General features: G+C 36.5%; 16 protein-coding genes and 1 long non-coding RNA gene across 29 annotated transcripts in view; 10 read left to right on the top strand and 7 right to left on the bottom strand.

The window, feature by feature from the left end:
• Positions 1–2,646: 2,646 nt before the first annotated feature.
• LOC110752932 (uncharacterized) lies at positions 2,647–5,386 on the top strand. Of its 13 annotated transcripts, none has more exons than XM_021953701.2 (8): positions 2,650–3,168; positions 3,452–3,503; positions 3,610–3,699; positions 3,784–3,825; positions 3,910–4,001; positions 4,350–4,466; positions 4,768–4,878; positions 5,186–5,386. In XM_021953701.2, coding segments are annotated over exons 2-7 (381 nt in total). In that variant the 5' UTR covers positions 2,650–3,168; positions 3,452–3,464; the 3' UTR covers positions 4,769–4,878; positions 5,186–5,386. The 13 variants fall into 13 exon arrangements, 8 of the variants coding, with proteins under 8 accessions (XP_088112001.1, XP_021809393.1, XP_021809391.1 ...); XM_021953697.2 differs by having other exon boundaries at positions 2,651–2,849; positions 3,113–3,168; positions 4,350–4,878; XM_021953698.2 differs by having other exon boundaries at positions 2,651–2,849; positions 3,110–3,168; positions 4,350–4,878.
• A 1,468-nt stretch (positions 5,387–6,854) lies between these two features.
• Positions 6,855–8,653, top strand: LOC148293337 (methyl jasmonate esterase 1-like). Its single transcript, XM_088244786.1, has 3 exons — positions 6,855–7,412; positions 7,976–8,104; positions 8,220–8,653. Exons 1-3 carry the CDS (start codon positions 6,918–6,920, stop codon positions 8,481–8,483), a joined length of 888 nt encoding a protein of 295 aa, XP_088100912.1. The 5' UTR covers positions 6,855–6,917; the 3' UTR covers positions 8,484–8,653.
• Positions 8,654–15,847: 7,194 nt separating this feature from the next.
• Positions 15,848–17,033, top strand: LOC148293336 (methyl jasmonate esterase 1-like). Its single transcript, XM_088244787.1, has 3 exons — positions 15,848–15,969; positions 16,060–16,188; positions 16,671–17,033. The coding sequence occupies exons 1-3, from the start codon at positions 15,850–15,852 to the stop codon at positions 16,938–16,940; spliced, it is 519 nt and encodes a 172-aa protein (XP_088100913.1). The 5' UTR covers positions 15,848–15,849; the 3' UTR covers positions 16,941–17,033.
• Positions 17,034–20,045: 3,012 nt separating this feature from the next.
• On the top strand, positions 20,046–22,032 carry LOC110752948 (methyl jasmonate esterase 1-like). Its single transcript, XM_021953719.2, has 3 exons — positions 20,046–20,602; positions 21,197–21,325; positions 21,440–22,032. The coding sequence occupies exons 1-3, from the start codon at positions 20,108–20,110 to the stop codon at positions 21,701–21,703; spliced, it is 888 nt and encodes a 295-aa protein (XP_021809411.2). The 5' UTR covers positions 20,046–20,107; the 3' UTR covers positions 21,704–22,032.
• An 11,617-nt stretch (positions 22,033–33,649) lies between these two features.
• On the top strand, positions 33,650–34,951 carry LOC110753038 (methyl jasmonate esterase 1-like). Its single transcript, XM_021953832.2, has 3 exons — positions 33,650–34,181; positions 34,272–34,400; positions 34,572–34,951. The coding sequence occupies exons 1-3, from the start codon at positions 33,678–33,680 to the stop codon at positions 34,842–34,844; spliced, it is 906 nt and encodes a 301-aa protein (XP_021809524.2). The 5' UTR covers positions 33,650–33,677; the 3' UTR covers positions 34,845–34,951.
• A 5,316-nt stretch (positions 34,952–40,267) lies between these two features.
• LOC110752956 (methyl jasmonate esterase 1-like) lies at positions 40,268–41,495 on the top strand. The gene is made up of 3 exons (XM_021953731.2): positions 40,268–40,771; positions 40,855–40,983; positions 41,187–41,495. The coding sequence occupies exons 1-3, from the start codon at positions 40,268–40,270 to the stop codon at positions 41,457–41,459; spliced, it is 906 nt and encodes a 301-aa protein (XP_021809423.2). The 3' UTR covers positions 41,460–41,495.
• Positions 41,496–47,368: 5,873 nt separating this feature from the next.
• LOC148293335 (methyl jasmonate esterase 1-like) lies at positions 47,369–48,721 on the top strand. The gene is made up of 3 exons (XM_088256078.1): positions 47,369–47,896; positions 47,987–48,115; positions 48,309–48,721. Exons 1-3 carry the CDS (start codon positions 47,393–47,395, stop codon positions 48,579–48,581), a joined length of 906 nt encoding a protein of 301 aa, XP_088112204.1. The 5' UTR covers positions 47,369–47,392; the 3' UTR covers positions 48,582–48,721.
• A 7,987-nt stretch (positions 48,722–56,708) lies between these two features.
• LOC110752971 (methyl jasmonate esterase 1-like) lies at positions 56,709–63,412 on the top strand. The gene is made up of 4 exons (XM_021953753.2): positions 56,709–57,231; positions 57,322–57,379; positions 62,704–62,774; positions 63,008–63,412. The coding sequence occupies exons 1-4, from the start codon at positions 56,728–56,730 to the stop codon at positions 63,278–63,280; spliced, it is 906 nt and encodes a 301-aa protein (XP_021809445.2). The 5' UTR covers positions 56,709–56,727; the 3' UTR covers positions 63,281–63,412.
• Positions 63,413–65,549, bottom strand: LOC148293334 (uncharacterized). Its single transcript, XR_015837083.1, has 3 exons — positions 65,375–65,549; positions 64,333–64,396; positions 63,413–63,598 (listed from the first exon to the last, which is right to left on the bottom strand). It is a non-coding gene; the product is annotated as an uncharacterized LOC148293334 (long non-coding RNA).
• Positions 65,550–71,602: 6,053 nt separating this feature from the next.
• Positions 71,603–73,274, top strand: LOC110753024 (methyl jasmonate esterase 1-like). Its single transcript, XM_021953818.2, has 3 exons — positions 71,603–72,204; positions 72,356–72,484; positions 72,571–73,274. The coding sequence occupies exons 1-3, from the start codon at positions 71,722–71,724 to the stop codon at positions 72,841–72,843; spliced, it is 885 nt and encodes a 294-aa protein (XP_021809510.2). The 5' UTR covers positions 71,603–71,721; the 3' UTR covers positions 72,844–73,274.
• Positions 73,275–74,193: 919 nt separating this feature from the next.
• LOC110752950 (methylesterase 10-like) lies at positions 74,194–75,556 on the bottom strand. The gene is made up of 3 exons (XM_021953721.2): positions 75,031–75,556; positions 74,777–74,914; positions 74,194–74,677 (listed from the first exon to the last, which is right to left on the bottom strand). Exons 1-3 carry the CDS (start codon positions 75,391–75,393, stop codon positions 74,393–74,395), a joined length of 786 nt encoding a protein of 261 aa, XP_021809413.2. The 5' UTR covers positions 75,394–75,556; the 3' UTR covers positions 74,194–74,392.
• Positions 75,557–76,506: 950 nt separating this feature from the next.
• LOC110753042 (meiotically up-regulated protein) lies at positions 76,507–80,023 on the bottom strand. Its single transcript, XM_021953839.2, has 7 exons — positions 79,818–80,023; positions 79,681–79,717; positions 78,811–78,896; positions 78,301–78,396; positions 77,911–78,076; positions 77,644–77,809; positions 76,507–76,915 (listed from the first exon to the last, which is right to left on the bottom strand). Exons 1-7 carry the CDS (start codon positions 79,848–79,850, stop codon positions 76,840–76,842), a joined length of 660 nt encoding a protein of 219 aa, XP_021809531.1. The 5' UTR covers positions 79,851–80,023; the 3' UTR covers positions 76,507–76,839.
• Positions 80,024–87,943: 7,920 nt separating this feature from the next.
• LOC110752945 (uncharacterized) lies at positions 87,944–89,613 on the top strand. The gene is made up of 2 exons (XM_021953716.2): positions 87,944–88,139; positions 88,336–89,613. Exon 2 carries the CDS (start codon positions 88,365–88,367, stop codon positions 89,376–89,378), a length of 1,014 nt encoding a protein of 337 aa, XP_021809408.2. The 5' UTR covers positions 87,944–88,139; positions 88,336–88,364; the 3' UTR covers positions 89,379–89,613.
• Positions 89,614–91,666: 2,053 nt separating this feature from the next.
• LOC110752970 (L-ascorbate oxidase homolog) lies at positions 91,667–94,493 on the bottom strand. The gene is made up of 9 exons (XM_021953752.2): positions 94,357–94,493; positions 94,050–94,237; positions 93,847–93,956; positions 93,465–93,735; positions 93,117–93,216; positions 92,681–93,026; positions 92,170–92,535; positions 91,978–92,056; positions 91,667–91,862 (listed from the first exon to the last, which is right to left on the bottom strand). The coding sequence occupies exons 2-9, from the start codon at positions 94,194–94,196 to the stop codon at positions 91,668–91,670; spliced, it is 1,614 nt and encodes a 537-aa protein (XP_021809444.1). The 5' UTR covers positions 94,197–94,237; positions 94,357–94,493; the 3' UTR covers position 91,667.
• A 3,806-nt stretch (positions 94,494–98,299) lies between these two features.
• On the bottom strand, positions 98,300–101,618 carry LOC110753013 (protein SKU5 SIMILAR 14). The gene is made up of 8 exons (XM_021953807.2): positions 101,391–101,618; positions 101,192–101,301; positions 100,238–100,508; positions 99,951–100,047; positions 99,490–99,835; positions 99,024–99,389; positions 98,863–98,941; positions 98,300–98,747 (listed from the first exon to the last, which is right to left on the bottom strand). The coding sequence occupies exons 1-8, from the start codon at positions 101,535–101,537 to the stop codon at positions 98,517–98,519; spliced, it is 1,647 nt and encodes a 548-aa protein (XP_021809499.2). The 5' UTR covers positions 101,538–101,618; the 3' UTR covers positions 98,300–98,516.
• Positions 101,619–106,871: 5,253 nt separating this feature from the next.
• LOC148293333 (uncharacterized) lies at positions 106,872–108,687 on the bottom strand. Its single transcript, XM_088244684.1, has 3 exons — positions 108,261–108,687; positions 107,616–107,865; positions 106,872–107,466 (listed from the first exon to the last, which is right to left on the bottom strand). Exons 1-3 carry the CDS (start codon positions 108,685–108,687, stop codon positions 106,872–106,874), a joined length of 1,272 nt encoding a protein of 423 aa, XP_088100810.1.
• Positions 108,688–114,040: 5,353 nt separating this feature from the next.
• Positions 114,041–115,245, bottom strand: part of LOC110752941 (protein SKU5 SIMILAR 14-like) — a 3,383-nt gene continuing 2,178 nt past the window's right edge. Inside the window, exons 5-8 of the mRNA XM_021953712.2 lie at positions 115,228–115,245; positions 114,761–115,126; positions 114,596–114,674; positions 114,041–114,486 (exon numbers count right to left, since the gene is read on the bottom strand). The exon at positions 115,228–115,245 is cut by the window's right edge and continues 328 nt beyond it. Coding sequence (XP_021809404.2) covers positions 114,256–114,486; positions 114,596–114,674; positions 114,761–115,126; positions 115,228–115,245 — 694 coding nt within the window. The 3' untranslated portion in view covers positions 114,041–114,255. The remainder of the gene's footprint in view (positions 114,487–114,595; positions 114,675–114,760; positions 115,127–115,227) is intronic.

The raw sequence follows: 115,245 nt of genomic DNA, 5'->3' as shown, positions 1-115,245 counted from the left end.
TCCTTCTATCGGCCTACCCGACCGAAAAGAACGAAACAATAACTGAAATTAATAATCCATTGGTTGTAAATGGGTATACAAAGTCAAACGAAATTCGGATGGTACCATCAAGCGGTTTAAAGCTCGTCTCGTTGCTAAAGGTTACACTCAACGAGAGGGTGTTGATTACAAAGAGACTTTCTCTCCTGTTGCAAAATTGGTCACCGTTCGGGTTCTCCTTACCATTGAGGCCTCCAAGGATTGGCCTCTTCATCAATTAGACGTCAACAATGCTTTTTTGTATGGTGACTTACATGAAGACGTCTATATGCAGCCTCCGCCTGGTTATGTCCGTAAGAGGGAGAATCTTGTTTGCAAGTTACATAAATCGCTCTACAGACTTAAACAGGCTTCCAGGCAATGGTTTGCCAAATTTTCACATGCCATTCTTGACGCTGGTTACATTCAATCCAAAGTCGACTACTCTCTGTTTTATAAACACAAAGGTATCTCCTCAGTGTTTATACTAGTGTATGTTGATGATGTAATTATCACAGGTTTAGATGCAAATGAGATTTCCAAGCTTAGGAACTTCCTACATTAGCGATTCAAGCTAAAAGACTTGGCAATCTCAAATATTTCCTTGGGATTGAGGTGTCAAGATCATGAAGAGGCATTTGTTTGAACCAACGACAATATGCTTTGGATATTATCAAAGACGCAGGTTTATTGGGAGCTAAACCTGAGCCTTTTCCCATGGAAGAAAATCTAAAGCTCAACAATATTGATGGCAATCTACTTAATAATCCAGCCTCATATCGCTGCTTGATTGGAAGACTTATTTATCTAACAGTTACATGACCAGATATTCTTTTTGTAGTTAATATCCTCAGCCAATTCTTGCACCAACCACGCCAACCACATATGAAAGCTGCCACACGTTTAGTTCATTACTTAAAGGGATCACCAGGTCAAGGTATTCTATTATCCTCTCATAATGAATTAAAATTGCAAGCTTTTTGTGACTCAGATTGGGCAAGTTGCTCCATGACAAGAAGATCAACAACGGGTTATTGTGTGTTTCTCGGAACAAGTCCAATTTCATGGAAAACCAAAAAACAACCCACTGTATCTAGGTCCTCATCAGAAGCCAAGTATAGGGCAATGAGAGTAGCTACATGTGAACTACAATGGCTACAATATCTTTTACAAGATCTTGGTATATCACATTCTTTTCCTAGTACATTTTATTGCAACAATAAGGCTGCCATATATATAGCAGCAAATCCGGTCTATCATGAGCGAACCAAACACATTGAAATTGATTGCCATGTTGTTCGTGAAAAATTTTAAGATGGAACATTACGTACTGCATTCACTACAAGAAAAAAGGTTAGTAGTGACCAATTTCCTTGTGACCACATAAATAATGGTCACAAATACAGTGAATTTAATGACTAATAATACTACATGGTCACTAAAATAATTTACCCTTATTTTTTAATTTTTAATGACCAAATTTTCTGACCATTATTTAAATTAGTCACTGAAAACAACTTAAATTATATAGTAAGTGACGAACGCATATGCCAAGATAGCCTTACTTCTCTCATTTAATACATCAGTGACCAATTAACTCTTTTGGATTAATGACCTAAATGGTCCCCAAACTATTGCCCTAGTATCATTTTGGTCCACAAACTAAAATTTTCAATTGAAACGTCCTTAAACTTTTCATAATGTACCAATATGGTCCATCCGTCAAAGTCTGTTTATTATTCCATGAAATCGAGGGACAAAATCGTATTTTTAGGTGAGTATCATCTTGTAAAAGGGTTAATGACCTAAATGGTCCCCAAACTATTGCCCCAGTATCATTTTGGTCCACCAACTAAAATTTTCAATTCAAATGTCCTTAAAAGTTTCATAATGTACCAATTTGTTATTGTGCTTAATTTCTTTTCTTCTTTATTTATAAATAAAATAAATTGAATTTGATTGTTAGGGTTCTTGTTATAGGTGGAGAGCTGTTAAGAAATTAGATTTTTCTGTTGACTCTGAGAGTATGTTGAGTGTTGAATCCATTGATGCACAAATTGAAATGGCCCCAAATTCTAACCCTAAACCCAAGCTTTCAACAACCACCCCATACATTCCACCGGAGCTTGTGTTCGACATTCTTTTACGGCTTCCGCCCAAGGATTTTATGTGATTCGTGTATGTTTGTGAAGCTTGGAATGCCATCATCCATGGCCGACATAAAGATTGAAACTTGCTGAATTGCTAACAATGAATCTTGCAACAATTTAGTGGCAGTTGGGAGGGAGGAGGAAGAAGAAGAAAATGGGAGTTTTGGGGACCAAAATGATACTGGAGCAATAGTTTGGGGACCATTGAAATCAATAACCCAGGAGTTTTGTGTTAGCTTCGCAAAAAGTCGTATATACCCTTCAAAAACTCAGTCACGTGGCCATCGTGTGATCAGAAGTCACGGAATCTGTAACGGATGGACCATATTGGTACATTATGAAAAGTTTAAGGACGTTTGAATTGAGAATTTTAGTTGGCGGACCAAAATGATACTTGGGCAATAGTTTGCGGACCATTTAGGTCATTAACCCAACTCAATTTTAAACTTTTTTATTTTTATTTTTTTTGGTAACACGCTCGCGTACCGCATCAAAAGGAAAACAAAAAAGACGAAACGAGACAAGAGCGAAATCCGAACGAGACCAACGCGAGCTCAGAGCGAGCGAGACAAGAGCGAGAGACCAGCGCGAGCGAGACCATCTTCTTCATCGAGCCAGCGTCCTCTTCGTCGTCCTTTTCATCTCTGTGGTTTTGATTTCTAGGTTTTCTCCCAATATCATGTGAGCTTTCTATTTCTCTTTGGTTTCAATGTAAGTTTTGATTTCATTTGAGTTTGATTTGAGTGCGATTGTGACTCTGATTCTGATTCTCTATTCTCTATTCTCTAATTCCCTAATTCCCTAATTCTCTTTTCACTGTGATTTTGAGTTCCACTGTGATATCAATTTTCCTAACTATGATTTTGTTTTTGGTATATTTTGTGTTTTGGGTTTACTGGATGAAAATATTATTGCATTACTCTTGTATGTTTACTGGATAGAAGTGATGGCTCCTGTTTTCTCGAGAGCTGCCTGGCGCTGTGTATGGCATATGATCCGGGTGTGTTATTTCTCCTGGAACTTCAAGATAGCTTTTCTATTGGCCTTAGAGCAGAAAGCACAACAAATTAGCTGAACTAATATGAGGCTCATATTTTAGTCAGGTGTATGGTGTTAAGTTGTCATTTATCAGAAATTTTTTAAGTTGTTAGAAGATATACCTAATACTCTGTAAATCAAGCTTGATTCATAAACACACATTCACTCTCCCTTTCATTTCATGTATAGGATCACAGAAACAACAAATCTAAATTACATTGAAATGGTGTTAATTGTGTTTGCAGAATGACTTGATTCATGCATGGGGTGGATATGCAGCTTGGCTATTGTGCACAGGCAAGCTTCTCAATTTACTTGTTATGTCATTTTTTTTATGCTTTCTTTTCTAAGGATTTCCTTAATGCTTCCTAAAGAGGCCTTTCTGGTTTTGGTGTTTAAATAGGGTGATCGAACTAAAAATGTTGGTGTTGTGGATGCTGAGTACATAATCCATTATGGTCGCCCTACATTGGGAGGCTCAGATGAAAATGAGGTGAGAAAATGTTTGCTGTCTTTTTGGTGCAAATTTCCAGTCTGTTTGAGGCTGACTAGTTAATGTGTTATTGGTATTTTGTAGGAATCATCATCAAAATCTAGTGGAAAGGACCACAGAATTGATGTAAGTCTTGACATGTAATTTTTTTTCTTCAGTTTATTAGGATTTTACTTGGATTAAAATTGTTTGTTGTGTAATTGTGTGTAGGTGAGGAGAGAATCGTACAACGAAATCAAGGTGTTCAAAAGGAAATGGGAACGAGCTGTCAAGGATGATAATTGTTGGATTGATCCATACAAGTAAGTAGCAAAGATGGTTCTAGTGAGTGAGATGAGACAAGCTTAAGCTAGCTGAGATTAGGAATTAATATCATACACAACTTCACAAATCCACTTTCCTCAGCTTAAGCTAGCTGTGTATGGCAAAATTTCATAGCAAGAGTGAGCATTCATATCCACTTACCTCCCTATAGGAATTCCATCCATGTTCACCTTCACAAATCCAAGACGCCAATTCTCTTTAGCAGTTGTCTTATTACCAATGTTCATCTTCTTCTTAGAAGTGTCCTTTAGATTTTTCCCCATCTTCCTTGTCATCTTCAACCTTTGCAGTCTTTGCTTGGTTAACCAAGCTATTCAACGTTGCAGCACTAATAGGTGGCCATCCCACAACTTGACTGTTTTCATAACACAAAATATAACAATCAATGATCCAAAATACAAAACCAGAGATACGGAGCATTCAAAACACACTCTGCTTCCCTGGTAAGAAATCTTCGATCTCTGGCTGTTTGATTCCTAATTGGTTTTCATCTTCATTCTTGCTTTTTCTTTACTCTTATTCCTATTATGTTGTGTTCTATTTGATTGTAATATGAAATGCTATTAGGGACTCTATTAGTGGTTACTGATTAGTATTGACAGATTAACAGCCATTTCAAACTTAATTAGTTTGCTTCTTGGGGCAGGCTCTAAAATTGTTCTTAGTTATTAGCCTTTGGTTTGCCCTGGTGTGGAAACTTGGAAACCATGACCTGTATTGCCTTACCAATTTTGTTTGCATCAGAAATTTCTAGCATATGGATATGAGGAGAAGGCACTTGAGCATCGACCTCAAACAGTGGGAGAGGATGATTGGAACTATCTAGTTCAATTATGGCAAAAAGAGGAGTGGAAGGTGAGACACTATCTAGTTCCTCTTCTTGGCATTATGCTCATGCCTTATTCATTTACTGATTCCATTTTGAGAAAAGTTTTGGTAATTGATATTTTTCTCTGTCAGTCCTCTCTTCCCTGGTCAGACAGTTTTGTCCAAGGCATTATATAAACCTGACTGAGCATATTTAGATAAACTTTAAGCAACTAATTAATTAGAGATTAGAGATGCCCTAGCTAGCTCTTGAGTTTAATTATTCTTGCATTTAGTTAATTCCCGGTTTAGTGCATCCCAAGTAAGAAATGACATTATTCCTTGTTTGATGCAGGTCTGATGGATAAAGGGCAGAAGACAATCTACTAGTGATGAATCTTATGTTATTTGTTTTTGGGAATCACTTGACATTTAAGTTGAACTTAACTATGTAGCATTTTGTTTTTGAGACAACTTGTGAATTTGTTGGAAGAATGTTAGATATATGGATTGCTTTTGAATGCAATGAATTATTTGATGCTATAAATTTTATCTACAGTACTGTTTAAAAGAAATTAATTGTGATTTCATATTGTAATATAATAAATAAAGAACATGGAGAGGTAAATCTAATTAGTTACCAATTTTTTGAAATACATTAGTGACCAAGCAAGTAGGTCACTAATGTGGGCAGTGGCGGAGCTAGAAGCTAATCTGTAGGGGGCCAGTATTATAAATGCAAGATTACAGAGTTATATTTCAACTAATATTGTAGTTGATGCTTAAGAAATAATGGGGTTTTCATGGAGTTTGGGGGGGCCATGGCCATAGCAGGCCTGCATGTGGCTCCGCCCCTGAATGTGGGCACGTGACCCAGTTTCAGTGATCAAAATGCATGTTTTGGTGACCAAATTGTAAGCCCTTTAGTGACCAAAGTTGTGGTCCCTAATAGTGTTTTTATTAGTGACCAGACAGGGATAGCAACTTATTCTTTGTGTTGTAGTGACCAATAGTTGACATTGGCCACTAAATAGAATTTGTGTAAGATCCCACATCGACCAACGAAGAGGGGATTGATGTGCCTTATATGTACATGCCCGCATCCATCTGGCACGAGACCTTTTGGGAACTCCGAAGTTAAGCGAGTTGGGGGCTAGAGCAATCCCAGGATGGGTGATCCACTGGGAAGTTGCTCGTGAGCTCCCAAAAACAAAACCGTGAGGGCAGAGAGGGGGGCCCTGAGCGGACAATATCGTGCTATAGCGGAGCCGGTCCCGGGATGTGACAATTTGGTATCAGAGCCACTCTGCCGTGTGGTGCGAGTGTGCCGACAAGGATGTCGAGCCACTAAGGGGGGTGGATTGTAAGATCCTACATCGACCAACGGAGAGGGGGTTGATGTGCCTTATATGTACATGCCCGCATCTATCTGGCACGAGGCCTTTTGGTAACTCCGAAGTTAAGCGAGTTGGGGGCTAGAGCAATCCCAGGATGGGTGACCTATTGGGAAGTTGCTCGTGAGCTCTCAAGAACAAAACCGTGAGGGCAGAGAGGGGGGCTCAAAGCGGACAATATTGTGCTACGGCGGAGCCGGTCCCGGAGTGTGACAATTTGTGACGAGCTTCTAGTGACCACCCAGTGACCACCAATATTTGGACACTGATTACATTCAGTGACCCAAAAGGGAAGTTTCTGTGACCAAGTGGGTGGCCACTAATACCTGTTTTTCTTGTAGTGATTCCTTCCTTCTAGAGATCAAATCGGAGCTATTTTTACAAAAGCATTGGGCAAGGAAACTTTCCTATGATTGAAAAGCAAGTTGAATCTTTTAGACATACACACTCCAACTTGAGGAGGAGTCTTAGAAATCAAGGCTTAATAGAAGGAAGACTTTAGATGGAAGTTAACGTTGTATAGCTGTCTTAATTGGACAGCAATTCTTTTCCTTTTGTGTAATTACCTTAGACATAGGATCTGGAGATTTCTTTCCTTGTTGTATTCCTTAAGCTTTGTTATATATATGTAATCTTTGTAGAAAGTGATCAATATAGAAAACATTCACCATATTTTCTTATAGACTAGACCAAATGCATTATAGTACATGCCAAGAAAAGAGAGCGAGGTTTGTACGAAACATGGAGAATATGAGAGTGAAGCATTTGGTGTCTTTCCTTTTATTTCTTAGCTTGACCAGAATCTGCACCCCATCTCCAAACCCAGATGCAAACCAGAAGCATTTTGTGCTGGTTCATGGAGCTGGTCATGGGGCATGGTGCTGGTACAAGGTGTCAACTCTACTGGCCTCAATTGGTCATAATGTTACAGCTCTAGACCTAGCAGCATCTGGGGTCAACCCAAAGCAAGTTCAACAACTTCATTCTCTCTCGGATTACGTTGAGCCATTGATGAGATTCATGAAGTCTCTCCCGCCAAAGGAGAGGGTCATCCTTGTGGGCCACAGCATGGGTGGGGCCGCCTTATCCATTGCCATGGAGCAATTCCCTGAGAAGATTTATATTGCAGTATTTGCCACCGCTTTTATGCCTGGTCCTGCTCTCAACTACTTAAATCTGTCATCTCAGGTAATGAGTTCGACAGACTCACAGATCACAACATCACACACTTTTCCAAAATATGTTAATTTAAATTATTTTTTTAAATGTTAGATTTTGATAGTCCTTTCCTTTGTAAATTATTTTACAAATATATATATATAAATAAATTCGGAGCCTCACCATTTGTCGGTTGTAAATTTTGACACTACAAACCCATTTTTATAGTACTGTTCAAAAAAGTAAACGTATCGTTACCTTTTATGTTTTTAAAAGTAATATATATATGAACGATAATTAAAACTATAAGGGGATTTTGTTATGTGTAATGCATAAATAGTAAGTTTGATTTTCTGAAGGGAATTTAGTTTTAAATTTCGAGTTCTCATTGTATAGGGATGACTAGCTAATAACACGAAATGACATGACATGATGATACAAACACGATATAATCCTTTAATATTAAAGTCCAAATGTATCGACCAATTGATACATAATCTTCTGACTTTTACATAAAATAATTTCTATATATATATATATATATATATATATATGATGAATATTAACAACTATGTCTTTAAAAATTTATACAGATTGTAAACAGTGTGGATTTGATGGACAGCCAGTTTAGATATGATCGGGGACCCAACAATCCTCCTACGGCCGCACTTTTTGGGCCAAAGTTACTGTCGTTGTCATTGTACCAACTCTCACCACCAGAGGTATGTCTTTACAAAACAAGGAAAAGTAAAAATTGATTTTATGCACGTGTCCATTTAGCTAATATTGTTCATCTCTCTCTTTTCTTTCTTGGTTGGGTGATGTATCAACGAGCAGGATTTAACACTAGCATTGTCGTTGGTGAGATTCTCTCCTCTCTTTAGTGATGATATAAAACTCACTAATGAGAAATATGGATCGGTTCGTAGAGTTTTCATTGGGTGCGACCAAGACCATATAATAACTGAGAAATGGCGAGTGTTGATGATCAATAAGAATCCGCCGAATGAAGTCAAATTGATCAATGGTTCTGATCACATGGTGATGTTCTCTAGACCGCTTGAGCTGTTCTCCTACCTCAAGGAGTTTGCTGAGAGTTAGACATTCATAAAAAATGCAACCATATATGAATAAATTTTTAGAAAATAAAATGTAATCTATATGACAAACTTAACTCCGTAGATCATAAGGCTCAACAGATCTCTAAGTGTGATGTTTTAAATAAAAAAATTTAATGTCATTAATAACAGATCACCTACTTTTAAGATGTAGATTATCGTACGTACTTCTCTGATATGAGACCATAGTCACTTCCACATCCATACTTATATCGAGCCACACAACTACAACAAAAAATCTTATTGCTAGTATAGAAACACTCCGTCATATTATGAGATAGAAGAATTCTACTCGAATATTAAAAATAAATATTCATCCAACGAATGAACGAACACAAACGAAGTTTATACAGTCTATGGGTTAACATTAATGGCAATTTAAATGCTGAAAAGTCAAAGTATTCTTTGTTGCTGCTATCTTGTCCATTTCTTCTGTTATGGACAATCTGGCAGCCTCACCGCATTTTGTATGGATAGCGTTTATCTTGAGCAATATAAAATGGACTTGATCCTGTCCCTGACAAATCAATCAAAAATAGATAATCTTGACTTTGTGTCTTAACTTTTGTGAAAGATAAAATCAATCAAAATCAAAGAACTTGTCCCTTTTGTTTTCAGAGAAGATTCAAAATGGACTTGGAGAATTACGACTTTGCCACTCAGGGAGGAAAAACTACTGCACACGCACGCGCATACCTCTAGATATATTTTGACAATTATTCACTGACTTTTCAGATTGCCAACAACCTTAGAATTTTCATCTAGATTAAGCATATGCAGGCCAAGAAAATAGACCAAAAACCTTAGAATTTTTAGTCCCTCTTTGCTCACTAAGAATGTGTTCTCGATCTCCAAACCCAGATGCCCAAAAGAAGCATTTTGTGCTAGTTCATGGAGCTGGCCACGGGGCATGGTGTTGGTACAAGTTGTCAGCTCTGCTCATCTCTGCAGGTCACCATGTTACAACTCTAGACCTAGCAGCATCTGGAGACAACCCAAAACAGATAAATCAAGTCCATTGCTTCGCGGACTATGTTGAGCCGTTGATTGAATTCATGGAGTCTCTCCCACCAGAGGATAGGGTTATCTTGGTGGGCCATTGTTGGAAAAATGGCTCACCTAAGGATACAAGTGTGTTTTGGCGCTGAAAGGATGATTTTGAATCTGTCTAAAAGCGACCGGTCGCAGGACATTTGCGACCGGTCGTTTTGAAGCAGATTCGAAGTCTGGAGCAATATCAACGAGCGACCGGTCGCTAGTTCTTTGCGACCGGTCGCAGGAAGCACAAGCGACCGGTCGCATGGCTTTTACGACCGGTCGTTTAGAAGCAGATTCAAAGTCTGGAGAGAAAACCTCTGGCGACCGGTCGTCCCAGTCGTGCTGTGACGTTTCCTTACGTGTTTTCAACTGTGTTTTCGATGGCTATCGCTTTCCACAAGATTTCAGAGGCTTAGTGGGTCACTTCTGAGTTAGGGAGAAGGTTGACTACCTGCTGGATAGTTGGGAGAGCACTCATGGATAATTGGTTATCTTATTTTGAATAATCTTCTCTCCATTTTCTGGATTAATGGAGGTGGCTGAGTGGGATTCTATTTACCTACTTGATCTGACATTTAGTCTAAGTGGTGACTAAAGGAAGGAACGTGGAGGACAAGCTGATATCTTATCTCTTGTCCATTGGCTTGTGTAGGAAATGGGGTGAAGTAAGATAACACAAGAGGAGAAAACAAGTTGAATAATAGTAAGTGGTAGAAGCTGGAATTTCTGAGTTGAGAGAGTTAGAGTTTTCAGTTTTGTCAAGATAGCCAAGGTGAGAGCAGGAGAGTTCTCCAAGTGTATCAAGGTGTTGAGCAAGGGTGTGAGAGAAACAGATTGTGAGGGTAGTGTTCTAAGGGGGTTTCCTTTGTAAACCAAAGTTGTAACCTATCTTCATTAGTGAAATTTCTCAAGGTGATCACCAAAGAGGATGTAGGCAATTTGCTGAACCTCTATAAACACTTGTGTCATTTGTGCTTGGTTAATTTCTGTGTGTGTGTGTAAGACTCATCCATAATTGAGTTCTTTGTCTAAAGTCCATCAACAACAAGATCTTTAAGGGCAGTGAGTTAGTCATTAATTCACAACAAGTGGTATCAGAGCTGTGTTTGGCAGCTGGAGCTAGTTCTTCTCTTGGAGTGCTAGTGTGTTAAAGATGGCAAGTGACATGGAAGCTGAGAGTGGTAGCAGTTCACAGCATCTGAAGCAACCACAGGCAGCAAGCATGAAGGTGGAGTTAAAGCCTTTCACAGGGAAGGAGAACTTCACTCTTTGGCAACGAAGGATGAAGTCAGCTCTTACACAACAACAGCTCCATGTTGTGTTGGTTGGCAAGGAGAAGAAGCCAGCAAGCATGACGGATGATGAGTGGGGAGTTCTTGACGAGTTAGCCAGAGGAGCCATCGAAAACTATCTCTCCGATGAGGTGCTCATCAACGTGATAAAGGATACAGCGAAGCAAACATGGGAGAAGCTCGAAGAGATGTTTGCAGGAAAATCGTTGTCCAACAAACTCTTCCTCAAGGAAGAGCTCCTGAATCTTAAGATGGAGGAGGGAGGAAATCTAATGGAACATCTAAGTAGTTTCAATAGATGTGTTGCTGACTTGCAGAGAATGGATGTGAATTATAGTCCGGAGGATAAGGCTCTTATGTTGTTGACATCCTTACCTTCGTCCTATAAACACTTTCGAACCACTCTTATGTTCGGAAAGGTTACTCTTGATTTTGAGCCTGTGGTGCAAGACATCATGACACACCATAGGATGACTCAACGTTCGGGAGAAAACTCTCAAGGTGAAGGTCTAGTTGCAAAGACCGGAGAGAGAGGTCGTTCAAAGAGGCGTGAAGGCAAGAAAGGCAATAGAGGAAGGTCCAAATCCAAGGCAAAGGAAGGTTGTTTCGAGTGTGGGTCAAAGGAGCATTGGAAAAAGAATTGCCCCATATGGAAGGAGAAGAAGAACAAAGGGAAGAATGCAGCAAACACAGCTGAGGATGTCACAGAAAGTGATGGTGAGCTTTTGTGTGTTAATAGCAATGTTAAAACAAATGCATTGGCTAATTCTTCAAGGTGTTCCTCTTCCGATTAGATTTTGGATTCCGGATGCTCATATCATATGTGCTCAAACAAGGAGTGGTTTGACACGTATGAGAAAGAAGATAGCAGTGAAGTGATGATGGGGGATGGCTCAATGTGTAGAGTCAAAGGCACCGGTACAATCAAGGTGAAGATGCATGATGGGGCTGTTAGGACACTTGGAATGGTGAGGCACATTCCAAAGTTGCGTAAGAATCTCATTTCCCTTGGAACTCTTGATAAGAATGGTTACTCATTCAAAGCAAATGGAGGGAAACTCATAGTCTCAAAAGGTTCACTTGTGATTATGAAGGGAGAGATTCAACCTAACTGTCTATATAGGTTGTGTGGTACAACAATCATAGGTGGAGCAGTTGTATCTACAAGCAAGGACTCGGAAGATGAAACTCAGCTTTGGCATTTGAGGCTAGGGCACATGAGTGAGAGGGGCATGCAGGAACTACACAACAGAAAGTTGTTGAAAGGTGTTCAAAGTTGCAAGCTGGAGTTCTGCAGATTTTGTACCATGGGAAAGCAATCAAAGATAGCTTTCAAGCAGCGAAACAAAGAGGAAGAAAGCACAGGTGTGCTAGATTATATTCACACGGATGTATGGGGGCCATCACCGGTTAAATCGAAGGGTGGAGCTCGCTATTTCGTGACTTTCTTGGATGATTTTTCAAGGAAGGTTTGGGTCTACTTCATGAAGGAGAAATCTGATGTCTTCACCAAATTCAAAGAGTGGAAGGCGGAAGTAGAGAACCTAACCGGAAGAAAGATCAAGATCCTAAAGAGTGACAATGGTGGTGAATATAAGGACAGCAAGTTCCTTGAGTTTTGCAAAAATGAAGGCATTAAAAGGCACTTTACCGTGAAGAAGACACCCCAACAAAATGGAGCTGTGGAGAGGATGAACCGAACTCTCATGGAGCGTGAGAGATGTATGAGAATTCATGTAGGGTTGCCCGAATCTTTTTGGGCAGAAACAGTTAACCACGCTGCCTATTTGGTTAACCGATCGCCTTCAAGAAATCTTGAGTTCAAATGTGCAGAGGAGGTATGGTCTAATAAGTCAATCGATTATTCGAATCTTAAGGTGTTTGGGTGCAGTGCATATGCACTTATTCCTAGTGATGAAAGATCCAAGTTGAAGCCAAAGTGTCTTGAATGTATTTTCATTGGATTTGAGAGTGGTGTGAAGGGCTACAAGCTGTGGGATCCAGTGAACCACAAGAAGATACTCAGCAGAAATGTTGTGTTTGATGAGAAGACCATACCTATGAACAAAGTCAAGAATTCAGAGGCAAAGGAGGATGTTGTTGAGAAAGAAACAACCATTGAAGTTCCACTCAAGAAGGTGTCAAGAAAGACTTCACGGAAACAGCCAACTGAAGACGTTCAGGAGGAGGTGGAGTCTGACATTGAAGAGGAAGAAGCTGGGCAGCATCAACAACACACTCAAGAAGAAGAAGAGGCTCAAGAACAGGTGGAGCCATCATCTATAGCTCGGTCCAGGCCTAAGAGAACCATCAAACCACCTCAAAGGTTTGGATGGGAAAAGGATGCAGTTCACTATGCCCTAAATGCTAGTGAAGAAGAACCAACAACGTTCCAAGAGGCTGTTGAGAACAAGGAACGGGAAAGTTGGATGGAAGCTATGATGCAAGAGATGGAATCTCTACACCAAAACTCAGTTTGGGAGTTAGTTCCTAAACCCAAAGGTCGCAAGGTTATTGGCTGCAAATGGGTGTTTAGGAAGAAAGAAGAAATGCATGAGAAAGGTGCCACCTTATTCAAAGCTCGGTTGGTGGAAAAAGGATTCTTGCAAAAGGAGGGAGTTGATTATGATGAAATCTTCTCTCCAATGGTGAAACATACTTCTATACGACTACTACTCTCCATAGTAGCACAAGAGGACATGGAGGTGGAGCAAATGGATGTGAAGACTGCTTTCCTTCATGGTGAATTGGAGGAAGACATCTACATGAGCCAACCTCAAGGGTTCATTGAAGCAGGGAAGGAAAATCTGGTTTGTAGGTTGAAGAAGTCTTTATATGGGCTGAAGCAATCTCCAAGACAGTGGAATAAATGCTTTGATTCTTACATGATGAAGATTGGGTATAGAAGATGTGAATCTGATTGTTGTGTTTACTCTCATGCATTCAAGGATGGTAATATCATCCTTTTGCTTCTTTATGTTGATGACATGCTAATTGCATGTAAAGACATGTCAAAAATCAAGAATTTGAAGACATTGCTTGGAAGGGAGTTTGACATGAAGGATCTTGGTGCTGCACAAAAGATCCTAGGAATGGAGATAAGGAGAGACAGAAATGAAGGCAAGTTGTGGCTGTCACAAAGCAAGTACATTTCCAAGGTACTTGAAAGGTTTAATATGATGGATTGCAAACCGGTGTCTACTCCTTTGGCGGAGCACTTTAAGTTAAGTGCTAAGGAATGTCCTTCTACGAATGTGGAGAAGGAGGAAATGAGTAAAGTTCCATATGCAAGCTTGGTAGGGTGTCTCATGTATGCAATGGTGTGCACACGCCCCGACTTAGCCCAAGCCGTTAGTGTGGTGTCAAGGTATATGGCGAATCCTGGAAGACAACATTGGACAGCAGCAAAATGGATTCTCAGGTACTTGAAGGGCACCAAAAGGCTTGGGATATTGTTTGAAAAACAACAAGGAAAGGCATGTGTGTCGGGGTATGTAGATTCTGATTATGCAGGAGATCTAGACAAGAGGAGATCCACCACAGGATATGTCTTCACTTGTGGTGGAGGATCGATTAGTTGGAGAGCGGTGTTACAATCGGTTAGTGCCTTGTCTACTACGGAAGCGGAGTATATGGCTTTAACGGAAGCTTCAAAAGAAGCGGTATGGCTGAAGAGATTGGCAAAGGAATTTGGGATAGCTCAAGACTTGGTGGTGATTCAAAGTGACAGTCAAAGTGCTATATGTTTAGTGAAGAATCAAGTGTTCCATGGAAGGTCCAAACACATTGATGTACGATACCACCGGATAAGGGATTGGGTGAATGATGGAGACATCACTATAATGAAGGTTCATACAAAGGAGAACGCTTCAGATTGTCTAACAAAGCCAGTCACAACAGCAAAGTTCAAGCATTGTTTGAGCTTGCTCAATCTTGTTACATGCTAAAGATTGAGGTGGAGTTCTTGAGAGTTATCAGGACGATTCTCAAGACTTTACAGATGTCCTGGAAGGCAATGATGTCCACAAGGAGTATTAGGCTCGCCATGGTGGAGATTGTTGGAAAAATGGCTCACCTAAGGATACAAGTGTGTTTTGGCGCTGAAAGGATGATTTTGAATCTGTCTAAAAGCGACCGGTCGCTAGTTCTTTGCGACCGGTCGCAGGAAGCACAAGCGACCAGTCGCATGGCTTTTACGACCAGTCATTTAGAAGCAGATTCAAAGTCTGGAGAGAAAACCTCTGGCGACCGGTCGTCCCAGTCGTGCTGTGACGTTTCCTTACGTGTTTTCAACTGTGTTTTCGATGGCTATCGCTTTCCACAAGATTTCAGAGGCTTAGTGGGTCACTTCTGAGTTAGGGAGAAGGTTGACTACCTGCTGGATAGTTGGGAGAGCACTCATGGATAATTGGTTATCTTATTTTGAATAATCTTCTCTCCATTTTCTGGATTAATGGAGGTGGCTGAGTGGGATTCTATTTACCTACTTGATCTGACATTTAGTCTAAGTGGTGACTAAAGGAAGGAACGTGGAGGACAAGCTGATATCTTATCTCTTGTCCATTGGCTTGTGTAGGAAATGGGGTGAAGTAAGATAACACAAGAGGAGAAAACAAGTTGAATAATAGTAAGTGGTAGAAGCTGGAATTTCTGAGTTGAGAGAGTTAGAGTTTTCAGTTTTGTCAAGATAGCCAAGGTGAGAGCAGGAGAGTTCTCCAAGTGTATCAAGGTGTTGAGCAAGGGTGTGAGAGAAACAGATTGTGAGGGTAGTGTTCTAAGGGGGTTTCCTTTGTAAACCAAAGTTGTAACCTATCTTCATTAGTGAAATTTCTCAAGGTGATCACCAAAGAGGATGTAGGCAATTTGCTGAACCTCTATAAACACTTGTGTCATTTGTGCTTCGTTAATTTCTGTGTGTGTGTGTAAGACTCATCCATCATTGAGTTCTTTGTCTAAAGTCCATCAACAACAAGATCTTTAAGGGCAGTGAGTTAGTCATTAATTCACAACAGCCATAGCATGGGTGGGGCCTCCATATCTATTGCCATGGAGAGGTTCCCTGAGAAAATTTCTGTTTCTGTATTTGCCACCGCTGTGATGCCTGGCCCTACTTTGAGTTACTTGGCCATAGTTAAACAGGTATATTTATGAGTTCCACACATATACCCTTTTGTTTAATTTTTTCCATATACCCTTGAAAATATATTTACTAATAATAATATGTTACAGCTTGGTAGTAGATTGGAAATAAAGGATTCTAAATATAGATATGATAAAGGACCCAACAACCCTCCAACATCGGCAATTTTTGGTTCCCAACGTATGACTTCAGTGTTGTACCAGCTCTCGCCACCAGAGGTAAATCTTGAGGGAAAAAGGAGAGAAATTGTTTGAGATATATCTATACTATTATATAAACTTGGAAAACGTCAATTATTCCCATTTTAAGTAAAACAAATCAAAATCTAAAATTTAAAATCAGTTATTTACTGCAATGGTTCCTGAATTTATACCTGAGTTTTATTCCAACTCGTTTTTTAGTTTCTGTCGTCCTCCCTCTATCCCACGCTTTCCAATTTGGTCATTAAGTATTTCGTCATTCAGTCAAATTTCGTAAATTTTTCCGTCTATTTATAAATTTTGGGTATGAATTTAGAAACTATGACGATTAATTAAAAGAAAAGAAAAGAAGGTGCTATAGTAATTATGCCCATTTTATGCATGTGGAGAAGTTTATTGTCTACATCCATCTAGGTTCAATTTTCCAATTGATTAAGCCTCCGTGTTTCCTCTTTTTTCTTTCATTCGTTTATTTATTTTTGATTTGGATGTCAACACAGGACTTAGCACTGGCGTTGTCATCGCTGAGATTTTTCCCTCTCTTTGATGAGGAAATAAAACTCACCAAGGAGAAATATGGGTCGGTTCCTAGAGTATATATCATGTGCGACCAAGACCTTACCTTAGGGGAGGATGTGCAAAGGTGGATGATCAAGGAAAATCCTCCACATGAAGTCAAAGTGATCAATGGTTCTGATCATATGCCCATGTTCTCCAAACCGCAGGAATTCTTCTCCACCCTCCAAGAGATTTCTGAAAAATATTCCTAAACATCGTAAGCACCCACCTGATAAATTATAGCTAGGAGCTTGTCATCATTGTATAGATCGATGCAGTCGAACCAAGTCGTCTCCTACAACCAGGGGCGGACCGACGTTGGGACAAGAGGGGTCGGATGCCCCCTTGGAAGGCTGGAAATTTGGCAAGGGACTCCATGAAAGCCCCCTTGGACTGCTGCTAGAAACCCCCTTGTATGCACACCAAGTGCTCGATGGAAGTCCCAGGTGAAGTCTCCTCTGCTGCTGTGCGCTAATGTTTTTCAAAATGAGCCTTGCCAAACGACGTCGTTTGGTCCAAGGCTCAGTCAATTTTTTTTTAATTGACCTGGCCTCAAAACGACGTCGTTTTGGGCCCGTTTTGAGCCAGGTTTTTTTTATTTTAAAAAAACGAACAGCATCACTTACCCCCTCTCAAACCCTAACCTCCCAACCTCCATCACTTACCTTATTTTCATTTTCAACATTTAAGTAAATGTCTTTGTCCTTTTACTTTCATTTATTTTTATATTACTCCATTTACTTAAGTTTATAATGTAAATAAAGAAGTACCCCCTATTTGGATTCAAATAAAAATACTAGAAAATCAAATTCTCACCAAATCAAAATATGAAAAATCAGTTTTAGTGCAAAATACGATTTAGGCTAAAAATGATGGCTCATTAAGTCAATATATCATTTATACTAAAATCTCATAAAATCAAGTTTTCTTATTTGATATGTAAGGAATAAAAGCCGCCAAAAATTATATTGATAAAATGATTATTCCAAAAAACTATTTTTCACACTTAGTCTATTTTTACATAAAACATTTTTTCATATATGATATGAATGCATGAAGGGACGTAAGGTTTTTTTTAGTTTGTGAAATTTTGATTTTTTTCTTTCTATTGGGTTTAATGGGGGGAGAAAAGCTTTAAAGATATTTGCTAAATCGCTACTATTTGTCTATTCTTGCAATTTTTCTTGCTCAGAATGTATTTTTCTATCCCTTTGTTGAGGACAATTATGATCACAACCAATAAGCAATATAATTCTTGACATATGTAATATATATACTATTTTTCGTATGTATTGTGAGTTCGAATTTTTGATTCTTTATAATTTGTAAGAGGCCTCCACACACATAAAATCCTGGCTTCGCCACTGCCATCAACCTCCATCAACTCTTCGCCGGTGGCCCAGTGCCGATCACCACCATCCTGTAGAAAAATTTTCATTGTAGAAAATTTTTGGAACTTTTACACTAAACCCCCTTAGCCATATAATCCTAGATCCGCCACTGCCTACAACGTATGTTTTCTGCCAAGCTTTTAGTGTACGCAGCAATATTGCTACTTAATTGATAAAATATTTGTGCGAATAAAAGCATCCTTCGTATTGGAGGAAAAAGAAAAGGAAAACATGCATGGATAATATTTTGTAATGATAAATTTATAGTTCTTCAACTACATCTCCCTTCTTTTTATGCGTACGGCTGGCCACACTTTCCGGCAGCCATGTGGGTCGCCTAACCCTCTTGTCCCTCTATATCCGCCGCCACTGATATGTTGGAAATAATACACGACAATCAAATTATACGTAGTTACACACAAAAATCTAACAAACATATTTTAAATTTTAAAAACAAAACTTTGGCCTTTGGAATCGTTAACCAGCTAGCAGTCTGGAATATATGCCTGCAGGATACTTGGAAGTCAGCTTCATAATTCTATTCCCGTAAAATAAAAAACATTATAATTTTATTAGTCTTCGGTGTATTATTACGACAGAAAAACCACTCGAGTAGAGAGCCTTTAAACAATAGTAGGGAACAAGGCCGGCTAGGGCTTATGTCTTTAAACAATAGTAGGGAATAGTTGAAGATGAACTAATATCACAGGTGGCTGAAGGAATTTTGGATCCATGGGGCGATCTTGATCAAGCTTAACTACTAAAACTATGGGGCTGAAGGAATTTTGGTGATGTATCGATGGCCAGGATTTAACACTAGCGTTGTCATTGAGATTTTATATCCTCTCTTTCGTGATGAAATAAAACTCACAATGAGAAGTATGGATCAGTTCGTAGAGTATTCGTCGAGTGCAATCAAGACCGTACATTAAGCCAGGATTTGCGACAATGGATGATCAATCAAAATCCGCCAGATGAAGTCAAAGTGATCAATGTTTGTGATCACATGGTAACGTTCTCTAAATCGCTGGAGGTGTTCTACTACCTCCAGAAGGTTGCTGAATGCTGAGAGTTGTTAAATATTCATAAAATTAAAAACAATAAAAGAAAAAAATATTAAAAATAAAGTGAGCACCTGGCAACTAGCTAGGAGCTTTATCATCATTGTACAATGATTTATGATGCAACCACATATCAATAAATTTGGAGAAAAATAAAGTAAGTTAATTGGTGTAATAAGTCGGAGGATGAAGATCCTATGTTCGACATGAATAATAATATATAAGAGGGCTTCCTGAACCTCTTTCTTTGATTTTGTAATTTGGAATTTCCAAATGACCAATCTTTTTTTACATCTTCATCTCTAATTCTAAATGTTTGGTCTTAGCTTGTCACATCTTCAATCTGATCGATCGATGAATCCCGCCCTAACCTCAAGAAACAGATTGGAAATTAGCTTAACATCAAACAAATATATATTAAATGCAACCGAAAGCTACATATTATCAAAATAAAAATATGTTCAACAATAGAATTAATAGTATATAGATATTATCAAAATAAAACTATGTTTAACAGTCTAGGCCATTAGAGAAGAAATACCACCCCACACTCAAACCTCTCAAGACACCCAAGGCACCCAAACTTTATCAAGCACAAGGTTAGCTCATGATGCACAAGGTCATCTAAATCTTTATTAGATTTGAAATCAAATTTTTAAATAATTGAATAGTTTGTCAGCAGCCTCACCGCATTTTGTATGGATAGAGTGTATCTTGGGCAAGCTCATAAAGAATTTGTGTTTTTGTTTTCAAAGAAGATTGCTAGCAGCATGGACTTGGAGATTATGACTTTGCCTCTGAGGGAGGATTAACTAATTAATTATTTGGACAATAATTCACTGACTTTTCAGATTGCCAGCTGCCTCATCTGAATTTTTTTATCTAGATTAAGCAGATTCATGATATATAAAAGAAAGACTAGACCAAATGCATTATAGTACAGGCCAAGAAAAGAGAGCGAGGTTTGTACGAAACATGGAGAATATGAGAGTGAAGCATTTGGTGTTTTTCCTTTTATTTCTTAGCTTGACCAGAATCTGCACCCCATCTCCAAACCCAGATGCAAACCAGAAGCATTTTGTGCTGGTTCATGGAGCTGGTCATGGGGCATGGTGCTGGTACAACGTCTCAACTCTACTGGCCTCAATTGGTCATAACGTTACAGCTCTAGACCTAGCAGCATCCGGGGTCAACCCAAAGCAAGTTCAACAACTTCATTCTCTCTCGGATTACGTTGAGCCATTGATGAGATTCATGAAGTCTCTCCCGCCAAAGGAGAGGGTCATCCTTGTGGGCCACAGCATGGGTGGGGCCGCCATATCCATTGCCATGGAGAAATTCCCTGAGAAGATTTATATTGCAGTATTTGCCACCGCTGTAATGCCTGGTCTTGCTCTCGACTACTTCAATCTGTCATCTCAGGTAATGAGTTCGACAGACTCACAGATCAAAACATCACATACCTTTCCAAAATATGTTAATTTAAATTATTTTTTTAAATGTTATATTTTGATGGTCCTTTTCTTTATAAATTATTTTACAAAAAAATATATATATAAAAATTCGGAGCCTCACCATTTGTCGGTGGTAAATTTTGACACTACAAACCCATTTTGCTAGTACTGTTCGAAAAAGATTACTAGTCTATTAATCCTTAAATAAACATATCGTTACTTTTTATGTTTTTAAAAATAATATATATATATATATATATATATATATGAACTATAATTAAAACTATAAGGGGATTTTGTGATGTGTAATGCATAAATGGTAGGTTTGATTTTCTGAAGTGAATTTAGTTTTAAATTTCGAGTTCTCATCAGATTAGGGATGACTAGCTAGTAAGTTAGTAACCAACAATAACACGAAATGACATGACATGATGATACAAACACCATATAATCCTTTAATATTAATTGATGTATGCATAATCTTCTGACTTTTACATATAAGAATTTCTATATATATATATATGATGAATATTAACTACTATGTCTTTAAAAAATTATACAGATTTTAAACAGTGTGGATTTGATGGACAGCCAGTTTAGATATGATCGGGGAACCAACAATCCTCCTACGGCCGCACTTTTTGGGCCAAAGTTTTTGTCGTCGTCAATGTACCAACTCTCACCACCAGAGGTATGTCTTTGCAAAAGAAAGAACAGTAAGAATTGATTTTACGCACGTGTCCTTTTAGCTAATATTGTTCATCTCTCTCATTTCTTTCTTGGTTGGGTGATGATCAACGAACAGGATTTAACACTAGCATTGTCCTTGGTGAGATTCTCTCCTCTCTTTAGTGATGATATAAAACTCACTAATGAGAAATATGGATCGGTTCGTAGAGTTTTCATCGGGTGTGACCAAGATCTTATAGTAACTGAGAAATGGCGAACGTTGATGATCAATAAAAATCCGCCGAATGAAGTCAAATTGATCAATGGTTCTGATCACATGGTGATGTTCTCTAGACCGCTTGAGCTGTTCTCCTACCTCAAGGAGGTTGCTGAGAGCTAGACATTCATAAAAAATGCAACCATATATGAATAAATTTTTAGAAAATAAAATGTAATTTATATGACAAAGTTAACTTCGCAGATCAGTAGGCTCAACGGACCTCTAAGTGTGATGTTTTGAATAAAAAAGATTTGATGTCATTAATAACAAATCACCTACTTTTAAGATGTAGATTAGAGTGGTACTTCTTCGATGTGTGTCCGTAGTCACTTCCACAACCATACTTGTATCGAGCCACATGTTTGAGCAAAATTCCGCACGAGGAATATTCACGGGTTGATTCCTCGATCTTAGATTTTCCAAAATAAATAGAGATATTTAGTCATATACCCATTCTTAGCACTAAAACTATAAATAAACCCTACACCATTTAATTTCTATAAACAAACCAAAAAAAAACCCAAAAAATGATAGCTGGCCCTATTGAATGTAATTTTGATTATTAAATTACTTTGATGCCATATTGAGTGTTTTGTGTTTTTTTTTTTTTTTTTTGAGGCTTTGGGGTTGGGTTTGTTTTAAGAAATCAATGACAGTTTTGTAATTTAAACGAAGTTAAAAGTCTTTTTGTTATGTTGTAAATGGGCTTTGGGTGTGTTTCTAACGTCCATTTCATATAGGGTTTTTTTTACATAATTTGGGCTCCTATATTGGGTATAATAGTGAATCTCGCAAATAAATAAATGTCGTAATTCCTATCATTCTTAAAAAGAGAAAAATAAATTTCTTGATGTGGGATTAAGACAAACTCAAGGCCGGCTTTCCACTTCTAGGCGGCTTTAGGCGTTTAAAACAATAATAAGGGGAACGCTAGAGATACACTCTCAAACATATGGCAATAAAACTAAGACTATACCAAATGCCAAGCAAAGATTGATAAATTAAATAACAAGGAGCATATATGTGATCATTGATCAGCTGAGCATTTTGAGTATTTTGTTTTATTTGTTTGCTTGAAAAGAATGTGCACCTCATCTCCAACCTTCTATTTAGTTGATACATCGAATAACTAAACGATCTCCAATTTGATTGAGTTTTGCATATATGATCTTTAAATTGTGATTTAAAAAATGAACGTGATGACATGTATATTGTGAAGATTACTTAATCACACCACGCTCAAACCTCTCAAGACACCCAAGGCACCCAAAACGTTACAAAAGGTCAGTTCATGATGCAAAGGACTCAAATGGTATGGATGAACCTAAGCATATTCCTTTCTTGCATTCTTTGATACAATTCTAGGGACGTCTCGTATAGAACTTTATACTCTCTCACATGTATAAACCAAATGCAAGAAAAGCCTAGCTGCAATTTAAATGCTGAAAAGTCAAAGTGTTCTTTGTTGCTGCTATCTTGTCCATTTCCTCTGTTATGGAAACTTCAACACACATGCCTGACTAAAAAAAGATTATACACAAAAAGAGTGACAAATGCAGCCCACCGCATTTTGTATGGATAGGGTTTATCTTGAGCAAGCTCTCATAAATGTCTAAACTACTGCGAAAGATAAAATCAAAGAATTTGTCCTTTTGTTTTCAGAGAGAAGATTCAAAATGGACTTGGAGAATTATGACTTTGCCACTCAGGGAGAAATATATCTCTAGATATATATATTTTGACAATTATTCACTGACTTTTCAGATTGCCAACACGTCAGCATGTCACATGTTGTAAGCATAGATGCATTATAATAACTGAGAAATGGCGAGTGTTGATGATCAATAAGAATCCGCCGAATGAAGTCAAATTGATCAATGGTTCTGATCACATGGTGATGTTCTCTAGACCGCTTGAGCTGTTCTCCTACCTCAAGGAGTTTGCTGAGAGTTAGACATTCATAAAAAATGCAACCATATATGAATAAATTTTTAGAAAATAAAATGTAATTTATATGACAAACTTAACTCCCTAGATCAGAAGGCTCAACGGACTTCTAAGTGTGATGTTTTGAATAAAAAAGATTTGATGTCATTAATAACAGATCACCTACTTTTAAGATGTAGATTAATGTGGTACTTCTTCAATGTGGGTCCTTAGTCACTTCCACATCCATACTTGTATCGAGTCACATGTTTGAACAAAATTCTACACTGGAAATATTCGCAGGTTGATTCCTCGATCTTCGATCTTCCTTCTCTCTCCTTTTCCTCAATCCCTGCGAAAAAGAATAGACCACACCCGGGGGTGTTAGCCAAAGGCCCTCCAATGCCTAAGTCAGTTAAATGTTCTTGAAAAAGATACTGACATAATGTAAATGATGGAGGTCTTCTCTCACAAGGAGAGTCGGGTGGATTGAGCTGTGAAGAAGAGAGTGGTGTGAGAGAGAGAGCGTTTGAAGGGTAGAAATCAGATTACCTCATATGTGTGATGTAGCCATGTATTTATAATGCTCTAGCTTGCTAGCGTTTTTCAAAGAATAATTCCTATAAGGAAGTGAATTATTCTTTCCCTTAAATGGAGAGATTGAGTCAATTAGGGATTTTAATAAGAATCAAATCCCTATAGGTGTGTCAACATGCTTATATCCAAGCATTCCTGTTTCAGTGAGTAGATCCATCACATACTTCATTTGAGACATAAAAATACTAGTTTTTGACATTCTACTTCAATTCCGAGGAAGTATTTCAGAGCACCTAAATCATTCATCTCAAATTCCTGAGACAAATACTTTTGTAGCTTTTGTTACTCTCATGCGTCATTTTCAATTACGACCATGTCAACCACATAAACAATTAATGTAGTGATTTTTCCTCCATCACGCTTCAAAAACATGGTGTAGTCTGAATTACTTTGAGTATATCTTGGAGTGTTTTACATTTAAGTCTCTAAAGCTATCTAGCTTGGGAGTCTTTGGCCTAACACTTGCTACATGGGTTGATTAGAAAGTTAATGGAGTTAGGCTGAAAAACTTAGGGAAAAAAAAGAAAAAAGAAAAGAAAAAGGAAAATTCAAGACAGTATCAATATGAGGTTGCGTGCTCAAAGTGCAAGATGTTATAATTTTCATGGAAAGCTCTATGAATTCCTTAAAATTTGTTAATCCATATATTTTTCTTGTTTCACCCATCAAGCCCCATTACAATCTTAGTGAAAGTCCTACTTGATCCAAAGAAAAGTGTGGTTTCTCATGTGGTGAATATGTGTGGAAGGACTATGGTCGGATGGTTTAAATATTTTCAAGTATGTGATATCTTTCTATGAGATATTTAATTCATGTCATGTGTCTTTATTTCAATTATGTGAGTACATCCTATTGCTTTGATTCCTCTCACATATTTATGAGTGACAATACTTACACTACTAAAAAAAGCCCCTTGCGCGACCAAACAAAATTCGTCGCGCAAAGTGACTTTGCGCGACAAATATTAACCATCGTCGCTCAAAGTCTTATGCGACTCAATTTTGCGCAACGAAAAAAAAATCGTTGCAAAAAGTCACTTTGCGCGACAAAACTTTGCGCGACGACAAAGCATCGTCGCGAAAAGTAACTTTGCGCGACGAATACTAGAATTCGGTGCACACAGTTTTGCGCGACGAATAGTGATTCGTCTCGCAAAGTATTTACAAAAATAAATAAATAAAAATTATTTTTAAAAATTTTTGGATGCCTTTGCGCGACGAAATAATAATCTTCGTCTCGCAAAGTCTTTACTAAAATTAAAATTAAAAATTAAAAAAATTTTGGATGACTTTGCGCGACGAAATAATAATCTTCGTCTCGCAAAGTCTATACAAAAATAAATAAAATAAAAAATTATTTTGTTAGAAAAATATACTATTGTAGTTCGGATTGGGTTTTTGTAGAAAATATATTTTTTAAATTGACGATCAAATTGGTTCATTGTATTCATATAGGGTCAAGGAATGTAGCTGTAAAAAAATCATCAAAATCGAAATTGAAATAACCGTTAAATCGTGATTTTTCGTTTATAACCGTCGAAAAGTTTTGTCTTATTACTTGATCTCTGAATGTTTACTTTTTCCAATTTTTGGCGTATATGATCTCGAAGTATAAACAAACAAGTTTGACGGTTGGATCGTTGAAACTAGTTTCGTATAATGCGTATGCCATCAAAACAATATATTCACTAACAATTAAGAGTTTATAAACTTTCATTAAATACAATATAACATTTTGTAGTATCCACTAGTGTAAATATTTTCAATTGAAGATCAAATTGAGTCATTGTATTCATATAGGGTCAAGGAGTGTAGCTATAAAAAATCATCAAAATCGGAGTTAAAATAACCGTTTAATCGTGATTTTTGTTTATAACCATCGGAAAGTTTTGTCCCATTACGTGATCTCTGAATGTTTATTTTTTCCGATTTTTGGGGTATACGATCTCGAAGTATAAACAAACAAGTTTGACGGTTGGATCATTGAAACTGGTTTCATAGAATACATATGCCATTAAAACAATATATTCACTAACAATTAAGAGTTTATTTATACTTTTGTTAAATATAACATAAGATTTTGTGGTATCCACTAGTGTAAATATTTTAAATTGACGATCGAAGTGGTTCATTATATTCATATAGGGTCAAGGAGTGTAGCTGTAAAAAATCATCAAAATCAGAGTTGAAATAACCGTTAAATCGTGATTTTTCGTTTATAACCGTCGAAAAGTTTTGTCCTATTACTTAATCTCTGAATGTTTATTTTTTCCGATTTTTGGCGTATATGATCTCGAAGTGTAAACAAACAAATTTGACGGTTGGATCGTTGAAACTAGTTTCGTAGAATGCATATGCCATGAAAACAATGTATTCACTAACAAATAAGAGTTTATTTATACTTTTATTAAATATAACATAAGATTTTGTGGTATCTACTAGTGTAAATATTTTAAATTGACGATCGAATGCAATCATTGTATTCATATAGGGTCAAGGAGTGTAGCTGTAAAAAATCATCAAAATCAGAGTTGAAATAACCGTTAAATCGTGATTTTTCGTTTATAACCGTCGAAAAGTTTTGTCCTATTACTTAATCTCAGAATGTTTATTTTTTTCCGCTTTTTGGCGTATATGATCTCGAAGTGTAAACAAACAAATTTGACGGTTGGATCGTTGAAACTAGTTTTGTAAAATGCGTATGCCATGAAAACAATATATTCACTAACAAATAAGAGTTTATTTATACTTTTATTAAATATAACATAAGATTTTGTGGTATCTACTAGTGTAAATATTTTAAATTGACGATCGAATGCAGTCATTGTATTCATATAGGGTCAAGGAGTGTAGCTGTAAAAAATCATCAAAATCAGGGTTGAAATAACCGTTAAATCATGATTTTTGGTTTATAACCGTCGAAATGTTTTGTCCAATAAATTGATCTCTTAATGTTTATTTTTTCTGAATTTTGGTGTATATGATCTCGAAGTATAAACAAACAAGTTTGATGGTTGGATCGTTGAGTAGCTTTAAATTTATTTATTTTGTACGTATAACACTTAAGAAATTGAATAGTATATGTATTTATTAGTAGCTTTAAATATTTTTTAACACTTTGCGTGACCAATTTAGTATTTCGTCGCGCAAAGTATACTCTCAAAATTTGGGCATGTGCCAAAAATGGGAATTTTAAAATTAAAAAAATCGACTTTGCGCGACCAATATATAATTATTCGTCGCGCAAAGTATATATTCTAAAAATTTTGGCGTGTGCCAAAAATGGGAATTTAAAAAAAAAAAAAAAAATTTCGACTTTGCGCGACCAATATATAATATTTCGTCGCACAAAGTATATATTCTAAAAATTTTGGCGGTTACCAAAAATGGGAATTTTTTTTTAAAAAAACATTTTCGACTTTGCGCGACCAATATATAATTTTTCGTCGCGCAAAGTATATATTCTAAAACTTTTGGCGGTTACCAAAAATGGGAATTTTGAAAATAAAATTTCGACTTTGCGCGACCAATTTATAATTATTCGTCGCGCAAAGTATATACTCTAAAAATTTGGCGGGCAAAAAAAATTTCGACTTTGCGCGACCAATAAATAAATATTCGTCGCGCAAAGTATACTCTAAAAATTCGGCGGGCACAAAAAATGGGACGCGGGAATATTTTGGTCGCGCAAAAGTTTGGGCGACCAGAAATTCGTTGCGCAAAACTGAAAAAAATTGGCGGGCACCGAAAATGGGAATTTTTTTTTAAAAAAAATTTAAACACTTTGCGCAACCAATATATTGTTTCGTCGCGCAAAGTGATACGTTCTTTAAAAGCAAAATAACTCCTCCACCATTTTCTCAATGTCTTCTAAATCCTACCATTTCTCTCTTTCCCACTCCCCAAATCCTACCATTTCTCTCACACTCACTCTTCTCACTTAATCTCTCATCTCTCTCTTCACTATCTCTCTCTCTCTCTCTCTCACTCACTCTCTCATCTCTCTTTTCATCATCTCTCACTTTCACTCACTCTCTCATCTCTCTCTCACTATCTTCTCTAATTCTCTCACACTCACTCCTCTCACTTAATCTCTCATCTCTCTCTTCACTATCTCTCTCTCTCTCTCTCACTCACTGTCTCATCTCTCTCTCACTATCTTCTCTAATTCTCTCACACTCACTTCTCTGTAAATTTTAAATTTTTTTCATTAATATGTGTTTTTGGAGTTAGTTTTGAGTTTATGCCAATTATTTGTCATTATTTTATGTTATTGTTTTGTTATTTGACAATATTATTATTTTTTTTTTTTTGTAGGGAATTGTTGAGGCTTTGATGGCTAAAGTTGAGGAGTTGATATAAGAGGCTTGTAGATTTTATTATTGTACTTTGTTAATTTAAGTGTACATTTTGAATATTATGTATATTGGATAATTTGATCACTATTTTTCTTATGTAATTTTATTTTGAATATGTCAATTTAAATTAAAGTAATTAAGAAAAATAAAATCATACAATTAAATTAAATTTTAAAAAAATTAATATAATGAAATTGATATAAGAGAAATAATAATAAAAAATGTCAAAAACCTTGCGCGACAAAATATTTCGTCGCGCAAACTATTAAATTAGTTTATTTTAGTTTAAAATTTTCAAAACAGAAAAATTTTCAAAAAATGAATATTTCGTCGCACAAAGTACACTTGCGTGACATTAACTTTCGTTGCGCAAAGGAGATATTATTCGTCGCTCAAAGTAGATAATATTCGTCGCGCAAAGTTGTTATTGTCCGTCGCGCAAAGTTTTCAGGATTCGTCGCGCGAAGTAATTAATATTCGTCGCGCAAAGTTGTTATTTTCGTCGCGCAAAGTCGTCATGATTCGTCGCTCAAGTTGTTATCCTTCGTCGCGCAAAGTGGCTTTGTGCGACGAAGAATTTTCACCGTCGCGCAAACCCTTTCTCCACGAGTTTTGCGCGACAAAACTTGCGCGACCAAAATTTCGTCGCGCTAACTTTGCGCGACAAAATTTTCCTTTGCGCGACCAAAAATCATTCGTCGCGCAAAGTGTTTTTTGTAGTAGTGATTAGTCAAATTTCGTGTGCTTTCATTGGAGTGAACATGTTTGGTGAGATTTGAAGTTAAAGCTTGTTTTTATTTGGTTATTTAACTTTTGTGAGACTTAAGTCGTGGGTTGTATTAATATTGGCTATTTCACACACAACATTCCAAGTTATGGGTTGTATTGTTGCTTATTTCTTGGAAGTTAGCTAACGGTTGGTGATTATCTTTGAGATCAATATTGGGAAGTTAGTCGATCGCTTGTTTGCGTTGAGTCTTTGTTTTTTTTTTATTCGTCTTGTTTTTCTTAGGGACTAGCAAAGTCAAAGTTGTGGGTATTTCATATAAATTTACACATTTAGGTACTTTTTATACTTAGTTTTTGTAGGAGAATTGGATTTTAAAAGGACTTATTACTTTATTTTCTCAATTTTCAACTTTTCAGAGCAGTTAATTGATTTTCAACGAAAATACTACTTTTTGGTGGCGTTTTTGTGTAAGGTTAGTTGGAGATTGATGCTAAGACCCTGAAGATGATTGTGGAATTTTTCTAGAATTTTTGGAGCAGCCAATAAGAACAGTCTTTGAACTCAAGTCAACATAAGTGCAATCCCATCAAATTTGAGTTACTGTGCGAAAAAGGAAATTTGAAGGTCTTCTCGATTTTTTTCTTAAAGTGTACGATATATGGTTGGAATGATAAGACAAAGATCTAAAATTTACATATTTGTCCTGAATTTTATTGGAGGAATAATCCCAAACGTGCGTGCAAAGCAACTGATGTGTTATCCCAATCAAAGTAGGAAGAGGAGTCAATTACTTACCCATTTTGGATTTATGTTTTAATTAGGTTTTTCTTTACAACCCAGCTAGGGTAGGAAAATACGTGTCGTGTTTATTTAAGCATGAGAAACTATTCCTTTGGGGGACGAAAATACTTGGAGAAATTGGAGACGCCGGAAAAGTACCGTAATTGGCTAAGTTTTATTGTTTCTTCCTTATGTTTTTGCTTATGTCAAATTCTATGATTATGTGTAACTAATTTTCTTTTGCTATAGCATGATGTAGTCCTAGTATGATAATCTAGTTTTCTTATTTTACCTATCTATTGATTGCCGTTTGATGTTGGATTCTTAATCATTGTGCTTAATAACTTGGTTGATTATCTTGATGCTTGATCACCAACTAGACTTTTAATTGAATTAATCGGATGCAAATTAGAGAAAATACCATCTTTAATTTGAGGTTTGCTTCTTGTGGTTAGGATTTGTAATTCGTCTAGGGTAAATGCCATACTCCTAGAGTTTACATGCTTGTTAGAGGTTTTTATTTATCTTAATGAGTTTCTATGTGTTCATATTTGACCTAAATACCATAGGCAAATTGCATGTAGGAATATACAAGTTAGCCTAAATACCATAGATAATTCATGAAAAAGGAAAACTAAGCGGCGACATTAAATGGTTAGTTAATAAGTAGGTGAATAAGAGGCTAGATCGGATTACTAGTGGTGAATTCATTGTCCTAGTGCTTTTATCAATTTGAATATCTCATCTTTGTGTTTTGTGACTTTCTACTTGTTTTGTCTTTTAATTTCTTTGTTTTAGTTAATTAAATCATTCTTACAAAAACCCATTTTGTGTTTACTTGAGTATGCTACGTGTTTAATTTCTTGTTTATATAATTAGAGTAGCTAAAGTGTTTTGTGAAGTAAATTAGGTTAGACTAATTGGAAGTTGAACTCAATCCTCGTGGGAATGACCTCGTATTTGCCATACTAAATTACGATTGACCTTGTGCACTTCCGAGTATAATTGTGTTTAGACTAATCTTTATAATTACCATTTTGCAGGTTGTCTAAAATTCACAACAATGGACTTAGTAAATCTTCTAAATCATGCCATGGGAGATTGTTTTAACCCATAAAATGATTTTCTGAGCTTGCAAACTTGATTTTTCTTTTCATGAGCTAAATTACATCATCATAGTGGTAAATCCATGTATACCTTTTCTTCCAATTCTCCATGTAAGAAGGCATTTTTAACATCAAACTGATGTAGTGGCCAATCTAGATTTGCTACTATAGACAGTAGGACTCTGATAGTATTGATCTTGGCTACTAGGGCAAAGGTCTCCTGGTAGTCTACCCCATACTTCTGTGTATACCCCTTCTCCACCAATCTAGCTTTATATCTTACAATGGATCCATCTGCCTTAAGTTTCACAATATACGTCCACTTGCATCCCACCGTCTTTTTTCTGTGAGGTAAAGGCATGAGCTCCCATGTCATATTCTTATGGAGAGTTCGCATTTCTTCACTCATGGCTTTTTTCCATTTTAAGTATTTTAGTACTTCATTCACACTATTTGGGATAGATATATCGGTCAACTGCTTCACAAAGTATACATGTGGCTTTGATAATCTGCTTAGAGATGTATAATTATTGATGGGGTATTTTTCTTTGGCTTTAAGATCTACTTCGTACTGTACTCGAGGTTTACCACAATTCTTCCTTTCTAGAAGTTGGTATATAGGGGTATTTGTATCCTTTATGCTTTCTGAAATCAAATCATCATGATATATTTCATTAGCATTATCAGTTTCAGGGAGGAATGTTACCTGAATGACATCCTCATTAGGTGATTGGTGTGGTACTATAGCTGAAGATAGGTCTGGAGTGTGCAAAATCTCATAAAACAGGTTAATTTACTCCTCATGATTTTGACACAGCGTGGAGGGGATCGGTTGTTTGGCACTGTGATCAGTCGTTTTTAAGCAGAGTCGTAGAATGTGCAAATCCAAGTGGGGGTGACCAGTCGCGTAGGGAGGGTGACCAGTCGTTTTGAGACAAATTGGCATCCTCTGTATGAGAAAGGGGAGGCATCCGGTCTTGTGAGAGAGGCCGCCGGATGCTTAGACTTTGAGGCGCGTCCACTGTGAAAAAATCCAGAAATTCTGGGGGTGTTTGGTTTGAGATTCTCCTCGTGTACTTCTGAAAAGTATATGTTGTGTTACCGAAACACTACATCCATGAAGGTATATACCTTCTGATTTGGAAGGTGATAACATCGGTAGCTTTTCTGATGAAGGGCATAGGCAATGATAACATCGATAGCTCCATTTGTTGTGAAAGCTTGACCAACCTTGGTCTCATTATCTGGTGCCCAATCCAAGTAGAGTTTGCCTCGCTTAGTACCACAACCAATCATATTTGCGGGTGAGGATGTCCTGAGAAACACAATAATTCGGCCAAAATATTACAGTACACCCCAAAGTAGTAGTAAGTTATGAAACAAACAACAAGTTATGGTCCAAGGATGGAACAACCAATACAGAATCAAGATTGATGAAGTTAGAGAGAGATAAAGAAACCTCCCCAACCATAGGGGAGAGGGTACCATTAGCATTAGATATCACCGATGGAGTAGATAGTTTGCGAGTAATAAGTTGGCTAGGATCAAATGTCATGTGATCCGTAGAGGATGTATGGAAAACAGAACCTTTTGACTGCTTGCAAAACCCCAATGTTGGTTGCCTAGCAGTATAGCTCGAAAGTCTGAGAATTGTTATTGCCTAGCAGTACACTCCAAGATACACTCAGAATTTACTCATATTTTGTTGCTAACTGCTGAGAGTTGTTAAATATTCGTAAAATAAAATAAAAATGAGCACCTTGCAACCACATATGAGTAAATTCCTAGTTTTTTTTTTAGGAAATAAATTTACTAATTTACATAGCTTGATTGAGTTTGATTGCGTTGAGCCATGACAAGCCTAAATTGATGTAATCATTTTAAGTGAAAACTTTAGACTAGCCTAAATTCCTTAAACTTGTTTGATTACATATAAAATTACAAATTTATCCAAAACTAAAAACTAAAAAACAATTAACTAAGTACATCCTAACTCATATTCATCCACCGAAATCTAATATTCAATTAAAAGCTCATAAAAGTCATTGACTTCTGTAGAATCTATTAGATGATGGAGTTTTGTGGATTTGAGAGGACTTTTGAGTGTAAACCAGTCATGATTAATCTGGCGCTGGCCTCCCCTCCGTATTTGGAAGGATTTCTTTTTTTTTTTTGTGAAAACCAAGGTATCCCCCGTGCGATTGCGGGGACTAACCCTCGAGGTACTGTCGGGCGCAAAGCGGGGACCTCTCCCAACAAAGTCTGCTCTATTCACAAGCGCCTGGGATCGAACCCAGGACCTCTTGTTTAAAGGATCCAAGCCCCTTCCACTTGGACCAACTCCTGTTGGTTAAAATATATTATTTGTAATTATTAATGAATGCCTACTAGTGTTACAAACCATTGGTCAATACATATGCCACGTCCTCGGCATTTGCATGAGTGGTTCTGTTTACTCCTTGACTAAAAATGTAGATAGAAATAAAGACTTCGCTTGTAACGTGGAAGGAGATGTTAGTTTATTAGTCCATACCTCAAATCTTCAAATGCCGAATTGGGTGAAGGATATTTCCTATAAATGCAAACCCAGGGAAGGAGATGTTAATGAGAAGAAGGAAAATGGAGCACATGAAAAACAAGTCTTTTCTCTTTTGTCTCTTACTTATTTGCTTTGCAAAAATTTGTACCTCATCGCCATCTCCACCTCCTAATTACCCTAAAAACCAAACCCAAACTAGCCCAAGTGGGAAGAAGCATTTTGTGTTGATTCATGGAGCTGGTCTAGGAGCATGGTCTTGGTATAAGGTGGCAACTTTACTCAATGATTCAGGCCACAATGTCACAGCCCTAGACATGGGAGCATCTGGGATCAACCCAATTCAGATACAACAACTTCGTTCGATCTCGCAATATATCGAGCCATTGACGAAGCTCATGGTGTCTCTTCCACCAAAGGAGAGGATCATCCTCGTAGGTCACAGCATGAATGGGGCAGTCATATCTATTTTCATGGAGAGATTTCCTGAGAAAATTGCTGCTGCAGTATACGTCACGGCTTTCATGTCTGGTCCTACTCTCAATTACTCGACTATATTGACAGAGGTAATGAGTTCACAAGCACAGGCCAAAGTTGCAGCACCAAAATCCATTGTGTATATTTATTAACAAATTATATTTTCGAAAAATGTACAGGTTAATAAAAGATTGGACTATTTGGACAGTCAATATAGATACGATAATGGGACCAACAACCCCCCAACCTCCGCTCTTGTTGGGCCCAAGGCCTTGGCATTGAAGTTTTACCAGCTCTCCCCAGAACAGGTGAGTTGTCTAAAAAATAATTCAAAAATACTATTTCTTTATTAATACAAGCGATAGTCTACTTTAAATTCGAACCTGCGATCAGTTGCTGCTATTTTAATTTCTTTTTCCCCTTTTTTTTTTTTCTCTTGTTGTTTTTGACATTTTGTTTGGTGACATATTAATGGACAGGATATAACGCTAGCGTCCTCTTTGATAAGATTTTCTCCTCTCTTCAATTATGATGTAATAAAGCTCACCAAGGAGAAATATGGATCAATTCGTAGAGTATTCATTGTGTCCAAGCAAGACCAGGCAATAGTGTTGGATGTGCAGAATTACATTATCAAGAACAATCCACCAGATGAAGTGAAAGTGATTAACGATTCTGATCACGCGGTCATGATCTCTAGACCATTGAAGCTCTTCTACCACCTCCAAAACATTGCTGAGAAATATTCTTAGAAATGATTTAGGACATGTTTGTACTATTATGTGTCATTAGACACCGTCATTAAAAAATGTATTACAAATAAATACTTTGGTTGAAGTTATAAATTGCAATTAAAAAAAGAAGCGCTGGAAGGTCCATCATAGATTTAACTTCTGGATTGAAGATCCTTTTAACTGTAGTTGTATCATGTTTTGTTAACGTGACATAAGGTACTACATGTAAATCTTGTCTTCCATTTTCTAATGAAAAAATTATTAAGCTATGTGACTGTTAAATTCCTCAATTTCGAGAAATTATTTTATATAGTACTGAAACATCATTACGTGGTGCAATTAATGTAGATAGCATAACATGAGCGGAGCTTGTTAGGGAGCATGGTGGCGGAGTCAGGATTTCATATTAGAGGGGACCTTTATAAAACTTGTATTCTCTTCATAATTATCATGAATTTCATATTTTAAATTGGTTACATACTAATTTCATCATCTACATTATTAAAGACTTAAAAATTAAAAATTAATATTTCCACAAAGAAAAGAAATAGAAAAATAAAGAGTTCTTTTTTTGGTCAGAAAGAAAAATAAAGAGTTCATAAAGCACAATATTAAGGTGCCCAACTCATACATTAAAAAAAAGGAGGAAAATAAAAAATTCACAAAGCTTAAAACAAAAGAGGAAGAGGAAGAAAGTTAAAACTTTAGGAGTTTTTAGTGCAAATGTCTTAAACTAACCTAGAAGATTTAAGGGAGACGAGTAGAAGAGAGATCAAGAAAATTTATGGTTAATTTGTAGACTAAAAGAACCTAATATATTATTTCATTTTAGGGTAAATATCCTAAAACTAATATAATATATTATAATATTATATATCATATATAATATACAAATAGAATATACAAATAGAATAGGTGAAAATAGAGTGGGGCCTGAGACCACACTGGTCCCATGCTGGCTCCGCCCCTCTTTGCCGCCAAAGTAGAAGGTCATCATTGTGGCTCACAGCTTGAGTGGGGCTGTCCTATCTATTTTCCTGGAGAGGTTTCCTCCTGAGAAAATTGCTGTTAAATTTGAATTGGTTTTCTAGAATGCCTTTGCATCTAAAATGTACAGGTTAATAAAAGATTGAACACTCAATATGGATACAATAATTGGACCGAAAATGCTCCAACGTCCTTTCTTTTTGGGCCCAAGGCCTTGGCAATAAAGTTATACCAGCTCTCACCACCAGGGGTGAGTCTCAAACCAGCTTAGGGTTGCTTTGCTACTACTTTTCCTTTTTTCTTTTTTTCTTGTTTTTAAATTTTTGTTTGATGATGTTTTAATGGACATGATTTAACTCTAGGGTCCTCGTTGGCAAGATTTTCTCCTATCTATAATTTTACTTTTTGTATCATGTCTTGTTAACATGACATAAAATACTTCATGTAAATCTTGTATTTCATTTTCTAATGAGAAAAAAGTAATAAGTTATATGATTGTGAGATTCCTCAATTTTGAGAAATTATTATATGGTATTGTAATATCGTTATGTGGTGCAACTAATTTAAATGTTATAATATGAGTGGAGTGTAACACCATGTGATTGTGTTACGGTGCAAAAATCACTCCTCAATTTCTTGTGTTCGACCAGGAAACTTTTCGGATAGAGGATGAACATCCATGGTTTATCAAATTAATGAAATCTTTCTTCAGAAAAGAAAAAAAATGTTCTTGTGTTGGAGAAAAATATTAGTGCAATTAGAACGCTCTAACCACGTAATGGGAGAAATAAATAAATAAAATTATATAAAAGATATGATACATAATTATATAGAATTAAAAATTAAAAAAAGCCCACTAGAAAAAGAAAGGGAGATGGCATGCATTACCTTAACTACCAGCATCCTGCCCCGATTTTCAGTGGGTTAATTAGCTAATACTTTTCCTCTTCTCTTTTTCTTTTTTGCTTTTAAATATAAAATAAAAGTGTTGTCATTGATCAGATTTCAACCAAAATCCGCTAGGATTTGAAAAGATACATGATCAATATTCAACCAGGATTTGAAAAGACACCAGGATTTGTAAAGATACATGATCAATCAAAATCCGCCAGATGAAGTGAAAGTGATCAATGGTTGTGATCACCTGGTAATATTCTCCAAACCGCTGCAGCTGTTTTAGTACCTCTAGATAGAAGGTTGCTAACTGCTGAGAGTTGTTAAATATTCTTAATATAAAATAAAAATGAGCACCTCGCAACCACATATGAGTAAATTCCTAGTTTTTTTCAGGAAATAAATTTACCAATTTACGTAGCTTGATTGAGTTTGATTCCACTAAGCCATGACAAGATTGATCTCAATTGATGTAATCATTTTAATTGAAGACTTTAGACTAGCCTAAATTCCTTAAACTTGTTTGATTACAAATTTGTCAACAAAAAAAAAACTAAAAAATAATTAACTAAGTACAACCTACTAAGATGTATTCATCCACCACCACCGAAATCTAATATAAAAGTGATTGACTTCTGTAGAATTTATTAGATGATTGAGTTTTGTGGATTTCAGAGGACTTTTGAGCGTAAACCAAAGTCATGATTACTCTGGCGCTGGGCTCCCCTCCGTAATAAAAAAAATATATCATGTCTGATTTTTTTAATTGTCAATAAACTCAATATGATATACGTATGTTATAAATTTGATGCTACAATGCCTATTTCTCATATATAATGGTTACACACAAAAAAAACACCACAATAAAAATTAATACGAATTGTACCTACATTTATTTTGTTTTTTAGAAAAAAAAAAATTGAACATCAAAAGATAAATTGAAAATAAATAAATAAAGCAGAATAAAAGTCGAAGCCCTATATGTTGCGGCTAGCCTCTCAATGACATTTTGAAAGGCCATGGGCACAAGCAGGCAAGACAATCCGCCTAGGGTCCCTAAATTGGGCCGAACTAATATTATTTTTAAAAAACTATATTATATAAATATTATGTTAGGCGCAAACCAATTATTGTAAATATTAAAAATAAAAAAAAAACTTACCTAATTATTCAATTAAAAATAAAAAACAGGAAACTCAATAAAGGTCCATTCATTGTAAACAAAAACCAAAAAACCTTGCCCAATTACTCAATTCAAAATTAAAAAGAGAAAACTCAATAATTATAGCTTAAATCAATTAACCTAATTGAATCAATTAGGAAATTGAAAAGGACATGATAGAAAAACTTGATTATGTAAAGTTAATTGATACTTTTGAATAGAAAAATACAAGACGAGTGATATTTAAGTGATGTTTTGATGCACTTTATAAAGTTGTTGTGTAAATTACATGATTGTTTCTTTTATATGTTACAATTGTGAATTTGAATTTATCAAAAAAAAATTTAACTTACCAAAAAAATCACATAAATATACATATAGAGAAGAAGTCTCCATTTAGGATGTTTGCCTAGGGCCTCCAAAACGTAGGACCGCCACTGTTTGAAAGTTAGCTCTACTATTATTTAGGTGAATTGTTGGAGCAAACTTATGACATCCGATATAGTCCATGTTACCCACCGTCCAATACCAAAAGTACCATATCGTGACTATATTATATCTCAAATAGTTCTTAAGCTAGTGATTTATCATCCCCAAATTCAAATTCCCTCTAATAAAATATGAATTTTTTAAAATTCGGTTAGTAGACATTACATTTATATATTTAGAGTATTATATTGGGTTGTCTCAAAATTGTCTCCTACATGAATCGAATTCTGGTGCATTTAGGAAAAGGGGGGAGAGTTTGACCTATTTTTAGATTATAGTGCCACCGCATGTGCATATTAAAAAATTTACTTCGGTTAGTAGACTTTACATTGTCACGCAACCAACTACTAGAAAGAAAGAATTTTCCAAGATATATATGTTGTGTACGAAACAAATTCTGTACAAAAAGTCCAGGCAATGAGCACATTGAATAATTTTTTTATTATTATGCAGATTGGAAATTTATAAGTGAAAGGTACCCAAAAGATTTTGCAGATTTGGAATATATATGTTTTCTAAACCCTAAAGAAACCAATTAATGAATGCCTAGTGTTACAAACCATTGGTCAATACATAAAGACCTTGCTTGCAACTTGGAAGTTTATTATAGTTAGTTTATTAGTCTGTACACCTCAAATCTTCTGAACCCTAATTATTACTCGGTCGTTTTCGAATGCCGAATTGGGCAAAGTATAGTGAAGAAGGATATTTCCTATAAATGCATGTTTGTGCCTGATAAATCACGGTCATAAGCTGGCCGAAGGAGCCCCTTCTCTCGGCCCTGGCACTTGTTCGTAAAGCTGAAACGCGGCGTTTCGCCAGGGTATTTCACCTTCCTAAAGACAGAAGAAGAAATGCTAAGGCATGATCATCTCGGCCTTAAGTGCAGGCCGAGGCTGAGGCCGGGCAATTTCACGGCCGGAGGCATTAAAGGCAAATCATCACGTGACAACAGGGTCCCAGGCTTCATTTAATGAAGTAGTGCATGTTTAATGCAGCAAACCCACTGGCCACAAAAGAGCATTCAATGCACGAGGGAAGGTGGGAAGTGACTGAAGTCAGGATTTGGTGGTGAGGATCAGAGTGATTAGACGTGGACATTCTCACAAGAATTCTGACAGCTTGAGATATTGGTTCACCAACTATCCAGGCCATAAATGCGTCTCCACGGCCAGAAGCTCAGAACCCACGATCAAGAGCGGCGGCCGAGATTCACCAGGATTTCTGGGGTCACACCACCATACTTCACGATCCCAAATGTCGATTGGACTGCCCACTTGCTCTAATCAAGCTCCACCATGCATATTTTCAGCCTCGATTACTCCTCCAGGAACTCTCCCTATAAATACAAGGCTCGAGCTACATTCAAAGGGTTCAACACCAAAACAAAGCCTCCCACGGAGCAACTTATTTTTTTTCCTGTAATGCACTTTCAATATCTTTACTTGCTTTCCTAGGAGTAGTGTTAGATTGTAAGGAAAATCAATTCATCAATATATCATACGACCCTTGATTTTCAAGGCGCCGGAGCACCATCCTTGTTGTTCGTTCACTCACCCCATATATCACACGACCGCCGCTCCCTGAGCAGTGCGCCGGAGCACCGCCCAAAACCCACCACCAACACCATCACTCAACGGCCTTGTAGTTCAGGCCGTGAACCTAACAGCCGAGACCAGTTCCTCTCTCGGTTACAATCGTTTGATTAAGAAGACGAGTTCAAACAGGCGCACCACTTATCCATCCAACACTCATCAACACATCGACGCACGGTAAACCGTGCTAGCACGCCCGCGCACAACCGCACCGCACCCAAAAGCAGGAAACCGCGTGTCAACGCACATCCCCTCGACCCGGAACTCTAGGACGTGAGATTTGCGCGGCAGACAATGCAAACCCAAGGAAGGAGATGGTAATGAGAAGGAAAATGGAGCATATGAAAAACAAGTCTCTTCTCTTTTGCCTCCTACTTATTTGCTTGGCAAAAATTTGTACCTCATCACCATCTCCACCTCCTCCTAATTACCCTAAAAACCAAACCCAAACTAGCCCAAGTGGGAAGAAGCATTTTGTGTTCATTCATGGAGCTGATCTAGGAGCATGGTCTTGGTATAAGGTGGCAACTTTACTCAATGATTCAGGCCACAATGTTACAGCCCTAGACTTGGGAGCATCTGGGATCAACCCAATTCAGATACAACAACTTCGTTCGATCTCGCAATATGTCGAGCCATTGACAAAGCTCATGGTGTCTCTTCCACCAAAGGAGAGGATCATCCTCGTAGGTCACAGCATGGGTGGGGCAGTCATATCTATTTTTATGGAGAGATTACCTGAGAAAATTGCTGCTGCAGTGTACGTCACGGCTTTCATGTCTGGTCCTACTCTCAATTACTCGACTATATTGACTGAGGTAATGAGTTCACAAGCACACACCAAAGTTGCAGCACCAATGTGTATATGTATTAACAAATTATATTTTCGAAAAATGTACAGGTTAATAAAAGATTGGACTATTTGGACACTCAATATAGATACGATAATGGGACCAACAACCCTCCAACCTCCTTTCGTGTTGGGCCCAAAGCCTTGGCATTGAAGTTTTACCAGCTCTCCCCAGCACAGGTAAGTTGTCTCAAAAATAATTCAAAAACACTATTTCTTTTTTAATCCAAATGATAGTCTAACTTACAATTACTAAGGTATAATGGGGATTCGAACCTGCGATAACGTTGCTGCTACTTTAATCTCTTCCCCCCCCCCCCCCCCCTCTTTTTTTTTTCTCTTGTTGTTTTTGACATTTTGTTTGGTGACATATTAATGGACAGGATATAACGCTAGCGTCCTTTTTGATAAGATTTTCTCCTCTCTTCAATTATGATGTAATAAAGCTCACCAAGGAGAAATATGGATCGGTTCGTAGAGTATTCATTGTGTCTGGGCAAGACCAGGCAATAGTGTTGGATGTGCAGAATTACATTATCAGGAACAATCCACCAGATGAAGTGAAAGTGATTAGCGATTCTGATCACGTGGTCATGATCTCTAGACCATTGAAGCTCTTCTTCCACCTCCAAAACATTGCTGAGAAATATTCTTAGAAATGATTTAGGACATGTTAGTACTATTATGTGTCATTAGACACCGCCATTAAAAAAATGTATTACAAATAAATACTCTGGTTGAAGTTATAAATTGCAATTAAAAAAAGAAGCGCTGGAAGTAAGGTCCATCATGGATTTAACTTCTCGATTGAAGATCCTTTTAATTGTAGCTGTATCATATCTTGTTAACGTGACATGCAAGTACTACATGTAAATCTTGTCTTACATTTTCTAATGAAAAAAGTATTAAGCTATACGACTGTTAAATTCCTCAATTTCGAGAAATTATTTTATATGATACTGAAACATTGTTACGTGGTTCAATTAATGTAGATAGCATAATATGAATAGAGTGTAACACCACGTGATCATATTATGGTGTAATGCAAAAATTATTTAGGGTTATTTACTCAAATGGTCCTCAAACTTATACCCGATTTATATTTTGGTCCCTTAATTAAATTATTCGTTCAAATGGTCCATGAACACTATATTATTCAGTCCATTGGTCTAACCGTTACATTCTGTCCATATGTCCATTAAATATGAGGGCAAATTGGTCATTTCATACGTTAAATAAATAAATACTGTAAAATGAAACAAAAAGCGCTCTATCTCCTCTCTCTCGTTTCAAATCTCCCATGATGATAGTGTAGATGAACAGCTCATGGCTGTACCCGTTCTCGGAGGAGACGGCGTTTTACAACCGCATTGTGCTCAGTAGCCTCGTACCCAATGGATTGTGGGCCCTACTCCCCCACTTCTTCCAGACATGGCTGGGCAACTGCCACGGTGAAACCTTGCTCTACTTTGTCTCCCGCGTCTTGTGTTGCTTCTACATTTACTACTTGAAACGCAGCGTTTATATCCCAAAAGGTACAAACACAAACACATCTATAAGCATATATGTTTTATGTTTTTTTTTTTCTCTCTCTCTTCATTCTTCAATGGCATTGATGTTGGAACTCATTGTTGTCCCACATCGGCCAAAGGGCCAAAGAGAAAGTAGTTTAAATAAAAATACCCCTCTCTAACTAATATCGAGGCCTTTTGTGATAAAACCTCACACCTGAGGATTGTGCAGGTGGTAAAGTGGGGACAGTATTGGTGTTGTTGGAGTGGGCCCTCGGCCCGTCGAACTGGAAAGTTCAACATGGTATCAGAGCCAGGTTGCGGGCCCGTACTGCCACGTGATGGGTGGGTCCCCATTTGGCCTCGCGCAATAGGTGAGTCCCCGTTTGGCTCCACATAGGCCAAAGGTGCCATGTGATGGGTGGGTCCTCGTTTGGCCCCGCGCGATGGGTGAGTCCGTACATGGCTCCACGTGGTTGCCGATGTGGATCTCCACGTGTGACCCATAAAAATGGGGTCTCACGTGCGGGGGAGTGTTGGAACTGTTGTGAATTAAGACCAATTCACTCCCGTTTAGACCTTGTTGTTGATGGACTTTGGACAAGACTCAATGATGGATGAGTCTTACACACACACACAGAAAATAACCAAGCACAAATGACACAAGTGTTTATAGAGGTTCAGCAAATTTTTGCCTACATCCTCTTGGTGATCCCCTTGAGAAATTTCACTAGTGAAGATAGGTTACAACTTTGGTTTACAACTGAAAAAACCCCCTTAGAACACTACCCTCTCAATCTATTTCTCTCTCACCCTTGCTCAACACCTTGATACACTTGAGAACTCTCTCTTCTTCTTGACTCACTAGTTTCCAGCTACTTTGCCTCACCTTGCTTTCTTGCTTCCTCTCAATCTCAAATACACAACCCCTTGCACTTGAGAAAAGCCTCATCACATCTTCCCACGTTCTGCCCTTGTTTTACTGAAGTAGATCACACCTTGGGCAGGCAAAGGGCTTGATAATGACAGCTACAAGTTCAGCTACCCAACAAAGGTAGGAACACCTTGAAACAAGCCAACATCTTTCCTTAATTTGCTCTCCTTGCTTCCCAGCAACTTGCCACCTTTCATTTAAGTCAGAAGTGACTTAAAATATCCTTGCAAGTGGATAGAAAACGATAGCACACTAAAGAAACTGTTGAGAAGCAGTGCAAACTCGAAATAGCAAGTGTCGGGCGACCGGTCGCAAGAAGATTTCGCTCCAGACCTCGACTCTGCCTGAAAACGACTGGTCGCAAATAGCTGGCGACCGGTCGCGAGTCGACTTAGCTCCAGACTTCGACTCTGCCTGAAAACGACCGGTCACAAATGTCATGCGACCGGTCGCTGGTCCAAGATTTAGTATCCTTTATGCGAGCCAATTTTCCAACAGGAACTCATTGTTGTCCCACATCGGCCAAAGGGCCAAAGAGAAAGTAGTTTAAATAGAAATACCTCTCTCTAACTAATACCGAGACCTTTTGTGATAAAACCCCACACCTGAGGATTGTGCATATGGTAAAGTGGGGACAATATCGGTGTTGTTGGAGTGAGCCCTCGGCCCGTCGACCTGAAAAGTTCAACAATTGACTTTAAAAAAAAATTGTTTTTGCAGTGATTTGGTTGTTGGGATGGGATATATGAGTCGGGAATTTGATGGGTTGTGTTTGGTTATTGATTCTGAATCTCTCTCTCTTGGGTTTAAGGGAAATTTTATGAACACCACCAGAAAACAGAGTTGCAGACCAACACATTGTGTTGTCTTCCATTATTTATTTATTTATTTATTTTGGGAATTTGATGGGTTGTGTTTGGTCATTGACTTCTGTAGAATTTATTAGATGATGGAGTTTTGTGGATTTGAGAGGACTTTTGAGGTGTAAACCAAAGTCATGATTACTCTGGCGCTGGGCCCCACTCCGTATTTGGAAGGATTTCATACAAAGGTTTAAAATATATTATTTGTGGTTATAAATAAAAAATATATATCATGTCTAATTTTTTTAATTTTCAATAAACTCAATAGGATATACGTATGTTATAAATTTGATGCTACAACGGCTATTTCTCATATATAATTGATACACACCAACAATAAAATTTGGGACGAACTCAGGATTATAAAATGAGGTGGGCTAAATTTAGGTACTAAGTAAATAGAAAACTCAACAATACCATGTGATTTCATTTATAACAGAAAAAAAAAAATACAGCAAGAAAAATAAAATCAATTACAAATCCTATTTGATAATTCATAACTCATAAACTGAAATTGATGCCCCATTTGCAAATCCTAATTGATAATTCATAAGTGTCAATTGCAAATCCTAATTGATACTTCATAAACTCCAAAAAAATCCTCAAATTAAAGCATCAAGAAATTGTGAGAATCTTACATGACGAATATAGGAACTTGGTTCACTTGAATTAAGTCTTGAAGGTGAGTGTAGTAGCAACAAGATCGGTTTTTTTTTCTTTTCTACGTGCTCTGTGTGAGTTATTTTTTGAGATATTTAGTCATATACCCATTCTTAACGCTAATAATATAGATAAACCCTACATCATTGAATTTCTATAAACAAACCCAAAAAATGACAGATAGCCCTATTAAATTTAAGTTTGATTATTAAATTACTTTGATACCCTACTGAGTATTTTGGGTTTGTATGAGGTTTTGGGGTTAGGCTTGTTTTAAGAAATTGATGGCAGTTTTGTAATTTATAAGAAGTTAAGAGCATCCACAATGATGCTCTCTATTTCTTAGCTAAAATTTAGCTAAAAATATAAGAAAGCTATTTTAGGAGCTCTCTAAAAAATTTCAACTCCAACCATACTCCCTAATTTGGAGAGTCATAAATGCTATAACTCTTTTTTGATTGGTCCATCTCTATTTAAAAATAAAATAAAAAATAGTTAGCATTAAATAAAGGTTTGAAATACTCATTAAATAAAGCAGCATTAAATTATAGGGAGTCACTAGGAGTTCTTTCTCTCTCCTCAGATTTAGGAGCTCCTAGAGAACTCCTTATTTTAGGAGGTGGATAGGGAGCATGGTTAGAGTTGCATTTTTATAATTCCTCCCTAAAATTTGTCTAAGGGGGTGGTTTAAGGAGCCCATTATGGATACTCTAAAAGCCTATTTGTTATGTTGTAAATGGGCTTTGGGTGTGTTTCTAAAATCTATTTCATATATGGTATTTTTATCATTTGGGCCCTTATATTGGGTATAATAGTGAATCTCCCTTATTTTTTCTCTTTTTTTTTCTTTTGCTGTGTTGTGTGTGATGTCTCCCTTCCCCCCGTCCTCCCCCTCCCTTTAATTGACTACGTGTTGTGCAAAGAGGAGATCTAGGTGAGGTTAGGTTATTTAAATTGGGTGAGGTTAGGTTATTTAAATTGGGTGAGGTAGGCTTTTATTTTTTTGACTGGAAAAAAGAAGCCACCTGGGCTATAGCACAGGTTTGCCAAACTATAGGTCCGTCCCTGAAAAAAACCACAACAAAAATTAATACGAATTGTACCTACATTTATTTTGTTTTTAAGAAAAAAAAAATTTGAACATCAAAAGATAAATTGAAAATAAATAAATAAAGCACAATAAAAGTCGAAGCTTTACATATAGCGGCTAGCCTCTCAATGACATTTTGAAAGGCCATGGGCACAAGTAGGCAAGACAATCGCCTAAGCTCCCTAAATTGGGCAGAACTAATATTATTTTTAAAAAACTATATTATATAAATATTATGTTAGGCGCAAACCAATTATTGTAAATATTTATAATAAAAAAAACTTACCTAATTATTCAATTAAAAAGAGGAAACTCAATAAAGGTCATTCATTGTAAACAAAAACAAAAAATTTGCCCAATTACTCAATTCAAAATTAAAAAGAGAAAACTCAATAATGACCAAATTATTTTTTAAAATTGTAGCTTAAATCTCAATTAACCTAGTTGAATCAATTAGGAAATTGAAAAGGACATGACAGAAAAACTTGATTATGTAAAGTTAATTGATACTTTTGAATAGAAAAATGCAAGACGAGTGATATTTAAGTGATGTTTTGATGCATTTTATAAAGTTGTTGTGTAAATTACATGATTGTTTCTTTTATATGTTACAATTGTGAATTTGAATTTATCAAATATTTTTTTAAATTACCAAAAAAATCACATAAATATACATATAGAGAAGAAGTCTCCATTTAGGATGTTTGCCTAGGGCCTCCAAAACATAGGACCGCCGCTGTTTGAAAGTCAGCTCTACTACTATTTCGGTGAATTGTTGGAGCAAACTTATGACATCCAATATAGTCCATGTTACCCACCGTCCAATACCAAAAATATCATACCGTGACTAAATTATATCTCAAATAGTTCTTAAGCTAGTGATATATCATCCCCAAATTCAAATTCCCTCTAATAAAATATGAATTTTTTAAAATTTGGTTAGTAGACATTGCATTTATATATTTGGAGTATTATATTGGGTTGTCTCAAAATTATCTTGTACGTGAATCGAATTCAGGTGCACTTAGGGAGAGGGGGAAGAGTTTGACCGGTTTTTAGATTGTAGTGCCACCGCGTGTGCATATTAAAAAATTTACTTCGATTAGTAGACTTTACATTGTCATTCGACCAACTATGTTGTGTACGAAACAAATTCTTTACGTTCCAGGCAATGAGCACTACGTTGAATAATTTTTTTTATTATTATGCAGATTGGAAATTTATAAGAGAAAGGTACCCAAAAGATTTTGCAGATTTGGAATATATATGTTTTCTAAACCCTTAAGAAACCAATTAATGAATGCCTAGTGTTACAAACCATTGGTCAATACATACTCCTTGATAAAAAATGTAGATATAAAGACCTTGCTTGCAAGGTGGAAGTTTATTAGTTAGTTTATTAGTCTACACCTCAAATCTTCTGAACCCTAATTATTACTCGGTCGTTTTCGAATGCCGAATTGGGTGAAGGGACCAATTGTATATATAGTGAAGAAGGATATTTCCTATAAATGCAAACCCAAGGAAGGAGATGGTAATGAGAAGGAAAATGGAGCATATGAAAAACAAGTCTCTTCTCTTTTGCCTCCTACTTATTTGCTTGGCAAAAATTTGTACCTCATCACCATCTCCACCTCCTCCTAATTACCCTAAAACCCAAACCCAAACTAGCCCAAGTGGGAAGAAGCATTTTGTGTTCATTCATGGAGCTGATCTAGGAGCATGGTCTTGGTATAAGGTGGCAACTTTACTCAATGATTCAGGCCACAATGTTACAGCCCTAGACTTGGGAGCATCTGGGATCAACCCAATTCAGATACAACAACTTCGTTCGATCTCGCAATATGTCGAGCCATTGACAAAGCTCATGGTGTCTCTTCCACCAAAGGAGAGGATCATCCTCGTAGGTCACAGCATGGGTGGGGCAGTCATATCTATTTTTATGGAGAGATTTCCTGAGAAAATTGCTGCTGCAGTGTACGTCACGGCTTTCATGTCTGGTCCTACTCTCAATTACTCGACTATATTGACTGAGGTAATGAGTTCACAAGCACACACCAAAGTTGCAGCACCAAAATCCATTGTGTATATTTATTAACAAATTATATTTTCGAAAAATGTACAGGTTAATAAAAGATTGGACTATTTGGACACTCAATACAGATACGATAATGGGACTAACAACCCTCCAACCTCCTTTCTTCTTGGGCCCAAAGTCTTGGCATTGAAGTTTTACCAGCTCTCCCCAGCACAGGTGAGTTGTCTCAAAAATAATTCAAAAATACTATTTCTTTTTTAATCCAAGGGATAGTCTAACTTACAATTACTAAGGTATAATGGGATTCGAACCTGTGATAACGTTGCTGCTACTTTAATTTCTTTTTCCCCCTTTTGTTTTTTTCTCTTGTTGTTTTTGACATTTTGTTTGGTGACATATTAATGGACAGGATATAACGCTAGCGTCCTCTTTGATAAGATTTTCTCCTCTCTTCAATTATGATGTAATAAAGCTCACCAAGGAGAAATATGGATCGGTACGTAGAGTATTCATTGTGTCTGGGCAAGACCAGGCAATAGTGTTGGATGTGCAGAATTACATTATCAGGAACAATCCACCAGATGAAGTGAAAGTTATTAGCGATTCTGATCACGTGGTCATGATCTCTAGACCATTGAAGCTCTTCTTCCACCTCCAAAACATTGCTGAGAAATATTCTTAGAAATGATTTAGGACATGTTAGTACTATTATGTGTCATTAGACACCGTCATTAAAAAATGTATTACAAATAAACATTTGCCATCACTTTTTTCTAGCGTCAACTTTGACGCTGAGCAACTTGATGTCAAATTTATCATGAAGGGTTAATTACTCAAATGGTCCTCAAACGTATACCCGATTTACATTCTGGTCCCTCAATTAAATTATTTGTTCAAATGGTCCATCAACTCTATATTATTCGGTCCATTGGTCCTACCGTTACATTCTGTCAATATTGCGGTTAAATATGAGGGCAAATTGGTCATTTCGTACGTTAAAAATAAATAAATACTTAAAAATGAAATAAAAAGCGCTCTCTCTCTCTCTCTCTCTCTCTCTCTCTCATGACCACCACCCTCAAGCTCCAATCCCCAAACCCATCCCACAACCACCCTCCATCCCAGGCCCCATGAACCCAGAACCCCAGCTCCTCCCCACCCTCCACCCAAGCCAGCAGCTACAGAAAAAGAGAAAAAAAAATCTTCCACAAACCCCCTCCCAACGAACCCAGAACCCCAACTCAACAACAAGGGCGGACCTAAGCTTAGCTCCAGCCTAGGGGAAGATTTATAAAGTATTGAACATGGTTTAAATGTTATAAGTTTTATTTCTACTCTAATAAATATTAGCCCACTCCTAAAGCATATAGGAAATAATAACATCAATCCAAACCTATATAAATTCACCGGAAAAATCATTGTAAGTGCTTCAAATTACCCATTTGCTCCACTGGTGTGCAGATTACTTTATTTCCATTTTCAACATTTAAGTAAATGTCTTTGTCCTTTTACTTTCATTTATTTTTATATTACTCCATTTACTTAAGTTTACAATGTAAATAAGGAAGTACCCCCCATTTGGATTCAAATAAAAATACTAGAAAATCAAATTCTCACCAAATCAAAATATGAAAAATCGGTTTTAGTGCAAAATACAATTTAGGTTAAAAATGATGGCTCATTAAGTCAATATATACTTCATATTAAAATCCCATAAAATCAAGTTTTCTTATTTGATGTGTAAGGAATAAAAGCCGCCAAAAATTACCTTGAGAAAATGAGTATTCCAAAAAACCAATTTTCATACTTAGTCAATATTGCACCTCCGCTAAAAAAAATTTGGGTCTGCCAGTGGCTACACCCACAGAGAGCAAACATAAAAAAATTTCTTCTAGCCACCCAAAATGCCATATTTGAATCTTGAGAGCCAAGAGGAAATAGCTCTCCTCCTCTAAAAAATTTACCAACCTTTCTTCAGTAGGTCCTTCAATCTTGGTAAGTTTTTTTATTTTATATATATTCAATTTTCAATTTTAATTTTTGTTGTTAAGTTTTTATGATTTAGGGTTAGGGGGAAAACTTTTGGAGACTGTTGATATATATTTTATTTTTGCAACTTGAATTATTAATTAGCATATATGATTTTTTTAAGTTGGACAATGTATTTGATTTGATATTTATTTATATTTTTATACTTCTTTATGTTATATTTGCTTGTAATGTGGCCATGTTTGATTTATAAAATTTTATTTACATTTTTGTTTCAAGAGAAAAAAAAATGCTTATAATATATCTCCTCTATAAAATATATATATATATATTTAGCCTACCTCTATAAAAATTCCTGGGTCCGCCATTGCTCAACAACCTACCCCTTGATTTCCCTTTGTTGTTGAGAGACAACCACCCACCACCCTCCTCCCTACCTAACAACCACCTTTCATCCACACAAAAATATTCTCATGACACCCAAAAATCCCCACCCCATTACTGTTTTAATTTTTTCTTGATATTGTAGTTTTGATCTTGTTGATGGTAAAAGTTTACCAAATGAGTTGAAAGAGAGGGGGTGGGTCTTCGTGGTTGGTATGGTGGGAATACAAATTAGTTTCAAAATTAGTTTCATCAACTCGTCGCTTTCATGGAAGAAGATGCGAGTCTTATGATGTGCCAATTGAATCCATTTCCGACTTGGTATTGACTGAAACCATGATCAGCTTTTGTGCTTCTGTTTCCTCAAGTCCTCTGTTTTCAAGCATTGTGGGTAACCAGAAATTTTTTTTATCAGTGAAATTTGGAATACAAATGAGTTGTATTTATACTAAATTGTGTAAAACTGGAATACAAATGAGTTGTATTTATTTTAACCCTATTTTTATTTGCTACTTATGAAAAGTTGTATTTACCCTAAAATTTGGTTAAATCTAACAGAAAAATTAGACGGTGGGACCAATGGACCGAATAGTATAGAGTTGATGGATCATTTGAACGAATAATTTATTTTAGAGACCAAAATGTAAATCGAGTACAAATTTGAGGACCATTTGAGTAATTAACCCTATCATGATTTTAAATAGTTTGGTTGAGGTTATAAATTGCAATAAATAAATAAAAGAAACGTTGGAAGGTCCATCATGGATTTAACTTCTCGATTGAAGATCCTTTTAACTGTAGTTGTATCATGTCTTGTTAACATGACATAAAGTGTTGTGAAAATGGACAAACACTTTCACTCACTCCCCTAATGATCTTGTTGTTGATGGACTTTGTGACACACACAAGGATGGATGAATCACACACACACACATGAGAAACCAACCAAGCACAAAGTGACACAAGTATTTTAGAGGTTCAGCAATTGCCTAAATCCTCTTGGTGATCCCCTTGAGAAATTCACTAATGAAAGAATAAGTTACAACTTTGGTTTACAAAGAAACCCCCTTAGAACTCTATTCTCTCCCAAGCTCTCTTTTCTCTCTCACCCCTTGCTCAACACTTTGATACACTTGTGAACACTCTCACAACTCTTGGTGTTTCCCCCCTTTGGTGTCTAGACTACTCAAGACTCAACTCAGCTCTCTCTTGAACTGATTGCCCTCTCTCTCTTCCTCCCTTGGTGAGATAACCTCCCTTTGAACACAATAGCTCCCAGCTACTTGACAACTTTGAGATTAACCACACAATTGCTGTCTTGCTTCCTCTTCTCTTTAATACACAAGCCTTTGGACTTCAGAAGAGACTCCTTCTTTCCTCCCACGTTCTGCCCTTGGTTACCTAACATGGACCACAACTTGGGCAGACCAAAGGCTAGGCATAGATAGCTGCAACTTCAGCCACCCTATCTAGAGCTATAGGGTAGGTACTCTTTGAAACAAGTCAACTATCCTCATTCAATGGTGCTCCAGCTTTTCCAGCACCTTGCTAGACCTCCTAGAAACCATAACACACCTTAAAGGCCCGAGAGATTAGGTAGGGAACCAATACATGTGAAATGCACCTTGAAAAACGCATGGAAAAACGACACAGCACGTCTGGCGACCGGTCGCACGTTCCTAGCGACCGGTCGCATTGCAACCTATCTGAAAGCGACCGGTCGCTTGCACCTTGCGACCGGTCGCTGGTCACGATTTCCAGCTTCTCCAGACTTCGAATCTGCTCAAAACGACCGGTCGCAAATACCCAGCGACCGGTCGCTTCCTCCTTCACTTGCATACTTAATGTGAGCCATTTTTCCAACATAAAGTACTACATGTAAATCTTGTTTCCATTTTCTAATGAAAAAAGTATTAAGCTATATGACTGTTAGATTCCTCAATTTCAATAAATTATTTTATATGGTACTGAAACATCGTTGCGTGGTGTAATTAATGTAGATAGCATAATATGAGTGGGGTGTAACACCACGTGATCGTGTTATGGTGTAATGCAAAAATTATTTATAAATTTCTTGTGTTGGAGAAAAATGTAGTTGCAACCAGGTATATATGAACATTTAGTTACTATTTACAATACAAATTGTAACAATTTATTGTTGGACTACGTGCTCCAACTACCTACGTTGACACTTGTATTTAATTGTTGTATTGAGACATGTCTTATGCATAGCTTGGAATTCATGTAGGGGGTTTCTTGAGGAAATCTTTACGGAAGTTGATTTAATTAAATTTTGTGAATATTATATGATTGTTTGAAATTGTTAAATGATGATATTATTCTTGATATTATTTGATTGATGCACTTGAGATTGTTTGGATATCGAATTAATTTTCACAATGCTTATTGATGATTGGTGATTATAATTTGGTTTATATGCGTATGAGAGGTGACTGGTGAAATGAGGAATTATTTGCGGAGTTATGAGTGACATTCCGTCTCAAAATATCATTTTATTTATTTAAATTATAATTTAACCCTTGGGCATAAGGGGATTTTGAGCACTTTTTATTCGGAAATAGTTTTGGGAACTCCCACACAAATTATTCCCTGATCTTCCCAAAGAATTCGCTCTCAACTATTAATCACAGTATTCCAAACCCGTCAAATCTGTTCATATGTCTTAAACGTTATCCTTAATAGCTCAAATCGAAATATTTGCTGCTTCAATGTTGTTCATCTGGTTGTCTACTAGAACATATCCGGAAATTAGCCCAATCGAAGGAATATAAACACCTAAAAACTCAGTTTGAGTACGAACAGCTCATCTCTGCCTGATACTCTGTGTTATGCACGGATTTGGCTTTGCATGCGAGTTTCCATTACTCGTCTCACCTCTGTTCCTTCACACAAGTTGTTCCTAAGGTCAATGCTACAACATATCCAAAAGGCAGGACCATTGGGTTTCTCTAACCATCTAAAATCGTGTTCAAGGTGAGATTAGTCTTCTCTTTCTTTCTGTCTGCTGGTTTTACACTAGTGTGAACTTATTCACTCTTTCATGTAGCCGTCTCCTGATCTAATGGCATCGTTTCTTTCATGAACGTTGTTTATCTATGTCTTGGTCATGATCTATCAAAATTTTAGCTTCATCCAAGAAGTATAACAATCCCAAAATTCTGTAGGAGTGTAACCAGTTCATCATTGTTTGTTGTGTTGATGTAGGCTCGGATTCTGTCTTTCATGTCGATTTCCCTTACTCATAAGAGAAAGGTTCTTTGATGAAAGTTGTTGAGACTTCTGTTCTCTACAGCATATCCAAAATTCATGGTCATCCAACAAGTTTAGCACTGTACGAAGTGGTATAAACTGAAATAAGCTTCTTGTTGAGTTTGATACAAAGTTAAGTGAAATTTGTGAATTTTATTGAGGAATACATGAGTAAGGTTTTCTAAATTGATTTTGAGATTGACTTTGGAAGATGAAATTTAGTATTTTGGGACAGATTTATTAGTTGTTGAATATTAGAGGACATTTATGTTGTGAATTAATCCCTTTAAGGATTGATATTGTTTGCCTTTTAGGAATCTAAGTTCTAACTAAGCTTATATTGTCTTCGAGATAATTCTTGAAGGTGCCCTAAGTGAGTTGTTGATTGTGGAGATAGAAACGTGATGTGGACCATGGTAAATCCAAGTAAGCATTGAATCGAGGTAGGGGGTCTTCACTTGCCTCACTAGTTGTTTCCCGAATAATTATATTTATATATTTTGATAATTGTTTCATACGGTTGAATATCTTTTAAACTGTGTTGTTTGTTATCTGTTTTGGCAATGAATTTGAAATGTTATCTGTTCTGGCATTGGATTTGAATGTGGTTTAATGTTTCGTTGAATGTGTCACACGTATTACCTGTGGTGATGACTCGTTCTGGTTGGGATATCTTGCCATGTGTGTAGTATCCAGTTGTCTTGCCTTGAGAGCAAAATCTATTATGTATTGATTGGTCATTAGTCACTGCGAGTATATAGTGACGTTCGGGTAACTCTGTGCCCACTGTTTTAGTTGTGATTTATATTTCCTACACTTTGTTTATTTGAATGGTCATTTTTCAAGGAATAAGAGAAAAATATATGTTTCGAACCAAATTTCTATGTTCTTTGATTTCTTCATAATTTTTACAAGGTTCCTTTTTATTTAATTATTTAGAGTGGAACATCGTGATGTTTACACAAACCTTCTTTCCTTTGCAAAAACTATGAGAATGTTTATGTTTATATATACTTGGAAGTCGATTATGGGTAACTTGAGATATGTGAAAGCTTGGGTGAAGTGTGAGCACAATGACCCGTTAGTTGAGAAATTGTGTGGGCACAATGACCCAATTTCCCCCAGGAAGGCTCCATGTGTGGGCAGTATGTTGAGAAATTCTATGGGCACAATGACCCAATTTCCCCCAGGAAGGCTCCGTGCGTGTGCAGTATATTGATGAGATATTGATGTGCTACTGAATAGGATACACGTATGTTATAAATTTGATGCTACAATGCCTATTTCTCATATATAATTGATACACACACAAAAAAAACTTAATACGAATTGTACCTACATTTATTTTGTTTTTTAGAAAAAAAAAATTGAACATCAAAAGATAAATTGAAAATAAATAAATAAAGCACAATAAAAGTCTAAGCCCTATATATAGAGGCTAGCCTCTCAATGACATTTTGAAAGGCCATGGGCACAAGCAGGCAAGACAATCGCCTAAGGTCCCCAAATTGGGCCCAAACCAATATTATTTTAAAAAAAACTATATTATATAAATATTATGTTAGGCGCAAACCAATTATTGTACATAAAAAAAAACTTACATAATTATTCAATTTAAAATTAAAAAGAGGAAAGTCAATAAAGGTCCATTCATTGTAAACAAAAACAAAACAAAAAAAAACCTTGCCCAATTACTCAATTAACCTAGTTGAATCAATTAGGAAATTGAAAAGGACATGATAGAAAAACTTGATTATGTAAAGTTAATTGATACTTTTGAATAGAAAAATGTAAGATGAGTGATATTTAAGTGATGTTTTGATGCACTTTATAAAGTTGTTGTGTAAATTACATGATTGTTTCTTTTATATGTTACAATTATGAATTTGAATTTATCAAATATTTTTTGAACTTACCAAAAAAATCACATAAATATACATATAGAGAAGAAGTCTCCATTTAGGATGTTTGCCTAGGGCCTCCAAAATGTAGGACCGCCGTTGTTTGAAAGTCAGCTCTACTACTAATTAGGTGAATTGTTGGAGCAAACTTACGACATCCGATACAGTCCATGTTACCCACCGTCCAATACCAAAAATACCATACCGTGACTAAATTATATCTCAAATAGTTCTTTTTTTTGGTGAAAACCAAGGTATCCCCCGCGCGATTGCGGGGACTAACCCTCGAGGTACTGTCGGGCGCAAAGCGGGGATCTCTCTCAAATAGTTCTTAAGCTAGTGATATATCATCCCCAAATTCAAATTCCCTCTAATAAAATATGATTTTTTTTAAAATTCGGTTAGTAGACTTTACATTTATATATTTGGAGTACTATATTGAGTTGCCTCAAAATCGTCTCTTACATGAATCGAATCCGAATGCACTTAGGAAAATGGGGACGTTTATTGTAGTGCCACCGCATATGCATATATTAAAAAAGTTACTTCGTTTAGTAGACTTTACATTGTCACGCAACCAACTACTAGAAAGAAAGAATTTTCAAAGATATATATGTTGTGTACGAAACAAATTCTGTACGAAAAGTCCAGGCAATGAGTGAAAACATTAAAGAGAATGAGAAGAATCTGAGAGAATTGAAGAAAAAGATTTTGTTTTCTATTTCTGTTTCTTACTGAAAATCAATGAATTACAGCCTACACGATTCTTATGTATTGTTACATTGTAATCTTCTCGACTAAGCAATCTAACTAACTCAACAAATCACGACATGACTCTTGTCATCTTATAATAGGTACAAGTGCCACGTTGAATAATTTTTTTTTTTAATTATGCAGATTGGAAATTTATAAGAGAAAGGTACCCAAAAGATTTTGCAGAGACTTGGCCAAAAGATTTTGCAGAGACTTGGCATATACGTTTTCTAAACCCTGAAGAAACCAATTTAATGAATGCCTAGTGTTACAAACCATTGGTCAATTCATATGCCACGTCCTCGGCATTTGCATTGCATGAGTGGTTCTGTTTACTCGACCAAAAATGTAGATAGAAATAAAGACCTTGCTTTGACGTGGAAGTTTATTAGTTAGTTTATTAGTCTACACCTCAAATCTTCTGAACCATAATAATTATTACTCAGTCGTTTTCAAATGCCGAATTGGGTGAAGAGACCAATTGTATAGTGAAGAAGGATATTTCCTATAAATGCAAACCCAAGAAAGGAGATGGTAATGAGAAGGAAAATGGAGCACATGAAAAACAAGTCTTTTCTCTTTTGTTTCTTACTTATTTGCTTAGCAAAAATTTGTACCTCATCACCATCTCCACCTCCTCCTAATTACCCTCAAAATCAAATCCAAACTAACCCAAGTGGGAAGAAGCATTTTGTGTTGATTCATGGAGCTGGTCTAGGAGCATGGTCTTGGTATAAGGTGGCAACTTTACTCAAAGATTCAGGCCACAATGTCACAGCCCTAGACTTGGGAGCAGCTGGGATCAACCCAATTCAGATACAACAACTTCGTTCGATCTCGCAATATGTCGAGCCATTGACAAAGCTCATGGTGTCTCTTCCACCAAAGGAGAGGATCATCCTCGTAGGTCACAGCATGGGTGGGGCAGTCATATCTATTTTCTTGGAGAGATTTCCTGAGAAAATTGCTGCTGCAGTATACGTCACGGCTTACATGTCTGGTCCTACTCTCAAATACTCGACTATATTGACAGAGGTAATGAGTTCACAAGCACACACCAAAGTTGCAGCACCAAAAACCATTGTGTATATTTATTAACAAATTATATTTTCGAAAAATGTACAGATTAATAAAAGATTGGACCCTTTGGACACTATATATAGATACGATAATGGGACCAACATGTAAACTTTATTGACTGCACATGATAGAACACACATCAAGAATATACAAGAGCACATCTCCTCAATCCGATCCCTTCATACACTCATTCTAGATGGGGTGAATTCGTTTGTGTGGATTGGCTTGATCGGTTGAGCAGGGGCACTTGTGTTTTATATGCATCTGCCTAGGAGTCTCTTCCATCAAGAAAAACTCTCAAGCAGTCCTTATTGCATTAGGAAATAAAAACCCTAGTCCATATTTAATTAGGAATCCCTGTGGCCCATGTATTTAACTTAAACACTCATACAAAGGCTACGGGCCGAGTGGTAATTGAGTCCTTGATCAATATTGAGCCCAAGACAACCCTATGATGATTAGAAGACCACTTAAGTAGGTAATTGGAATAATCCAACGTCTTACATTCTCCCACTTGGTCAAATAATCATCAAGGCTTCAAAGTTGATCACTATATGGCCATGTAGAACTCAACATCACTCTATTCCTAAACCAAGCCACTGTCAAAAATGTAAACTTACATGGAACTGTCGGAACACATTGAATTTATAACATCCAAGATTCTTACAACCACACATATAAGCTTGCAAAATCACATAAGGCTTCCATCAAGACTAGGACACAGAATGATCATGACAAAACTTAATTTGTGTTTACAAAGATCACTTTCATTCATAAGCCCTTCCTTAAGAGATTACCAAGATCTCTCCTTAATGACACTGGCATGAATTCATGTCTTATGCAGTGACTGTAGCTAGCTATACTGCATGATGACATGTTACTGGATTCATTTGTCAAAGAATAATAAACATAAAACTGAAGTCACGTAATCCAATAAAAGAACCGAACCAAACAGCAATAGACAAAATAATTGAACTGTCTCCAAGAAAACTAATGAAATTGAGTGGAATAAAACTCAGCTCCCACTAATTCTACATATCAAAACTTAACGGCATAACCATAATTGTAACAAGTATGAAACAACCTTATTCAATGAATCAATGAACCACTGGAAAAATTCTTTCTTTTCCCTTCTCCCTTACAAGCATGAACCAAAATCCAAATGCTTATTAGCAATCACAAATTTCAATTGAAAAAGCAAAAGTCATTGATTAACTACTGAAGATTTGAACAAAACTGCATGAAATAATAAGAACATATAACATACGTAAACCAAACTTTGTTCTTATTAGCCTTAAAATCCTTAATGCAAAACTAGATTGTTAAGCGATTAATCAAAAATATCCAAATTACTGAATACATCCTCAAAGAAGATCATTAAACGCTCCCACTCATCAAAACATATATTTTGCATGTTACAAAAATGGATCAATACCATATAAAATGAATTAATACATTATAAAACTTTATCGCAGTCCAATCCTTAGAGTTAGAGCTCAAATTTAATTTATTCAATTCTTTCTCAAACAACACTTTACATTTAAGTTGCACGTAGATGAGAAAAACCAAAGACTGTAATGGAGGCATTCAACTTTATTCCACTTGTATCTTAAACACCGATTCAATTTTCTTTAAGCAATACAAATAAGCATGGTAAGATCTTTAGTAGCCAAAACGAAACAGTCAGTCATCCAAACAGTTTCAAGTATGCTTATTAGTACTCAAAAAACTTCAATGCGTCAAAACCCAGAAAAGAATTCCAAGTATGCTCCAAAACCTAAATGAGCTTTATCAAAATACAAGATAATAAGGTATTGAGTGTGAAGCCCAAAACTTTACATCACTTCTCCCACTTGGGCAAACACTCACTACTTTGCTACTTCAAAATATATAGTGCACCAATAACCTTATGATTAGAAACACTGTGACAAAAAAGTGTAAAAGAACTTTCAAGGCGTGCTCCTAATGTACTTCACAGTATAAGTCTAAATGCACAAAACTGTAAAGAAATTTCCAGCAATGATATGTGATTACTTGAGAATTTACCATAATTAATTTATAAGTTGGATTAGCATCAAATTTAATGCAAACAAACTAGAGTCATTAATCTTCAAACAGAAAAATTAATGAGTCGTTTTATAGCTAATTAAAAAATCTGAAAATTGACCTACAAGGTTACTCAGAAAATCTGTCAGCACATACTTTTCCTGAACACAGATCACTAATAAAATTCTCACAAATAATCTATACATCCAATAATTACGAAACTTTGCAGAATTCACGAAGACACGTATATGCTCAACATATCAAAAATTCAGTTCATTTTAAGATCTTTAAGTGAGTCATTCAACAATCTTTATTCATAATGCAGAAACTGTCAGGAAAATTCCTGTGCATCTGTTTCAACTTCATAAATTCAACAAAAATTCAATTCTCAATATATTTTCATGAATTCAGCGTCTAAAGAAAGCTTAGAAAATGATCCTTATCGCCTAATTTTATCACAAATTAATTTGTACTACAACATTATGTAAATAGACATCATAGCAGCATAGTTCAAAACTGGAAAAATTAGTTAACTATAGAATTATGAATGCTATCAATATGTTCCTCAAAATTTAATTATCCTTATTTGCAAGATCTAAACTTCATATAGCATGACATTTCCTCATATTAAAACAAAAAGTTTATCCAAATAATTCGCCATGCAAAACCCAAGTTTTTTCTTTAGGTTATCATTCAAAATTATCCTTTCTTGGGTGAAACGATCATACTTCTTAATATCAAGCATGAATACTATATAACATGACATATAATTAGACGTCGATAAACTGAGAATTGAAAACTATAATGGCAATAAAATAGTGATATTCCTTAAATGCAAGTGATATAACCACAATTAATACTTGCAAATGTATATTCACAAGGCAAGTGTGCCTTTTATTCTTGATATTCAATACTGAAAGCATCAAATGTAATACCAATCATGCCTCAAAAACACTTGCAACAGTACGCCATACCATTTAAAACAAGCCAACTTTATTTTATTTCATTCTATATGACGAACACAACCTTACAGATCAATCCAACTTTACGTGATTCAATCCAATTAAATATGTATCAATCCTTTTACACGTATGAATCAATCCAGCTGTATGTTATAAAACAATCACTTGATTGCATATGAAAAATAGCCAAGTATCAAACATGTCCATACATAACCAAATAAGAAAACATCAAATTTTCGATCAATCAAGTCACAAATACCAAAATTGCATACATTCTATGAATATGCATAAACTTTGATGTGAACTAATAGTGATCAGAAACTGTAGTGTAACTTGAGAGAATATTTGATATGAGAAAATGATGCAATCAATTTTTTCATACTCATATCTCCTTTATGTGATCAACCAAAATCTTTTTCTTTGTCATACTATTAACTTTCATGACTATTTCAAGATCACCAATATCAAATTACCATCAACAACTTAAACATGTTACAATCCGTATAACAAGAACAAAATTTGTATGCCAATGGAGTTAAGGTTCATTGTGACATAACTGAAATATTCCAAAATATATCATACAATCAATTTGTCCCCATATCCTCAATCAAACATAATTAATTCACACCTTTGGGTAGAGAATTAAACATGTTTTCAACACTAGGACATGAACATACACGAATTTCCTGAACAAAGAAACTCCCACGTCTTTGGACTGAAGAAATTCCTTGCTAATTCATGCAGTTCATCTCCCATGCTGTTCCATTATAAGTGTACTCATGTTAAACCACTCACATCTTTGGACAGAGAGTTTTTAACATGCCTTCACCTACAATGCCAATTATGATCAATTCCTTAAATCCAGAAAACTATTAATGATTGAGTTGCTTTGGCTCACTCAACCATTGCTAGAATATCTGTAGACTATGATCATAAAACTTCCAAATATGATAAAGTTAAAACTTTATACTTTTATCACATTTAATAACCAATCTTATTAGAATCAAAAGTTCTTTAATCAACTAGGTTGCTTTCGCTCTTTAAATTGAAACAAGAACTCTTGAAACTTTGATCTCAACCCTTCAAGCATGAACGAGAAAAGCTGTATATCGAAACACGCTTAACAAAATATGTTGGTGTAATAAAGGTTAATAAAACAATACATTGCTTCTGTAACTTTCAGTTTTAGGTTTTATCCTTATGGTTTGGTACTTTATAACCTTTCGCATATGTACACTTTTATGCTGATATTAAAACCTAGAACTGAGCTAAATTAATCATGGAATAAATAATTGATCAAAGAACCGCGAAATGGATTTCTCCAAATAAGTCACAGAAAAAACAGTTCATGACATGCGATTACTTAATCAATATGAAACATGCTTGGGTCATCAATAACTGAAGCTGAAACTAAAACCCCAATTTCTATCTTAAAATATTTACTGGTGCGGCATCCCATTGCCTTAAGCTCTAAATGTCTGTGTATAAATTCTTTTGCAGCAATTAATAATGTTAAGCATGCCTAAGGTTGAAACTTGATGCCAATTTAAATATGCCGTAGAACATGATAATATAAAATAAATAAATAAATGACACTAGAATCTGGTTCACAATAAAGGCAAAGAATACCTAAACTGATTAAGAAATAATCACGACAAAAGCAATTTCGATGAAATTGAGAAAACACATGCAAGCCACATGGTTTTTCCACAGACTTATAATTGTAAGATATCTCATAGACTACCACATGTCATACAATGCCCACATGCTTTCCCTAAAATAAAACACAAATCGTAGGCAAAAGAAGCCAAATCAAAAAACAGTGAAAACTTCATGCAATCAATTCATATTCAACAAGAAAAACATACCCCAATCCTTAAATATGGAAACTTGGTCAGAGGCAGCAAAAAGAGGAAGAAGCCTTTGCAAAGTGCCGTCCAAATGCAAAGTAGCAGAAGCGATGGATGATTACTTTCGGTTCTAAAACATGCAGCCTAGGCTCTGATACCACATGTAAACTTTATTGACTGCACATGATAGAACACACATCAAGAATATACAAGAGCACATCTCCTCAATCCGATCCCTTCATACACTCATTCTAGATGGGGTGAATTCTTTTGTGTGGATTGGCTTGATCGGTTGAGCAGGGGCACTTGTGTTTTATATGCATCTGCCTAGGAGTCTCTTCCATCAAGAAAAACTCTCAAGCAGTCCTTATTGCATTAGGAAATAAAAACCCTAGTCCATATTTAATTAGGAATCCCTGTGGCCCATGTATTTAACTTAAACACTCATACAAAGGCTACGGGCCGAGTGGTAATTGAGTCCTTGATCAATATTGAGCCCAAGACAACCCTATGATGATTAGAAGACCACTTAAGTAGGTAATTGGAATAATCCAACGTCTTACACAACAATCCTCCAACCTCCTATCTTCGTGGGCCTAAGTTCTCGGCATTGAAGTATTTACAGCTCTCCCCAGCACAGGTGAGTTGTCTAAAAAATAATTCAAAAATACTATTTCTTTATTAATACAAGCGATAGTCTAATTTATAATTATTAAGGTATCATGGGGATTCGAATATAGTCTAATTTATAATTATTAAGGTATCATGGGGATTCGAACCTGCGATTACATTGCTGCAACTTTAATTTCTTTTTCCCTTTTTTTTTTCTCTTGTTGTTTTTAACATTTTGTTTGGTGACATATTAATGGACAGGATAAAACGCTAGTGTCCTCTTTGATAAGATTTCAGCCTCTCTTAAATTATGATGTAATAAAGCTCACCAAGGAGAAATATGGATCGGTACGTAGAGTATTCATTGTGTCTGGGCAAGACCAGACAATAGTGTTGGATGTGCAGAATTACATTATCAGGAACAATCCACCAGATGAAGTGAAAGTGATTATCGATTCTGATCACTTCGTCATGTTCTCTAGACCATTGAAGCTCTTCTTCCACCTCCAAAACATTGCTGAGAAATATTCTTAGAAATGATTTAGGACATGTTATGTCACGCCCCGATTCGAAAATAGGGACTATCTCCGAATTAAGGCATGAATCATACCATTGTTATAAAAACAAACTCCGATAACTATGATATGATATAAATAGAGCCAATAATATTACAAACTTATTTTAATAAGTACAAAGTCAGAGTCACAGTAGCTCAAAGTTAGTTACACGCACTACAGTAATATTCCACACAATTTATTCCTTAATAATTTTACAAACAGTATCTAACAACACTGATCTAGTCCTCTGGTGGAACTTCTCCTACCTCGGGATTTGCATTGAAACCTGCAACATCTATTAGGGTGTGAGCATTTTAATGCCCAGTAGAGTACTGTAACATCCCCCCCCCCCCCTTTTAAAGCCAGCTATCACCGCTAACCAAAGTGGCATGCATTACACAATTACAAAAATAAATAAGTCATGCATATGCAATGATGTCATGAACTCACTCCCTTCTAAACCCACTAATTCATACTTTAAAGCATCAAGCCTGCATGTCCCATACCATGCATTTTACCACTGTGGCTCCGAATACCCTAAAATACAAATTAGTGCCTATTCATCCCTTACCCCAAGTTCATTTTGTTTACGAATTTCTCAACTTTCACTTTTTGTTAGAGGCCCTGCTCCCATCACCTTAATATATTCAAGCTCTGCTCCGTCACCCGAATATATTCCACATTTTTTTCCTGATATATCTAAAGTCTTCTCCCACCCTTTAGATATACCTTAAACTACTCACAGACCCAACACAGCTGTATTTGTGATCCATATGTAAATGCAGCTCAAATGTTTGTGGAATGATGACAATTCAAATAAAAACAATAATATTTCAAATTTATTCACACGGATAGTAATATTCATCAAACATCATATAATATTCAATAAATATCCATAAAACAACATTAGCATTCACTTAACGATACACACCAAGCAAAACAACACGATATTCATATTTAATATTATATATAAACACCAAGATTAACAGTAATATAGTCTAATCATTGGGGAAAAGTTAGAGACCCTACCTCGTATCCAAGAAGCTAAAAGGACGAAATTACCCTTCGGAGGTGGTCGGGTTCTCTCCCGTTCCTAGATCTGGATAAATAAATAAATAAATAAAATAACATAAATTAAGTTAGAAAAATCTAATTTTTATAAAAATATTTTTCTTTCTCAACATAGAGAGTGCACCCCACTCTCCAAGCTAAACCCCTCAAAAAGTCCCGAAACCTATACCGTCTGACTCGGATCGAGAAATTGAGTCGGATGGACTAAAAATATGGTGTCGGAGGCTGCCGGAACAGCCGCCACTTTCCGGAGCCGCAAGTGGGCTTGTTCCGGTTACTGTTCATCGTCTTCAAAAATCCTGCAACTTCCCCTGTTTTTTCAGTTTTAATCCCAGATTTTTGTGAGACCTTTTGTCCAACCAAACGTCAACGAAAATGAGCAAAATCAATATGGTTTTGAAGCTTAGTATCTGTAGTTTCTAACCCAGCAAACCAAACTGAAAACGGATCTAAAACGAAGGAGAAAACCAGCTCCAAAATTAGGCTCATGACTGGTTTTCTGCAGAAAACAGACTTTTTTCCAAACTTTGCACAAGTGTTCAACCTATCAAAACTCAACCAAATTCGACGAAACTAATTTTTTTTTGTTCCTTGCCATGTCTAGTTTAAAACCCAACAATTGACTTCCTCAAACACTCAAAATATTGGGAGAAACAGAGATCCAAAGGGAGGCTCGCAGGCTGAAAATTTCCAGAAAAATAACATTTTCCAGATTTTGTTCAAAATTGTTTTCAACCATTCTAACACCCCAAGTGGTTCCTAAGGCTTCTAAAACTCTTCTAACTTCATACCTATCACTTGAACTCATTAAAACTCAAAATGAAACCAAAATCAACAACACCCATAGTTGAAAAAAATGATCTATACACCCAATCCGAAAATAGAGGTTCAACCTCTTCCAATTCAATCTTCCTAACATTCAATTGACTCAAACTATTCTCCAAGAGATTAAAATCACACAACCACAAGGTTAAAACCAGAAATTTCGAAATCAACTCACCTTAGAAACTCTCTTCTTCTCTTCCTCCTATCTCCTCCTTTCTTCCTCACCCCAACTTCCATTTCTTTCATCCGAAAATTTATCTTAGTTTAGCAATTAATTTTTTTCTTAGCTTAGACTAGGTGAGTCATCTATATATCCTAGGTTTACAACTCACCAAATTGAGATCAAACCAGATTTTTTTTTGAAGGGATTGTATGGGGGAAGGGGGAAGGAATGAAGGAGGGAAGAAGGCTTGCTTACACGTCGCCTCCCGTTTGTTTTTTTTTTTTTAATAATTTTTTTTTATTTAAAATTATTTAAATAATAAATATGTTATTTTAAAATTAAATTTATTTATAACTCATAATTAAGTTAACCAAATATATTTTATTAATATCCTTTTATTTTATTTTATTTTAATTTTTAATTTTTTTTCTAGATGTTACATGTTTGTACTATTATGTGTCATTAGACACCGTCATTTAAAATTGTATTACAAATAAACATTTGCCATCACTTTTTTCTAGCGTCAACTTTGACGCTGAGCAACTTGATGTCAAATTTATCATGAATTTAAATAGTTTGGTTGAAGTTATAAATTGCAATACATGAATAAAAGAAACGCTGGAAGGTCCATCTTGGATTTAACTTCTCGATTGAAGATCCTTTTAACTGTAGTTGTATCATGTCCTGTTAACGTGACATAAAGTACTATATGTAAATCTTGTTTCCATTTTCTAATGAAAAAAGTATTAAGCTATATGACTGTTAGATTCCTCAATTTCGATAAATTATTTTATATGGTACTGAAACGTCATTATGTTACGTGGTGTAAGTAATGTAGATAACATGGTATGAGTGGGGTGTAAGTGTTATAGTGTAATGCAAAAATTATTTATAAAATTCCTGTGTTGGACAAAAATATTGTAGTTGCAACCAGTTATATATGAGCATTTAGTTACTATTTACAATACAAATTGTAACATTTTATTGTTGGACCAAGTGCTCCAACTACCTACGGTGACACTTGTATTTAATTGTGGTATTGGTGAGACATGTCTTATGTGATAGGATTTTTAGTACCTGCGTAAACAGGGTTAAAATTATTGAAAATACTTGCAAGAATACAGGGTAATTGTAGTATAAATGCTCATGCAAGGTCGTTGTCCCCAAGGATTGTTTGACTAATTTGTAATTAAACTAACTGTTTGACTAATTTGTAATTAAACTAACTCTTAATTAATAGTTAAAATAGATTTTATCAAATATCTGAAATTTATGAATTTGAAAAGATTAAATTAACAATAAAAGAAATCTGAAAGTTGGGAAATAATAATAGCAAAGAAGAAAAAACGTTTTTCTTTTAACTTAACAATTTAGAGAAAACTATAGGGTTCAGCCATCACCATCACAATAATCCTATGCAATTCTATCAATTACTTATGAATTTCCAAATATATGCTTTGAAGGTTAGGTTTTCCTAATTTATATTCTACTTGGAAACTATTTCTATCAATTTGGAGATACTTTTATTATTATTTACTACTTTGGGCACTTGGAAATTTCATTTCAATGACAAATCAATTGCTTGTTTCTTGTTTGCGATTAAAAAAAATTACTTTTAATTTTTTAAATTTTTTTTACTAGAAATTGACTGAAATACCCATGACGACGTGAAAGAAATTGACAGAATTCATGACTTGTCCTTGAATTGCTACAATTATGAAACTATAGGGGCACAATTGACCAAATTAAAACTACAGTAACGAAAAGTGAAAAAGAGGTCAACTACAAGGACCAAAGGTGAATTCTTGACTTGTAGACCAGATGTCTCAAGTTAGAACCCCCATGACATCTTAGTTGCAATTGTATGTGTAAGAAAAATCCCCCTCCCATGTAGTTTAGACTATCACTGTGAAACCCCGTATTTTTAAATAAATAAATATATATATATACATATACATGTATATTATATTTAAGGAAATTAAATATTTTGTTACATATTTAGTTTATAACTTATATATATATATATATATATATATATATATATATATATTGTCTTGTATACTAATAAACGTTTATATCTTATTTTATTACATATATTATTCTATTATGATAAATATCTTATTCTACATATATATATATATATATATATATATATATATATATATATATATATATATATATATATATGGATATGTATTTAATAGTCCTTGTAGTTTTGTCAATTCATAAACCTTATTAATTGTCCTTGTACGTCTCAACTCCTTTTTGTAGCCTTGTCAACCACAACGTGTCTTTCTAGCAATATGTTCTTATCTATTGTTAACTTGGAGTGCAAGGCCATATTGACAAATTACTTGGACAGTAAGTTTATATCAACTGCCAATACACCCTCCAATAGGAACCGACTTGTTCCTTGTATATATATAGGAAGTTAAGTTGCACAAACAAATGAAAACACACAAAAACCTTGTGTACTAATTGAGGTTGCACACTGCATATGCATCGCATGCAAAGTAAGAGTTTTTGGGAGAGAGAGAAAGAGGAAGAAGATAAAGGAAGAAAGAAAGCTAGTGGTAATATAGTTCCTGGAGGAGTAGAGGTCTCAGCTTGTGTATTTTCTTAACTTGGAATAAGCTTTGAAAACGAGGTAGGGATTTCTTGGGGGCCTTTTACAAAGATTGATTTAATTAAATTTCGTGAGCATTATATTATGCATGATATTATTATTATTGATATTGGATGTTGAAGTGTTGTTAATGATCTATATTATTTTATTAATATTGACATGATCATATGTTATCGGTGATGGCTGGAATTCTTGGGTTGATGGAAAAGAGGGTAATGGAAATAGTCTTTTGTGTAGTTGAGTCTAACTCTTGGTAGGTACCAGGTCTCAGGGATCCCACAGTGCACATGATTTTTATTGGGTGATTCGGGACTGGCGAAAGGGAGTTAGACAAGATGACTAACAAAAGGGGAAATTATGGGATGATTGAAATGGGTGTTAGTTCATATAAATGGGCATTCGGGACCAAGTGGTATAAGCATGTGTTCAGTTCATTTTTACACATGATTTTTCATGTTATTCACCTATTATTTTGAGTTAGTTCTTGAAATTTTATAGCTTTTTACTTCCTTTTTGTGTTTTCTTAGATTTTACCTTGGTTAGAATGAAAATGAGCTAAAAGTGCATTATTGGTTATAAATTCTGTTTTTGTTCATTTTCGTAGGTCAACTTCTTGGCCTGGGATCAACATGCTCTGGTGCTCGGATGAGGTGAAGATCTTCATGAAACTTGTTCCAATGGATGTTGACTACAACATATCCAAATTTGAGCTCCATTGGACAAGTATTGCCTATCCAACTGATCCTATATGTTACAGCAACTCTGGAAATCCGAAGTAGGCCAGTTTTTTACCTCCATAATGTTATCTTGATTCTTCTTGTTACCATAACACTTGGTAACAAGAAATTACTTTGGTTGAGAGATATTATCTGAAACAAAGAGCATCTTGGTGAAGACAATAACAAAAGATCCCATCATGGCAAGGAGACAAGGCTTAAGGCTTTAACAAAAGTAATTGTTTTATATTAAAAGATATTTTGGAAAAGCTGGAAAGGAGGAGAGAGGAGTGCAAAGAGCATCAGCCATTGCAATCAGAATCATTCCATAATTTTGCAGAGATTTTGGAGCTGGAGATGAAGCTTGGAGCTAGGGAGCTCAAGGAGGAAGACAAGGGCAACAAAGCAAGAAGTGGAAGAGATTTCCACCATTGAAGACCTTGAGCTCCCATGTTCACAAAATCTGTAACTTCTTTCTAGTTATATTTCGAATTTGTATTTGGAATAAGTATGAGCAACTAAACTCCATAGCTAGGGCTTAGGTTGAAGCCCTAAACATGATTACCTTATTGTTTTGATACTTGAGTGTATGAATTTCTGGATATTGTTGATGAATTCCAATTCACCAAATTAATCTATCCTTGATGTATGTTCTTCTTTGATTGATCACCTTTGAAAGCATGCTTCTTGAGGTTGTTGGGATTATGTGTATCTTCATGTTATCCTAAGCAATAAATGGATGAAGTAAGAATCATCCATGTGAATTGGTTTCTTGAATACCTAATGTAAACACCATGCTATTAGGATTCTTGTGATGTTCATATTCTCTTTGAACTTAATGGGTTTTTCTTGTAATTGAATCAAAGTACTAAGCACACCTAGATTCGATTATAGGGAAGGCACAAGTATTGTAGCACTCGTACTGCACTTTACGTACATTAGAGAGAATCAATGCGTCTTGAGCCACTCGTACTGGTCTTGATTGCGAACATCTTCAACAACATGTTTAGAGTTCGTCACTTGAGTATTCATGAACTTGGGTAGAATTGTTTAGGGTGGATTCCGAAACCCTAGTGTTTGTTACATTTTGATTCCACTTTTTGATAATTCATCTCTGTCATTCTCATTTAATTTCAAGGTCCATTTACTTTCATGCAATAGAAATAGGTCACTTGAACCAAACCAAACCCCCCCCCCCCCCGGGCAATGTGTGTTTGATACGTTGTGTGTCTTATTTACTACATTCTGTTTAGTTTTGTAACTGTTTTGGACTTTTGGTCCGCTTTGTGTTCTTCGTTTTTGTGTGCTGAATCCAACCGTATAAAGAACGTGAAATTTGGATAAACGGTTGGAAAGTTATAAGCAAAACACTGGACAGAGGTCGAAACTGGAAAAACAGAGAAACGAATCTGCCCAAAAACGACCGGTCGTTACTGTTCAGGCGACCGGTCGCACATGAATCTGTCCAAAAATGACCGGTCGCACTGTTCATTTTCACTGTTCACGTCACTGTTCACAGGTGATAAATATGTGATAAAAGGGTGATAGAAAGTGCTGTTTCTGTTTTTCTTTGGTTTCTTGTGTTGTTTCATTTCTTTTACATTTATTTACTCATTTTTAGTTTCCAATTTGCATTTGTGCATTTGTGGTGTGTTAAATTAGTGTTCTTTACGTACTCAAATTAGAACTTATAGGAAGCCGACAAGTTCTTCGTGGGATCGACCCCGTACTTACATAATCTATACTTCATTAGATTCGTGCACTTGCGGGTATTTTTAATTGGTTGTTTGCACATTAATTTGTGTCCTTTTAGGAATGCAACAGCATGGTATGAGACGTGCAGGTCTGCTTGTCCAGCTATATGAATTAACGGGATTAGATGAAGAGCATTCATTCATGCATTATTCTTAATTATATGATATTTGGCTGTGTGATTGCATGTCACTTAATTTAGTTATATCAATCTACTGTGGTAAGGTCTCATGTCCCTACTGAGCGGTGGTTGCTCATCCCTCACTCTGTTTAATTTTTCAGATAAATTAGTGAACAAGACAAGGACTAAACCAGTTGAGGATGAATTAGATGAGAGTGTTAGAGCTTTATTTATTTCTTGTAAAGTTGTAAGATTTTTGGAATCTATTTTTATAAGAAATGTTTATTTTATGTTTCGGCTTTCTTTTTATTTTATTTTATTTTTATATTTTATTTTACTCACGCACCGGGCGCGGGGTTTCCGCCTACCCCCGGGTCCGGGGCGTGACAATCACTTATACTAAAAATAAATTAAATATTAGCTAGGGGGTGTATTGAATATAGACTTTCAAAGACTTTTATGTAATTACAAAATTTAGGTGTATTATTTTCTTTTTTTTCAAAGTTAGGATGAGGGAGGGGTGGGGTAGGGGGAACTCACACAGGGGTACCATGGAGACTTGAACCCATGACCTCTTGAGAGTACCCCATTAATACAAAATTTAGATGTATTCATCAGTGTAGATTTTAAAAGAGTCTAAAGTGTTGAGGTATCCAATTAGGACTTTCCACAAGAAGCTAATGATGATATTCAATTAGGACTTTTAGTATTCAAAAAGTTAAATAATTTTGTGTATTTTGGAAGCTACTGAGTGTAAATTTTATTATACTAAAGTCACGAATTTTGCAGCCGCCGCCCTCCGTATTTGAAAGGAGTTCAGATAAAGGCAAGAAATTTCGGCTATAAAGAAGAAATAGAGTATTTTCTTACCCTAGTTCTCTGTTTTGCCGGCCGCCTTGCTTATTTTGTCGTCCCAAAAAATAAAAAGGGTGCTGGAATGCCAATTTCTCACGGCACTGGCTAGTGGTACTGTTTGACCAAAATGTAGTTAGAAATTAGGACTTTGCTAGCAACTTGGAAGGAAAGATCTTCTGAACCCTATTGTTGCAGACACAGCTCTCTAGTCGTTTTCAAATGCCAAATTGTATGAGGAAACCAATTAGCGAATAAGAATAATTTATATGCAAACCAAAGGAAGGAGAAGATGTTAATGATAAGGAAAATGGAGCACATCAAAGACAAAGAGAAGAAGTCTTTTCTATTTTTTCTTTTATTGGTTTTTTTCTTGGCTAGGGTTTGTTCTTCATCGCCATCCCCACCCAACCCGAGTGGGAAGAAGCATTTTGTGTTGATTCATGGAGCTGGTCACGGAGCATGGTCTTGGTATAAGGTGGCAACTTTGTTGAAACATTCAGGCCATAATGTCACAGCCCTAGACTTGGGAGCATCTGGGATCAACCCAATTCAGGTGGAACAACTTCATTCGATGTCGCAATATGTTGAACCGTTGACGAAGCTCATGGTGTCTTTGCCACCAAAGGAGAGGGTCATTCTTGTGGCTCACAGCATCACTGGGGCTGTTATATCTATTTTCATGGAGAGGTTCCCTGATAAAATTGTTGATGGGGTATATGCCACGGCTTTCATGTCTGGTCTTAGTTTGAGTTATTCAACTATATTTGCAGAGGTAATGAATTCACAAGCACACACGTACAATAAATATGGTATGAGTAATATTCTTCTCTCTCTCAAGTCGCAGCACCATATCCGTTGTTGTTCAATTCTTTCTGTGACTCCTGGCGAGTAATTAACGAACGATATGCTCCAAAAATGTACAGATTAACAAAAGATTGGACTATATGGACACTCAATATAGATATGACAATGGACCCAAAAATCCTGCAACCTCCTTTCGCTTTGGGCCCAAGGTTATGGCGTCAAACTTTTATCAGCTATCGCCACCAGAGGTGAGTTTTTTATATATATAATTGGGTTGCAATTTTATTTTTTTTATAAAAAAAAACTTTTTGTTTCGTGATTTATTCATGGACAGGATTTAACACTAGGTTACTCGTTGGTAAGATTTTCTCCCGTCTTTGATTTTGATCAAATAAATCTCACCAAGGAGAAATATGGATCGGTTCCTAGAGTATACATTGTGGCCGAGCAAGACCATGCAATAGTGTTGGATGTGCAAAATTTTATGATCAAGACCAATCCGCCAGATGAAGTCAAAGTGATTAATGGTTCTGATCACATGGTCATGCTCTCTAGACCAGTGGAGCTCTTCTCCGTCCTCCAAGACATTGCTGAGAAATATTCTTGAAAATGATTCAGGGCATACTAGCTAGTAGTCTGTCTCTGTGTGAATAGACTATAATGAAGAAATTTCAAGAAAGTAATACAACCTAATTGGTGTAAGTTGGTACAACTCGTGTTAATTTAAAAACGGAAGAAAATTAAAGAAGTTGCTATTGAGATGGAGACCACCATTGAAAAAAAAACATTTGCCATCACCTTTTTCTAGCATCAATTTTCATGCCCGGCAGCTTTATGTCAAATTCATCCACACAGGATTTAATGGAGATGCTCTTAATAATGAGTTGCTCAAATTACATATACTTGACTGAGATTTTTCAAATTCAAGAAATTATTATATGATACTGAAATACTGTTACATGGTGCAACTATAATTTAGAATTGTAATATGAGTAGAGTGTAACACGATATCACCGTGTTAACGTCTAATGCAAAAATTACCCATCAACTTCTTGTGTTGGAGAAAACTGTTGGTGCAGCCAACCAGTTGTATTGTATATGATTATATGCCTATCTTTCGAACCACATAATAAGAAAGATAAACACAAAATTATACACTAACTTCTAATAATGAAGTTTTTCTCCTTTATTTGATACTAGTATGCGTCATATTGATGTCTAAAGCATATCAATATTATTTATTTTTTTGGGTTGTTGTCGAACCGTATATCAGTCGTATGTTTGTGCATGTGGGATATACTCACCAACCAAATGATGGCCAGACAGACACTTGCCGGAATACCTCACTGAGATGCTTCGAATTGACCATATAAGAACTCAGAATGAGACTTGTAACAGCCCAAATGGAATCTTAAAGATTGGCCTATCTTCTTTTTCTCACATAAGATAGGCGTTTCAATATGACTCTTCATACCCACGCACGTCAGCAGCATGCTACTTCAGACAAACCAATGAAAAGAAATGAAAGAGATCGCAGAGGTAGACAAGTTCCATTGAAATTGTTTTTCTTGCAACTTATATGCAGACCTAGCATTAGGGGTGAATGGGCCGGGCTAGAGCCCATAGTCAAAAAAGCCCAAAACTAAACATCCTCTTCTTAAATAAGATGGGAAACAGATAGACAATACAAACTTCAACTCCAATACAACATAGCTAATATATTTTGTCCACCACACAGTTCTTTTCACGATAAGGTTTTCCATCACTTCATCATTCTTCTTCCGGGTGGTGGCTAAAGCATTATCATGCTATTGGAGAGGCCACCCAACAACTTGTGCCCTATCAACTATGAATTTGTAGCTAAGTTAAAAGCAATTACCCTTTGCACCCGAGATCATGTTTTCAAATCCCACCTCCGCTAGTATCACTTGTATCAAAACAACTAAAGCAGATGCAATTCCCATTTTAACTTTTCTTACCGACTTCCATAACCCTTAAATGGAAAATTTTAACATACTTGCCAGCTGGGGGGCGGCACCCACATGATTATAGGTATAGTATAGCTTGGCACTACTCGCCAAAAAACAAAGTTGTAAACTAGTCTCTGGCCACAAAGCCAACAGATTTTGGATTTATTAAAAGGTTTAAAACAAGCATTACGATATTTTCTCAGCCACTTCACATAAGCATCCACAAAGTTGTTCGGGCTTTGAGAGCATGACCATATGACCAGCTTCTCTAATCAGTATCACTTGTGCAGTCGGACCATTCTCAATCATCCACCGTTGAAATTCTTCTTTGACAACTTCATCTCCTTCGCACACTACGAAAACCCTAGTTACTGACCCGAACTTCGGTTCTGTTAGCTGGCACTCTTTGGTCATGAAGTCTTCCAAGAACAACCCGGATGGCCTTACCAACATTTTAGCTAATTCCAGATCCTGCATGCAAAGACACGTAAATTCAATACTAAAATACAACTTTGTTGCTAATTATATAGTCATTTCATCATTATAAATTAATCAGCATAAGAAACTAGCCTCTGGTTTGCACTTCTGGAACAATTTTTCTGCCATGTATTGTGGACCAAAGACAACTGAGGTTAGTGGATTTTCCTGGTTTTGGCCGAACTTAAGCTCACAATCCAATAATGATTCAACTGGGGTCCCTTTGAAGTACTTTGTTTTCCATCACATGAAAAAAAAACAAAGAGATTGAAATGAGCATCTGAAGCAGATACACAATAGATAAAATAAGAAGTTGTAAGAATGTAAGAAGTTATTTTGTTTTTTACTTCTTGTATGAGAACTCCAGGGGGAGAATTGTAATGAGGCATATAGGCTGTGACAAAAACCGCAGCCAAAACCTTCTGAGGGAATCTCTCCATGGCCAGAGATATAGGAAGGCCGCCATAACTATGGCCAACCAATATGACCCTCTCCTCGTGGGAAATAGAAGCCATGAACTCCATCAATGGCTGGACATAGTTCCAAACGGAAGTGATCTCATGTAGCTGCTTGGAGTTGATCCCAGAAGCACCAAGGTCCAAGGCAGTGACACGGTGACCGGCATGCCGGAGGAGAGTGACAAGCTTGTACCAGGACCATGCTCCATGGCAAATTCCATGAACCAAAACAAAGTGTTTCGGATTCTCCATTTACCTCTCTCTCTCTCTCTCTCTCTGTGTCTGTCTTTCTTGATCGATAGATATATAATAGCATTTCCACCCATTTGCTATGGCAAAAGGGAAGGGAAGACAAGGGCAGTTACTGTTCACGTAAATAGTATCTGCCCTTGCAATATTTTGATGCTTTCCACCCGGCAATCTAAGGTCAATTACTATTCAAATGAGATTAATAATATTAAAAATTTACTAGGTATGTGTAAATAAATAAAAATTATTCTAAATTATTTGGTAATTTTCTTTTTTTTTTCGAAATTCGTCGCTAACGTTATAGTCCTCAGGCAACAGCTCGAGCTCATCTTACCTTCGGGCCTGCAGAACTTGGTCGAGGCCACGCCTTAGCTGGAATGTTTTGTACTTGTTGCAGCTGCAGCAAGAGGACAAATGAGACAGAGACATGAAGTATGGGTTGGCTTCCTCTAATTGCATTATCAACTTTTTCTTTACTTAGAGTTCACAGTGTGACAGGTGAAATTCAATTATTAACGGAGACGTGTCCTTTTGTTTTTCTCTGACTTGTCGAAATCACAGCGCAACAACACGAAATTGAAATTCTGCCGTAGAAGAAAAAAGTGGTGCCGCATTTGCTTATTAATTCGAGATAATGAATCCCAATGGCCTTATCCGTTTTCTCCTTTTCCTCTTCCTCTCCAACTTTCTTCTTTAACGTTCCCACTACCATACATCTTTATTTCATCAAACCCCTTCCTTTGCTTTTTAATTACCTCCCTATCAAGCTTTTCATTGTGATTTAACTCCACCCAGCTCCTTCTTTGCTTTTTAATTACCTCACTATCAAGCTTTTAACTCCAACTCTGATTCATATTGGCAGTTTTTATTATGAGTCTGCTGCTTCGATATCCTGATTGGCCTGCTTGGATCTTTCTTTGGTTTTTCCGAATTACAAATTATATGCATTGGCTCTTGTGTATAGGGAGATCTTTTTCTGTTTCTTCTTCTTTTTTTATTTATTTATTTATATATATATATATATATAGTTTTTTTTTAAGCCACTCTCACAGATTTAACCACAAAAAAAAGATCACGTGCCAATATTATGGTTGAGGACAACTTGTGCACCATCAGTGAAGGAGCAAACCCAACCATAAAACATGTGTCATGATCATTCATTGTCCTGATTAAAACGTGTGGCAATTCAGTCAGTATGTACAAGTCGCAATGGACGTGCCGGAAAGGATAAAGATAAACGGAAACAGAATTGGATGGGAAGAATATTTACATAAAGAAAGGGGAATCTACCCACTTTGAATTCACTTCTTTACATACAAACAAACCTTGCTTGAAAAAGGTTACCGACTCGACACATTCATGTGCGTTTCAAGTCACCGGGAACATGAGAATCGACTTACTTTCAGAAGCAGATAAGCAAAGCGGTGCGTACGTAGCTCACAAAACCAATCAGCTAAGCATGGTTGGATGGCCAGTCTGCAGCATCCTTTTGATCATGTCCATTCCAAATGCAGAATCCGAGGAACTGAACAAGGCATTGCAATATTAACTCGGCAGTCTATTCATATGAGATTCAGAGAAATTTTCTAAACAGTCATAACATTGACAACAACAACTACTACTAGTACTACTACTTGTTAAGAAAACAAGAGCAAGATGTTCGTCATATTCGTCACTGTCAGTTTGCAAAGAACAAGGGACTCGTCTATCTGTTAACTAGACACTAGCACTCTAACCTAATGTTACAACAGCGTGCTGCTTTTGGTAGATGGAGCAGGTGTAAACTGCTATGACCAAGTCACATTATGATACGTAAGTCGTAACAAAGTAGACCTACATCAGGCTTGAGGATTCAGAACTTACAGTTTGGTGACTAATCTATTACTCATTACTAAGTAACCAGTCCACAATTTTGTATTAACCTTCTAAACAAAATACTTTGCCAAATTTTGTATTAATCAATTGTCAGTACTCAGTACATACAATAAAGTAACTTAAAATTCTATTTTCACAAACAGAGTATCTTTTTTGGCAGTGAGGCATTTCATAGTAAAATTACTGCATTTCAATTGATAGCATCAGAGAACTACCAACCCCATTCTGCCTTAACAAATGTCTGCAAAGACAATTACATTAATTAAGGTGAAAAAATATTCTTAGTGTCAAACTGTGATTGTTTTTCCTCACTCAAAGAGAAGATGTAAGCTATGTGTGCCATGTTTGAAAAGATATATGAATAAAAGGAGAACCAACCTTGGGATAATAATTTCATGGGGAAAACAGACTACACCCTCATGATTCGGTATAGGGGGAACATGATCTTTCTTCTCATTCACAAATTTTATTATTTGGAACAAAACCTCATTAAGAGATGCTTCAAGCACGGCTCTGCGAGCGATTCTCTCTTCCAATGCACTCTCTGCACTCGTACATCAAACAAATGTAAAGGTGAGGGTCAGCATGGCTTCCTGAAAGTGAAGCATTAGAAACTATAAATTCAGTTCACAATAGTAACTGTACCTCCTGGATCAACTACAACTTTAGAATTATGAGATTTGCCAGAATGTGCTTTGGGGTGTTGGGCCACATTCAAATTAATATACCACTGTTCCCAGTGTAGCCTTTCTTTTTTATGAGTGAACCAAGTTGCCTGTTTGTTTCTTTCTTCAAAGAAAGACAAGCAGATCTGCATCACAAACGATGGCAGTTTATTAGGAGTTCTTTCAGAAAAATACCTTGATACTGATGAAAAGCTTTAATGGAACAATGGGAGGATATAACTGGATACAAGTTTTGGATGAGAAATCAAAGAAGTGATGCAAAAATCATGGTTGAAGAATTCTGTCTCCTAGCATAAATAAATTCTACCTGCAATAGTATAATTAGTTAAAGCAAATGAGAATCACAAACCTGACTTTTCTTGTTCGGGTGTTTCTCTACCCAACTAATGAATTGCTCAATATTCTCATCTATTTTCTTCTCTAGTTCCATATCACCACATTGAACCTATACCAAAAAAAAAATGAAGGTTTATATATAATAATCATACATATCAAAGGCTAAAGATCAGATTGTAGCCTTTAGCTCAATCCCACATTGAGGATTATTTAGAATGTGGAACCATTACAATCATGAAGATTCATCTCAGAAAAGTAACACACAAGGAAAGAAATCTGATGCCAAAATTACTAGGCAAACAAAAAAAACATGAGGAAGGAACTTCATTTCCTGTTGAGGTGTCATTAAGATTGCAACAGAATTTGCAGTTGGAAAATTCATTCAAAGTTGACTTATGTTAACTAACATGCACCTGCGGAAATGTTATACTGAATGGAAAAAAAAAACATTCAGACTTGAACTTTGTTAACTGACATGCATGACGCACCAAAGAACCAATATTTGGAGCATAAAAAAACTTACATATGTAATTTCAAAAAGTTCCAAATCAATGTCTTTGGGCCGAACAAGACCTAAAGCCCGATGAAACACTATCGTGTGAAGTATGCCTGCACTCAAATTTAAACTGCTGTAAGCTCACATGAAAACAAATAAAATCACAGTGCAGTGAGTGCAGGATTATGTATTCTACATAATTAAAGGCAAACCGGAGATAAATAACACATTTGTTTACAAACCAGCACAAGAGTTCGGAGACCAGACCCAAAAAAATGCCATTTGTTCTGTTGATCATACTACGTATCAGGAAATGACCAACGAAATTTTTTCACATTTGCAAGCCCAATTCTTTGAAGTATTTTTTTCACTTCTCAATCCCGACGTTTGATTATAGTTTGGGGCGGAAGTTAGTAAAGTATGTAAAAAAAAACAAAATTCAGTGTCCTTTAGTGCCATTATAAACACAGATTCTTGCAGTATAGAATTCATTGTTCAAAATCACCGTTGCATTGCATCATAAAATGCTGACATTTGGCTAACGGCCACTGCAAATCGAAAACAAATTGAAGGAACTCCAACACTTCCGTCTTAAACAAAGCTTATTCTGCATAAAGACGCTTCCTCGTCCCACGAAACAGATATACCTAAACACGTATCTTAGTTGAATTGCTCAAACAAGTTCTACACAGTACAATTTCTAATCTGCAGAGTTTTCCATTGGCAAAACTGATTTGCATAATCATACTAATTATACATAGGCATAAGCGTACATACACACATATACAAATATACAGATAAAGCAGAAAAGCACGTAAATTGAGCAATTTGAAATCAAATGTATAAAAAAAGAAACTGAGAAAGAAAAGAAAAGGACAAGTTCAATTGGAAACTTACAGCGCAGAACTTCCCGTATCTCAAAGTGCTCAACTTCCTGAAGCACCAGCAAAATTTCAATTTTCAAATATAAATTAATTTCTCAAATTTCACAAATATACTAAGAGAGAGAGAATGAAAGACAGAGAGAAGCGTACCAATTCTTTGAGCTGGCAAACTTCACAGTTCATGGTGCGTTTGGCGATGAAAGTGAATTGGAGTTCAGAGTGATTACGAAACCCTAGCTTTCTGCGAGAAATTACAGTGGGCGTTTCGTGGCGTTGAGGAGAGCGATTGGGACTTTTGATCGGAGTGTGTGTTTGTTTAACTTCAAGTGATCGAAGTCTTCAACTGGAAGTCTAATCCTAATTGGTTTTTAACTTGGCGATGATGAAAGAAAGAAGGTTCTAATTTAAATTTGGGCCTCTTTGGGCCTTTTTCGAAAACATAATGGGCTTCGGCCCATGAGACTGTCCTCATGATAAAGAGGTTTAGCCCAATGTTCTTTCTTATAGATTCCATGTGAACCCACAAATTTATTCATTTATGCACTCCAAACTGTTTTCAATTCTTTTTCTTACCCCATTTTACCCGTTAAGAAAACTTGTAAAACAAAAGTAAATAAATACAAAATTTGACCATTTTTAGAAAATATTCGATCAGAGAAAAGACCAGTGGTAAAACACGTGATTGTTATAGCCTATTACAAGAGTTCGACTCTTGTCTTCCTCCTTTTTCTAGACATTGGATCTTTTGACTTAAAGATCTCACACAATGGGCTGAATACCACATGAGTAAAAGTATTATTTGATGTTGATATTTGGATTCATATTGCCTAAACCTTACTACACTAAATATTTTTTTCAATTCTTTTTCTTACCCCATTTTACACATTAAGAAAAGTTGTAAAACAAAAGTAAATAAATACAAAATTTTGACCATTTTTAGAAAATATTCTATCAAAGAAATGACCAATGATAAAACATGTGATTGTTACAGCCTATTACAAGAGTTCGACTCTCGTCTTCCTCCTTTTTCTAGACATTGGATCTTTTGACTTAGAGACCTCACACAATGGGCTGAATACCACATGCTTAAAAATGTTATTTGATGTTGATATTTGGATTCATATTGGCTTAACCTTACTACACTAAACATTTTTTTCAATTCTTTTTCTTAACCCATTTTACTCATTAAGAAAACTTGTGAAACAAAAGTAAATAAATACAAAATTTTACCATTTTTAGAAAATATTCGATCAGAGAAAAGACCAGTGATAAAACATGTGATTGTTATAGCCTATTACAGGAGTTCGACTCTCGTCTTCCTTCTTTTTCTAGACGTTTGGATCTTTTAACTTAAAGAATACCACATGACTAAAAGTGTTATTTGATATTGATATTTGGATTCATATTGCCTTAACCTGACTACACTAATTTTATTTTTTTTCAATGCATGGCTAATGTGGGATTCAAAGGTACGTACAAACCTAGAAAGAAAAATTCTCAGTAGACTAAGAAAAGTCGTGTGAGATAAAATCATATACAAGTGAAACACATGTTGAGAGACTAATATTTATTTATTAAAATATACAAAACCGGTTGGTTCTTATCTTTGTCGTTGACAGGAGAGAATTTTAAAAAGTAATGTCAGCATCATGTTAGAAAACAATTATAATAAAAAGACAGAAGTAGAGGAAGAAAACCAACCATACATTTGTATGTGTCCTTCAAATTCATGATTGTAATTAGTTGAAAGTGATATATAAATCATCAATCTCGAATTGTTAATCGAATATTGCTTGCCTCCTTCCCGATAAGGGGATAAGTTGATACTCATCCTTCTAGCAAACACAGTATATCCCATTGTTGTTAGCTACTTATATGGTAAGGAGGGAAGTAGTTTTTTTGGTTAATCCGTAAAGTCTTCCGAAGGTGGAATATACGATGGAATAAGGAAATTAATTAATTTAGTCTAGTGGAAAAGAGAGATGTAGCAATATTGCAGACAACTACTTCCACCTTATAATTAATCAGACAAATAGACTTTGGAATCTTTAAAAATAATTGTATGAAGAAGCTAGGGCGGCTTGCCTAGCTAGATTTTGACAGGTCTTGACCTGATCTACAGTGGCTGGCTGGCTGCCGACTTGTTTATTTACCCACACAAAAACGTACGGGGCAGTTGAAGATAATGCAATCTACGGTAACTATATGGTGTTGGGCAGTTGGGGGTATTCTCAAACGACGTACGATCTTGTCCTGATTAGATAATACATTTATTTATTTATGCAGTAATTAATAAATATATTTATTTATATGTATATATAATCTCAGTGGTGGTGTCTGCCGGCGTGATTTGGACCTACCTAAAACCTATTACTTTTAGTCTTGCATTAGGTGAGACTATAAATTAGTATTGATTGAGAATGATAGTGATTATACTTTATGCTTTTCGCAACGAAAATATATACTAGTGTAATTAATTTAATGACAGGAGTGTCGCCCTAGAAGGATAAAAATGTTCATAATATGGATTTCTAAATGCAATTATCCGTACCGAAGAACGTTAATAGCAAAAAATTGAAAATTAAAAGTATTTGTTTCTTTATATGTTATTAGTCATTTTCTTCACGAACAAATCACGGTCGTTATCTGTAGTAATTTTAATAAGTTATTTTTATATATATGTGTAATTGTGTTATATATCCAACAACTTGAGGCTCAAGTTTCAAGGTGGTTGGTGCTAGCTAGCTTTTATCAGTATATCATACAACGTTATCTGAGTAGCAACAAGTTGCATATATGCTACGATGGCTTTATTTTCTCTCAGTGGTTTTGGAATATTATTTGAGAGCTTCGAGATGTATATCTTCTCGCTAGGGGTGGGAGCTGTTGGGGTGTATTGATCAATTATAAGTTAATCACGCAATCACTGTGTTTAGGGTTTTGTATTTATTTGTGGTGTGATTGGAAATCAGTCCAATTCATGGGATTCAGCCAATCTGGAGTTCCATAAAATATGAACTGTGGGGTCCATCTGTCAATTTCAGTAGAGAATAATGATCAAGCCCTACCTCCAAATGGTCCATACCACGCCATTTGCAACTTAACATTTGGCACTAATCATTTTCAAACTAAGAAATCTGCGTCCTAATAATTCAAGACTCTCGTTGAAACTTACATATCATGGTTGAACCTTGTCGGTATTATGCACTTGTTATCTATTTTCGTTGTTCAACTCTTTATCAACTCAAAAGTAATTTCTATTGAACTTGACAACATGAAAAACCGAATATATATAGGCGTTTAAAAAAAAATTGTTTCATTATTTCCCGATCATTGAAAGCAATCTTCATTGGCACAAGGATCTCCTCACAACAACATTATCTGTATATTTTATTTATATTATAATATGTATAATCATCATGTCACGTGATGTTACGAATTATAATTTAAGACGGGAATAAAATAGATGAGAGAAGAGATTACTTACTAGAGTTTGCCTGCCTACCTATCTGCTCCGATCACAAGCTCCTATACATAGAAAACCAATCCGAGTCTTGGTAAGAGAAATAATAAGGATTTAGGACCCTGGTCGAGGACCTGGCGGTATGCAATAAAGTATACATCTATCTATAGGGCTGTATCTCACTGTCAGTGATAAATTCTCTCCGTTTGTCTACCTCTAAGCTAATTATAAGTTCCTCTGCTAACTAGCTATATCCAATAAGCACCAGCCCACATGCATGCAAAAGCTTTGCCAAGCGACATGATCTATGCTACTTCTGCACCAAGGATTTTGTCCATTCTAGCTTTTGTCAGGTTTGAAACCCTAGCTACCTACTTTGCTAGCCTCCCTCGGGTTTTGCTGAGCAATACATATATGACCTATATATTTCATTTCATTTTGGTTGCATTTCAATGGTGGTGGAGCCCATAGGGGAATGTTAGGATTAAGAACCATCCATTTTTCTCCTTTCAATGAATTTTGTGTCAACCTTTTCTCACTAGGAGTAGGCCTAAGCTAGAATTCTATGATATGCGTATCCTTGCGAATTGCAAAATGTTGTTTGGATTCAGCAGCTTGGAAAGAGAGAGATATGTATGAGGATCCCAAGAGAGTTTGCAAAGGGACAACCCTAATGACAAGCTAAGTGACGTTGTGTTAGATTGTGAATAATCCAAAGAGACAAATATTTCTGTGTGTTGTACGAATTTGGGCCATCAATGGCCCTAGGGTTTACATAGGAAGAGGTTGAATTATAAGGTTTAGTGCAATCCAGTTGCAATCCATCGGGCCCCTCTATATGACCAAAGAATATTTGAAGTTTCTATTTGTAAGAATATTGTATAAGTTGTTAAAATATGTCACACGTTTCATACGATAGTCAAAATGATTAATAATTCATATTTATGTTCATACGATATTCAATATGATTAATAGTTCAGATTTATAGTCAGACTCATATCATCCCGTAAGTTGATAATAAATGGGGATTTCACCAAATAAATTACGTGATTAAGAATCCAAGTAATTCATTGCCAAACATCGATATCAATCATTAACTTGGACTTATTTGTGTTGGATTTTACCCTTCTATACCTATATCCTTTATATTATGGTTTTATGAACGCAAAAGAAATGACAGGAGAGAGAGAGAGAGAGAGAGAGAGAGAATTATTGACCACTTTAATGAAAGGAAAAGAGGAGGAAAGGTGAGGAGCCCTAGAAAAGCTGTATTGCCGCATAAGGAGAGGACACAGTAGTCCAATTTAGAATGTGGAATTTTATCACAGCCCATATTCCCATCTCCCCATATGCATATTCTCATGTCGTATCCACTCCCTACACCACACTAACAAATTCTCATAATTCTCCGGACACTAATCCAACATAATTAGGTTGTATATACGATTCTTGAAATATATGAAAGCATGTGATTTCATCTTTGATGAAGAAATTTAAATTCATAACATTACATTGTATCGTATATCTATTATCGATAATTATAATTATTTAGTACAAGTCAAATAGTGATATTAATAATCAATACTCGTATTTGGCCTATCAAATGATATAACATAAAAGTGAATTATCATAACTTAAAATTAGAAATCTTAATTTTGTATTCATCTTAAAATATCAAATCCATCACTTGCATATACACTTATCATAAGATACATACATCTTTGATGATTTAACCATGCTTGTTTGTTTGTTTTTTTTTTTTTTGGACAAAATGCTTGTTTGTTGGTTGTGCAAATTTTACATGGATATGGTCCATATAATTTATTATGATAATCATATTAATAATTAAACATGGGTTTAGATTTAAGAAAATGAGAGAGAGAGAGAGAGAGAGAGAGAGATGAAGCAATAGAGTGCCCGAGGATCGAGGACGGACTGCCCCCCCACCCAAGCCACAGCCAGCATTGACGGCGACCTTGATTACCCGCCCCTTCTGCCCGCGCTGCCCACCCATGTGTATCACAAATCCTATAATCTCCTGTCGTTTTCTGCTGCCCGCACGCTGCCCGACCTTCACAGATAAAAGCATGTCGGCCCGGTCTCGTCTCAAGCCTCGCGCTCCGGACGGCACGCGCGGTCAGGTACGTACGTACACACAGTACTATAACATCACCATCCATTCACCAATAATTTCCATGATTTGTTTTCTTTTTTCTTTTTTACTTCCCAAAAAAATTTAAAAACTCAAAATAAAAAATAGAAAGAAAAAGTAGGCAAGTAGAAGGAGCTGTCTATTTTCATGTTGATCAACCCACTACTGGCAAAACCCAGCATGATTCATGGGACCCTTGTTTTCTTTTTTTGCTTTCCTTTTTCATTCACATTTCCTTTTTATATGTATACATGTATTCATGAATTAAGAACCAAAATAAGCTCCTTTTGATTCAACCCAGCAAGCAAACCCTAGATCATTTGGGTTTTTAGTGAGTGCCTTGGTCAAAGTTGAAAGCTGAGCAGGTTCTGGCTCTGATGTGCATTTTACTTTACTTTACTATGCACACCCTTCCCTTTACTAACTCCATCTTCAATTTATTTGGCACTACAGTCATTAATACGGACTTATGGGTTTCCAAGTATTTGTACATCTTTTTTTTCTGTGAGAATGTGAAGTGAAATGTGTTTAATATTTGGCAGTTAGAAAATCTTGTGTTTATAAGGAGTTGGATTATTTCTCCTATTGCCAATTGATTTTAGGGTGAACCTCAAATTTCATTTGCGCTACAATCTTGGATTAGTTGTGCTATTTTGGTAATTAAGTTGTTGACGAAGAACTTTATGTCATACAAATGAAATTAAAGCTACAAGAAGAACCTAGTATGGAGTTGTATTAGTTTAATCTGTGGTGGTGGGAATGGCCCTACCCTCTAACTAATCCATTTCAATTGCTTTATGGAGTCAATTGCAATTGATTTACTGTAGAATTTTAATTGAATAATTAATTAAGAGTGGGAATTTCCAAGATATCCGTAATTACACATTAGCCTCTCTAATATATTATATCTTAACGTAAGCGATAAGATTTAGTCTTCATAATCAACAATCTCCAAGTCAAGATGGTGATTGACAAATGGTTCCGATAATTTGAGACATGTAGACCCCCACCCAACCCCATTTTAATTCACATCTTATATTCCTTCCAGATTTTCAAGCAATCTGCAAACATGGATCAAAAAGTAATTTGCATTCAAACCACAACTTCTTAGAAGGGTAGCTCTCGTTCACACAATCATGTAATTTACTGTGGGTCGTTGCCACGCAGAGTTAGAGCATGATTGGTCCAAATAAACTTGATTAGCAGTGATTGAACGGGCAGCTAACCGATAAGGGTTCCATCAACTTTGATTAATTATTTCCAGTTTGTCTTATGCAGCATGTAATTAGGTAGCACAGTTTTTAAATTCACGCTCAAGCATACATGACCAAGGTCAAAGCTCTACTTTCTAAGCTTTTGGGAGATTTCATACTTATTTTCCTCAGCTTTATAATGTGAACCAGTTGATTATCTGATTAAGTATATATGTGGTCAAGATTGTACTAAAAATTCCATGAATATGTTTCAAGATCATATATCGGTGAGCTATTTGTGATAGCGATTCACAAATATGTACTGATGTAAATCTCACAACTGAGTTGGACATAAATTAATAATTCAGAACCGTCGACTCACGCATAAACAGTATAAATTTGTCAAACTAATACCAACAAAACTCATGTGATCGATTACGAACTGACTGCATTGATGGAAAAAGAAACAATGATGAATGTTTCAAATGCAGATGATGAAATGTGCTCATGTGGATGTGGTACTTGATATCAGACAACAAACCACACGTTTGAATAATTAGTTTAATTACGTTTAAAATTACTCAATGTGTTGAACCTGAACACGATGGCACTGGGCTAGGCCAGCTCTTTGGTGTGGTGGTGGTGTGCGTGGCCATGGGTGGTGGTGGTGGTGTGGGGAAGGCAAAATTGAAGCCATAAGTTTCGGGCAGTGGCTTTATAGTTTGTGTAGGGCCATAGGCTTTACACGTAGTTCCATGTGATTAGCCCACTCCATGAACTTGTAATGATGGTTCTCGAACAGCATCTTCAGGAAGAAAACACAAAAGACCCCCCCACACAACAAAGATTATTCTTTTAGAAAACTTGATTGCTATTATCATTATATATTCTCTTCGGCACTCCCCACTTCCACTAATATAATAAAATTTGGTCTCATTTTATAATCCTAATTGCCAAGCAAATCGTTTCTAATTGATACAATCCAAAAGCTCTTGCACTAAGACCCCTCCCCCACATCCTCGAAAAGATTGAAAAAAACACCTATTAGCTAGTGTGAATAATTTATTGGTCCTTATAAAATTCGGCTGGGAAAGAGCTGCATGGAAAATACACAAGAAGAAGGTGATTTTAATCATAAATTTTAATGCTTACTTCAGCCGACTGTTATTGGAATCATTAGGGAAATAATGCAGTCTTGTCAAAATTATATTTTCTCATAGGACAAAAACTTGGTTGATCAGCTCTAGTGGAAAATGGTATTTACTAGCAGACTAGAGATCTCAAGTTTGAATTCCATGATATCATATAATTGTGTGCGTGTGTGAGAAATCCCCCTCCCATGTAGTTTATCACTTATAAAAATGAAAAAAGACTTGGGTGATCAGAGGGGGTAGGATAGACTGGGAATTTGAGAAAAGACCACTTACTTCCCTCCAAAAACCACCCACAACTGAATTCCAAATCCACAAAAATACCGCTTTATTGGAATCATTGTGTTGTTTAATAAGCCATATAGACTAAAGTTGTGATATATACTTTCTTCCACATGCATTAGACCTATATATATATATTAAAGCTCCCACTACCAATCCCCCTCCATTCTTTAACACCCCAAGAATATTTGGCCAACAAAGTCCCCTACAACTCAAGTCTTAAGTCACAAGGCAAGCCTTTTATTTGAATATCAAAGTTCCAACTCAATATATATCCTCTTACATAAATAGTAGCTAGATCACACATACACTAAATACACAACAAAAACCACTTTCTCATATCTCTTTTGCTTTCTCTCCACTAAGTACTCCTCAAAAAAGATTTCATCTTTATTTGCTTTTTCTCTTTGTTTTTGGATTGTTGTAGATCTACAAAGAAGATATCAGAAATTTAAGATGATCCAAGAACTGTTTGGAGGTGCAGGCCTTAGTAACATAGCAGGAGGAGGAGAGAGGAAATTAATCTCCATTCATGGTGGTACAACTTCTTCTCCTTCTCTTTCTCCTTCACAATCTCCTTCTTCTTCCACAACTACTACCACCACCGCGACCGCCACCACGACGACGACTACAGGTGAGAACTTGAGATGCCCGAGATGCGATTCTTCCAACACCAAATTCTGCTACTACAACAACTACAACCTTACTCAGCCCCGCCACTTCTGCAAGACCTGCCGCCGCTACTGGACAAAAGGAGGAGCCCTCCGGAATGTCCCAATTGGCGGTGGCTGCAGAAAAAACAAGAGTGCCACTGTGTCAACGACTCCCATAGGTAAGGCCGCCGGGGGGAAGTTGAAAATGGTGGCATCGGAAATTGGAAGGTCAGGATTCAGCGGGGGGTTCGACAATGATGTCCAAGCAAGCCCAATACTATGGGGCTCCCCTCAGAATTCTCATTTACTAGCCCTACTAAGAGCCAGTCATCAAAATCAAAACCCTAACCCTAACCCTAATCCTATATGCAATTCTGTAAATGTGAAGGAAGAGGGGGCTATGAATATGATTGGATCCCACATGATGACTACTGAGCCAGCAATGAGCACTGCTCGAACTCTGGGGTTGGATCCAGTGTGCCAGGCTCCTTCACTTGGTCTGTGCAGCTCTTTCTGGAGAAACAACAACCAAAATCAACAACCTCCACACCACAACCAACAAAACGGCTTCCCAGTTGGTCATGAGGTGCAAAGCAATTTTGGAATTCAAGAACTGTTTCAGAGGCTAAGATCATCGTCGTCGTCATCAGGAGGTTATTATTCTGATCATTTAAATAATGTGGTGATGTCATCTTCTTCTACATCCTCCATTTTGGATTCAACTCCGGCTGTTGGTGGCGGAGAAATGGGCTACTGGAACCCGGCATTTACCGCCTGGTCATCAGATCTTCCCACAACCAACGGTGCATATCATTAAGCCTTTTGTTAAGGGGATTTTTCACTTTGTGTTAGCTAGCTAGGTTCTTTTCTTTTTTCTTTTTTTTTTCTTTTTTTTGGTTATGTTTGTGTGGGTTGTGATGTTATGATGGCTTTAGCATCAGTAGCTAATAGCTATCCTTCTCTTTCTTCTCTGTCTGCATGTGTGTTTTAAGGTGTAAAGGATATGAGGGTGTACCAATTAAGGACCAAGAAATTAAATTAAACGTTTGTTATTTGTTATAGTGTTAATTTCTTGATGTTATCACATTATTATTTGGCATAAAATAAGAGGGGTTATGCTTAGATCCCTGAGAAAAGTGTAATTCAGCAGTTTAATTATCTTAGCCAAGGGTAATGTAACAAAATTTGGGTACCCCCTATATAGCTAGCTACAATTAATTATATTTCCTAAGGATCTAAATAAATTTATCTATGTAAGAAAATATCTGGAATAGTTGATTGGATCAATTGAGAGAGAGAGAGAGAGAGAGAGAGAGAGAGAGAATTAAGCACATACAGCTTCTTGGTTGACTAAACAAGTTTAGTTAATTGAGAGTTTATTTGGATTATATTAATTGATTAAGTGAAGTGAAGGTGAGGGTGGTGGTGTAACGATACTGTTGGGGTGGTGGAAGGCACATGAAGATTCAGGAGTTGTGTTTGGTTACGAGAAAGTGAAGAATGAAGTGTGAAAAAAACAGCCTTTGGAAAGAGTTTCCCTTTTATGCAGCAATTTGATTCTTATTACAGTCGGCCGTCAGAGGATTCCTTCTATACTTGCAGCCTTTGTAAAAACTGGTATCTGCTCTCTGCTCTCTGCTCTAATTGCCTGCTTCTCTGGAAATTGCTCATACTATTCTTATTTATGCCCTTTGGGTGCTCAAACATCAAAAGGGCACCATCTCTCTCTCTCTCTCTCTCTCTGGGGTATGTTCATAATTCTTTTGGTGTGAGCATGCATCTTTTTGAAGCTTAAAGTTTACATGTATCAGAACTATTAAGGAAATAGAGGGGGAAAAAAGAAAGAAAAGTAAGAAGAGCAAAATTTGGATAATATTCTGGCTAGATCTCTCAAATTAATTATAAGAACTCGAGTTTTGAGCAATAAGGATGTATCATATAGTTAGCTGCTTGATGAGTCAAGGCGCTTGACAAGATCATGATTGTATGATTGTGTTGTGGCTGCACAACGCACATGCTGTGTACGCTACCAGACTATGCTGGTTATGCTCCTATGGTCCCTGATTGGGACCCTATTCAGGATAGGCCTGCGTGCTTTCTAGAGTTGTTAAACCTGGTCCTTCATTGCCCTCTTATAGAAAGGCATATAACTAAGTCTTTGTAAAAGTCTAGTTGGGGTCCAGGTTTATCAAGAACAAGGAGAGAGAGAGGGAAAGAGAGAAACTGCAATTTTGTGATAGAAAAAGTTCACCACTTTGAGTAACTAAGAGGTACCAATTGTCGAAAAAGGTTCGCAGCTCAAGTGGTTAAGAACATTCAAATTTCTCTCCCCTATTGTCGCTTCAAATGAAAAAAGAAAAGAGGGTACCATTTGTCTGACCCAAATTTCAATTTTGTTACCGTAATTTTATTGGTAGTTTGAATTCTCTATAGTTTGAATTCAAACAACTGTGGAGGGAAATGTGGAGCTCTGCTCACTGGGCACCAGTAGGCCGCTCTTAGAGGGGAATCTGCTCTTTTTGCTGATGTTAATTAATTAGGTGGTACTCTTTTCGCTTGATAATTTCCTATACTTGATTGCTTATTGCACAATGAAAAATCTTGAAGACATTTCTGACCGAGCAACTAAAAAGGAAAATAAGATTTTTTTTTTCTTAGTAGAAATTGCTGGTGCTCTGTTCCTTCAATGCAGCTTGAGCTTGTGGTTGAACTCTAAAATGAGTTTTTGGGTCAAAATCATGTTGGCATGTTAAAAGTCCTTAATGTGTGACAAACTTTCTAATGAGACTAATTGAAGCCAATCTTCTGAGCGCCATTGTTGGACTTATTGTATAGAAATGAACACGTTCTATGGGGAGGCACAACATATGATATTAGACATGAACATGTAAGAGAAATGAATCCTTTTTGGGACTGTGGCAGTAAGAAATCTAACACAATGACACTTTAAAACATCTTATTTCCCTCACCCTAAACCTGTTTCCCTGTTCTTTTTTCGACAGTCACACCCTTGTAACTGAAACTTAAGAACTACCCAATTTTAAGAAAGAAAAAAAATTGAAAGAACATACAGAGTTACATGATCAAAGAGTTAATAATTTGTCTATCAGTGCTTGGCCTTGCCGCAAAGCAACGCGTTAAGAGGCATATCGGTCTCAGTGAAAAGGCTGTGTTCGTTGTTCCAAACTCTGACATACAATTGCTGTCCCAAATACCTCCTAGACCAGATTGCAGACCTTAAATTCCACATACCCTTGTTGTCCAAAGACACTAATACAGCACTCCATCCAGTTGGATATACCTGTCAATTTTGCACACCATGTAACATTTCAGTAATGATTAAAGCAGGATTAAATCTCCGAAACTCTGCATAAATTGGATGATTATATCAGTACAAGTTGCTAAGTTTCAATTACCTGAACTGTGTGTCTTGATACAGCATCTACCAAATTGTAGCGTCTCCTCATATCTGGTGTCCAGTTACCAGAGCCATATCTGAATATTTGTAGTCCAACAGAAAGTATAAGGCAAATTATCAAAACAAGATAAGGTTTGAGCAATATTATGTTGTAGTTGTACACATTATAATTGTACATAGAGAAGCCTACCCAACAACATAGAAACTGTATCCATCAAGATGCCAAGATTGGAGCATGGGCTCTGTGTTCTGGAAGACGATTTCCACGAAGTCATGAAGGGTGGTTCCTACAACAGAGGCGCCAAATACTGCAGGGCCTGGAGTAGGTGTGTCCTTGATTGTGTCCAAGTTGAAGACACCGGGGATGTTAAGCCAATCGGCGAGTTTTAATGGGGTTTCTGGATCAACATAGGAGATCTTATTTACAGCATATCGAAGCTTGCCACCGATCTTAGCAGCAGTGTTGGCCAAAACTAGTCTCCTGACAATTGGAATAGTTCCATAATGGAATGACCCCTGTGGGTTAGGCCGGGCTGCATTTGCTGTCAAATTCAATCTTCACGCACAAGAAAATAAAAACAGTTAGTTAGATGACTAGCAAATCATTAATCAAATACTGCTAGACAATGTCACATCATTTGGTATATATGTATGCTTATGAAAAAGGGCAACCGAAAAGATCCCAAGAAAATTATAGCTACCTGATTGTCCTGGCTTGCTTCATAGACCAGTGAATGTGATAGGTTGGACCAATTGGCAATGGCCCTGAAGCAGGGGTGTTAGAACCAGCGTAGCGGAGATATCCAGTGGTTGCAAGGATTGGCTTTGTGAATCGGGAAGAGGCAATGATGAAATAGTCCTTGAGTGAACCGTGCAAGGTGACCAAAACAGCTACAGATTGGCCTGGATGAACGTCAAGTGATTCATAGACCTCTTGCAAGGTATGAGCTCCTTCAACTTCAACAAGTGTCATTGTATGGCCCTGAATTCTAAAGTTAATTGAAGTTGCTATGCCAACATTTGAAACCCTGAACTTGTAGGTCTTTCCTGAAAGAATCCAATAAAACTTTGATTACAAAATCTTCAAATCTAATATTTATGGCATACAAACACTTTTGAGGAGGGCTAATATGTTACCTTTTTCGCCCGTGAAGATGGCAGATTTATGAAGCCCATTGATAAGAAGACCATCAGGAAGAGGAAGAGTCTTGCCAGAGTCCAAGGTTTGCTGCAATACCTGAAAACATAAGAGCATCTATCAGTAATCAGATCATTCTTCTTGATATAAACTTCTTCCTATTGTTCCATTTATGAACATATGACATGTTATGTTACTAGCCTGTAAATATAGACCACTCCGACAACATAACATGTCATACTGTATAGCAAAACCGCATTTTCCTTGCTTCTTACAACATCCAAGCTCAAAAAGAAAATTGAATTAAAAGAAAATGTGAAATGTGAAATGATCTTAGAGTTACATACCTTGTGGCTGGTCTTGTACCAATCACTAACAAGCAGGGTAAATTCTCCAGCAGGAATAGGATATGGGACTGCTATCACAGACCTTTGTGCAATATTGAAACCCCCGAAACCACCAACAGTCCTGTGCAGTTTGGTTGAAGGGAAGTAGTTGAAAGTTCCAATCTGATCTTTGGCTTGAAACCTGTATGTCCAGTTTGTGTTTGGAGGAATCGGGCAATTTGTTCCCAGCACTCCGTCTTGCCAGGTGGTCTTTCGCTGTTTGATCCCGTTCCTGATTTTCACACAGAGCAGAAAATTAGTCCCATGAGGAGGAGGAGGAGCCAAGCATCACAAATTTTTTTTCAAATTTACAACCATAACAACTACCAGCAAAAATTATCACCATGTAATGAGGAAAGGCTCATCCAACTTGTTAATGACATTAACGATTATGTTGTCATTGGTCACGGCTTCGATTGTTGGGCCAGGAAATTGACCATTGATAAGGATACCCTGCATAAATTAACCAGAACTTTTAAATTAATTAAGCACAAGAAAAACACAACAGAATTGGATGACAAATAAAGGGGTCAAAAGCCAATTAACCTTTTGAGGGATGCCCAATGGAGAAACAAGTCCATATGAAACTGTCCATGTATAATACAAATATGGGTCTTCTGCATTAATGGTGCAGATAGCACTCAAGCTAACCAATATTCCCACCAAAAAATGCAAGAAAATGGTTGGCCTCATTGTATCAGCTCCTATATATTAATCCTTCAAGTTTCAGATTTCTGCACAAATTAAAGAACATGTCCACACAAAAACTAATTAGTACCGAATACCGATTGGCGAAAGCAAGACAATCATAGTTGTGAAGTACATAGTTAGAAAGATGAACGTGCATACGTACTGAATTGTTTCCAATCTCCCCAAAGAGCAGAGGAAGATTGAAGTGCAAGTGTGTAGCCGTATGGTTGAGTTGTGCAAGTTAACAGATGGAGGGGCTTATATAAATGGGAAAGAAAGGAAGCAGCCATGAAGAGCCTCGGGGGGGCAATGCCAGCGTGGATATACGAATGTGCGGGAAAACCGATGGGAAAAATCGAAGCTCATTTGCGGCGCACTTCATGCTCAAGCAGTCAGCTACCTGCATATGCTACTCATTCACAACTCATGATATTGGCTCACACATTATTGATGATTAATTATTATTTTTACACATATAGTGTATAGAGTGTTTATACGCCTATGCTGCTATGCATGTTAGAGCTAATTAAGTGGAGTGGCTTATTAATTAGATTTAGTTTCTTGATGTTGCAAAAACCGACCAATGAATGAATGCTATTTTCTTTGTTTGAATTTTTTTTAGTGATGGAAATGTGTTGTGTACGTGAGGCTTGGTGTTGGTGGGTGGACTTTGGACGTCGGTGGCCGTGGTGGCGGGAAGGAGAGAAGAGATCAAAGAGGCAGAAAGCAAGCGGGAGCTGCGCAGCTTAGAACGGATCCATATTCATTGCAATTAATATATGATAAGGTTTTTTTTTTTTTTTTTTTTTTTGGGTGGTTGGTATTAATTAATTTTAATCTTTAGATTTCTTGACTGGTCTTTGAGGAGTTGAATTAAATGGGGGTTTTAGATCTCTCGCAACCTCACATGACGAAAACAAGCAGAAAACCGAAGACAATGGAAGGGCAGAGTGGTCAATTTCCGGCATGTCCTCTGTTTCTTCATCGTGTTCAAGTCCCTGGCCTCTTCTTTCCCGCCCTGTTGGCCGTTTGAGTATTTAACGTTGAAGGGTGCAAGTTGGGCTTCTTCAGTCTCGAACAAACTACTTGCAACTTTATATTTAGACCCTTTTCTTTTCATTTTAATGGGGAGCGAGTGATTGACGTTCATGATCTACAGGTGTATCACTTCACTGAAGAGTAACTACGAGTACCAACTACAATTATAACTTTTTAATACTAAGGACGTGACACATACATGAGAGTTGCTTGTTAATTGTAAATAAATGAAATTTATTGTGAGTTCATACATAAGTAAATGAGATATTACCATATCAGTTAGGATTTAAAAACTTAGGATGTGAGAGGCTTTCTATTTATTGGTTCTAAATCAATACTCGGATACATTTAACTTTTATGTTCTCTTTCAAGGATTATCCATGCAAAAAATCAGTTAAATCGAAAATTATTTAGCTATAGCCAAGTATCCATATTTTTGTTTCACTTTTATCAAGCAAACTGCATTTTTTTGCGCATTTCAGATTACCAAACAACTTTCAATCAGGATGATTTTTTATTATATAGAAATAATACTTGAATTGATGACCTAAACATATGTTTAGTTCCAACTATTGAAATACATTGTTGTGTAGCCCTAAGAAGGATGTGTGGACATTTCCTACAATAAACATCCTTAACATAATAACTTAGTGTCCTAAAGTTATTATAACTAGAAGCAAAGTGAACTGACCTAACATGTGCGAGTTCATGCGGAGCCAATTTAAGGGAGAAAGGTGCAAAAAATAAAGAGTGTTACCCTATGGGACATGGTATAGACTAGTGTATTGATAATAAAAAAATATGTTTCATACGTACAACAATACAAGTCAATGGAAGAAAATATGTTACATAGTCTAGAAGTCAATCTCTATGACATTATTGGTTGTATTTTAAGTATACTTATACAAGGATATATAGAGCATATACTTGGTAGATTTAGAATGCTACACTAAACAATTAGACTGTGTTTATAAATTATACTTTTAAATATCCTTCAACCAATTAAACAGATTATTAATGTAAGTATGAACACCCTCCTAGTACCTGAAGTGTAAAGTCAATGAGAAGCTTTTTTGATGGGCAAGTCAACTTTTAGAGTAGAATTGGCAATGGATCCCAAGGACAGATCTCATTTGGAAAACAAGAACAAGATCCATCTTCTTGCTTTTGTTAAATAATAGGGTATACTGGTGATTTACCCCCTGAACTTGTACCTCGCTTTCAATTAGCCCTCTATCCTTTTTTTAAAGAAAATTAAGGACCTGATCTATTTTTTTTCGCCAATGTGTCCTCGACGTCAGAATTTGGCACTTTCCATCCATTCTGGCGTGAAGATGGAGGTCACTTTAGTCCTTTCGTGTGTCCACACAAGTCAACCCAGTGTAAATCCAAAAGTCGAAGGAGGCTAGGTCAGTTTTCCAAAAAAAAAAAAAAAGTTGAGATCAGAGCATTCAAAAGTTTGGGGGAATTGGGGATTTCACGAAATCGACCTGCATAGTGGCTGATGTTGACAAATCGGTCAGGTTGTCATAGGAATCTTGAAGCAACACACCTGTATTGACCAAGAAAGATGCCTGTCGAAGTACGAAGTAGTGGGCAGCCTCCCAAGTATAGTAAGTCTTCAACTTTCCCTTTCTTTTCATTGTTTAAGTGGTTGTGATCCATAGGTTGTCGGTAGAATTGGATTCTTCCATTTCAATTACAACCCAAATTTCAAATCTGCAAACCAAATTTCAATTACAAACTTACCCTCCCACAGATGTAAAACCTCCTCCCTGGATGTGCAGCAGTCCAAGATGTTTGGATTTTCGCAGTCTTACCACAGTAGCAGACGATTGAAGGCACCATCCATGAACTATCCTCTTCACCTTCTGCATTCCGCCTTTATGACCCATGACCTCCATGACTTCTGCCAGGTAAGGACCTCCTCATCTCCTAATATTGGGTTTTCTCCTAAACCCTAGATCCCCTTCTAGTTTAGGGTACGAAAATGGAGGTTGGGAAAATGGAGGAAAATTCTTTGGGGGGAAAAAATGAGCCAAAACGAATGAACTAATAGGTGAAGCATGGGTTCAGTTCAGTGGAGACGCAAAATGACCAAATTAACCTCCAACTTCACGGTAGAATGGATGGAAAGTGCCAAATTTTGACGTCGAGAGGCACATTGGTGAAAAAAATCGGTTCCTTAATTTTCTAAAAAAAAAGGATAGAGGGCTAATTGAAAATTAGGTACAAATTTAGGGGCAAATCACTAGTATACCCTAAATAATATGATTTGGGGGCATATGGGGAACACAAGGTGTTAAATTACACATGTCACGTGCAATTCAATTCCAACACACGTGAAATTCAATTCTCATCATGTGGCCATGATGGGATTTTATTAAATCCAATTATGTTCCCTCCAGTCCAATGGTTCTTTCTTAAGCCTCACTTTCAACCATTCATACCAATTACTATAAGACACAGAGACTTGCAATTACTTGACTGCTCTCTCTCGCTCTCCCTCTCTCTCTATTAGTGGGTTACTTTTAGCCAATCAATTGGGTTATGCTATGTCATTCTATAGTGACCGTCTTATACATGGCTCTTAGGTGAGGTTCTATCTCTTAATCGTTGGATTAGACTAACTAATTTGATCCAACGGCTAACCAATTTAATCCAACAATTAAGAGATATGATATCACCTGAGGACCATATATAAGGCCCTCACTATAGAATTCTTGTTGTTTAGCCCTTGGATGACCCACTAGGCTCAACGGATAGGATCCAAGCAAATTATTATTATTATTTTTCTTAATAGTCATATTGGGTAATTAAATAGAGTACAATTATGTTTATCACCATCTTTAATCATGGTCATCTCATGTGCCATGTGATCATAACTACACTTAAACTTTCGCAATGGTGACAGATGATTAGTGGAGTGGTAAATGGTGAATCATAATTAAAAGTGGTCGGCAAAATTGAACTCCTATATTTTAAGCGACCCTTTCAAAAGAAAACATAACGAAAAAGAATAGAAAAGCAAAGTTTAGACCTTAAGATATATATATATATATATATATTGTTGGAACTCATTGTTGTAAGGACTCGCCAACATATATGTGAAGATTATATAACCGTAGCATACAATAACTTCCCGTACAAGGCAAAGGAAAATATACCTAAATTTAGAATTATACAACTAAATATGAAAAAGAAAATATTAAATAAGAATCTTCTCTTTTTACTTTCTTTTCTGAAACATGTCCTCACTTTAGTCAAACTTTCATGACTCAAGAATTAGACGCCGAAGAATTCAAGGTCATTCTGTGGGTGCCTTCCAAGAGCTTTGCCACACAGAAGAGCATTTGAAGGAATGTTATATTCAGTGTAAAGGCTGCGGACTGGGTTCCAAACCCTGAGATAAAACTGTTGACCGAGATACTGCCTTTCCCATATAGCAGACCTCAAGTTCCACATACCTTGGTTGTCTAGGGACACCAATATTGTGGTCCAAGAGTTTGGATACACCTTCAGAAGAAAAGACCAAAAAGAAGAAAGATTACATTTTAGTTTACCAAAATTTGAAGCTAATTTGGAAGGTCAACAAGTAAGCATATGCTGCCATTCACAGCCTTTCTTTTACCTGAGCAGTATGTCTAGTAACAGCATCAACTAGATTGTATGTTTTTCTCTTGGCAGGTGTCCACTCTCCGAAACCGTAGCTGCATTTGTTCAAACAATAAAGATTATAGTCTGCTCGTTGATTTCAAAAGCTTAAAATGCAAGAAAGCACATTTGACATACCCAACAACCCAGAAATCATAACCATCTAGATGCATAGATTGGAGGGTGTTTTCATTGTTTTGGAAAACAATTTCGTGGTAGTCGTGGAGTGAGGTTGGCACTACAGGGGTAGCTACGAATGCGGAGCCACTGGAGGGAACGGTTTGGAAGGAATCAGAGCTGTAGACACCAGAGATGTTGAAGTAATCAGCAAGCTTTAGAGGGGTATCAGGGTTAACATAGGAGACTCTGTTGAATGCGTAACGCTGCTTCTCGTTTATCATAGGAGCTGAATTGGCCAATAGAATTGTCTTTGTTGGTGTGATCCTTCCATAATGGTATGAGCCCTGAGGATTAGGCCTGGCTGCACTTGCTGTCAAATTCCACCTGCAAGAAAAACCAAGTTCAAAATACCAACCTAAATCATTGTGGTCTAAAGTCTTACACATCTGAGGCTCAATACGCTTTAATCTTCTAAAATATATACCTGAAAGTTCTGGCTTGCTTCACAGACCAATGTATTTGGTAAGTAGGACCGGCAGGCACAGGTCCAGAAACTGGGGTGTGAGAGTTTGTGTAGTGTAGCGCTGAAGTAGCTGTAAGAACTTGCTTAGTGAATCGTGTGGATGCAACAATGTAGTAGTCCTTTGGAGGTTGATTTAGGGTTACAAGGACAGCCACTGATTGGCCAACATGTACATCAAGAGAGTCGTATGTGTTCTGAATTGTGTGAGATCCTTCAACTTCAACTAACTTCAGTGAATGACCCTGAATCCGGAAGTTTAATGAGGTTGACAAGCCCACATTTGAGATCCTGAACATATATGTTTTGCCTGCAATCATACCAAGGAAAAACATAGTTGAACATTTTTCATCAAAGTAAAGGTTAAAATATTTCCCAGAGAACTAAGAATGGTCCAAGTGTTTGAAATCAAGATTGAGCACTACCTTGATCACCACTGAAGGTGTTACTTGTTTGGCCATTTATAAGAACACCAGCAGGAAAAGGAAGAGACTTTCCTGAGTCCAAAGTTTGCTGCAATTCCTGCAAACATCACAGGATGATGGCTTAAGTAAACTAACATGCAAAAATGTCTATCAAACACTTTCAAAGCAGTGAGGTTGGACAGTACCAGCAGAAAATACCTCTTAACAATATCATCTGCTTAATAGATTTCAACAATTTAACAAAATCACATATAGAATGGCATATATCATAGTCATATGTTTCTTACCTTATGGCTGGTGTTGTACCAATCACCAACAAGTAAAGTGAAATCTCCATCAGGGTTTGGAAAAGGGATTGGGATCCGAGGTCTCTCGTAGATATTGATCCCTCCAAACGCTCCAGCAGCTCTGTGCAATTGCGTTGATGGGAAATATGTGAAGGAACCTATCTGATCCTTGGCCTGAAACTTGTAGGTGTAGTTTGAGTTTGGAGGGATGGCGCAATTGGTTCCCAATACCCCATCTTGCCATGAGTTCTTCCTCTGTTTAATCCCATTCCTGGTTGTGGCCAAGAAAATTAATTTGTTGTTATGAATGTCACTATGCTGAATGCCACAATCAAAATTTTCAGACATTGAATACAAGAACAGAAATGAAGATTTGTGAGACTTATAACAATATGATTCTTTTCACCATTTCTATAACTTTTAACCATCCCATAAGCTACATGTAAACCAGTGCAATCAATGCTTCAACTATGCAAATCCTAAATGAAGAGGTACCTAATTGTTTCGTCTGGTGGGGTGGCACATAAATGTAGGGGAAAAAGAGATGAAACAAAACTCAATTAAGACTTTCTAGCTCACATTTCCCATCAATCAAAATCTAGGAACAAAATCATCCACACAAGCAACCCTAATGCAGTAAGTTTGCTTAAATTTCTTTCTAATTTTCATCCTAAAATTCCTTAGCAGCTTAACATAAATTTAAGGAAAATATGCCCACCAGCAGTTCTTTATTTCTTTATGTCAGATACTGAACCAGCATTATGTGGCTGTTCTAAGTTAAGCCCTAGAAAAGCAAGGAACTTTTCATTGCCTCAGTAAAATAAAATAAAAATGACTAGGGCATTTGAGCAAACGGACTGGGAATGAGAACCCTGAGCCAAGAAATACCATAACATCAACAAAAACAAAAACAGAAAAGAATTAGAAGTAAATGGAAGGCTGAACTGAACTCACCATGTTAGGAGAAAAGGTTGGTCCAGCTTGTTAATAAGGTTGAGGATAATGTTGTCATTGGTGACCACATCAAGTCTAGGGCCAGGAAATTGACCATTGATAAGGATTACCTTCAAAACACCAAAAGACCCAATTTTTCAGAAAAATCCAAGAGCTCCAAAAACAGAACTGACAATGCAAAATGGCAAAGACCACCAACCTGTTGAGGAACGCCAAGAGGAGAACGAGTCCCATAAGTCACAGTCCAAGTGTAAAACTTATATGGGTCTTCTGCTTTCACCACAGCAACGCTGAAAACAGCCAAAACCCCACAAACCAAGTGGAGCAAGACTGCTTTTTTCTCCATTGTCGTCCCTGCAAAATGCAAATTCTCAAAACAAGGTATTTGAGTTTAATTTAATCCCTTTTGTTTTGGTCACATTGGATGAGGTATGAGCAGTTAGTGACAGCTTTTTATAGCAGCAGCGCGGGAAAAAGTGCTTCACCAAATGTGTCCTACTTTTCCTTTTCTAAAATAAAATCTGTTTTTAATTTTATCCAACCATCAATGTTTTCGTATAAACGCGTTTTCTCGTGATGATAATTCCCCATTGCTTAGATTCGAAGCCAATTTGAACCCATCATTCGTGAGTTAAAGTGAAACTGTGTGTCACACTTTGTCCATAAACCGCCTCTAATTGCGCCAGTGATGTTGAAATTATATTACTTTTCCTCCTTTCGGTCTGTTTTTCTCTTTTAATTTCTTTGACTATTCCTTCCATTAAACATTAAAGTTTAGGGTTCTCTCATAAATATGGATAATGAAACTCATCATTGGTGGTTCTATTTATGATCCCAACACATGCCTACAGTTAATGTGAAAGCACAATGCTTGTTCAACAAATTAAATGCAACCCCACTTGTTTTTGTTTTGTTTGGTTCTGAGGCTTCTGTAGTTTGTTTGTTCCTGTTTTTTTTCTTCTTCTGGAAATCAACTTATGTAGTTTTGTTAAGAAGAAAGCGAAACTAATCGGTGTCACATGCAGATCATATTGTTTCTGCCATTTTCCTTTTCCCATAATTCTGCAACTTTGGAAATAGCTGTAGCATGTTAAGGCTGTAACGCAGAAATATGTATAAAATTTCGGGACCAAAAATGCCCTTTTGGGCTATCCACCAGCCACAAGGACAGAGAACCTCTTTGTTCTTTTTTGGTGAAATAATGCGGCAGCTGAAAGCCAATGAGTAATCTACATTAAAGGTTGTATTTTGTGATCAGTTATTCATGTTCATATGTGATTCCAATTAACTTTTCATTTAGTGGTATTTGTCTCTATTTAGTTAAAGAATATCTGGTGTTCGACTCAAATCGATGGTGATGAATTCAGTAGCTAGTTAGTTATGGCTAATTCTATTTTACTTGTATAATCTTGTTGTGAGTGTGTGGACTATAAAACTATCATGTAAATATTCAACCTTTTGTGAAAATAAATCATAAAAATCTACGTTCATGTGATATAAATTAAACACTCAATTACAATAATTCATATAGAATTAACAAACACATTTAACAACTAATGTAAGCATTTTGTCTATGTGGAAGATGTTGGAGTTTTGACAGAGTAGAAGTTTTCTTGTAGACGAAGTATATGAAGAAATGCAGCAGAGACAATAGAGAGATGATGTGAGAGAAAGAGAGAGATTGTTACTCAGCTCCAATATCGCTAGAAACGCAACGTACTCACACACTTTTCATTCTAACAGAAACATTCTTTTTGTACAGCAAAGAATATGATCTCAGCCATACAATTTAGTGTCAGCAATATGAGCTGCACACTTGGCATGAGCTAGGACCTATGAGACCTACACTTTAGGATTAAATCTAAGTCTTACACCTGTCTAGCTAAAAGACTTAAACCAGTAAATAATTTACATTTCAACATTCCCTTCTAAATTGTTAACTGGTTTAACACCAAGTAGTCCTCTCAAATAGTTGCATCGATCTTTAGGTAGAGCTTTAGTGAAAATGTCAGCCACTTGTTCTTCAGACTTGCAATACCTTAAATCCACTACACCATCTTGTAAGGCATCTCGAATGAAGTGATACCTGCGGTTGATGTGCTTGGTCTTTTGATGAAAGACTGGATTTCTTGTCATTGCAATAGCAGAAGTATTATCCACCATTAATGGAGTTGCATCAGTTTGCAATTCTCCAAAATCCTCTAGAACAAACCTCAACCATATAGCATGTGTGGTAGCTTCACTGGCACTAACATTCTCAGCTTCAGCTGTGGAGAGAGCAACACTGTGTTGCTTGACTGATGGCCAAGAAAACACTCCACTGCCAAAAGAGAAAGCATAGCCAGAGGTGCTTCTCATGTCATCTTGACTTCCACTCCAGTCACTATCACAATATCCAATTAGGACAACTTCTATTCCCTTCTGATTTTCAATACCAAAATCAATTGTGCCTTGGATATACCTCAGCACCCTCTTAACTGTTCCATAGTGTTTCTTTGTTGGACAATGCATGAACCTAGCTAATAAGCTGGCTGCAAACATTATGTCAGGTTTTGTAGCTGTCAAGTATAACAAACTACCCACAATCTGCCTGTATTCACTCTCATCTGCAGGATCACTTCCATCATCCTTGCACAATTTTTCACTTACCACAAGAGGAGTACTAACTGGTTTACATTGTTTCAAGCCAAACTTGCTCAACAATGTCAGTGCATACTTCTTTTCGTTTATGAAAATGCAGGATTCAGTTTGAATCACTGCCATACCAAGGAAATGATATAAAAGGCCTAAGTCAGTCATTTCATACCTTCTCATCATTTCAGACTTGAACTCTGCAATCAATTCCCCACTGCTTCCTGTATACACAATGTCATCAACATAGATTGAGACAATTAGTGTTCCAGAGTCTTCCTTAGTCTTGCAGTACAATGTGGCCTCACTTGTGCTTCTGACATATCCACAGCTAATAAGATAGGCATTGATCTCCTCATACCAGGCTCTTGGAGCCTGTTTTAAATCATACAGAGCTTTCTTCAGTTTATACACCTTATCCTCATAGTTTGGAACCACAAATCCGTCAGGCTGATCAACATTGCACTTCTTCCTTAAGTACACCATTTAGAAATGCATATTTAACACCTAACTGGTATAACTTCCACCCCTTTTGAGATGCCAATGCTATGAGAGTTCTGATGGTATCTAGTCTGGCCACAGGAGCAAAAGTCTCATTGAAGTCAATTCCAGGCTTCTGTGCATAGCCTTTAACTACCAGCCTAGCCTTATGCTTCTATATTGAGCCATCAAGGTTCAGTTTAGTTTTATAGACCCATTTAACACCAATTACAGGTTTTTCACTTGGTCTGTCCACTAGTTCCCAAGTTTCATTCTTCTCAATCATCTCCATTTCTATCTCCATTGCCTTATTCCAAGCTTTATCCCTTGAAGCTTCAGAAAAACTTTTTGGTTCAATGATGCTCATATTGCATCTAGCATAGATCTTAATGATATCTCTGAGTTTCACAGGTGTAGAGCTTGGTGATCCATCTGGTGAATCTGCATTTGAAACTGTTGAGGCCCAAAAAATCCATGGTTGGGCCCGAATAAATTCCAGGCCCAAGATGACATATTATTGAAAAAAAGACTCGATTTGAAGTGCACAAAAGTCCGCCATGCACGAGCCATATCCTACATGCCACGCCAAAATAGAAATATATCATGACAGAAGCTGAGATTAAATTTATAAGGATGCATTTAGCACTGCAAATTCGTGCCAATCGTCCTATCAAGCGTCATACTTAAAAAAAGCACGCCAAGCGACATGCCATGCCAAGCGAGAAATTATTATCCCACAACAAGCTTAAGTGGGCCCAAGCCACTCAAATGCCCGGGGCTTGCTTGAGTGGGTTGTGGTATGGATGGTGACAAGTTATCATGGGGCCCATCGATGGGTCGAGAAATGGAAGTCTCGGGTCGCTTGGGGGCCTCGGGACTCAAGCCCATTTTTTAGGCCCAAATGTGGGTAAGCACAAGAGAGAAAATAGCCCCATTACTCCAACCAAAATAGCCCATTGCCCCAATTAGAATAAGCCAACTAAAAGGCCCAACACTTGATCAGATTATCCCATCCATTAGATGAATCATGTGGTGGACTTAAAAAGCCTATGTAATTAGAATAAAAAGTGTGCACAAGTCTTGGCACTCAGCTGGGAGAGAAAATCACGAAGGAGCTTGGAGAGTCCACACGTGATTGGCTGCTGGGAGGCTTGGGAGCAAGTTCCAAGCAAAAATCCTTCAAGGAACCAAGGGATATTAACACGCAAGGAAGGATGCCATTCCTTAAACCAGTAGGCGCACCCACTTTCTTTCCTTCAGCAGATTTGGCCATGGAAAGAGGAAGAAAGAGGAGAAAGAAGATGGGTGAAAAAGGGAAGTTCCCCTCTGAGGCAGCCGCTGGAAGAAACTTGGAGCACCCAAAATCTCTGATTTTGCGGGATTGGGCAGAGCTGACTTTGCCACCATGAAGTAAGTCAAGAAAGAGGAGAAGAAAGGAAGAGGAAAGCTTACCTAGATTGGGAAGAAACCATTAGGGTTTCTTGGAGAAGAACAAACCCCAGCAACTATAAATAGGGCCTCTTCTACCCAACACAACACAACCCACAACCTTCAGAGAGCAAGCTTCCTCTCTTGCATGCAAAACCCAGCAAATTTTCATGCTATCCTTGCCCATTTTTTCCCTTATTTCCCCTGTTTTGGCATATTGACAGAAGCTTTGACAGAGTCACCGTCAAGCTGCCGGAAGCTACGAAAATCACCCAAAACTCTCCACCAATCCTCCTTAGAACCTCTCCTCTCTTCCATTAGAACCTCTGACCTTCATAGGAACCCACGTTCTCTCTCCTAAAGTGCTAAACCCATGATAATTCTGCTCTCATGCCAAGCCCAAAAGTTTATTTGTAAATGTGAAGAAATTATCTGTAAGTTGCTGTTGTTTTTGTTGGAGAAGATAACCAAAATACTTCCTAAGGCTTTGCTGCCCTTTCGAAGCATTTTGGGGCTTAATTTTCGAACTCAGACAAAGGGGAGAATTTCATCAGCCCAACCCACTTGCTGCCGGAAGAAAAAGGCCCCTACATAAACATCTGTGGTCATCTCAGTTGAGTTGGAGATATTGTCAATCTGTGTTTCTGGTGTAAATGAAGCTGTGACTTCATACTCTTCTTCAGTACCTCCAAAATTGTCTTCAAAGCTCATTGGAACCGTGACATACTCCACAATCTGTTTGTCCCAATCCCATAATGCACCTTCATAAAAAAATGACACTTCTAGACACAGTTATCTTATTTGTCTGCAGGTTGTATACTCTGAAGCCTTTTTCACATTTGCCATAGCCAACAAAAATGCTTTTCACAGTTGAGTCTGCCAATTTAGACCTCAATTGATTAGGAACATGGCAAAAACAGATAGAACCAAACACTCTCAAGTGCTTAATTCCAGGTTTTCTCCCACTAAAGGCTTCAAAAGGAGTTATGTTATCTAAAGCCTTTGTAGGACATCTATTTTGAATGTATACAGCAATATGCACTGCCTCTCCCCAGAACATGTATGGGAGTTTCTTCTCATTCATCATTGCCTTGCTCATTTCTACTATTGTCCTGTTCTTTCTCTCAGTAACTCCATTTTGCTAAGGTGAGTAGGCCACAGTTAGTTGTCTTTCCAAGCCAATTTCTTCACAAAACTGCAGAAATTCAGTGGAAGTGTATTCTCCACCTCTGTCACTTCTAAGTTTCTTGATTTTGTAGCCACTTTGCAATTCCACCATAGCCTTAAACTTCTTGAATATATTAAACACTTTTGACTTAAACTGCATGAAATACACCCAGCACATCCTAGTGCAGTCATCAATGAAGGTCAAAAAATATTTGTTTCCACCTATTGATGTAGTCTGCATTGGTCCACAGACATCTGAATGAACCAGCTCCAATGGCACACTTGCTCTCCACGTTTTCTCTTTACCAAAAGCTTCTCTGTGTGCTTTTCCAATTGCACACCCTTGACAAATTCTCTCTATTTTGCCAATTTCAGGCAAGCCATAGACCAGTTCTTTTTGTTGTACCAACCTCAAACTCTGCAGATTCAAGTGACCGAACCTCCTATGCCAACACCAAGTGGATTCTTCAATAGTTGCCTTCATAGCCACAGAATTTGCATACTTTAGTGAGAGTGGAAAACATCTATTTCCTGTCATGGAAACTTTTGCCACCAAATTTTCCATTGACCTGTCATCAAATATTTCCACCTTTGAACTTCCAAAAACCAGATAATAGCCATGTTCTACCATCTGACCCACACTAAGTAAGTTCTCATCCAACCCTGGTACAAGCATGACTTCTTTAATGTATCTAAGCCCAGATTTAGTGTCAATTACCAGAGTTCCTTTACAGTTTCTTGCACCAAGTCACTAGTGCCCATTTTTACTTTTGCAGTGACCTTGGTATCAATATGAACTAGAAGTGATGCATGTGAAGTCATGTGGTTGCTACATGCACTGTCCACATACCACACACCATTATTTTTCACTATTGCAGCAGCATGGCAAGCATAGAACATGGTACCTTCTTCCTCTTTGTGTGATGCATAGTTAGTAGCTTGATCAAGTTTTCCTTTGCAATCTTTGGCTATATGACCAAAACAATCACATTTATAACATTTAGGTTTGCCTTTGAACCAACAAACACCATAGTGCAACTTGTCACAAGTTTTGCAAGGAACCTTGGCTCCTTCAGTCTGATTTTCCTTTTTGGAATTGTTTTCATACTTGGTATCCCACTTCTTCCCTTTCTGAAATTTCCAATTCTTTTAGACTTTGAACTACCTGCTTGTCCTGTGTTTGATTGGTCTCTAGAACCCACATTTAGGCTGGAAAATGCCTTTTCTGTCACTCTCTCATTATGCCTTAGTAATCGTTGTTCATGGGATTTTAGGGAGCATATAACCTCATGAACCCCTATAGATTATGTATCCTTGGTTTCCTCTATAACTTCAGCAATGGAATCATATTCTCTGGACAAACTGATCAACCATTTTTGAACAATTCTTTGCTCAGTTAACTCTTCACCATATGCCTTCATTTGATTTACTAGCTCAAGCCGTTTAGTGACATATCCATATAGAGATTCATCATCATGCATGCGAGTGTATTCAAATTCCCTTCTAAGGGCTTGAAGTTTCACAGATCTTACCTTCTTGTCTCCTCTGAATTCTTGCTGCATGATTTCACATGCTTCCTTGGTTGACTCCTTCAAAGAAATTCTGGGGAAAATGTCATCCAAAACTGCATTCTGGATCAGTCCCAATGCCTTATCATCCTTTGCAACATTCTCCTCCAAGGTGAGCTTCTGAGCTGCAGTCAGAGTTTCACCATCTTCCTTCTTCACTGGTGGTTCGAAACCAATTTCCACCATATCCCAAAGTTTGTAGGACTTGAAGATCGTACACATCTTGATTCTCCAAAAATCGTAATTGCTGCCATTGAAAATGGGAACACGTAGCTCTCCCACTCCAGATCCAGCCACATGAGACCAGAAATAGAGAGTAGCTCAGCTAGCTCACTAAGATTCCACGACGCCCAGCCTTAGATATGAACCTTCGCTCCTGATACCATGTTGGAGTTTTGACAGAGTAGAAGTTTTCTTGTAGAGGAAGTATATGAAGAAATGCAGCAGAGAAAATAGAGAGATGATGTGAGAGAAAGAGAGAGATTGTTACTTAGCTCCAATATCGCTAGAAATACAACGTACTCACACACTTTTCATTCTAACAGAAATATTCCTTTTGTACAACAAAGAATATATATGATCTCAGCCATACAATTTAGTGTCAGCAATATGAGCTGCACACTTGGCATGAGCTAGGACCTATGAGACCTACACTCTAGGATTAAATCTAAGCCTTACACCTATCTAGCTAAAAGACTTAAACCAGTAAATAATTTACATTTCAACAGAAGACACAATTTACTTAGACAGACAATTTATATATTTGAGGCAGCAGCTAGATACTTGCCATCCGGATATCATTCAAGGTTTTCATGGGTCTTGTCCTCTTCCTTCCTTTGCACTTTCCAATATGGTATTATTATTTATAGTAAATTGAGCTTAGACTCATAAAATTCATTTTTAATCACTTACAACCCTTTCCTCTATTTTTCTATTTAAAATACTCAATTTTTTAAAATAAAACCCGTGACTAGGATCCAAGTAAGCAAGTTACCTAATCTAGCTTAAAATCTGAGTTTTTATATTTTTTGGATTCCAAAACTACCCATATTTACAAGTTAACGTATTATGTGGGGGTGTAACTAATGACACACGTTGAATTTGGAAAGATCTTCAAATGGTTGTAATGGATGTAGGAATTAATTTAGAAACTTATTTATAATTAAATATTAAATTCAACATTAACGTATTAGTAATCTACATGTGATTAACATTTTGGTTTATTTAATATAAAAAATATGATGTTTTCCTTTTATGAATTATACTACTAGTAATCTATTTTATTATAGTATTATGAATAATAGTGTACATTCTAATTATGTTGAAAAATATTTTGATAATCTATTTATTGTTTGTTTTATGAAAATCATTTTTTTTAAATGAACCTATTTTTTTCTTTAAATAATGCACCCTTTTTTCTCTAAATAAAGTACCTATTTTTTTGTTTTATGAAAAATAATTTGATCTTATTGTTTGTTTTATGAAAAACAATTTTTTATTAAATGAACCTATTTTCTCTCTCCAAATAATGTACCTATTTTTTTCTCTCTAATAATGTACCTAGTAAAACAATGTACCCTTTTTTTATTATTATATATAAATGAACCTATTTTTCCTCTCCAAATAATGTACCTATACACATTCATAGGTGTATTGTACAATAATTTACCTATGAGTAAATAATGTACCTATATTTTCTATAAATTATTGTGTCCCTATTTTTAATTTATGAAAAATGTACGGAAATTTCAATTACTGAGTAACTGACTTAGTTTTTTTTTAAAAAAAATTTGGGTAAATAATATACCTATATTTTATTTAAATAATATATTTATATTTTTATACTTATATATTTATATTTATATTTTTCATAGGTACATTATTGAATACATATATATTTTTTTGGTTTGCAATTTTAGGGGCCAATATGTGAGGGAATGATAACCGAAAGAAATGGGGTGATTGATATGCTATTAATAGGGAGTATTAATTACAATTATGGCAGTTAATGAAATGCTTGAAATAAATTATAAATAAAATATGAAGTCTGGTGGCAACGATGTAAAAACATAGGAATACTATGACCTCTTATATCCTACTAGTCATTTAAATTTGAAATTGGGTTTTACATATAGATTTATAAAGTTATGGGTATATGTCTAGAAAATAGAAACTTTAGGGATCTATATTGGACATGTGCATGACATATTTGAATGCTGACTGAGCCCATCCATGTAGCTCATATATAACTGGGTTTTATAAGGTACAACTTGGTTCAGTTTAAATGGTGAATTGACTGTTGACCATGCATGGACGAATCAGATACAAGATTAGACCCACTGATGCTTAGTTTATGAATCATGGTCTGACCTGCCGAGGTTGCAGCCTAATGATAATGCAGTGTAGGGTAGAACTTATGTGCATGTGCTGCATAGGATTCATATCCCACTTGCTCTCTTCCATCTCTCAAAAGCTTTGTTAGACTAAGAATTTGGCTAGGTCAACTGATCCCCTGTAGGAAAGCAACTTGTTGGGGCGGGGGAGGAGGGGGGAGGGAGAGTAGATAGGAGGAATATTCAATGATGGTACATCCAGCCTCATATTTTTAATCACAGTAGAGTTCAAATCTTTCAACAAAGCTTAAATAAGTTGGGCTTCTTCAGTCTCGAACAAACAAACACACTTTGCTATAGCTAGCTACTTGCAACTTTACATTTAGACCCTTTTCTTTTCATTTTAATGGGGAGTGATTCACGTTCATGATCTGTACTAATGGTATATCGCATCACTAAAGAGCAACTACGAGCGCCAACTACGATTTCAACTTTTTAATACTAACCGGCGTGATACATAACATGACGGTTGCTTATTAATTGTAAATAAATAAAACTTATCGTGAGTTTATACATGAGCAAATAAAACATTAATTACCATATCATTTAGAATTTAAAAACTTAGGATATGAGTTTATAATTGGAGAGGCTTTCTATAGTAAGGATGTCGTTATTTACCTTAAACGAAGGACATTCTATTTATGGGTTCTAAATCAATACTCGGATTCATCCAACTTTTATGTTCTCTTTCAAGGATTATCCATGTAAAATATCAGTTAAGTTAGAAATTGTTTAGCTATCCAAGTATCCATATTTTTGTTTCACTTTTATCTAGCAAACTACATTTTTTGCACATTTTAGATGACCAAAACAACTTTCAATCTGGATGTAATATGTAGAAATAATGCGTGAATGATGATCTAAACATAGACAGTTTTGACCATTAAAATACATTGTTGTGTAGCCCTACGAAGGATGTGTGGACATTTACAATAAACCCATCCTTAACATAGAAAAACCGTATAACTTGTGTCCTAAAGTTATTACAACTAGAAGCAAAGTGAACTAACCTAACATGTGTGAGTTCATAAATACATAGCCAATTTAAGGGAGAAGGGTGCAGAATATAAAGACTGCTGGAACCTACATCTTACCCTATGAGACATGGTATAGACTAGGGTATTGATAAAAAATATGTTTCATATGTACAAGTACAACAATACAAGTCAGTGGAAGAAAATATGTTACATTGATAACTTAGGACATTGAGAAGTCAATCTTTATGACATTATTGGTTGTATTTTAAGTATATTTATACAAGGATATATAGAGCATATACTTGGTAGATTTAGAAAGCTACACTAAACAATTAAGCATTTATTTTTGACAATTAGACTGTGTTTATAAATTAAACAGATTATTAATGTTAGTATGAACACCCTCCTAGTACATAAAGTGTAAAGTCAATGAAAAGCTTTTTTGATGGGCAAGTCAACTTTTAGAGTAGAATTGGCAATGGATCCCAAGAACAGATCTCATGGGGAAAACAAGAACAAGATCCATCTTCTAGCTTTTGTTAAATACTATGATTTGGGGCATATCCAGGTGTTATGGAATTCAATTCCAACACACGTGACATTCAATTCTCATCATGTGCCCATCATGGGATTTTTAAGCCTCCCTTCAACATTCTTACCAATTACTATAAGAAGACACACAGACTTGCAATTTGCGCCAACCAATTCCTCGACTGCTCTCTCTCTCTCTCTCTCTCTCTCTCTCTCTCTCTCTACTGGTTAACATGGGGCCATGCAGAAAGAGCACAAGGTTAGTATATAGTTCCCTCCAATATGACAATATTAGTTTCATATTCTCATAAGTGCACCAAATAATTTGAAGTTCAATTCAATCCATATAAACATAGTTCAAAAGTTCTTGTACGTTTACTACTTATATTGGGTCGTCTAATTCCGAATTTGGGTAGAATTTACCAAGGCCTGTATGCAAGGAATATATATATATAGTTATTCTCTTATCCGGATGTGCGCACGTTATTATCGTGCGGATCTTATTGTAAACAAGCAGGAAAACAGAGAGGGGTAGTACAAAACACACGGCGTCCGCACAATAATAACGTCCGGATATCCGCATAAGAGAATTTCTGTATATATATATATATATATATATATATATATATATATATATATATATATATATATATATATATATATATATATATATATAACAAATGTTCTCAAAGCCTTGAGCAGTGGCAGAACAATTCACCTCATTTTTGTTATTTTTTTCCTCTTTTTACTAAATTCTACCAAACTTAAGCTTTGGGCTTGGTCAAGCCTGGGCTGCATGCACAAGGATTCTAGAAAACTATCTCATTGTTATCTTTTATTTAGAGTAATCGATAATTGTATTCATAATTTAGGCACTAAGATTATCCACCACAAGGGCATAAACTACCCAAAAAGGGTTAATACAAATGTGGAAGTACAATAACCGTGTTGGGTTATTTCATATATAGAAAAATACGCCACAAGGTATATCTCCACTAATAGAGGCATAAAGCCAAACAAATTTCAGCATAAAAGCCGCAAGCCTGAACAAATCAAACATGGACCGCAAGCCTCATTTTGGTTCAGCTGATTGTGTTGCTAAGCTTGAATATTTGACCGAAAAAACGCTTTGAATATGCTTTTGAATTCAAGTAAAATGCTTTGGGGAAAACAAAAATCAGTTTAAGCTTCACCATGAAGTCTTCTTTGTTTAGTGGGTTACTTTTGGCGAATCAATTGGGTTATGCTATGAGCCAACAGTTTAGCCCTCAGTAGCTGCATTTTGAAACATCATACCCCATACGCAGCCCGGATTCAAGAGCAACTCTTTCCTTTGGCCCAGAAGATCTGCTAAAAGCAAGCCCGCCCTTGGATGACCTACTAGGCTCATGGGACAGGACCCAAGCAAATTTTCTCTTTTTAGTACTCATATTGGGTAATCAATTAGAGTGCAATTGTGTTTATCGCCATCTTTAATCATGACCATCTCATGTGCAATGTGATAATAAGTTAATAACTACAGTTAAACTTTCGCAATGGCGACGGGTAATTAGTAGACACCATAACTATTAGTGGAGTAGTAAATGGTGAATCATAATTAAAAGTGGTGAGCAAGCATAAACTCGTACATTTCCATCGATCATTTTGAAAGAAAACATAAATAATAAAAAAAGATAGAAAAACAAAGTTTATACCTTAAAAATATATATAATTAGAGATTATTTAACCGTAGCATACAATAACTTCCCGTAAAAAGGCAAAGGAAAATTCATCTAAATTTAGAATTATACAACTAAATATGAAAAAGAAAACAATAAATAAGAATCTTCTCTTCTACTTTCCTTACTGAAACATGTCTTCACTTCAGTCAAACTTTCATGACTCAAGAATTAGACGCCGAAGAATTCAAGGTCATTCTGTGGGTGCCGGCCAAGAGCTTTGCCACACAGAAGAGTATTTGAAGGAATGTTATATTCATTAGCAAGGCTGCGGACAGGATTCCAAACCCTGACATAAAACTGTTGACCAAGATACTGCCTTTCCCATATAGCAGACCTCAAGTTCCACATACCTTGGTTGTCTAGGGACACCAATATTGTGGTCCAAGAGTTTGGATACACCTTCAAAAACAAAACAAAAAAGATTACATTTTAATTAACCAAAATTTGAAGCTAATTTGGAAGGTCCTACAAAGTAAGCATATGCTGTCATTTCCAGGCTATCTTTTACCTGAGCAGTATGTCTGGTAAGAGCATCAACTAGATTGTATGTTCTTCTCTCGGCTGCTGTCCACTGTCCGAAACCATAGCTGCATTTGTTCAAACAATAAAGATTTTAGTCTTTACCCGTTGATCTCACAAAAGCTTAAAATGCAAGAAAGCACATTTAACATACCCAACAACCCAGAAATCATAGCCATCTAGATGCATAGATTGGAGGGTGTTTTCATTGTTTTGGAAAACAATTTCGAGGAAGTCATGGAGTGAGGCTGGCACTACAGGGGTAGCTATGAATGCGGAGCCACTGGAGGGAACGGTTTGGATGGAATCAGAGCTGTAGACACCGGGGATGTTAAAGTAATCAGCAAGCTTTAGAGGGGTATCAGGGTTCACGTAGGAGACTCTGTTGAATGCATAACGCTGCTTTTCATTTATCAAAGGTGCTGAATTGGCTAATATAATTGTCTTTGTTGGTGTGACTTTGCCATAATGGTATGAGCCCTGAGGATTAGGCCTGGCTGCATTTGCTGTCAAATTCCACCTGCAAGAAAAAACCAAGTTCAAATTACCAAACTAAATCATTATAGTCTAAAGTCCAACACATCTAAGGCTCCTTTTGTTTGAATAATCTTTAATAAATACCTGAAAGTTCTGGCTTGC

This window comes from Prunus avium, chromosome 7 (genome assembly GCF_965620075.1).
Source record: "Prunus avium chromosome 7, drPruAviu1.hap1.1, whole genome shotgun sequence".
In the NCBI taxonomy this organism is placed as follows: Eukaryota; Viridiplantae; Streptophyta; class Magnoliopsida; order Rosales; family Rosaceae; genus Prunus; species Prunus avium.
This window is presented reverse-complemented; position numbering and strand designations above follow the sequence as displayed.

Coding starts and splice junctions, on each gene's coding strand:
- LOC110752932 (XM_021953699.2), top strand. CDS start 3,465: ATGCATGGGGTGGATATGCAGCTTGGCTATTGTGCACAG. Junction 3,504..3,609: donor AGCTTGGCTATTGTGCACAG/GCAAGCTTCTCA, acceptor GTGTTTAAATAG/GGTGATCGAACTAAAAATGT. Junction 3,700..3,783: donor GAGGCTCAGATGAAAATGAG/GTGAGAAAATGT, acceptor GGTATTTTGTAG/GAATCATCATCAAAATCTAG.
- LOC148293337 (XM_088244786.1), top strand. CDS start 6,918: ATGCATTATAGTACATGCCAAGAAAAGAGAGCGAGGTTTGTACGAAAC. Junction 7,413..7,975: donor ACTTAAATCTGTCATCTCAG/GTAATGAGTTCG, acceptor AAATTTATACAG/ATTGTAAACAGTGTGGATTT. Junction 8,105..8,219: donor ACCAACTCTCACCACCAGAG/GTATGTCTTTAC, acceptor ATCAACGAGCAG/GATTTAACACTAGCATTGTC.
- LOC148293336 (XM_088244787.1), top strand. CDS start 15,850: ATGGGTGGGGCCTCCATATCTATTGCCATGGAGAGGTTCCCTGAGAAA. Junction 15,970..16,059: donor ACTTGGCCATAGTTAAACAG/GTATATTTATGA, acceptor AATATGTTACAG/CTTGGTAGTAGATTGGAAAT. Junction 16,189..16,670: donor ACCAGCTCTCGCCACCAGAG/GTAAATCTTGAG, acceptor ATGTCAACACAG/GACTTAGCACTGGCGTTGTC.
- LOC110752948 (XM_021953719.2), top strand. CDS start 20,108: ATGCATTATAGTACAGGCCAAGAAAAGAGAGCGAGGTTTGTACGAAAC. Junction 20,603..21,196: donor ACTTCAATCTGTCATCTCAG/GTAATGAGTTCG, acceptor AAAATTATACAG/ATTTTAAACAGTGTGGATTT. Junction 21,326..21,439: donor ACCAACTCTCACCACCAGAG/GTATGTCTTTGC, acceptor ATCAACGAACAG/GATTTAACACTAGCATTGTC.
- LOC110753038 (XM_021953832.2), top strand. CDS start 33,678: ATGTTAATGAGAAGAAGGAAAATGGAGCACATGAAAAACAAGTCTTTT. Junction 34,182..34,271: donor ACTCGACTATATTGACAGAG/GTAATGAGTTCA, acceptor AAAAATGTACAG/GTTAATAAAAGATTGGACTA. Junction 34,401..34,571: donor ACCAGCTCTCCCCAGAACAG/GTGAGTTGTCTA, acceptor ATTAATGGACAG/GATATAACGCTAGCGTCCTC.
- LOC110752956 (XM_021953731.2), top strand. CDS start 40,268: ATGGTAATGAGAAGGAAAATGGAGCATATGAAAAACAAGTCTCTTCTC. Junction 40,772..40,854: donor ACTCGACTATATTGACTGAG/GTAATGAGTTCA, acceptor AAAAATGTACAG/GTTAATAAAAGATTGGACTA. Junction 40,984..41,186: donor ACCAGCTCTCCCCAGCACAG/GTAAGTTGTCTC, acceptor ATTAATGGACAG/GATATAACGCTAGCGTCCTT.
- LOC148293335 (XM_088256078.1), top strand. CDS start 47,393: ATGGTAATGAGAAGGAAAATGGAGCATATGAAAAACAAGTCTCTTCTC. Junction 47,897..47,986: donor ACTCGACTATATTGACTGAG/GTAATGAGTTCA, acceptor AAAAATGTACAG/GTTAATAAAAGATTGGACTA. Junction 48,116..48,308: donor ACCAGCTCTCCCCAGCACAG/GTGAGTTGTCTC, acceptor ATTAATGGACAG/GATATAACGCTAGCGTCCTC.
- LOC110752971 (XM_021953753.2), top strand. CDS start 56,728: ATGGTAATGAGAAGGAAAATGGAGCACATGAAAAACAAGTCTTTTCTC. Junction 57,380..62,703: donor ATACGATAATGGGACCAACA/TGTAAACTTTAT, acceptor TCTTACACAACA/ATCCTCCAACCTCCTATCTT. Junction 62,775..63,007: donor TACAGCTCTCCCCAGCACAG/GTGAGTTGTCTA, acceptor ATTAATGGACAG/GATAAAACGCTAGTGTCCTC.
- LOC110753024 (XM_021953818.2), top strand. CDS start 71,722: ATGTTAATGATAAGGAAAATGGAGCACATCAAAGACAAAGAGAAGAAG. Junction 72,205..72,355: donor ATTCAACTATATTTGCAGAG/GTAATGAATTCA, acceptor AAAAATGTACAG/ATTAACAAAAGATTGGACTA. Junction 72,485..72,570: donor ATCAGCTATCGCCACCAGAG/GTGAGTTTTTTA, acceptor ATTCATGGACAG/GATTTAACACTAGGTTACTC.
- LOC110752950 (XM_021953721.2), bottom strand. CDS start 75,393: ATGGAGAATCCGAAACACTTTGTTTTGGTTCATGGAATTTGCCATGGA. Junction 74,915..75,030: donor CTGGAGTTCTCATACAAGAA/GTAAAAAACAAA, acceptor TGGAAAACAAAG/TACTTCAAAGGGACCCCAGT. Junction 74,678..74,776: donor TCCAGAAGTGCAAACCAGAG/GCTAGTTTCTTA, acceptor CTTTGCATGCAG/GATCTGGAATTAGCTAAAAT.
- LOC110753042 (XM_021953839.2), bottom strand. CDS start 79,850: ATGAACTGTGAAGTTTGCCAGCTCAAAGAATTG. Junction 78,397..78,810: donor AACTTTTTGAAATTACATAT/GTAAGTTTTTTT, acceptor TTTTTGGTATAG/GTTCAATGTGGTGATATGGA. Junction 78,077..78,300: donor ACCCGAACAAGAAAAGTCAG/GTTTGTGATTCT, acceptor TTTGTGATGCAG/ATCTGCTTGTCTTTCTTTGA.
- LOC110752945 (XM_021953716.2), top strand. CDS start 88,365: ATGATCCAAGAACTGTTTGGAGGTGCAGGCCTTAGTAACATAGCAGGA.
- LOC110752970 (XM_021953752.2), bottom strand. CDS start 94,196: ATGAGGCCAACCATTTTCTTGCATTTTTTGGTGGGAATATTGGTTAGC. Junction 93,217..93,464: donor GGTACAAGACCAGCCACAAG/GTATGTAACTCT, acceptor TTATGTTTTCAG/GTATTGCAGCAAACCTTGGA. Junction 92,057..92,169: donor TACAGTTTCTATGTTGTTGG/GTAGGCTTCTCT, acceptor ACAAATATTCAG/ATATGGCTCTGGTAACTGGA.
- LOC110753013 (XM_021953807.2), bottom strand. CDS start 101,537: ATGGAGAAAAAAGCAGTCTTGCTCCACTTGGTTTGTGGGGTTTTGGCT. Junction 99,836..99,950: donor CACCTTCAGTGGTGATCAAG/GTAGTGCTCAAT, acceptor GTATGATTGCAG/GCAAAACATATATGTTCAGG. Junction 98,942..99,023: donor TATGATTTCTGGGTTGTTGG/GTATGTCAAATG, acceptor GAACAAATGCAG/CTACGGTTTCGGAGAGTGGA.
- LOC148293333 (XM_088244684.1), bottom strand. CDS start 108,687: ATGTGTACGATCTTCAAGTCCTACAAACTTTGGGATATGGTGGAAATT. Junction 107,866..108,260: donor TGTTCAAAAATGGTTGATCA/GTTTGTCCAGAG, acceptor TTGGTCATATAG/CCAAAGATTGCAAAGGAAAA. Junction 107,467..107,615: donor GAAACTGTAAAGGAACTCTG/GTAATTGACACT, acceptor ATTTGATGACAG/GTCAATGGAAAATTTGGTGG.